This window comes from Meles meles, chromosome 11 (assembly GCF_922984935.1).
Source record: "Meles meles chromosome 11, mMelMel3.1 paternal haplotype, whole genome shotgun sequence".
Lineage (NCBI taxonomy): Eukaryota > Metazoa > Chordata > Mammalia > Carnivora > Mustelidae > Meles > Meles meles.
The window spans coordinates 79,403,967-79,548,145 of record NC_060076.1 but is presented as its reverse complement, the minus strand read 5'-3'; positions in this window follow the sequence as shown (position 1 = coordinate 79,548,145).

The window sequence follows — 144,179 nt, the reverse complement described above, 5'->3', positions numbered from 1 at the left end:
AAGGATGCTTTGGACCTTCAGTGTCCACTCTAAGAAATAGTCATTGAAGAATCAGGGAAATAAAAGTGAAAGAGAATGTGGGCAGCATTTTTTATTGGGATGTAGAGGTCAAGAAACAACATTCTTATTCAGCTATTGCTTCACTAAAAGGTTCTTTGCCAAATCTAATGAGTAATTTGATAAACTTATGCAATAAGAAACTGGGCTCATTGCCCTCATAAATCTTCACTCTCCTTCATCTCCATTTGACTCCCTATTATCTGATTCCCTTCTTCCCCTTTGCTACTGTGTTCGCTCTTCTTCCATATCTCCCATTGACTACTGCCTTCTTTTCTTTTTTTTCTTTACCTTAAAAGCAATTTTTATTTATTTATTTATTTTTTTTTTAAAGATTTATTTATTTGACAGAGAGAAATCACAAGAGAGGCAGGCAGAGAGAGAGGAAGGGAAGCAGGCTTTCCGCCGAGCAGAGAGCCCGACGTGGGACTCGATCCCAGGACCCCGAGATCATGACCTGAGCCGAAGGCAGCGGCTTAACCCACTGAGCCCCCCAGCGCCCCACCTTAAAAGCAATTTTTAAAAATAAGATTGATTTATTAGAGAGTGAGGGGAGCAGCAGAGGTGGAGGAAAGGAGACAAGCAGACTCCACTCTAAGCAAGGGGCTCCATTCAGAGCTTGATCTCAGGGTCCTGAGATTATGACAGTGAGATCATGACCTGAGCCAATACCAAGACTCAGACACTTAACCCATCTAGACTCCTCTTCTTCTTGTCCAGACCTTTTACCTTTTTCCCAGTGACTGTCTAAGACCCCAGAATACATTTTGCCTCTAAAGATACATCCATCCCATGAGCTGAGTCTCCAGTCTACTGTAGATTTCAAATCTTAAATCCATGTTAAATTTAAGACTGCAATTTGGGGCTTTCCTAAACACAGAAAATGTGTTTATAGGAGCACCAGAATTCTTTATGATGCATATGACCCAGGGCTGCCTGGCCTGTGTCACCTTGCATACATATGGATCAGAACCTGAGATGCTAAATTTTGAATGGCAAAAGATGATGGATCTGACCCAGAAAGGGACTTCCTTTCTGCAAAATAAAGATTCTTCTTTCTAGAATAAACCAAGGGTTGAAAGAGACCTCCAAAACAGAAAAACATATCCTAAAAGTTATATTGAAATATTTCCAATAAAAATCAATTGGCCGTAATTCAATAATTCAAATAGAAGAAAAATTATATTAGAGTGGGAAATATCCTTTTCCCTGAACTGAAGGTGTTGTAACACCTGGCAGAACATTTTGAGATTGTTTTTGAAGAATAACAAGGCAACATTCAAACTGGGGCCCTGCCAATTAGCCGGGGGCGGGGGGGGGGGGGGTGCATTTCTCAACAGACCACTTATTGACAAGGACACTTGTTGGTATTTTAAACAGAAGGAATAGTTTGAACAAAAGATAACACAGGACAAAAAAAAAAAAATCTCAGCTTAGATCAAAGAAGACACACTAAGAGAAAGCCCTTGGACATAAGATATTCAACTGTAGGTCTAATTCCTTTCCACCAAGGAGAGAAAAAACACCCAGTATCCTGCTTTACCCTTTAACACTCAAGGTGAACTAACTATAAATATATATGGTCAACCTCATCAGTTTCTGACACATATGGGCACTACTTCCTACATTAAATCTTGTGACTTTTGCTCAAGTTTTTCCTTGGCATAAATATAGCACACAGGTGTTAGGTATTTATAATAGCCCACAGGGTTTTCCTGTCTTTTAACTCTTAAATGTAATCCTTAGATCTTTGACTAAATAGCATTGGTTTCTGCTCTTTGATACCACCCTTGAGAATTTTATGGGAGAGATTTACTCTGAAAATGGAATTGTAGGGGCACATGGGTGGCGCAGTCAGTTAAGCTCCTCTCAGTTTTGGCTCAGGTCATGAGCTCTGTGTCCTGAGATCGCGCTCACACGGAGTGTGTTGGTATTGTTTCTCCCTGTCTCTGTCCCTCCCACTCATGCTCTCTCTCTCTCCCTCTCTCTCAGATAAATAAATCTTAAAAAAAAAAGAAATAAAATAGATTTGTAACATTAAATGCACATGAGAGAGACTATTACTTGAGGTTTCAGAGGACTCCATATTCAGATAAAGTTGTGTCTCCCCTGGACATAGCTCTGCGTTCTCTATTCTATCTGATGCATACCCCTGTTGAAGATCTTAACACCATACCAGACACTTTATGAACTAAAAATTCTACTGACTTAGGAAAAACAATTGGAGCAGAGCCTATTAAAGTTTAGATAGATCCTGCCAACCTATTACATAAACTTCTCCAATAGCTCTTGGAGCCAGAGGCAAAGGAAGGAATAAGACCTATAGTTAAATATCTTATGTCCAAGGCCTTTCTCATACTCTGTGCTAGGCCTTGTAACGCTTCTGTATTGCCAGTAAATATACTAAATGGCTGAAGATACAGATTTGTTCAAGATCTTAGAATAATTAAAAAAATTTTGTCTCTCTCCCTAATAGTACTTTAGCCCAAATACCATCTTGGCATCAAATCTGCCCAGAGTGACCTGTTTCAATGTAGTGGACATTTTTCCCTCTCTTTTCAGTGTGCCCCTAGTCCAGGACAGTTAATACCTATGGATACATGTGGAACATTATGCTCCAGGGATTCACTGAACCCAACCCCCCTCCTGTTTTTCCCAGATCTTCATTCAAAAACTAGATCTAAATTTCCTGTGTGACTCAGTTTTGTTACAATAAGTGGGTGACTTGCTTAAAGAACAAATACTTTGTTCAGAGAACAAGGTAGTCTGTAAAAAGATTCCATTTGTTTGCTCTCAGCCTTAGCAAAAAAGGGACATAAAGTTTCAAAAGATAAATTACAAATTTGCCAAGGTACAGTCTATTATTTAAAGTACAACCTATCCAAGAGGGAAAAGCACTCTCCAAATAGACTAAAGATTATCAAAACATAGTGTGGACCCCTCATCAAATGATAACTTAGAGAATTTCTAGGTTCATCTGGATATTAAAATAAATGGGTGTCAGGTTTTTCTGAGCCTGCAACAACTCTGTGAACTGACCAAGTGATCAGGAAGACATCCTCTCCTCAGGGAGTCAAGCATGAATAGATCTTCCTCCCTATGGAAGACCCTTTTATCTACTTAAGCATTTGCAATTTGGGCACATCCTCAGGATTTTAACTCAACATCATGGGTGGCTCAGTCAGTTGGGTATCTGACTCTTGGTTTAAGCTTGGGTTGTGATTTTGGGGTCATGGATCGAGCCCCTTGTCAGGCTCTTTGCTCAGCATGGAGTCTGCTTTAGATTCTCTGCCCCCTCTCTCCCCTGCTACCCTCACTTACTCACTCTGTCTTCCAAATAGATAAAATCTTTAAAAAAAATTGCGTACAGTAACTTCAGCCTAGACTTGAATGCAAGACTTCTCTTCCTTGTAGGGCAGTGTCACCGCTTCAAAACTTAATGCTTTTGTGGAACTAGTTCTAAACAACCCATTTGGCTATACTGTTCCTCACACCATATAGCCTCACTATTGAGTGAGAACACACAATGTTTTCCTGCAATCCAATTAACCTCTTGTGATGCTCTTACTCTCTCCTCAGATAATGTTCCCTGTTGCATCATCCTGAAACCTACTACTCTCCACTCTCTTCCCCTACCAGAAAAAGGAAACCTCACAGTTGTCTTACTTCAGATAGGGAACTTTCTAGACCTTGCTCAGATTTATGGAGACATTCATTGAGAACTGTGACTTATTATTCTTTCTTTCTTTTTAAAAATTTATCTTTTTAATTTTTTTCATTTCATTTTATTTTATTTCTTTTCAGTGTTCCAATTATTATTTCTTAATGGATCATACCTTGAGGATGGAACTGGAGGCTATGAAAACAGGACATGTTTTCACTAGGTTAAGCTTTCCTTTAGAATGTAGTTCTCTATCTGAAATAAAAATTAACCAAGAAGGCATAGCTTTTGACACTTACTAGAACCTGTAAACTAGCCAAAAAACAGAGTAACCATGTATATAGACATTATGTTTTTGGAGTAGTACGTGACTTTGGTATGCTTTAGAAACAAAAGAGGCTTTTTACTTCTGCTGCAGCACCCACAAAAATGCACAAAAAGCTGAGAAACTTTTTTTTTAAAGATTTTATTTATTTATTTGACAGAGAGAGATCACAAGTAGACAGAGAGGTAGGCAGAGAGAGAGAGAGAGAGGGAAGCAGGCTCCCTGCCGAGCAGAGAGCCCGATGCGGGGCTCGATCCCAGGACCCTGAGATCATGACCTGAGCCGAAGGCAGCGGCTTAACCCACTGAGCCACCCAGGCGCCCCCAAAAAACTGAGAAACTTTTAAATGCACTGTTACTTTCTAAAGAGCTGGCTGTTACAATGTTTGAGATCCATGTAAAAGGGGAAGATATGGAAACTGAAGGAAAATCTCTATCAAATGATTTTGCAAAACAAGCAGCGTTAACTAAAGATAAGATCCCATTTAACCCCTTAAAGGATATGCTCTGGAGGGGTTGAAAGAGGCTATTAATCAATATTAATGTATAGCTCCTGCTTTTGGAAAGGAAGAATGGAAAAAATCTGGTTGTACACCTCACTCAGGTAGTGTCTGTGATCACAAGATGGCTGGTTGGTGGCAACAAATGATTTCAGAGATATTAACTAAATTTCTCCATGAAGTCACTCATGTTATAGACTGAATCCTTATTATCTTAACTCAGCATTGGCTGGGAAACTAAAAATAACCAAGAGAGCTTATATTCAGGTCATGTGCCATACATGAACAATATAATATTTGAAAAACTTTAAAGATATGGCATAAGCATGAAAAAGCCATAAGAACCATTTGACTACCTCAGATGAATTTAATTTAGCTCCCATCCTCCATGGGATCTGAATATGTTTCCCTTATTACATATCTACTTTCAGAATGGGTTAAACCTTTCATTTGTTCAAAAGATACAGTCTCTAAAATGCTGTTTGATTTTATGGTTTATACCCAGATTTCTACCTAACTTTTGTATCAGGTGACTGTGGCACAAATTTATGGGAAACATAAGAGAACTTGGTAAGGCGTTAACTCTTACTCAGAAACTATACTGCCTTTAATACCCATAACCTTCTGGAAAGGTTGAAAGAACCAATGACATCTATGGGTATACCTAGGAAAATTTTCAGAAACCGTTGCATTCCTTGGGGCAAAGTTATTCCCACTACTTGTTATAATCTATGGTTCACTCCCTTGGGGACATATCTGTTATCCTATGAAGAGAGAACAGGAAGGCCCATGCATTTACAGATTTCATTTCTGATACTAGACTATGCTGCACAGGCATTGATGTGGCAAGATATTTCATGGGACTTGGGGACTATACGCAATCTTACTATTAACAGATTAAGGCTGCCTTTGTACAAGATCAATATGATCTTTAGTCTCTTCTTGACCTTCAGTCAGGAGATTTGTCTATTGGAAAAGACATCAGAGAAAAACTTCTTGAAACTCCTAGGAAGTAATCTTACTAGGTAACTGTTAATAACAAATGCAGCAGTGAAACTCCAGAAGGTCAATCCTTGGGTTCATGTTTCACAACTAAAGAAGCCATTGGGAATTCATGCAATTAGAGAGCTACCAATAGGGGAACGCAAACTGAGGATTCTCAGAAATCATAACTGCTTATCTTATGAAATAGACAACTCACTCAAAACCTTTGAAACAAGCTAATGACCTTGGAATGTAGATAGCTTCTGCTCAAGATATCAGACTGAGACCCCTGTGTAATGTCTGTCTTGTTTTTCTGTTTGCTTATAATCATTTTTTATTTTCCTTGATTATAGAGTAATAGCCTTTTTCTTTCCTTTTTGTTATAACTTTTAGGTCAGAATATATGAATATTCTGATGCTATACTAATTATTAGATAAACCAAATAGTAGCTGCTGCCATTGATCTTACCATGTTGCATATGCCACCTGTCACTGGATCTGATGATTAAAACCTTTTGGCAATTTTTGTCTCCTCATATGAGACCATAGGGAATTACAGCTAATGGCATTTCCACTTGAATCCAAGTGGAATTGGCTCTCAGCAACTCAGTCCATACCTTTGCTAGTATTCCTTTCTCTCAGAAAAAGGACAAATTATTACCATCTATTGATCAGACCCTAGGTAAATCTAAATTTAATTCAAGAATCTTTTCAAGGCAGTAAGATAACTACTTACCAAATGAAAAGAAATAATAGAGATCCAAATATGTAATTCAGTTAATGTGAGGCCTTAGCCCTGACCTTTTGTCATATGCAATTCATCTTTTTTATCCTGGATCTCCATGTACTCTTACTTCCTTTGTTGGTTGGAGATGCCTAGTCCTCACTGCCTCATCTTAATACCTTCATGTCCTTTTGGAAGCATACAAAGTCTGAGAATTCTTATTCATGGATGAGCTCCAAAGGTAGATCACATTTGATTACTGGTATACTCCCCGTGGGAGGATTACTGACTCATTATTTATATAAGCTATCAAAGTGGTGTTTCCAGTGGTGGCAATCATACAAACAGAAAAGGCAGTAAAAAAAAGTTACCACTAATTGACAGAAGTTATTAATGATATGGTCAATGCCCTACATGGAATACAGATCAATCTTAACTCATGGGCATGAGTTGAAATGGACAATTGTCTTGCTCAAGGTTTGTTGTTGGCTAATCATTTTGGTGTCTTGGCCATTGACAATCAATATCTCTCCTCCTGTTGGATCAGTAACACAGACGAGATAGAACAGGTTGCATGCATCAACTTTAGGATAAAGCTACTTGGCTCTCAGGTTAATTCTTATGGCCTACGTTTTAGTTCTCTTGGCCCGAGTTGAGCAGTTGGGGTTCCAAAGACTTAATAACATGTATTAATTGTTCTTGTTTTAGCCACAGTGTTCATGATGCTGGTTCATTGCAGTTTCTTGAGTCTTAAGTGATCCCGTGGAGTCAGTTTCTTGTCAGATGTTTGCCATGATGATATAACAACAAAAAAAAAAAGGTCAAGAAGATCTCATGTTGCAATGGACTGTGGAAAAGACTGTACAATGCCTGAGCGGTGAAGACCTGGATCTTTCCCCTTCCATGAATTGTGCAGTCTCTCCCAAGTGTGAAAGTGACCAAAGAAGTGGGGATGGAGGTGGGGGATGGGCTGTGAGGCTGAGTATAGCAACAGACAGTGGCCAGACCAAATGTTATAATAGAACTCTGACCCACCAACCATGGTGGCATCTATTCCAGTAAGCCAAACCACACCCGGCCTAGAATGGTCAGTGATTGCCAGCTTCCCTCTTTTTATACCCTGCTTTCAGCTCAGGACCAGCAGAAAAAGCCAGATATGTTCCTGAAGCCAGTCACATAAGACGTCCCATTTCTAGTGAGTCCTCCAGCTTCCCTATGCCAACAACTTGCAATCAAAATATATCTAAAGCCTCCCCTCACACATTTTTTAAACTATCAAGCTTTCCCACTCCCCTGCCTTCTTTGGTTCTGTGAAATGCAGTTCATAGTAGCTGACTCCCTTGCATAGAAAGTGCTGAATAGCTGAATAAATGTCATCTGTTTGTTCTTTAGATGGTTTTTATTGATGCTATAGATCTTAGCCATTATCCCTGGTAACTGAATCAAATATTTTAAGTGTTACTTAAGACAGTGGTTATCAAAATGTTAGTGAATGTCAGAATCACCTGGAAGGGTTATGAAGCCGTAGATGGCTGGGCCTTACCCCCGGAGTTTCTAATTCAGTAGATCTTGGGTGGGGCCAAGGATGTGCCCTCTAGTTCTCAGGTGATGCTAATGTTGCTGGTCAGCTGACAACAATTTTGAGAAATGTTGCCTTAAACTGCCAATATGATTTAGTAACAGCAATAATACCTGAATTTATGTGGTATTCTTGCTCACTGAGACAATTGTGTAAAATCTATGGGCCCAAAGTCATATTTTAAAGCATGACCTTCTTTGGAAACATACACCTTGAGTTGGAGTTATGAGGTTATAAGAGGGAGTGAAATGAATTTGATCAGAGTTGGAGGGAAGTGTCTTCACCTTGTCCATAATTATGATTTGTTTTGTCCTTCCAGGGTAATTAGCCATACGTCAGCAATGAGAACTAGGAGTTTTGGTACTTACTCATTCATGATGTAGGGATGAAAAGACAAGCTGTTACCAAATAAAAAAAGGTGAAAAGAAAATTATTGGGGTTATGAGCGCTCTTTGCCACAGAAAGATTAATAGGTTAGCAGTGGTATCTGGCCATTAATTGATGACTCCCTTAGTACATTCCACTGTCATCTGAGTGGAAATGGTGATGCAGAAAGCTGAGATTGGGAGAAGGTTACAGATGCAGTTCCTTCCAGGGCAGCAAGGAAGACACAAAACAACACAAGAATCGAGGGATTGGCATTAAGAATCGAGGGACATTAAGAATCGAGGGGTTGGCAAATGAGTTCCATTTTGGAAGCCCATGGTCTTATTGATGCATACAGATCGTGGCTGGCCTGTGACTGTCACACCCCCCCCCCCCCGCCCCCCGCTCCACCAGTATTCCCCTTCTCTCCTACCAGCATTAGTTTTCCTGCTTGGTTTGATCCCCACAGCCTGTTAAATACATCAGCAGTCCCAATAACCAGATGGCGCTCTTTGTTTTCAACTTTATTTTGCATTCTTGCTTGGATTGTGTGAATTTACAAAATAACCATGATAAATCTCAGCATAAATTGGACAGGTTCCTGTGTAATCTGCCTTTCTCAGTTAAGATTTCCCCCACAGTAAAAAGAACCGTCAAGTACTTCCTTCTTTGTGCATTCGACACTGGAGAGCATTTATCGCCAGTGCACTGAGAAAACAGTTTTTATAATAGCCAGTGTTGGTCTTCGCTTTTGCAAATTTGAAAAACAGAACTGAATTAAAAAAAACAAAACAAAAACAAATGCAGTAGTGAGTAAGGGGTAAAAACTGATCTAAAGGGGACTATTTAAAAAACTGGATTGTTTAGCTAAGTAACAGGGCCGATTCGAGGTTGCATAAAAGGGTCTACCTTGTGGTCAGTCATTACCACCTAATAATTTTTTATGAATGACATCTGGGAGAATGAAGAATGAAACCAATTACAATTTCTAATGGAACATTTGATCTAGTCAATGATTCTGAGGCACCAAATGCCTTCAGGAAGCTTTCTTCTCAGCTGGAACCTAATTTTACTGGAGCCATTTTACTCTGTATGATAATGCAGCTGTCCTTTGTGGCTTCTCTGAGGTCAAAAAGGCATCACTGTGTGCTGTTTAGGAGTACGTTTCTTTCTAAATAAGATCTGACTGGGTCATTACCCAGAAGCAATAATTGGGCCATCAGGGACAAGATGAGCTCAAAATGAAAGAATTATTCACTGGCTAAAGATGATAAGCCGCTAAGGCAAAATCAGCAAAGACCACAGATTATGTCATCAGAATTAGGCCTTTCTCTTGCTTATTTACGTGGAAGAAGGAATTGACCGTATAAGGCTTGTTTAATAACTATTTTAGGTGGCAGTTCTAACCAAAGTTGGTTATTGCTACCCATCCCCAAAAAAGACAGAAAATAAAATTTCAATTATTGTAAGCCACCCGACAGTTGAGGAGAAAATATTATGTATATTTAGAGAGAAAACAATATTGTTTATGCAAATGCTATCTAAACATGGCTATGAAGGAATTGGGCTACTTTCAATAAATTTTTTAAAAGTGTTTCCTATTTTTAAAATTAATAATTCAATTTAACATATAAGACATTATTATGAGCAATAATTTCTATACATGTAACTGTAGTAAAGTAAATGCTTTGTAAATAGGCATTCTATATAAATGATACAGAAATATTTTCATTGCCCAGAAACAAATATCTATGATCTCACTTGCATTGTTTTTATTTTTTATTATAAATCTGAAAATAGGGGATCAGTGTGTTTTGCAGTTCAATTGTTAAGCTGCCAAAAATAAAATAATAAAACTTCATCTTTAATTGCAGCCCTCTAAAGAATTAGTTGCTTTCTTTCTTGGTTTTCTTGAACAGAAAAAGTACTTCTTATGAATAGAAAACAATAAAAATAATAACTCTGTACTTACATGTTTTCATATTTATTTTTATTTAGAGAATTTTATTAAAAGTATTTTCATACATAGTATGTATCTAGCTTTCTGTTAACAAACCTATATTAAATATAACACAATGTGAACAGTATTTTCTCAGTTCAGTATTCAAAGGTATGCTTGTAAAGCATACCTTATTCATGAATCCTTGTGGGTGTTACTCCTAAGTATATGGTAAGACTATACCTCTAGATTTTGTGCATTCATATTCAGGCAATATAATTGTGGTCTTCCATTTAGTTTGAAAATTCATTGTTTGCAATCTATAGTGGATTTTTTGTAATCTATAACAACACTGTGGTTAGAACTCACAAAAGCCTATTTAAATCCATGATTTAAGTGAGATAGTGACTCAAGTGAACCACCGTTGAGAAAGAGGGCTTAGTTACGGCTTATAAACCTTTTGTAGGATGGTCAACTGTCCCATTTTGTCCAGGACTGAGGAATTTTCCAGGAACACAAGGCTTTTATGCTAAAACCAGGACCACCCCAGGACTACACGACTTCTGATGGCTATGCTGGAAAGAGCACCCCTATCCTGAATTCCAACCAGGAACAACACTGGGCCATTTCTACTATGGAAAAAGCATAAGAATAGTAAGGAAAGGATGTTAGATTGTACTGTAAGTATGAAGGGAAGCAGTTGGAAAGTATTCAGCTGTGTGTGCCATGATTTGACTTGTGATTTAATAGGATCCCTCTGGCTGCAGGTACAGGGCAGATTGTAATAAGGAAAAAGCTGAAACTGTATTGCCATTTGAGGGTCTTTGTAGAAGTTCAAGGGTCATTATAGGGTGGTAGTAGTGGATTTAGTAGAATGGAGTTGGATTGTAACATATTTTGAGTAGTATAGAACCAATAGGATTTATGCATGGATATAATGCAGGCTATGAGAAAAAGAAAAAAAAAACCCCAACAAGAATTGTTACAAAGTTTTTGCCCTGAACAATTGAGTAATTGTATTGCCTTTTACTTAGATAGTAAATGCTAAGAGAAGAACTGATATGGGGGAAAAAATCAAGAGTTTGTTTTGGGTGAAAGTTTGATATGTTTATTAGACATTCAGATAAAGATTGGGTAGGCTATTGCCCCAAAAGTCTAGAGTTTAGGGAAAATACTTGGCAAGAATTTAGAGATGTAAATCAAATGGTTATTGATGTTTGTATTGATGGTATTTAGGATCATGGGACAGCCTGGGTTCATCTGAAGAATGGAGGAAAAAGTTAAGGACTAAATCCAAGGAACATTAAGAGGTTAGAAAAGAGGAGAAAGAGTTGACACAGGAGTCTGAAAAGGAGAAGCCGGTGAGGCAGAAGGAAACCAGGGTAATTTAATGTCATGACATCAAAGGAAGAAAGAATCTCAAGAAGGAAGGAACAATTACAGATGTCAAATGCTGTTAAAATTTCAAGTAAGATGAGAATTAATGATTTTAATTGGATTTGGTAATATGTAGACTCTTATGAGAGTGATTTTCCTGTAGTCTTGGGGATAAATGCATGACTGGTGTGGGTCTGAGGGGGGAGAATGTTGGTGAATAAATGGACCTACACAGTGTGATCTGATGACGGAAGTTACCACCACATAAATTGCATTGAACGTGGTAGCATTTAATGTTTTTAACAGCTGGGCTATCCTTAAGTATTTTGCATACTTGTGAGTTTTGACGCATTCTTCATAAAATCATGCCTAATTCTAATTGGCGCTTTTTCTAAAGAGGTAGGCATCTGTTTTGTGGCTAGTCTGTGGCTACCATTATATAGCTGTAATGACATGACACACCCATACCTCTTGCCAAGATAATCCAGGTAAAATAAATCATAGGCTTTTCATAAAAAGCTTATACACTATGAGATCCAGATCATTATTGTTAACAGATCATTAGTCTTGGCCTGACATATCAATAGAGAATGGAAAACCAGCTTTCACTCCTTTTTTAGAAAGATGATGACATCTTGGTCTTAGATTATAGTCATAATAGTAATAACAGTAATGATAGTTATGTTAGTACGTAACATTTCACTGTACTGAAGTTGCTTAATACAAGATCACAAATGAGGACACCTTTTTTTCCTTTCTTTGTCAGCACTGGATTTCAGTGTGAACAGTTGCAGTGTGAAGTACCGAGGATGCACAGCACATAGTGCTGAGGGTTAGGTGTTAATAGAAAAAAAAAAAATTAAGATCAATCCTGAACTGGCTTTGGCATAGACTGATTCAGGTTCAGACATAGGCTAGAATAACAAATTGGCCAAGGTTAAATTTTGCTTTAGATTTCAACTCAATCTGCAAGTAAGCAAAGCAAGGGACAGACAAGAAGGCAAGGTGATAAAAGGACGGGTGCTCTTCCGGAATGCGATCCTTGTTCTTTCTTGTTCTTCACAGAAGCAAGCCCAGTTTCCATGGCCTCAGTGCTAGCATGTAGTGAGGAATATCAGCTCGTAAGAACCCAGAGTTCCAGACTTGCTGCTTTTTCTTATATTAGACTGGGCAAGAATCATTCTTAGAAGTAAAACTTCAATTAGCCTTTAGGAAAAAACAAGTTTGGGCATTAGACAGGAGGATGACAATCTGCTAGGTCTTATTTTGTGTCAAGAATTTATTTATTTTTCTTTCTTTTTTTTCTTTTAATTTTTTATTTAATTCAATTAGTCAACATAGGGTACAATTAGTTTTTGATGCAGTATTCATTGATTCATGAGTTGTGTATAACACCCAGTGCTCATCACATCAGAATTTATGCGCTAAAACCAATAAACACCAGTCATCTAGGGAGAGGGTTTCTTGCTCAAATGCAAATTCTGATTCAGTTAATTCTCCAAGAGGAGGTGGGTGCTGCTCGTCAGAGTATGGACTTTTAGGAGTGAGAAGCTCAATAATTATCATGGTGAATTAGAGTAAGATGGGAAAGACAGGTGTAGGACAAATTGTGGAGGGTCCTGAAGATCAGATTGAGGAGTCAGATTTTTAAATGTAGGCGGTGGAGCACCCATTGATGATTTAGATGAACTGCCATGAAATAAATCATCATTTTAGGACTAATCCTAAGATACACAGCAAAGAGATCCAGCAAGATAGGACAGATTCCTGAGAAGTTGAAAAGATTTGATGGGATTTGGAGATACTTAAAATATGTTTGAAGCAAAGAAGATAGTAAAAATCCCGAAACTGTGAGACAAGATGAAGAGAAAAATACTTGCATTACAAAAATTGTTAAGTGAAGAATGTTGGTGGATGGTGAGAAATGAACACTGCCCCATTATACCTAGAGATATGCTAATATCATTAATAATATTGGCAGAAAATAAAGGAAAATCCAGCCGTTAGCTGGGAGCTAATAAATATGTGCATATCAAAAGCAGGTGAAAAGTTTGGGAGAAAAAATTAAATGTTAAATTTTTGAAAGGGTACTATTATGAGCTGCAGAGTGAAGGAATAAAGGAAATGAATAGAAATGAGAAGGTATATTCAGAAATAGATATGAAAGTTCTAGAGCAACATATAAACATTGCAGCATAGAGAGCAAACAAGCTTCAATTTGAGGTCTTATTCATAAAACATCAGCTAGAATGTGTCATTCAAGCTACTTACATAATTACAGTCCAACACTTCTGCTGCCTTTGCTGTTTATCTGTCTTAGTTTATTACTGCAACCTAAGACTGGCACTTTAGGTGATTCATTAAGTGTGTGTGTGTGTGTGTGTGTGTGTGTGTGTTATTCTTTTTAAATTAAAGATGCCTTACCCACATTTAATTCTAAGAAGATTTTGATTATGAAGTGGCTTTAAGGAGTGTTATGATGCTAGACAAAGGCTTGAGCTCTTAGAATATGCTTTTGTTCCTTGTATTGAATCCTGCTGTGACAGGAACTTCTTGTCTACCAACATCTATCGCTTTCTTTTTTCCATGGCCTTGCACTTTTATTTACATAAATGCCAGTTACAGACTAATTTCCTCACCTTCTCTCATGGCTAGATACAGTCATTTTGGCCAACGTGATATGAGTAGAAGTGATTTATGAAACATTTTTTAAAGAGGAATAAGGTTGTGCCCTCTTCCTGCAGTTTCCTTCTGTATCTGCTTATTGAAACACAGACATGGTGGAAAAGCAGCTTGGACTCTGAAGACCATGAGCTTGATGCAGTGGGAAGGCAGAGTGATGAGATGCTGTGAGCCTAGTTTCCTATATCCATGAGTTGTCAATCACCCACACACTCAGACTCTTTTAGGAAAGAAATACATTGCATTCTTGTGTATTTGGGGCTTTGTGACAGCAACAACCAAACCTGCATTCTAATGAGTACAAGGAACTTTGAGAAAGGTCAAAAGCTAGTGTACTTCCAGACTCTCCTTGCCAAGCAGGGGCCCTCTCATGTGTCACTGGGTGTTAAGTGTTAGAGAATTCTTCCCCCTTGACCTGTGTCCCTAACCTTTCTGCACCTTTTCATCCATCCCTCTCAGTTCTGGAAAACTGAATATGGCTTTCTCCCCAAAGCCCAGTCCTTCACAAATACCCTCAACCTGGTCCCTTCTTAATTCTTGATTCATTAAATGGCGTAACCTGGTCATTATCTCCTTGTTGTCAGTGCCTTTCATTCCTGCTTTCAACTAGTTTCTTTTTTCCAACGACGTATAGCTCTCCTTAAACCAGGAAATGAAATACTCAGTTGAGTATGTTGTGGTTCCATATCTTCATTTCCTTTTATGTCAGATGACTTAAATGATAGGGCCATGTACACGGTCTTCAAATATTGCCATACAAAAACTCTCTCATTGTAACTATGGTTCTTTAAACTGCCTTTTTAAAAGGTCATCCATTGTTTTTTCCCCGATTATTAAAGTAATAAATTCTAATTTAAAAAAAATCAGAAAGTGTAAAGGACAGTGACGTAATCCCTAATCTACTATCTAGGGTATGTGAACATATAATAAATGTAAATATTATAGAATATTTATTTTATTATAGTTATTAGGATATTTGCCAAATATTATTTATGTTAGTTATATGATATTTGTTATATGTCCTTATATTTACAATATTTGGTATATATTCTATATTGGACTATATATGATATTTGATGTAAGTATTATTAAGATGTATGCCAAATGTTATTTATAATACAAAGTTCCATATTGTGTATTAAAAATAATGTGGGTGTGCATACTAGTATTTGTAATTACATCTTTATATTTTACATAATCATGTTACATATGCCTTGTTGTATTCTGCCTATTTATTTATTTATTTTTCTTTAATTTTTTAAAGATTTATTTCAGAGAGAGGGAGAGTGCATGAGCAGAGGGAGGGACAGAGAGAGAGAAGCAAAGCAGACTCTCTGCTGAGTGTGGAGCCCAACTCAGGGCTCGACCCCAGGACCCTGAGATCATGACCTGAGCCAAAACCAAGAGATGGATGCCCAACCAACTCAGTCACCTAGGCACCTTGTGTTCTACTTTTTAGATAAATAATACAGTTTGGACACCTTTCCTCACCAACAAATGGATTGTGTTAACACCTGGAGAATATTGTATTAAATAGATAAGCATAATTTATTTTTATAATTAGTCCTTTAAACATCTGTACCCTTATAGTTGAACATTTGAACTGCTTTCAGTTTTTCCCATTATAGACGCCGTTAAAATATTTATCTCTATGTGCCATGCTTGCTTTCCCTTTTTTGTTCTCATTGATGTTGGTTTCTTCCCCATGAAAAGTATTTTCCTCTGCAGTCTTCCATATTCAGTTTAAGCAGAATAAGATGCAAATCTGATTTCGCTTCTCTATCAAACCTGCTCATTTTCCTCTCTTCATTGGTATCTGTCTATCACAATTTATGTAGCCATTTCCCCATGCGTTTTGATACTTAATTATATATGGTCTTCAATTAATCATGATTGTATGCATGTTAATAGTGAGATTTGTTAGGCAAGGGATAGGCTTCTCTAACTTCTGATTGACTCAGCATCATTACTTCCTGAAAAGCTGCATTTTCTGTTTGAAAAACTTCGTGTCTCACTTGTAAGTGGTGTGTGTGTGTGTGTGTTAGAGAGAGAGAGAGAGAGAGAGAGAGAGAGAAATGGGTGGTGGGAGGGGAAGGGGCTAGATAGAGAGGTTAGAAGTTTTGTTGTACTTTATTTTGTATTTAAGCCTATCACTGTGCCCAGTCCCCAAAGTACTAGTCTTTGCCAAGGATCCCTTGTCAGATTAAGTTTTGTCAGCTCAGTTGACATTTGAACAAGAGCATCCTGTGTGTGTCTCTGATGGAGTCATGGGGTTCCACAGGTGAGCAGGGAGACAGGAGGACAAAAATGGAGCCAGGAGCAGCAAGGAAAGGAACTGGGAGTCTGGACCCAGAAATGCATCAGAAGAGACAAAGCCTGGGTGGCTCGGTGGGTTAGAGCCTCTCCCTTCGGCTCGGGTCATGATCCCAGGGTCCTGGGATGGAGCCCCACATTGGGCTCTCTGCTCTGCAGGGAGCCTGCTTCCACCTCTCTCTCTGCCTGCCTCTCTGCCTACTTGTGATTTATCTCTGTCAAATAAATAAAATATTAAAAAAAAAAGAAGAGACAAAGGAGTGGAGTGAAGTTACTTAGGATTAAGTCTGCATTTAGAGCCTAAAAACCAGATCTTTCTTTATACATAACTCTGGTTAGCAGTTGGAGGTATAGAGTGGGTCTGGATTTTGGTTCTGGTCCCATCTAGGCCACTAGAAGGCCACATACTAATTCTTTATCTATCTTTTATAGGCCTCAGTTTATAAAGTCAGAGGTCATATTTACTATCTTGACTATATTGGTGTAGCCTTAGTCTCCGATTATATAACAAATGTACTACAAGAACTATGCTGTGCAAATCTGTGGCAGATTTCGTTTTCTAAAGATGTCTGTGTAGCATCTCCTCTCCCCTTGTCCATGAATCTGGATAAGCTTCTGACTTCTTCAACCACTACTGTATGGTGAATATAATGCTAGGAGACTTCCACGGCTGGGCCATTCTGTTTGCCTTGTTTTCTGGAACACACTTATGAGAGCCCTGTGCTACTGTGTAGGAACTGCAGCTACCCTGAAGCTATTATGTTTTGATGATGCACTGATCGCATCAAGAGGCCAGGTGTAGGTACTGAGTGAAGATGCCTCCAAATGACTACAGCCCCTACCCTGCTTCGGCCATTCTAGAATGTCTTCTTAGCTGAGACCCCAGACATCATGAAGCACAGAGGCAAGCCATGTTCACTGTACCCTGTATGGATTCTTGACCCATGAAATCTTTAACCATGATGAAATGCTTGTTTATGATCTCAAGTTTGGGATGGTTTGTTATACAGCAAGTAAGACCAGAACAAAATCTAAGATAAGACAGTCATTCTCATCATGACCGACTGGCTTAGGGAAACATATTAGTATCATTTGGTTTAATCTCTGACAAAAAGGAAAGGTGAATGAGTTGGAGGCTACAGTAAGGAAGTAACAGATTTGGTATCCATGCTTTTTTCAAAAGTGATGTCTCAGGACCCAGAACATATGTGGACACTTAGTCTATAACAAATTAGAGACCCCTTTCCCTAGCATCAGCTGGGATTACGAAACTCACCAAGACACTCTGGCCTTGGTCTTTAACAATGAACCTTGGAAAGGTGCAGGCTGCCTCAATCCCCAAGTGCTCTCCTTGTGTCTCTGCCAGACCGAACATCGTGAGCCAGCACACACAAACTGTCGCCCTGATCCAGAGCAGCTGTCTAATTACAATTTTGTTATTATTAATTACAGAGTAGAAAATCATTTGTAATTAGCTCAGCCTAAATCATAGTTTAAACAGCCAAAAATTACATTACAAACTAAAGTGTAATTAAAGCACTACACTAAAGTGTTTATTTAAACCCAGTTTAGTTACTGCAAATTTTTCAATCAGCTTCTCAGGCTCATACATAGATTTAATTAGTCTCCAGTACTGACAGTTTAGTGCGTTTATTCATTAAGCATCAATATTGCCGAACAAATGTAAATAAAATATAGACAGAGATGCTTTAAAGGGGCAGTCACGAAACATCTGGGAGAGATAATGAGGCTGGGAAAGACATGAATGTTAATCAGTCTCCCAAGCTGCGGGAGGAGCACTGGCTCCGGGAAGCCTGGCGTCTCCTTACTGAGAGAATCTGGAGAGTAGGTTTGCGCTGCAGGTTGCCTGGAATGGGGCTGTGGGGTGGGGCAGGAGGCAGTTTCATTCAATTCTTACCATCACTCTAGGCTAGATCTCAGGCGCCATTCACCAGAATTCTGGATGGAGAGCAAAGAGAACATCCATCCTGCTCTGCCAACCCCTCTGGGTCTATGTATCTTCTTAAGAAACGGAAGAGCTTATAAAGGGATTTTCAGGATGAAGTAGCTTCTTTCTTGAAGGGTTTAGAGAGAAAGTGGTCTCTATGATAATATCATGTGCATTCCAAGGAGTAAATTTTCTATTTAAGGACTGTTTGGAAAACCACCCTTTGCCACACATGCTTCTAAATGAGTTCTAGATTCTTGAAAGTACTCTTCAGGGGAGCTCTCCACATTCGTCAATAGGACTGCTTCTTCTCAACATATTCTTGGTAGCGCCTTTGAACGCTTTCAGAATCACCCTCATCATTTTTGCCTGGATTGCGTCCATAGCCTCCCAAGCAACAACCCCTGCCCCCCGCCCACTGCCCTGCCATTTTCCAGTCTTGTTTCTGCCCCCATCATTTTTTATCTTTTTTCATCCTACTAACAGAATTCTTTCTCTAAAATGGAAGCCACTCTAGAATGGCTATACTCTATTTATTTCTCTATTTCTCTAGAATGGAATTTTAATTATTTCTCTAGAATGGAATCCACTCTAGAATGGAGCCAGGCATTCCTCTACCTGCAGCTTTAGGGTAGCATCTCATTCCTGTCAGCTTCAGGAGCTAAAACTTCTCACATGAGGCCCTCTGCAAACTGGCCAGCTTCTGCTTCTCTGTCATTATCTCAGTGCTCTGTCCTGTGCCCTAATTCTTTATTCCCTAAAATCATCAGGCCATCTTTCAGCTACCTGCCTTTTATACACTTGGTATCCCAGTGTGCAAGCTGGCCCCCTTGCCTTGGCTTGGGCAAGTCCAGTGCATCATTCAAAATTGAGCTCTGGCAATATCTTGTTCTGTTCTTCCCCGTAAGTGGCTACCTGTCCCCAGCAGATACACGATATTTCCATGCTGTTATCGCTTTTATATCACTAATACCATATATGGTAATCATCCAGGCCTGCTGAGAGCAGTAAAACATGACCTCTTTGGATTAAAGAAGGCAGCCATACATAATGACTATAGTAAGTCATTATTCCTTGTTCATTTCAGAGTCCCCAACAACATCCACGGTGCTCTTCGCATCCCAGGTACCATGTGAAATACATGATGCGTGAAACATGGCACTATTATTTTGGGTATTCTTTGTGTTTACTGACCTTTACTTTTTTTGTAATAAATTATAATTTTGTAAATAGTCACAAGTTATTTGAAGAGAAAGAATAAATGACAATGGTAATAATTGTGTCAAATGATTTTTGGTAAAACAAATCATAACATGATTAAAAGTATGTTTTATAGAATAAAGTAGATGTGGATTAATTATTTCTAAAAAATCTCTCAAATATAATAACATTGTTGGAATAAGGATAATGCCAATTTGGTTGCTTTTTAAATACCTACAAAATGATTTTTATTATTATCTTGTGACATTTTAGTCATAGCTAAATATTAGTATTTTGAGAAATTTTCCTTGATAAGCAAATAACAACAGTGGTCAAAAAACACGCCGTAGAATCACATATTCTTCAATGGATACCAGTTTTACCCTTACCAGCTCTGTGAGGTTGGGGCAGTTCATTTAACCACTGTGTGATTCAGTTTCCTCATTTGTAAAATGGACATTATAATAATACCTGCTTCATAGGCTGTGGTGAAAATTAAAACAGTTAATGCATGTAAGTCTTTTAGGATAATGCCTAGCATATAGTAGTGGTACATTATAGTTTGCAAGTTTTACTCTTATATTACTAACATTTTTTGCTTTCCTAACTGAGATGTCAAGTTCTGTGTGGAAGCTCAGCATAGCTTCAATAAATCATTGATATCTGGCACATTTTATTGCAACAGAGTTAAAATAGTGGATCTTACCTTAGATGTTGATATTTGTCTTAATTATTTTGATCCTTGTTTGTGTTGATGGTATTCATTTTTTAGATGAGACTTAGTGATACATCCAGAGTATACTTGAAAGTTCCTAGTAGAATATGTACAATTTATCTTCAGAATTTAAGAATAAATGGGGAGACCCATATAAAACCATTTAAGACCAGTGAAAGGATCTAGATTTGAGTTGCAAATTGTTGGGTTATGTCTCTTTGAAAATAAACAGTCTACAAAAGCATTGGAATTCTTGGTGTGCAATTAGGAGATAGTCAGATTTTGAGGACTTTCATGAATATGTTTCATAAGAAAAGAAAGAGCTGGCCTTGTCTCCAGCCATTTATGCTTTCCTTTGTTGCCACTTAATATCCATTTACAGAACAACTTCTAGTACCAGGTACCAATCTAATTCTGGGAAAGAATTTATTCTACTTAAGTTAAAGCTGATACCCAATCTATTTAAAAAACCCTATAGAACTGCTCTTTTCAGACTAAGGTTTTGGTATTACGTCACTGCTTTAGATTGAGGGCTGTCCTCATAAACAATTCAGTGAGACTTGTCACTCTGTTTGTTGTAGGAGTGATTTGTTCATGACACAACTCAAGATCTTTCTTAGAAGAATCCATGAGAGAAATTTCTTTTTGTGTTTTCTCATTTGTTCAGAACTGGTTTTGATTCCTTCTTTGTATAGTTACCTAAAAAATCCAGAGTCAAATTCACGATCATCTTCCAGCAAACAAATGTCCTTTTGCAATGTGTAGTTTGCATATTTATTACTTATCTCTCACTTTCAATTTCCCTTTTAAAGCCTTGTCTACCTACTTCAATATATTAGTATAGAAAATATATATTATTGAACATGATACTTTGTATTTATGAATCTACCTTTATTTGTTTTAGAATAAGGCAGGAATAAATGAAAAAGATGGAGGAAGGAAAGTGGGAAAAAGAAAAAGAAAGAGAGAAAGAAAGAAAGAAAAAAAAAGGAAGAAAAAGAGAGAGAAAGAGAGGAAGGAAGGAAGAAAGAAATATGGAAAAGGGAAATTTTGCAGCTCCTCTAAGTTATTCCAAATGTAGAGTACCATATGGTGAGATTTCTTATATGGTATCATATTTATGTCTCTTATATGGGAAAGCATATACATTATATCCATAACAATATAACAATGTATAACAATGACTAATACCTATATCTGCACATGTGTGAACTCCTTCACCCAATTTTCACTTTCAGAAATGTTTGCGGAACATTCTGTATTATCACGAAGAGTCATTCACTTGGGTGATAAGATGTATATATGAAACATGTTGAGAATCCCAAAGCTGTATAGATGCCAGTAACTCAGAATAACATTTTTATCATGAAAATAAAACTATGTGATGTGTGCTATTCTTCGCACAGGACGGTGTTCATTAAAAAGCAAAATCTCTTCTGACTTACAGTATGGGTGCCCAAAACATGGGGACACCATGCAAGATTGTTGAATTTATTATTTAAATTCCTCCTCCTTTTTGGTTTTCCCTTCCTTTTATTTTATTTGAAATGAATTCGGAGCTCGTTAGAAAAGCCTGTAGCAGCTTTCAGCAAATTGCTCGCTTCCATCAAAGTTCTTCACACCCTGACAGCAAATTGTTTGAAGTTTTCAAGGTTATAAAAAAGTTGATCTTTAAGGAAAAAAATGTTTTCTTTGGAATATTCTTTTGCATTTTTCTTTATATTGTACATTTAAAGTGGAGAATGAAAATTTAGGGGATACATATCCTATTGTCATAATGTGAACTGAGAATACAAAATTGAAGTTGGTAAGTGGTCTGCAATTTTATCGTAGGAATTGGGGAAGGAGGTAGTCTAATATGTTAAAAACCTTTGCCTTCGGGGCATCTGACTTGATTTCAGCTCTGGCAATAGTATCAGCATTGTGGGATCAAGCTTTGGGTCAGGCTCTGTGCTGAGCGTGGAGCCTGTTTAAGATCTTTTTTCTCCCTCTCCTGCTGCCCCTTCCCCTACTTGCTCTCTTTCTTTCTCTTTCTCTCTCTCTCTTTTTTTTTTAAGGTGCTTGCTCCTGGAAATATCTCTCCTTTCTTTCCCTAAAATTCCTCAGAGAATAAAAATCATCATGCCATAATGGGATAAAAAGTTTATTATATAAACATCTTAAGGGAAAAATATGTTTTTCTTAAATTGATGCTAATATAAACAAGGTAAATATCTTCCAGCTCCAGGATCACAGTTGGGCCTGAACTCTGAGAAACCATGACCTCCGAGTATAAATCTGAGTTACATTCCAATGCCTGATGGTGGAAGCTTGTGGTGCTTTTTCCTTGTACTTTTGCTAAGACATCATGGAGAGAAAACCCTAAGTCTATAGGCGCTCTAATGGGAAAGAGAGAACAGAGACTGACATGTAGGGAACCACCCTCAGAATGTATGATCACTCTGGGATTGACTGAAAAGAACTCATCAAATTCAGTCTGATAGTTTTAGAATTGGACTTAAATTGGGACCAGGAATCTGGAAAGAAGAATTACATCAAAGCTGAGATTTCCCACCACCACTGCTAAGAGATCTGAGTTTCTTCTTTGAGTCGCTGAAGTGGGATATGCCCTTAAAAGAACACATGCTGGAGGGGCGACTGGGGGGCTTAATCTTAAGTGACTGCCTTCAGCTCAGGTCACCTTCTCAGGGTCCTAGGATTCAGCCCCAGACTCCCGAGCAGGGAGACTGCTTCTGTCTCTCCCCTGCCCCTACCCATGCTCTCTCTCACTCTCTCTTTCTCTTTCAAATAAATAAAATCTTAAAACAAAACACATGCTGGAGCAGTTATCACTGGAACAATTCCTGATCCCTCCGTTCCTGGAGATATAGTGCCATTGGGCTGATCCTTTCAAAATACAGGTCTGTTCATATCACTTCTCTACTTGGAAGACCTTAATGGATAAGGTTCTTCCTCTTAGTATACCTGGTTTTCTGATTATACTCAATTACTTTCAGAGCTGATGGCCCATTTGGTAGGGGACTGTCCTCCTAACCTGCTTGTCTTTCTCTTTCTTTCTCATTAAGGGCTTTATCCTCAACCGTTCGCCAAGATCCTGCTGCAGTATCTGTGAACCACCAAAAATGAGTGTTCTCAGTGGCCTGACTTAAAGCATTCATTTGGGCTTATGGCCAGCAACGCCCCCCACTCCCCAGCCCAATGTCTATTTGACTTTGGATTCCCAGCATGATGCTCTCTTCTCATGTCACCTTCCTTATGGTGTACAGCTCTGCTTATATGCTCTCAGATCCTTTCCTCACCATTTCTCCACTCTGTTCTGTATTACATGGGCTGGCCAATTCTAACTAGATTTCCCAGGTTCTGTGGTCCACTGACTTTCATCTGAGATCAGCTAACGTGAGACAGAGTTGGGATATTAGAGGACAGGAGTAGCTAGGGTATTATGCCTCTCTCACTCTGCTCAAGGTGGCTGTCACCCCGTCTGTGATCAAAGCTCTCCTTGGGGAGCTCTCGTTTATGGTTCCAGGACCCCCCCAGGTGGCCTCAACTCATCAGCTCAGGTCACCACATTTCCTTTTGTCCCTCCAGCCCTAGGAGGTGGTAAGGGGTTGCTGCTGTTGCGCCGCTGTCCCTTGCTTACCATAAGGCTTTCTAGGCCTTCAGCTTTTTGGGAATGGGTCCGCAGTACTATAGTCCTTCTACTCAGATGCTTGCTGGGAGGTGCTCTTTCCCTGAGTGGACTTTCATTGATGTGATAGTCTTCCTTATTCTCCTTCTCCTGGTTGCCCAAACCAAACTTTCCTTAGTGACTAGTTATTTAGAAAGATGACTCTTATGTTTATAATGAAGAGCAAAATAATTCATAAACTTTGCCAGTTGAATGTCTAAAAGTTTGCTTAATGTCATCAGACTGTGTGACATATACCCCAGGCCTACAGGGTGATAAACAAAAGGGGAGGGTGTTTCTGGGCTTGTTGCTGTTGGTGCTGGAAAATCAATCTCCTGTGAGGAAGAGCTCCCAGCAATATAGATTGTTTGATCTACTTCCCATTATGTCAGATTAACTTCAGCGTCTGCAAACAGACGTACTGTATGAATACTGTAGAAGCACTGTTTTCTCTGTTTGCACTTAAAGGCCTAAAGTTACATAGATTTTCGTGATCAAGAAGGCTTACTTCAATAACAAGTCCTTTATTTAACCCTTAAATATTTAATGTCTTCGGTCAATTTTTGCCTTTCTCATTAAAAAAATTAATTCACCCACGGATCACTCCTTTAAGACATAACTCAGTATTTAGAAGGACACTTCCTTTTGGAATATTGGTGTCTACCCATTCTCAGTTCCCTGAAGAGTCATTTCATTTCATTGCCACTTGGAGCAATGGTGATCTCACAGCCGGTTCAGTCAGTGAAACTCCCAGAGTAAAACACATTTCCACGAGACTTCAGCAGAGTGTGCCAGCTGCTGCAGTCCCAGGACAAATTAGGTACAAATCATGTTATCAGTCTCTTCAGGTGAATAGTCAAAGGTTTGGCTAGATTTTCTGTGTGTGTTGATGAGCATTGAGGAGATTACTGGGTGGGGGATCTAGGCATGTTCCAGGTGGTGAGGTGCTGACGAAGAGGGCAGAGGGAAAGGTACTTGGGCAGTTACTCTTCAGAATATTTCACCATGACCATGGACTCCCTGCCATTTCCTGGGTCATACTTTGGTAACCCAGGCATCATGCATTTCATCACTTCCTCATTCAGATGCTTCCCTGCTGGCTCCTTGCCCCACACCATCTTGCTAATGACCTGGGAAGAAGGGCTCATGCTCTTCATGTTCACACACAGTTCTCATATCAGAAACAGTCTTCCTTAGATACTTCATTAGATTTTCTAAGATTTTGCCTGACCGCCCAAAACTGCAGTGCTATAGTCAGAACTTCCATGGCTCTGTGTTCAGGGCTGGTGTTCGCCTGTAATGCAGCCATGCGATGCATCAGGGATGAGGTGCCCAGGGGCACTGGGGTGGCTCAGTCACTGGCTGAATGTCCAACTCTTGGTTTCAGCTCAGGTCATGATCTCAGGGTCATGAGATTGAGTCCCATATTGGCCTCTGTGCTGGGGTGGAGCCCGCTTAGGATTCTCTTTCTCCCCCCATTCACTCTCTCAAAGGAAAAAAAAAAAAAAGGATGCGGTGCCTATACCATACCAGTCATTTAGTATTTTAAGTGTCCCCTTCCCTTGCCAACACATTTAATTAATGAGTTCCTAAACTGTGCCAGACAGTGTGCTGGTGTAATAGTGTAATATGAGACTCTTACCCCCATAGAGAGAAAGCGGTATTCACAAATAAGAAAAATAAAATATGATAGTTGGGGTGCCTGGCTGGTTCAGTCAGTAGAGCATATGACTGTTGATCCTGGGGTTATTGAGTTGAGGCCTCACATTGTGTATGGGACCTACCTAAAAAAAGAGAAAAAAAAAGGATGATGGTTGCTTTGGTAGGGGGAAGGGTATTATATTATTTTGGAAGTACACTGCAGGTGGTTTAAGTAACACAGAAGCTATCCTTGAGTAAGTGACATTCATAATGAGCTCTGAAGGATGAGTAGAAGTTACCCAGAAAATGTTTGTGTCATCTAAAATATGTGTGTTGGGGCTGAGGGCGAGAAGGGGGGCTAGGGGAAGGAAGGGGAGGAAAAATCTTTCTGCAGGGTGAAAAAAAAATGTTTTGAGGTGTTTTAAAGAGTGAGGAGATAAGAAAGATGCCTATTGGGCACCTGGGTGGTTCATTTGGTTAAGTGTCTGCCGTCAGCCTAGGTCACGATCCCAGGGTTCTGGGATCCAAACCCATATCAGACTCCCTGCTCAGTGGAGAGCCTGCTTCTGCCTCTCCCTCTGTGCCTCCTCCCCACTTGTGCTCTTTCTCTCACCTTTCTCTATCTCAAGTAAATAAAATCTTAGCAAAACAAAACAAAAGAAGATGCCTATGACTGTAATCCAGTTAAAACATTGACAATGATCGGGGGTAAATTCTGGTAATCAGAATTGGATTGGAGATGTAGGAAATGGATAGATTCAAAAGATATTTAAGAACTAGAGTCAGTTGTGATTTATCATATATTGTGCAGCTTGAATAGTTTGTTTCAAGTATTTGTTTCATATATATTTACATATATAATAAATTATTAAATATATGATTTATTATATATAGATTAGAAATTTTATATATATATTATATATATTAAATATATATGTTTAATATATATATAAAATTTCTAATCTATATATATATAAAAATTAGAAATAAAATTTCTAATCTGCTTATATATTCTGAACCAAAATGAAGACCCACTGGTCACCAGTGGGACACAACACTTGGAGTTACACCTGTCTTGGAAAAATCTGGGATTTTGATATTTACACTGATTTTCTCAGTTGTATTATAAGCCCCTAAAGGGTATATCATGATGTCTCTCACAGCACCTAGCACAGAGCTGCATATATATTAGGTGCTCAGTACTGTTGTTTGAGGAGCTCAACATGCCTGTGTCAGATTCAGCAACTGAGCAATCTACTCAGTGTCAGCACAAATTCTGACCTATTCCTCCATGAAGGGTTGCTGGATTGTTGCAGATATGTTAGAATGTATTTAGTAGGTAGTGATAAACAATGTGGTGCTTCTGGAATATCTGGAGTCTGATGACCCCTTGACCACCACTGAGTTCATCACACTTCCAGTTCATAAACACATGCGCCCTCAGGCTGTTTGAGAGGCAGAGGGCTTTCATTTAATACGAAGCTGGTATTATTGATTTTTTCTTTCACACATAGTGAGGGTATGATAGCCCAGACCTTATATTTATTAGCCCAACTAATCATTAGTAGTTGTTGAACTTCAGAGAGTTCAGGGCATTGGTTGAGTTTCAGGTACTCAAGTCTGGATGCTCCTCAGAGTGTACATGCCCTAGAGAAAACCCTAAAGGTCTCTTTCTTATTTTTGAACTGTATAAATTCCATTTCTGTTGTTTTTGGTTCCATTGTTAAGTTTCAGTCCAGTTAATTCTAGAGACCTCTTAAACAGAAAGATTCATTTTTTCTTACCATGGGAGGATGCAAAAATATACTAGTTCAAATAGTCTTTGTACAGCAGGGTGTACTAGAAAGGACATGGTCTTGTGGCCAATACCACAATTTGAAGACAAGTTTGGCCACTTACAATATGAATGGAACACATGACTTAGCTTTTTAGCTTTTGTTCCCTTATTTACTGAATAGGAATAAATGTAACCTAATTCACAGGATATTAATATTAAATATGAAACCCAAAGAGTTTTTTTGTTTTTGTTTTTGTTTTTGTTTTTTTAACATAGACTGGCATATAGTAAATGGTAAAAAAAACAAAAACAAAAACAAAAACTAAGTCCACCCTCCTGGTCTATTTCTTCCTTTCTTTATTTGAGAGAGAAAGAGAGAGAGCGAGCCAGCACAAGCAAGCGGAACAGCAGAGGAAGAGGGAGAAGCGGATTCCCCACTGAACAGGGAGTCTGTTGTGGGGCTCAGGCTCAGGACCCCAGCATCATGATCTGGGCCAAAAACAGACGCTTAACTGACTGAGCCACCCAGGTGCCCCCATCGTGGTCTTTTTGATCATCAACTTCTCTAATTAGAGATTGAGCTGAGGTTATAGAATGCTTCTTAGCTACCATATCTTATTTCCAAATAAGCTTTAACCTCCTAAAGAGCCATGTCCATGATGAATTGATTTTGTATTTCCCATAGCCTTATCACAGTCTTGACCTAGGACATACTCAGTAAACTTTTTTGAATAAATTCATGAAATAAACTTATTGAAGAGGTTGTGAAATTTCTTCTCACAATGGGTGTTATAACAAAAAAGTGTGTCCCTGTAAGCATTTTGAGAGAAGCAGCAGGCCTCATTCACTGCTGTATTCCTAGTTTCTGTCTCACAGTAGAGACTCAACAAATATTTGTCACTGAGTGAATAAATAAGTGAGTGAACAAAAATAGTGATCTGTTCCAACCTATAATGATTTTATGATGCACGACCCCAAGTAAAGAGAAAATCTATCATTTATGCAAAGTAGGATATACCTTGGGTAGCCTACAAGAAAAGACATCAAAAAGGAAGAGAAAAATTCAGAGCAAATGGATTGGGATTTGGTTTGAGAAAACCCCTTATGAGGATATTATATCATTTTAAGTAAATTCTAAGACTCAAGGACAGGTTTTTATAAACCAGCAGATTGGGTGTTTTCTATTGAAGTCCCATCAATTTATAATCTTTCAAATTTGGGGGAAGATAATCTCTCTTTATTTGTATCGTTTTTGTTTCTTTCCACTTTTCTGGTTTTGTTTGTTTGTTTGTTTGTTTCAATCTTCCCAAACCCTGACTGCTCAATTTTACCCACACTATATGCTTCCTGGTGTCCTGAAACTTTTTTTTTTTTTAAACTGGTCCTTCATTCAACAATTACCAACATTTCTGAAGCATAGTTGGACACTGGTGATGCACTATCCAGATACGCATAGATTCCTTTTACTTATTCCCTGCACCTGTCCCCTGACTTCTGCCTGCTTCACTTAGAGCTACTTATACCTGTAAACTTCTTCCAAAGGTATCCTTGGGTTACTGGAGCAGCTTCCTCCAGACATAGCTGGACGTATCTGGGAGTTTACAATATTTCACAGACAGCCTGTAAACAAGGACTGACTGATGGTGGATTTGAAAATTGATCTACTCTAGTGGCTTAACAACTCAGTGATATGATTTATGTTCAGATCTTCCTGTGGAATAGGACTGGGTCTGGAGATTACCTGAAATTGTATCATTTCTTGGTTTCTCTCCTTATCCTACTGTACCACTTCCTCACTAATATCTTTTGGGACCATTTTCTTAATAAATCACTTACACAGGTACCCTCATCTCAGGGTCTGCTTTTTAAAAACTTGAGTGAAGATATTGAAACACTACCACAGGCCATGTGTTTCTCTGTAATTCCACCTGAAAATATTCCTCACCAGATATCCATTTGCTAATGAAATTAAGATGAGGGTTCTCCAATTACTTTTGTGGTAATAATTCTGCACGATCCAGAACTTGTTTGTTTCTAACCTGCTCTTAATGAAATCCAGCTTCCTACCCAGTTTTCATTCCAGTTTTCTGTGAACATGTAACAACCCCTATGATCTTGAACTTTCTTTTCTCTCAAGCTCCGAACTTTGACTCCAAATCAATGATGCTGGTTTGGGTTGAAAAGTAAATATTCCTAACTTCAGTCTTCATCTAGTAATTGGACACATTTCCCAGTTAATTCAGGCCTAGGCCTCTACACGGTTTCCTATCCTCTGCGAGCTTGGAATGAGGTCAGGGGAAGTGAAGCTTCGGGTACTCTGCTAGAACAGATTCAAAGGTGGCTGAAACTGCGTCTTGAAAAATAGCACTAGGTTAACAGTCATTGGTTCTAGGTCTCCATAAAATTCTAAATGAAACACCTTTAAAAACAGAAATGTGGAGGAAAAAAAGGAGGAAATTTGCCACACTATTTCAACCAAGAATAACCGTCAGCCTACTGTAGTAGGGATGCCCTTCTTATAATTAAGTCTGTGGACTGGAACTGACAACGCACTGGTGGCTCCTGTTGCACAGTTGCTATCTTGAAAGAGAACAAAGAGATCTTTCAGTTATGTACTCTGTATTCCTAGAATTGAATAGGCAAGATCTGTCATTCATGCTACCTAGAAAAACGGGTGGGTATCTTTCTAAAGCAAAGAAAATACTTTCTACAGGGCTACCAGAATGCCCTCTTTTCTCTAGTGTCTGTACCAACCCCAACATTTTGTAGCAAGTCAAGTAGTTCGTGTGGAAAGGGGAAAGAAAGATTCTTAGAAGTGGGTGGGGACAGAGGGAGGTGGGTATGTTATATTCCACCCACGCCTATTTGTGAAATACTAATAGATAGATGAAAGACAACTGACTAAGAGAAAAGTCAACATTAAGAATTTAGGAAGACAAAGGTATTGCCATAAAAATTTGGTAATGAATAAAGCCAGCTGAGGTAGAATTAAAACTAAACATAAAAAAAATACACATTGTAAATATGGTTTCAATTTCAAAATTTGTCTGAAGAATACACATAATGTATGGAAAAATAATTTGAAACTACAGTTTGATTCTAACTCAACTCCAGGTTTTCTTTTCTTTTTTTTTTAAAGATTTTATTTATTTATTTGACAGACAGAGATCACAAGTAGGCAGAGAGGCAGGCAGAGAGAGGGGGAAAGCAGGCTCCCTGCTGAGCAGAGAGCCTGATGCGGGGCTCAATCCCAGGATCCTGGGATCATGACCTGAGCGGAAGGCAGAGGCTTAACCCACTAAGCCACCCAGGCGCCCCCAGGTTTTATTTTCATACAGATCATGAAATGAAAAGGTTTAGAGACAGAAGTAAAAATTGGTACATCCTTCATTTTATATAAGGAACAATCATTTTTTATTTTGCTAATTAGTTTTATATGGGATAAGATTGTATTTTGAAAACCTTAAAAGTAACCACAAAATAATAAGGATTTATAGATTTGAAATCACTAAAGACAAATGGAAGCAGGAATATAGTAAAAGAGAGGAGAGGAGTGCCTGGCTTGCTCAGTCAGTAGAGCATGTGGCTCTTGATTTTGGGATCATGAGTTCAAGCCCCATGCTGGGTGTAGAGTTTACTTAAATAATAAAAAAAGTGAAAACATTTTAAAGAAAAGTTTTTTAAAATATTGTAAAAAATAATTATAAATAGTTTAAATTATCTTGATGAAAGACAACAATCCAGACATGGCTAACAGCAAATTTTTCTGATGTTAAATTGACATATTTTTGATGGAAAGCATAATTAACCTGGCTATAGTGCATTAAGGAGTGAATTTTCAAAATAAAAGATAATATTTCACAATGGATATGGACACTAGTTATCATGAATATAGCCTCAGTAATTCAAAAGCAAAAATAAAAATACAAAAAGTAATTAATTCTAACATAATGGTGTAGGAGATTTTATTGGAATTAAAAAATGGAATGTTTTTATATCTACACACTCCTCCATACACACACACACACACACACACACACACACACACACACACCTAGCAAGATTACATATTCTTTTTAAGATTCTATAAATATTTCAAAAGTATCATATACTGGGCCCCCAAGACATGTACAGATCTTTAAAAATTTTTAAATTAGCCATAAAAAGAATTTTAAAATAATAAAACACCAAAATGAATCTTTTAAGGTAAAACAAGCATAATGTTAAATAACTATTGGACTAAAAGAAATAAAATTTTCCAATACAGATTTTTTAAAAAAATAATTTAAATTTAAATTCTACACATCAAAAATTATGAGATGTGACCAAAATGGTAAAGAGAGAGCAATGCATAACTTTAAGTATTTATGCTATTTAAAAATAAACATGATAGAAGTGATTAAAACAGTTTAAGAAGTTATTTAAAAAGTGTAATAATCAAAAAAAAGTGTAATAATCTTATCTTTAAAGAAAAGAGAATCTGATAAAACTAGAAATCATTGAATTAGAATACAAAGTTGATTTGATACATCCATATTTTGTTGAGAAAATGTTAAAATGAAAAGCTCCTTGAAAATCTGATTAAGTGGATATGACACATAAAGAAAAAATGAAAAAAGTCTAATAATATAGTCTTTTTATCATTCACATCCCTAAAACACATCTGGTTAGTAATTCAGCTGACAAATAAACTGTCAGAGACACAGTCTTAAATATTGTTGCCTGATCTCCAAAAAAAAGGAAAGAAAACATGTAATTAAATTATTTCAAGTTTTCAAACCAGTTTCTGTAGGAAACAAGCATAGTCTTCTGTCTCCTAGATGCCAGTTAGGGAATAGTAGAGACAGGATTCAGATTTAGGTGTGCTTGATCCTTATACTCAATGTCCTATGAGCTTGCACAGAATATTTTTCATACAGTTCTTGGTTTCCAATTTAGTTAACACAAAGGCATCTTGGAGTATCAACCTGCAGTTATGGGGGACTTTCTCTAGCAGTCTTCTGCAAATGAGCGCAGGGCCTAGATCACAAGGTACAGGAGAAATCATATACTAAGGAGAAATCTAAAGTGGAGAATCTACTGGAAGTTGCAACAATAATAACAATGGAAAGAGGAATGTGTAGGGACAAGTTCCCCTTCCACTAAACTTTGCTGACTATATGGAAGGCGGATTTGCATACTGCCCAAGGTCCAAATATGGATGCTGAAGAAGCAAGCATATCTGGGCTCCTGGTAAAAGGAACTCCACTCAAGAAGGGCTCCCTGAGGTGGAGATAAGACCCCAATGTAGGAGGCTAGTTGGAAAACTAAGGGCTGTTGGAGGTCCCAAGTGGCAGCTGGGTAAGAAGTCTTGTCCTTGCCCAATAGCTGCAGCCAAAATCCCAGCAAAGTATCCTTAAGGAACCTACTTACGGCGCCCCAAGAGAGAAGGAGTTCGCTTTCTAAACCTTCCAACAGATGGTGCTCCAACAGATAACACTAGTTCCAGATCATCATTGCTTTGATCAAGTATATCTCGTCTGCTCTTTTCTCTCCTTTTTCCACTCCAGCCTTAAAGGAGCCAGGGCAGAAGCTGGGAGTGGAAGAGGAGGTAGAGAGAGGAAGAGGAAGAAAGTTGACCATACTACCTTTTCCTTGGGTTTCAGTTTATGGCAGTTAGGACCTAGAAAATGGAAGAAGCTTTGAGTGGGATAAGAGTCTAGAGTTCTGACATTATGTGGATGCAGTTTGCTAATTATTGGAACAAGATAAATCTTATGACTAAAAAGACTTATAAGAAGTTACTTCTGGCCTGAGATTTATGCAAGAGATGGCAAAGCATGAACTCATAGAATAGGATCGAAAGGGCAAAGAAAAAAAAAGAAAGAAAGAAGGTGCAAACTTCCGTTTATAAAATAAGTGATGTGTATGTAATGTACAACATGGGGAAATAATAGTTTTTAATACTGTAATGCATATTTGAAAGTTGTTAGAGACTTAAAAGTCCTCATAATAAAAGTATTTGTAACTAGGTATGGTGATGAATGTCAGCTAGATTTATTATGGTGAGCATTTGCAATATACACGAATACAGAATCATTACGTTGTACTCTTAAAACTAGTATAATGTTATAATGTCATTTATACCTCAAAAAATAAATAATAAGACAAAGAAATAATAAAGTTGGTTTTGACTTTCATGTTATCAAATCCAACTCATTAAAAAAAGATTTTGTTAATATTCACTAAAAATCTATCATGTACCAGGCACTTGGTTACAGATATGAACAAAACTTTCATGGCAATTATATTGTGATAAGACACTTAGATAGTAGATAAATAATCAATGAAGATATCAGCATTAATTTCATGTATAGAATAAAATCGGAATGATGTGATACAGAATTTATTAGGGGAATACTGAAGTTGGGGTGGTCAGTAGTGGCTCCTCTGAAGAGCTATTTAAGCTGAGGTCAGAATGACAACAGGGATCCAGCATGCAAGTTATGGGGAAAATGCATCACAAGCAGAGAAGACACCTATGAAAAGACATAAGATGGACATGAACTAGGTGCAAGCCAGAAAGAGAAATGCTAGGGTGGGCTTCAGCACCATGGATAAGGGAGGTAATAGGCTGGGACACAGTGAAGATAGTGGGAAAGGCAAAAACCCAGAGACCTCTGTAAGGTAGAGATATAGACTTAGTTTTATCTTGAGTGATAGACAAGGTAAGGTTAGGAAGAGAGAACGATGTGATCCGGTTTACATTTTGCAAAGATCTCTCTGGGTGCTCTATGAAAATGAACAGTGGTGTGCTAGAGCAGATCTCATGGCTCTAAGAATCTATTGCTGAATTTACAGAAATTTTGCAAGAAATTTTGTTTAACACAGTCATTCTTGAAATTGACCATGGCAGAAGTATTTTTACCATGGAAATTGGCAAATGCTACAAGTCAAGGTTTTCTCTCTCTATTAAACATTTACCAGCACACTACTGAAAACAGATGATAGGCAAGCAAAAAACCTGGAAGACCAGTCAGGAAAGACATCCCATATATATGGATTGGAAAAATCACTATTGTTAAGATGTCCATTAAGAGCCAAAGCCATTTTTAGATTCAGTGAAATCCCTATCAAAATTCCAATGGCATTTTTCACAGAAATAGAAAAAAAAAAAAACCTGAACATTTGTATGGATCTAGAAAAGACCCTGAATAACCAAAGCAATCTTGAAAAAGAACACTTCCCAATTTCAAATGATATTACAGAGCTGCATTAATCATTTATTAATCCAGTATGGTTCTGGCTTGGAAACAGACACATAGATCAGTGGAGCACAACTGAAAGCCCAGAAAGAAACTCTGACATATACAGGCAACTAATATTTGACAAGGAAGCGAAAAATAATGGGAAAGGGTAATCAACTCTTCAATAAATGGTGCTTGGAAAACTAGATAATCACGTGCAAAAGAATTAAACTAAACCCCTTATACCACTCAAAAGATTAACTCAAAGTGGATTAAAGACTTAAACAGAAGACCTGAAACCATAAAACTAGAAGGAAACATAGGGAGAAAGATTCTTGACATTGATCTTGGCGATAGTTATTTTTATAAATATGACACCAAAAGCACAAGCAATAAAAGCAAAAATAAATACACAATACATCCAACTAAAAAGCTTCTGTACAGGAAAATAAATAATCAACAAAATGAAAAAGCAACCTAACTGGAAAGAATAATACTTGCAAACCATATCTGATAAAGGGTTAATGTCTAAAATATATAAGGAATTCCTGCCACTCAATAGCAAAAAACCAAACTGTCCCAATAAAAAATGAGCAGAGGACCTGAGTAGACATTTTTCCTAAGAAGACATACAGATGGCCAGGAGATACATGAAAATATGCTCGGTATCACTAATAATCACAGAAATGCAAATCAAAATTGCAGTATCACATCACACCTGTTAGAATGGCTATTATCAAAAAGACAAGAAATAACAAGTATTGGTGAGGATATGGAGGGAAGGGAACCCGTGTGCACTGTTGATAGGGTTGTAAATTGGTACAGTCACTATGGAAAAAATTATGGAGGTTCCACAGAAAATTAAAAATAGGACTACCAGCAATCCCATTTGTAGGTATATATTCAAAGGGAATGAAGCTAGGAACTTGAAGAGATATCTGTACTCTCATGTTCATTGCGTCATTATTCAGAGCAGCTACAATATGGAAACAAGAGTATCAATGGATGAATGGATAAAGAAGATGTGGTTATGTATGTGTATGTGTATGGACGCGTGTGTGCGTGCACACACACACGAGTAACATTTAGCCAGGGGAAAGAAGGAAATCCTGCCATCATGTGTAACAACATAGATGGGTTTGGGGACATTATGCTAAGTAAATAGAGAAAGACAAATATTGCATGTCTGTTGATATGTGTAATCTAAAAAAAAAGCCGAACTCAGGAGCAGAGAGTAGATGGTGTTTACAGGGTGAGTTAGGGGGGAAATGGGCAGATTTTGTTCAAATGTTATTGTAAGAAAAGTAAGTTCTGGGGATTTAATGTACAGCATGATGAGTAAACAATACGGTATTGTATACTTGAGAGTTGCTAAGAAAGTAAATCTTAAATGTTCCCACTCCAAAAAAAAAAAATTTTATGAGGTGACGGAAGTGTTAACTAACCCAACTGTGGTTATCATTTTGCAATATATAAGTGTATCAAATCATCAAGTTGTATAATTTGCACTTATACGGTGTGATTTGTCAGTTATATCTCAATGAAGCTGGAGGGGGGAAAAACCAAAAAACCTACAAAATCAAACGTGTAAATCTAAATCCAAAGATGATCACATTTTATGCTGCTGTTGTTTCTCCTTTCACCATCTGGTGTCGCTGTGGAACATGGATTCATTGAAGCATAGTGAAGTCCTCTAGAGCTGCAGAAGCATGATGGTGACCCAGACACATATGGCTAAACAGCTGGCTCTCCAGTAGGTACTTATAAACTGTCACAAACACAGTAGTTAACTGAGGTCAGAATTACTTGCCTGACAGTGATTTCTCAAGACTTGGAAGTTGAAGTCAGTCTTCCACGTGGTTCCAAGGAGCTGCAGTATCGCTCCACTGTCCCTTTAGCTGTGCACATCCAGGGGCACAGCTCTTTATTACATCATTTCCCAGTGCACAGAAGTCCTTTGGAAATTCCAAAACCTACTCCAGTTCCTGCTCCAGCTCATGTGACATTTTCTTGTTGAAAGGGACCAGAGAACAAGATATTGACATGATTTGTTGCACTTGTGAGATTAGAAATAGTTTATTTATTTTTATTTTGATTGTTATAGTAATAGTATTTCTGCCATTCACTTTATAAGGGAAATCTTTTAAAAAGCATGCTTGACAAATTCTTGACTTGGTCACCAAATGCTTCATTGTCTCCATGCAGATAAATCAATATCATACTCCTAAAACATCTTAGTCTTCCCATTGCTTTGCAAATTGTCGATCGAGTGCATACCAGTTTCAGCCAGTCACAACAATAGTCAGAGTAGCTTTATAGCAGTATGGAGAGATGGCCGGCCATCTTCTTCTAAATTGTGCCAGCTGCCCAGTTCATTATTGTCGTAATGAGTCCAGCCTCCTGGGAAATGAAATGCTCTGTCATGCACTGATGATGCTTACAAGAAGATCTCTTCATCCTCTTATTTTAGTATCAGACAGAAGGTCTGTTGTCATTCACAGTTTATTCATAATAATGCTGGAGGTGGAGTGGATGGTGCCTACCAGGTCTTTGCAATGAGGTCTGGTAGGTTCCCTCATAGATAGAGCGAGAGAAGAGTTCCCGTGGACGTGCTATGACTACCTTCCCCCTCCACCTCATGCTCCTATCAAAAAGACATCATAATGCATAACAACTGGAGCATCTGAACAAACTTTGGATTTGGTCTCCAAGGCATCAGGTCTTGTTGTCTCAAGTGGATTACCAGAGCAGCTCCTCAGCTCCACCTAGTATCCCAATATCCAAGAGCAAGGCAAAGATCCTTGGTTCTTTGGGTTTTGATTGGTGTTTGTTTATTTGGGTTCATTTGTATAAAATTCTAAGCTGAGTACTTTTTGTTCTTTTAACTTGTGAATTGTCTCTTCTTCCCCAAAATTCGTTTGTTAAGTCCTTACCCCTAATGCGACGATATTTGGAGACAGGTCTTGGGATGAGGTGATAAAGGTCAAAGGAGGTCATAAGGGTGGGGCGCTAGCCTGACAGGATTAGAGAAAAAGCCCCCGTAACTCTGTCACAGGAGGAAGCTATCTGCAGGGTAGGGAGAGTTCCTCCAGGATCTGATGACACAGGCACCCCGATCCCAGACTTGCAGTCTCCGGAACTGTGAGAATATAAATGTTCATTACAGTCCCCTGCCCTGTGGTATTTTGTGCAAGTAGCGCGAGCTATATGGGGAAGGCAAATGTCCTTGTCCTCTGTCCCCACGCACTGCCTTATGGGAATGGACGGCCATTAGCAATAGTAAAGATTTCTGGGGGAAGGATAGAATGCCTCTCAGGTACCTTATCCCTTATCACAAGTTGTAATGCTTCCCTTAACTTGCCTTGGTAAAATAAATACAGATATGTGATAAAGGAGTGAACCTCACTTTGTAAACTTCTCTTACTTCTTCATAGGCTCGCCAAACAGGTCCAAACAGGCTATTACATAGAATAGCTCATTAGTGTATCTCTTTCTTTGCCTATCATAGCTGCATCCAATATTGTTATAGGTTTGAAACATATCAATTTTTCCATGATGTCTAATTTTATTAAAATCCCTTATCACATTTGTAATTCCTTGTTTGCTTTCTGTTTTCCCAGTTGTATTGTACAGGGTTTATATCTGTTTAGTTCAAGAATTTATCCTCAGTAACTACCACAATACTTGGCAAAAAAAAAGTGCTCAATGAATATTTTTTGAATGAATGAAATTGAATAAATGAATTCCTGTTTCATCATGTCATAATTTCTTTTGGGGCTCAGGCCAAAATCCTTCACATCTCAATTAAACTGACAGCTCTGTATCTCCTGGCAAGATTACAGAAGATCAGAAATAAAGATGTTTGGATGTATGCGCTCCATTTAAGACAGGAGGAATATTTAACAGAATCTAATCATCCACGTCTGTATCTATTTCTCTGCTTTTTTTTTTTAACCCCGAATTAAACCCACATAAAAGGTATTTAATATCCTTTTCCCTTCCCTCCAGTTTAGGAACTCCAAGTTAGATGACTACTGTCTATCCCAGTTCAGTCAGTTCAGTTCAGTTCAGTTCAGTTTAAATGTCTATTCTTAAGCAATAGTCAAAATTCTGAAATTAGTGCTGAGTCCCCCACTTCTTTCCTGTCCCAGGCTCTGACATCCTGCAGAGAAGGGAAGATATTTTTTCTCATGGGCCCTTCACAACTCTCCACGTATTTGATCATTCAACCAGCTGAGATCCTCCCTTGGAGTCCTACCTCCTCACTAGATGGCTCTCTTGGACAAATTCCTTTAAGATGATTTCAAGCTGACTTTCTCTTCTACAAGGTCCACATCTGGCCCATGCAAAAAACTCATCGCAAGGGCTGTCTCTATCTTCTGTGGTTACATTCTGAGAATAAGAGAAAGGTGACCCCTTGGGAAAGGTGCATCCTTATATCCTTGTAGAGCACATATTCCTAGTCAGTGACTCCTTTGTGCAAAGAAAAGTGCACCCCTTGTAGGGGGCAGATGAGGCCTTACCCTTGTGGATCAGAGAGAAGGTGTGTTTCAGCCTCCACTTGGCCCCTATGTCAAGTACGTTTATGCAGCACACACATGGTGCAGCCTTCTATGTGCAAGGCAGGTGTAGGCCTGTGCATGTCTCGCCTGGTTCTCCGATCTGGGTCAGAATGGCTAACTAGCCACAGCCATCCGCCCTTGGGCTTTTGCTGGATCCAGCTTCAGTCTCTGTGCTCCCTGTACCCCAGAGACACAAATCACATTCTCTACGTGCTTCTACCTGTCACACCCCACTGCCTCGGAAAGGCTGACACCCCTTATCCCTGCAGGGAGAGCAAGAACAACTGCCCTCCAACAAGTCTTTCTTTCTCTCTCTATCTCTCAAAAAAAAAAAAAAAAAAAAGCCACTCTCAACTCCTACAACATTAATCCCTTTATTTCTCTGAAGTAGTGTTACCCTCGTCAAACTGTTGGGGCCACCTCCTTTGCAAGTCGAGTTCAGGTGGTCAAGCCCCTCACTTTGGGCTCTGTAAATGGCTGTCACGTATGGTTCATTGTAGCCTTTTGTGTTCTCAGTCAAGAAGGAGATTTTTAAGAAGCTCCATTTTAATATCTTCTCACATTCATTAAAAAACAAGAAAAAGCCAATATTCCCAGTGTTTCCGTGCTTTCACTTACATCCAACCAGTTCCGATATCTGAAGACTGCTATTATGTCATCTCTATCACCTAACCTGCTTTCCACTGCCTCCTCCTCAAAATGACAGTGGCTTTCAGACTTTTCCCCGTCCTGACTTCCTCTTTGGTCATATTCTAATTTGCCATGGTCCTTAAAATGTTGACCTGTAATTGAACATAATACTCCAGATGTGGCTTGATCAGAATATAGAAAGACGATTACTTCCCATAAACCAGAAATTACACTTTTATTAATGCAGTCCAAGATCCTTGGCTTTTTAGCAGCCACATCACACTGAATTACAGAGTTGACTGTAATTCAGAATAATATCCAATTTAAAGCAAGTGCTATTCCCCTGCCAGCTGGATAAGGTTTCCCATTTTAATGGAACATTTAAACCAAAATGAGGTTAATATGTGACCAGAGGTGGCATTAGACCACCAAAGCACGTTGTGCTCCTAAATTGGTTGACTAATAAGTGTCACAAATCAGCTCAAGTGAAACTAGAAGTGTCAACTACCCTGACTACTTGTCAACAGGAGGAGAAATTGGGGTGGTAGTGGTAATAAACAAGTCATTTTTCAGAATTATTCATAGGTATTTTGTCTGAAGGAATAGGCCTATTTATTTCACGACTTGCTCTCTTCAGATTTTAAAGGGATATTTAAAATTCACCCCTCTTTAATTTTCAAAAACAACAAGTTTCTGATTTTTAAAGTATGTGTTCATTGTAGAAATTTAGAAAAAATGGCAAAGTATAACGAAGAAAAAAATAATATACATCCACTACTTTAGTTAACGTTTTTTAGCACAATGCTTTTTTGTTTGAAATTGCTTTTGCAGAAGGGAACAGTCTCCTGAATGAACACAGCTTTCTGATACTAATCTTTATTAGCCAAAGGTAAATTCCACTGAGTTTCTTGAACCAGGAAGTGCTTTCCTGAACAATGCTCATGGAGGACATGACTCAATTTGTTATGCAAGAATCAGAGAAATCTGATCCACAATTTTTATCTATTAGAACCATACAGCACTACCATATTTGTAGGTAAAAAGTAGTTGAATATTAGCAATCTATGATATGGTTCAATGTAGTAAATTTGTGGCAGCCTTGCAAAGAGCTTCTTGAATTCTGTGACTATCAAGATAATTTTTCTATTTTTGATGTAAATAGCTCCATTTGGCAGGAAAGTGACAGAGACTAGAAACAAACAAGCTGTCCACACCTATTTTTCCATGAGTAAAATGCAAAGACTAAGAAGGTTTAACAAATGTTCATGTGCAAAGCATATTTTAATATACCTCTAATGTGTTTGGTAACGAGGACTTGGGTACTATATTTCTAACTCTGATTCTTTGGTGGTACTTCTCTGTGCTGTATTCTATTTCTAATGCAGAGTGTGCCGACCAGGAACTGTAGATTAATAACCTCAGGAGGGTTGAAATAACATGGAAGTTTCTTTGGTGCCACTCGTTTACATTTTAAGGAAGCTCCAGGCCTCTGTGTCCAAGCAAACACATTTTCAAAGAGGTTAAATAAAACATCCCTCTCTTGATCCACATAAAATATCTGAAGAAGAATAACACAAGTCAAATGACTGATACCAGCCTTCCACGTGGGCAGCACTTGAGTGAAACAGAAATACATTTTTTTGTGTTGTGATTATTGCTTAGCGATCAACTGTTCAATTGAATTAGCCTTCGTTTTCCATTTCCTTGCCTCTCAAAGCATAATTAAAGCCTGACGTCACATCTCACTGGAGGTCTCATCAATAACTTCCACTTAACCACTTTTAAGAAGACAGTCAGCCTTTGGGCTCAGACAAGGAGGCTACAATTCACAACTTACTGTTTCGATGACCCTTAAAAGCCATCCCTGGTCAATAATTCAAACCAGTGTCCAACTCTCTGTATTGGGGGGAAGGAATTAACCTTTTGTGCCCTCCTAGCAATGTTGCATCTAGGTAATGTAAATCATTTAGATTGAAAACATAACAAGATAAAGAACAGATTCTTTTTCTCTGCACATTGGTGAAGTGGGCTGTCTAAGAAAAGCAAAGCAGTCATTTCCCTGATGCTGGAAATGGAAAGAATGAACAATGCTGTGATTGAGCTGAACGCTGCTCATTGTAATGGCCAGTGTTGGAAATAGAAGAGGTCAGAGCAGCGCCGAATCGCTGCAGTGCTTGCCAAGAAGCAGGTCGCCTGGAAAACAAATGCCATTTGAGCTATTGTACTAAACCTTGTTTCATTACTTACAATAAACAAATACATTTCTATTTGTTACCTCCATTAATCTCCTCCAAAACTTGGGTAGTCTACCTGCTTTACGCAAAGGAAACCGAAGCTACAAGACTTTAAACGACAAACTGGCTGGTATACAGCGAAGGCAGAATTTGAATTCAAAACTTCTGATTCCATGATCTGTGCTTTTCCACAGCTGTTGAAGTGGTCTTGAGTGTCCTCCACAGAAAGCCAGGTGGGGAAGTGCATTCGAGGTCAGATGGTGGAGAGGTTCATCTCCCATCTGTGGTGGATATCACAGAGTTGATGAACTTTTAACAAATGAGGATGAAGCCAAATTCATTGTCAGACTTCAAGTCTGCAGTAGTATCAGCATGAGACTTGGCAAGTAATTGTAAAGTTTAGTGCAATCACTTTAATTTTTTTGGAAGTCATAAAATTAATTTCATGTATATATATATTTTTTCTTTTTTTTAACAGAATCCAAATAGTTCAGAAGGTATAAAATGTAAACTCAATTATCTCCCCATCCCAATTTTTCACTCTCATGTCCACTCCCATTCTTAAACTGCAAACATCTTAACTCTGTCTCATTTTAGTTAATCTTGGCTTATCACCAGACTTGTAAATAGTAGGCTCACATTTAACTCTGCTCTTTGACTTAACATGTATAGCGTTTCTTTAAATTGTATTTAAAAAGATGAGTAATTAAACCCACATTTACTACCTCTCCCATGCCCTCCAATCCTTTGTGTTTTAAAAATAATAATGACATATGTATTTTATAGTAATTGTACATTAATTTAATTATAATTTGATAATGTGTTAAAGATAATATATGTTAAACATAAAATGTTTATAATATATTATGTATTATTAAGTTTTGTTTTTCTTTCAAATACCTCTGTAATCCTAAATGATATACTTGGTTGAATACCCGTATGGGACTGACACACTGGAAAGTTTGACAGCAAGCTTTCATATATGGGTAGGGCTTGTGGATGGGAGGCTTCACCTCAGGGTAAATGGGAAGATAACAACTTTACATGAGAGGACTTGCCATAGAGCTAGATCCAGTTTATTGCATTACAATGTGGAAAATTATTAGCTTTGACAGACACAGGAAAGCTTCTATATTTGATGATTAATGTGGAAATACTCTGTGTATTACATCTTGTTGGTAGAAGTTGACCTTGTTAAATCAGTAGATTTAGGTAATCATGCCCTGGTCAAGAAGAAGAAAAATTTTTATCCAGAAAGATACTTGATCTAGAAATGATAAAGGGGAAGAGGCAGTTCTTGGAGCCCTGAGAAGGGGGAGTGGGAAGGTGGTTCCCAAGTATTATAGTCATCAAAATGGGGTGAAAATTGAGATTTCACACCAGGGGTAAAAGAAGAAACAGTGAGTATACAAGGTCTCAAGCATGCTTTGGCATGTTTTCTGTCTTTCTCCCACTGACAGGTTTTTGAACAGCATAGATAAACCAGGTGTTTTGGGATCAACTTTGATTTGCTTGTATAACTAGCTAACTCTTTGAAGGAAACATGGACATGAGAAATTACGGAGACCATTCTCCTGGAGGTTTCTATGAATTAAGAGTGGGTTGCTTGAAAGTGTGTAGCAGTGGACTGCTCTCCCTGTCTCGTACTCATTGTCTGAGCGTATTGACCACCCTCAGATAAAGTCAACACACACACACACTCACACATATGCACACTCAAACACCACAGATATGTAGAAAGTAAACTTATATCTTTTATATAACTGCACTTAAGAGTAATAAGCTTTGGTCAAGATTTTGCTCTTCTCTATGTTGCCTGTCTTCTTCAGATAGAATCATCACACAAGATTTTGTTTTGAGATATCTCTCTTAAAACAGATATATGGCCTCTGGATTACAAGGAAAGTTATTTTTTATGATGCACACAAATTTGGGTATCCAAAGACACTACATTCGATTGTTCAGAAAAAATGAAAAGATTTCAAGATAGAATAATGGTTTCATTTTTGCCCATGAAAACTGACCCTCCATGCAACTTCACGAGTTGAGTGGAGGTGGCCCCTATGGATAGAAAGTCTATAATTTAGATATTTGGGATAGATAGAACTTTGCAGTCTTACTGGATTTAATGTTTATATGAGCAAAAATATTACCAGATTAATTTATAAGGAGAAAAAAAAAAACTTTTTAAGAATATGTTTCCTGATTTGGGGCTTAGAAACTAGTCACCAGACTTAATCAGCATATATTTAACAGCTAACTGATGGTCTTGAAGGTGCTTGGGTTCTGTATGTTTCTCCCAGACAACATAAACTAAACAAAGATGAACTTCTCCAAAAACACATTCTGCACTAAATTATCAAATATTTGAAATGAGAAGATTTATGGGAGGGTTTATGTTTGCTATTTTAGCATAGCCTATCCTCTTTCGTTTATTTTTTTCCCCTTTATATAACAGGTCAATAAATTTTACCTGAGTAATAAAGCAATTTTGTGGAAATCAATCTCCAGTCCTGATTTATTCTGAGTGGTTTGTGTCAGCGACTAGGAGATAATTCACAAGATATGCCTGCCGTTTGTCTGCCAGCGGGGTCTGAGAGGCTGGCCAGAGAAGTTGTTATCTAATCCTCCTCAGTAACTCATCGCGTGAGATTCTCCATTCAGCTGGTTATTGAAATGAGCTGGGTGGCTACATGTAGGAACAGGGACTTGGAAGAAGGAGAGAGAGAAATGGGGGGAATGGAAGCGAAAGGTGAAGGAGAGAGGGAGAGAGTCAGAAAGAAAAAGAGCAAGAGAACATTTTAATTTGGTCTGGTGGAAACCAGTTTTTGGTGTGCATGTCAGGGGTGGGTGTTTCCTACCAGAATGAAACAAGCAATAATTGGTGGGTTAGCAGAAGGTCCAGACTTACTAAAGGAAATGTGGTAATTTTCTCAACTGAGGTAGAAGCTCACAGGAGGCAGTTCCATAAACAATTTCAATGTGGGACTTAACAGCTGTCTTTTGCAGCCACTAACATTTTTAATATGGCAGGGAAAGATGGAGAGCCACATTCTAGAATCTTCTTTTGTCTTTTCTTTTAACATACACACGTGCATGTGCACACACGTATGCACACCATCAAATGTTTTAATGGTTCACTCTTTAGACTTTGGTTTGAGACAGATTGAAAAAAATAATAATAACACAAGGTGCCAGCAAAAACCACAGGTCTGGCTGGTAAGTGGAGCAGACCTGTAAAGGGCTTTTATCTTCTGCCCATCATCTCAGAATGTCTTGTTTACCTCCCCCACCCCCGAATCTTGGTCAGGCACCATTACTGCCCTCATGTCCTCAGCACTCTTGTGAAGGAAAAATTAATTCTGAATTAGTGGCCCCATAACTGCCTGTTCTTCACATTATCTGTCAGGAAAATAAGCAGACAATAGCTAGCTAAGTGGATTTCTGTTAGCTGCCATTCAAAGGAGAAGGGACAGGTGTTCAATGGGGCTTCTTTCTTTTCTCAACTGCTATTTAACGATACGTACAAGAGGAGTTTAATTGCCTGCACCCACCTGCACCTTGTCATTTCTTGGTTTTATTGGTTTTAATGAAAATATTAAGTGCACTCTTAGTAACAGTGGCTAAGTGACATTTTGATTGAAATATACAGGGAAATGTATAATGGAAGCAGGCACTATTACAGTTTTAATAGAAACTGAAAGAAGTAACATCCAGGACAACATTTTTGCTATTGTTATGCATATAGCTAGTCCTGAGAAGGGTAATTGGGGACTGAAAAAATGGTTGTTGTTTAAGAGTCTTTCACCTTAGCTACCTTTCTTTCCTAGAAGAGTGAAGTGGCCTGGCTTTGGCATTTTTCTTTTATTAGGTACTGATTAGGTAGCATCCATCATCAAGTATGCATTGGACTACCTTTCCTCTTCTCTAGAATCACAATTTATTCGTTTCCGGAGAGAACTTGGATTTATGGATAAGAGTATGGGATGAAAACAATGATTCATTGCAGCTGACCAGGTGGAAAGGGGCTTTCTAACCAGCTGGCAAAGACTTGTGTTTGCCAGAGCCCATCTCCTAGACTCAAAATTGAGAAAGGAAACAGTCGGAGTAAAAATGATGCCATGAATCATTCTCAGTGCATGCAATGGCTTTAAGTTTTACTGTAGTTAAATCTTGTTCATTGTAAGAAGAGTAGCATTCTTGTGTAATGAATACAAAATAAATTGTATTCATTTCCCAGCAAACATATATGCACATACAGACACCCACACAAATGACCCCTTAGAGTTTTAACTGCTAGGATACAGAATTAAAGATCTCATAAATTCACGTGTTTTTATTTAAATTTAGAATATTTTCTAGAGAGCATGGAGTGGCAGAGAATAATTTGTCCTTCATTAAGAAGGTCTCTAAGTGTAGATAGTCTTGTAAAAAAGCATTAATGTGCATACATTTTCTTCAGTGAGTTCTCTGTTCATCCATGATTTTTAAAAAAATGTGAAAGGTTTACAATATATTAATGCTAAAGGTTAAAATAGAAATCCTGCAGGACATGTGTTCCATACCTGAGTATACATGCAATTATCCCTGGCATTTTTTTGTCCATTACACATGTTACAGATAATCTTATTCATTCATTCATTCACTTATTCATTGGTTGTTCATTTATTCATTCATTCATCCACCTATCCTATCACTGTATTAGAATCTTTGGGTTACAAGTTGTGAAACATTCAACTAAAATTGCCTTAAGAAATAAAGGTCATTTGCTAACTCATAACAAAATGTCCGGAGGCAGAGCAGTTCCCTGTTTGGTGGTGTTACTTAACAGTCATCAAAGAACTAACTAGATTGTCTTCATATTTCTTTTCATTCATTTAAGTCTGTTGCTTTTCATGTCTATGCTTTCCTCTCTCTTTTTTTTTTTTTAAAGATTTTATTTACTTATTTGACAGAGAGAGATCACAAGTAGGCAGAGAGGCAGGCAGAGAGAGTGAGAGGGAAGCAGGCTCCCTGCCGAGCAGAGAGCCCGATGCGGGGCTCGATCCCAGGACCCTGAGATCATGACCTGAGCCGAAGGCAGCGGCTTAAACCACTGAGCCACCCAGGCGCCCCTCCTCTCTCTTTTCAAAGATTTTATTTATTCATTTGAGAGAGAGAGGGGGAGGGTGAGCAGTGGGAGGGGCAGAGGGTGAGGGAAAGGGAGGGGTAAAGCAGACTCCCTGTGTGCTAGGAGCCCATTGTTGCACTCAGTCCCAGGACCCAGAAGAGCCAAAGGCAGATGCCGACTGAGCCACCTAGACACTTACTGAGCCATTCTCTCTCTTTATTGTGGATTAGCCAGAAGTATCACATTCTTTTTTTTTTTTTTACTCATTTATTTGTTTATTTACAGCATAACAGTGTTCATTGTTTTGGCATCACACCCAGTGCTCCATGCAGTACGTGCCCTCCCTATTACCCACCACCTGGTTCCTCAACCTCCCATCCCCCACCCCCCCCACCCCCCCCCCGCCCCTTCAAAACCCTCTGGTTGTTTTTCAGAGTCCATAGTCTCTCATGGTTCATCTCCCCTTCCAGTTTCCCTCAACTCCCTCTCCTCTCCATCTCCCCATGTCCTCCGTGTTATTTGTTATGCTCCACAAATAAGTGAGACCATATGATACTTGACTCTATCTGCTTGACTTATTTCGCTCAGCATAATCTCTTCCAGTCCCGTCCATGTTGCTACAAAAGTTGGGTATTCATCCTTTCTGATGGAGGCATAATACTCCATCGTGTATATGGACCACATCTTCCTTATCCATTCATCCGTTGAAGGGCATCTTGGTTCTTTCCACAGTTTGGTGACCGTAGCCATTGCTGCAATAAACATTGGGGTACAGATGGCTCTTCTTTTCACTACATCTGTATCTTTGGGGTAAATACCCAGCAGTGCAATTGCAGGGTCATAGGGAAGCTCTATTCTTAATTTCTTCAGGAGTCTCCACACTGTTCTCCAAAGTGGCTGCACTAACTTGCATTCCCACCAACAGTGGAAGAGGGTTCCCCTTTCTCCACATCCTCTCCAACACACGTTGTTTCCTGTCTTGCTAATTTTGGCCATTCTAACTGGTGTCAGGTGGTATCTCAATGTAGTTTTAATTTGAATCGCCCTGATGGCTAGTGATGATGAACATTTTTTCATGTGTCTGATAGCCATTTGTATGTCTTCCTTGGAGAAGTGTCTGTTCATATCTTCTGCCCATTTTTCGATATGATTATGTTTTGTGTGTGTTGAGTTTGAGGAGTTCTTTATAGATCCTGAATATCAACCTTTTGTCTGTACTGTCATTTGTAAATATCTTCTCCCATTCCGTGGGTTGCCTTTTTGTTTTGTTGACTGTTTCCTTTGCTGTGCAGAAACTTTTGATCTTGATGAAGTCCCAAAAGTTCATTTTTGCTTTTGTTTCCTTTGCCTTTGGAGACATATCTTGAAAGAAGTTGCTGTGGCTGATATTGAAGAGGTTACTGCCTATGTTCTCCTCTAGGATTCTGATAGATTCCTGTCTCACGTTGAGGTCTTTTATCCATTTCAAGTTTATCTTTGTGTACGGTGTAAGAGAATGGTCAAGTTTCATTCTTCTACATGAAGTATCACATTCTTAAAAGACAATAGCCAAAGGCAGGAAATTTGAGCATCTTTATTTATATTTGGCAGAAAATCCAAGAAAGCCAGAGATCACAAGTAAGCAGAGAGGCAGGCAGAGAGAGGGGGGAAAGCAGGCTCCCTGCCAAGCAGAGAGCCCCATGCGGGGCTTAATCCCATGACCCTGGGATCATGACCTGAGCCGAAGGCAGAGGCTTTAACCCACTGAGCCACCCAGGCGCCCCAAAGGGAATTTTTTTAACAATTATTTTTATTATCTCAAATAGGTTCCCATTCATTGTAATCAAAACAGTCTTTAAAAAAAGATTTTGTTTATTTATTTGTTTGTTTATTTATTTAGAGAGTTTACTCAAGCAGGGAGGAGGCAAAGGGAGAGGGAGAGAATGTCAAGAAGACTCCCTGCTTACTGCAGAGCCCGATGCAGAGAGCTCAGTCTCATGACCCTGAGATCATAACCTGAGCTGAAACCAAGAGTTGGATGCTCAGTCAACTGAGCCATCCAGGTACCCCCACAATCCAAATAATCTTAACTAGAATAGAGCACAGCAATGAGCATGAACCTTCTCCTGTCCATGAACTCATGTCTAGCAGTGGAAATGCAGAAATAAAGCAGCAATGACTTTGTAGTGCAAAAATGCTTCACTTAAAGTACACAAGATAATGGGAGCACATTGGAGGGACACTTTTGCCTAGTCTGTAGGGAGCAGGAGAATATTTTAAGAGTTGCAGAATTCCTTTAGTTTGTTGTACCATCAGGAGAACTTTTGTTCACTCTAATTATAAGACTATGTTTTCAGGTATGAATTTTTTGGTCTTAACTCTATCCCTGTTCTTTCCAGACTCCAGATTCTGGGGTGTCTTATTGGACTGCTCTTAGACCCAAAGAAAGGAGATAAACAGTTGTCATTACCACCTCTAGATCAAACAGAAACTCGAATAAAGAAGTGGAAAGGCACATCTCCTTTCACAAGGAGCACATTTGCACAAGGGACATTAAGGAATGGATGTGGTATCATTATTTTCTCTAAAGTAGTTCTGAGGAATTAGGGTGTTCAGATATAGTAAAAGCCAAGTCAAAATAAAATTAAAAAAAAAAAGATAACAAGAAAAAAATCAGAAGATATTGTCTAAAACACCTTTCTTCTGAAGTAAGAAGAAGGAGTTCTGCCTTGTGTAAGTAAAAGAGAATGTGTGGCTCCATAAACAGAGTTTTCTGTTTTAAGGGACTTCTGGCACTAGATTGAATCCTCTGGTGAATATAGACCATCCATTCTGCAGATGCATTTTTAGGGAATATGTGAAAAGAATCAGTTCTTTATTTCATGCAAACCCTTCCTCTTGCTCTGGTGTTGGCCTAGCTGGCTCAGTTCCTATTTATGCTGTTACACCATGAATATCTGAAGCTCACCCTGCTGTCACTTCAGTTGGTTAAGAAGTTCTTCTTTCCCCCGTATTTTTTTTTAAAGATTATTTATTTATTTATTTATTTATTTGACAGAGAGAGATCACAAGTAGGCGTAGAGGCAGGCAGAGAGAGTGAGAGGGAAGCAGGCTCCCCGCCAAGCAGAGAGCCTGATGCGGGACTCGATCCCAGGACCCCGAGATCATGACCGGAGCTGAAGGCAGCGGCTTAAACCACTGAGCCACCCAGGCACCCCAAGGAGTTCTTCTTTACCTCTCCTTTAACGGTTGTAGGACTGTTACTATGTTTGCTGCATCTTCTGTTATGACTGAAGCCATCTAAGGGCCACATATTAATAGCAGACACTACCAGCACTGGATGGCAGAAATCATGCAAGTGTGTTAAAAATGTCTTTGGGAGACACCTGGGTGGCTCAGTGGGTTAGAGCCTCTGCCTTTGGCCCGGGTCATGGTCCCGGGGTCCTGGGATCGAGCCCCGCGTTAGGCTCTCTGCTAGGCGGGGAGCCTGTTTCCCCTCCTCCCTCTCTCTGGCTGCCTCTCTGCCTACCTGTGATCTCTGTCTGTCAAATAAATAAATAAAATCTTTAAAAAAATGTCTTTGTCTTCCAATGAAAGGACACAGAGGATCTTAGGGCAGTGAAACTACTCTGTGACAACATCACAGTGGACATGGGCCATTCTCATTTGGTCCAAACCCATAGAATATACAATACCAAGAATGTTCCCTAAAATGAATCATGGACCCTCAGTGATAATGATGGGTCAGCGTAGGTTCGTCAGTTGTAAAAATTGTATCACTCTCGTGGGAGAGGTTTGTAATAGGGAACGTCCGCATCAGAAAAGGCAGGGAGTATGTGGGAAGTCTCTGTGCCTTCCCTCAGATTTGCTATGAACCTGAACGTATGCTAAAAAATAAATCCTGTTATTAAAAAGAGAAGGCACATGCTTACAGTCTGAGAGCTCAGGCAAGACGGTAGAGCATGGCCTTGTTCAAACTCAGCTGAGAATATGTGTGTCAGGCAACTTAAATTTTTTGCCATTCTGCACATATCCACAAAGACCATGGAAGTACCATTTGATTTGGGGTTTACAAATGAATTTTAGGGAGTAGGCAAATTTAAAAATATTGGATTCATGAATAATAAGAATCAACTGTATATCTAGCCTGATTCTGAGTTAGTCTCACCACGATTCTTAATTAGTAACAGGTATTTGGTTTACAGTAGATTATATATATCATTTCTATAATTTTAATATGAGAAGATAAATTTCTTTTTCTTCCTATGATTTCTGTGTTGACTCTCAGACTGATTTGCTTTCAAATAATATTTCTACCACTTATTACCAGTGTGTCCTTGGACAGGTTGTTTAATCTCTTTAGAACTTTGAGTTTGTTATCTATAAATGGGAGGGAAATAACACCTAACCCTACACGATTGTTGTGAGAAGTAGGGAGATGATGATGATAAAACCACCACCACCCTACCTGGCCCATTATGGGTGTTGATAGTTACCTACTCTAATGCCTACTCCAATGGCTACCAAAGAAAAATAATTAGGTCCTGTGAGTTTGACATAGGCACATGGAGAAGCTCATTTATGTAGTCAGTCTTTCAGTCATTCATTTATTCATTCATAATTCAATGTTTACCAAATATTTAGACTATGTCAGATGCTAAGCAGGTGCTAACAGTGCAAAAACTAACATTGAATTGAATCAGGAGCTCTCTAAGCAAATCACATAAAATGAAAGTGCATGTTTGGTCAGAGGCAACACAGACTGGTTGTGGTTGTGGTTAGAGAAGACTTCACAAAGAGGCAGCGGCTATGCTAAATGTTAAGGAGGTGTAAGAATTTACTACATGAACAAAATCAAGAATCATATTTTAAGAGGAGAAATTTGTATGAAAGCTATGACATAAAGAGAATATGACACATTTTGAGCGAGAATTTTGATATCCTGCAAACCTACGGTTCAGTGTCAAAAGAAGGAGCAGGACATGTCAGAGGAAACCAAGTCAATCTGGCTGAAGATTTTAAACTTTATTCGGAGGTCAATGGAGAAAACCAGAGAAAATGGTTAAAATAGGGATTGATATAATTCAACTTGCACTTATGACGCTCACTTGGTCACTGATGCAGAAGACCATTTGGAGGAGCAATACTGAGAAAAGGAGACAGTTTATGAGGTCATGATACAGTTCATTGTGAAGAGGTTGGGGGAACTAACTAGTGGCATGGCAATAAATGAAGATTCACCCAAATGAGAATGAATAGAAGCTATTTATCAGAACTTGTTAGGGCAAGGGAGTTAGCCACCGTCCCTTGCATTTGGCAGAGACTCAAAGGCAGGCATAGGAGTGGGAAAGTGTACAGTGGAAAGAAGGGGAATGCATCCAGTGCACTCTGAATGAAGGTGGTTGGCATGTGAAAGCTGGAGGTAGGCAGCTAACAAGAAGCAGACCGTAATGTGTGATTGGCGAGGGGTACACAAATGGCTTCCTCTGGTTGGTCTTAAGTTAGAAGTGGGGGATAGATTAGAGAAGCTGTCAGTTTTTAGTCAAGTCCTGGCATTTTATACCAAGGGTTACACTTGATAGAAATATTAGTTAGACTGTGGAGTCATTACAGTAGGTAGTAGGTTGCCTTTCTGAGCTAATTGCTGCAGGTTTTGGATCAGAATTCCATCTTTACATAGTCTGGCCACTGTCTGCCTACATAGTCATTCTCTAAGTGGGTAGTGCATTTTAGGAAATCATAAGAGACCACTGAGATAGAAGATAAAACTCATATTCAGACAAAAGCTGTGACTTGCCCATGGTCACATGTCACAGAGCGTGTGATGGGGTAAGAATGAAAATCCCTTGATCCTCTCTCTAATGCAATTACTGATTTTCTACATTCCATCTAAATGACCTGATTAATAGTTATATAATAAGAGGTGGGAATATGAAAAAGAAAATTCCTGTTCTGTGTTAAGGGAAGAAGTAATTTAGATGAGTAAATACGAGCATGTTCTCGTCTTCCCATAACCTCTGTAAGGGGGAAGCTCTTCACTGCACTTCAAAATATTATCTCCTGTCCTCACAACATGCTCTTTTTCATCAAGTGCATTATATTTTTCTACTATTATGTGCTTTATTCTGTGTATTCTCCACAAACTTGGAACTAAAATAATAAAGTAGAAACTGAACGAATGGAACAGTAGAACTGCTTCAAACTGTATGTCTTACCTCAAGGAAAAGCTACTTCTTTTTTTGAATTTTATTTTATTTATTTGACAGAGAGAGAGAGAGAGAGATCACAAGTAGGCAGAGAAGCAGGCAGAGAGAGAGAGGGAGAAGCAGTCTTCCCTTTAAGCGGAGAGCCCAACGTAGGACTCGATCCCAGGACCCTGAGATCTTGACCTGAGCCGAAGGCAGAGACTTAACTCACTGAGCCACCCAGGTGCCCCGAAAAGCTACTTATTTATTCCTTCTCTCCATGCCATGTGAAATATTTTTTCCTTACTGGATTAAAAAATACTGAATGATTTAATCTGAGATAAGGATTAAATGTTAGTAAAAGTTTCATATTTGATCCTGAACAATAGACACGAACGTCTGAAGACTCACAAGCTATTAGCAGACCAAGGAAGCCTGACAAAAACTACAGATAAAATAGAGCCAATAAGCCTATCATCTTGGTCTTCCATGCTCACAAATGTCCAATAAGTAAGGACTGATGATATGAAAGTGCTTTAAAAAAAAAAAAAAAGATTGAGGGCCACCTGGGTGGTTAAGCTTCTAACTCTTGATCTCAGGTCAGGGCTTGATCTCAGGGTTGTGAGTTTAAGCCCCATAATGGGCTGTGGTGGGCTTGGCACCTGCTTTAAAAATTAAAAAGAAAAAAATCTTAAAAAAATAAATACAGTTAAAAGAAACTGCTAGTAAATTGTTTTAAAATATTGACAACAAAATATTTCTTCTGCCTCCAATACGTTTATTTATACCCAGTCCATGGCAGAGGCACAGTGAAGAAGCTGCTTGCCTAGAACTCAAGCCTTCTTCTGTCCATTACCTCTTAATTCCACCCGGCCACGCTCCTTACATTTTAGAGGCTAGCCACACCTCAGTGAACAGTTTAAATGCCTAATGACTGAAACTCCCTTCATGGCTCCTTCAGGTTTGCTTTCTTCCGCTGAAGACTGTCAGAAGGCATGAATTTACAGCAGAGCATTTCTGTCCACTCCCTTTGTTATCAAAGGCTTTAAAGGAAAAATATTTCAAGCAGGGGAAATTCTCCCCCCATGTTGGGGTTCGCATTTCCCCTCAATCGTCTCTGTGCCCCCAGGAACTTACCAGGAACCTATGATCTCCAGGAGGAAGGAAACTACCAACCTTAGACCACAAGTCAGAACACGTGCTCATGTTTCATTAATTAACAATATGAAAATAACATCCATCATCATGTGGATCAAACGTTACTAATCTTTTTAAACTGCCTTATCAAAGTCGATCCTCCAGATAGTCAAAGAAGAAGAGGGCTTCCAAGACCTCTTTTCTATAGAACCACATACCCCAAAATAAGATCTGAAGAAGGTGCTGGGACTGCCAGTTGCAGAAAATCTCAAGACTCCTTCTTCCTGGGAAGAGGGAGAAGCAGTAAGAATCCAAAAAAGTGGAGAACAGAACTGCCACATTATGTCAGGCTCATGATTCAGAGTTCTCCACTGATTAAAATTCTTAACAGCTTTCTGCTATGTAGGATCAGGTGTACATTCTTGGCCAGGCGTGTCCAGCCTTTCATGGCCTGACCATTTGGCCAGTTCTCCACCTTCTGCCGCCAGCCCACTCCACTTCCCTTGCCTCCAGCGCCCCTAGTGCTCCTCTCCGGGCATAGAGCATTTGCCATTGCTCCTTCCCTCCTTATAGTTTGCCTGCCTCACCAACTCTGGCATTTCTCGAGACCTTAGGCCGTTGTTATTTCTTCTACGAAGTCTTTTCTGGCTTCCCTTCTCCCAAGACAATTCTCTCTCTCTCTCTCTTTTTCCTTTGTTCTGCCACCGCCATTTCTTTTATTTACTCGATAATCTTCCCACTCAGTAATGTTTATTGCAAATATGTCTGTCTTCTCTCCCAGAGAGAGAGCCCCTTGAAAGCAGTAAAGATATCTGTCATTACTCATCTCCTGAGCTAAACACATTTCCTGGCACAATAATAATGGTTGCACATAATAACTATTTACTGAATAAATGAATTAATGTATGACAGCAGTTGCAAATTTCTGCCTCTCACAATTGATGTTTAATAAAAAGACCCAGATAAGTCATGTTCCTTGTTAGGGCATTATAAGTATGGCCTCCATAAATATAACTAATGTTTTTGTGATACAGATATTTTTAGCCTCTTTGGGTAATGTTTATTTCACACTTTGTAAATGTTTAGTTCTTCTTCAATTTCTTTTTGGGGGTGGTGGGGGGGCTTCAGGGGATAACGCCGGTTTCTAAATTATGCTGAATAAGCCCAGTCCAGTTTTTTACTATTTTGCTCCCCCGTGATTTTCTGACTACACTTTATTCCTTTGGAAAACTGGAAAGTTTTTACTTTTAAATTATGTATTTGTCAGCATAATGGTAACTGACTGACACATATAATTCAGAATCCTGGCCAGAGCTGTGTCCAGGAGATCCAAAGATATCTGTAGAAATCTCCCACTTTTCCAGGCCCCCGGGGAGGCTCAGTTGGTTAAAGGTCTGACTCTTGATTTCGGCTCAGGTCCTGATCTCAGGGTCATGGGATGGAGCCCTGTGCTGGACATGAAGCCTGCTTGAGATTCTCTCTTTTCCTCTCCCTCTGCCCCTGCCTCCCCTCCCATGCTCTCCACTCTCCCTAAAAAAAAAAAAAGAAATCTCACACTTTTCCTAGTTTTCTTAGCCCTACTTATCTCTGTGTTGTTTTCATTCCTTTAAGCAATATCCATATGACGGCAAAGATAACCACTGGCAGCTTTAGACTCCCCTGGTGTTTCCGCTAAGTGATCCCAGTGAAAGACCGTGTTTCTCTCCCCCTGTGGCATAAGTACAAGTTATGCAGATGGCTCATTGGCCTGAATTGTGTCCCATGGCCTTCTTTGGACCAGTCACTGTCGCACTGGACACTAATTGGATAGAACTAGGTCATAAACAGATCCTCATGCTAGGGATGATATGGGATTAATTTTGGCTTGCTGTGCCAGAACTAGATGTTTTAAGAATGTAAAAGAGATGATTTCCCAAAAGAGATACAAGCAAACAAAACAAACAAACAAAAAATATTTTGGCCCACCACAAATATCTTTTGCTTATTCTCTACAGCGGTCCCATGTCTTCCTTGAACTTAAAGCAATCAGAATGCCATAAAGTATACAGTATTAGAAATGCCATCAGACTGGAGAAGACAGTAATATTCTGTTTTGCTTTTAAACATTAGTACAAAACACTAGAAGATTTATGGGTTTTCTTCTTGTCTTTTTTCCACAAAAGCTTTGTTTTGAGCAAGATTTTTTATAACTCTTTGCTCCATTCCTGAATCATAATTGATTGCTTTGAGCCCAGCATTCTCTGAAGAGAGTTCAATTTTTATTTTTCTTGAATATTTGCCTTGCACTAAGATCTTATTAAATTCACTTGCCACTTTGCTACTCACTTTCAAATCTTCGAGATTGCCCTGCCATTTATCCCACCCTGTATCTATCTAAAGATGGAACACTGAGAAGAGTTTACTCTAATATTTAAGCTACATAAGTTTTCTGTGCCTACTTTCTCCAGAGTAACTTGTGATATCATCCTCACATCAAAACATAATGACAATAAACCTAATCACAATAGCAAAATATCCCAGTTTGACAACACTTGCCCTTTATGGAGTCAGTGTCAAGTTTTGTTGTTGGAATCTTCCAAAGCCACAGCTGGGTCTGGGGGGTGCAACTTTGGGAAACACAGTATCTAATTGTGGAATGCTATCTAGTGGGGGTAACTGCATTCCGTTCACAAGGCAGAACCTGGCTACAGTTGGTATATCTTTATACAGCTGTTTGAAATTCATTGCACCTTAAGGAAGTAAGATTCCCTTTTCAGAAAGCCACTTTGGCCAAGTGTACAAAAATGCAAAGAAAATGTCGTAAACTTCAACAATCACATAGTTAATCTGCTTAGTTACCAAATGTAGCAATCATACCTTTACCCACATTATTTCCTAAATTGATTTCCATGATGCATGTATATATCTATGGGTTGTCTCTGCAGTCTCCTTTATGTTCTCCTCTTCTACGCTCTAAGTGTGTCCCTACAACCCCTCCGTAGACTATAATCTTGCCCCTTTGCACCCTCTCTTTGGCAGTTTCTTACATTTGCACCATTTCTGTGAATAATGCATACCTCTGTATTTTTAGCTATAATTTTCTTCCAAACTCTAGACATAAATTTTTTCATGTGCACTAAATATCTCCATTCAGGTAGCCCTTTAGGACTTCAAATTCTTTACCTGTAAAACACAATTTAACACCTCTGCACAAAACATTTCTTTCTCCTAATTTTCTTTCCTCTATCTCTCCCTCCTGTTTCCTTTCTTTTTCCTTTATTTAGCTCATTATACTATTCTGTTCTAATAATACCTAAATGTGTACGACAGTAATAATATAAAAACAGTAAAACAGTAAAAATTTCTTAGGATTTTAACTTTTATGCATACACTAAACCAAAAGAGCCAAATATTTCTCGAGATTTTAGTTCTTATGCAATTACTCCCCCCCCAAATGTAATATTACAGATTTAAAGCATTCAATATGACAACAGTAAATTAATCTTTTGTTTCAAAATAATCCAGTGGACTGTTGGCTAAGAAATAATAATTTTTCAATATAGACAGTGACAACATAGGGTTCATTATAATACTCTACTACATAGATAGATGGATGCATTATTTAAAATAATAATATTGGAAACATCCCAATTTACTATCATAGTAAAATAGATCAATATTTTTGTCATAGTCATTCAAAGAAATATTAAGAAAAATTGAAGGAGATGTACATTGACACAGAGGAACTATATAAATAAAATGTTGAGCAAAGAGTAAATCATAGAAAAAAATTACAAAATGGGGGGTGCCTGAGTAGCTCAGTGGGTCAAGCCTCTGTCTTCGGCTCAGGTCATGATCTCGGCATCCAGGGATTGAGCCCCGCTTCAGGGTCTCTGCTCAGCAGGGAGCCTGCTCCCCACCCCCCCACCCCCCCCCCCCCCCCCCGTCTGCCTCTCTGCCTACTTGTGATCTCTCTTTCTGTCAAATAAAGAAATAAAATCTTTTAAAAAATTACAAAATGATTTTATTTATAAAAAGTTCTAGAGGCAACAGAACTACGTACAGGGATGATATATGTGTGGTTAATGTAGGCTGCGTATATATGTGGTGTATCCATAAAGTATAACATGTGGCTTGTTATACTTGGGTGGGTAGGAGAGGGGTACATAAAGACTATAAAATATATTTTTAATATATCTCTTCAGCTTGATGGAGAGTACATGAACATTTTATAATTTTTCACAATTATTATATATAAATTATATACATTCTTTTTTATGTCTGATATCTTACACAAAAAGAATACAGGCAGAATCAGTTTCTAAATGATGCATTTTTTTAAATTTAAGACAAGTCACATAAAGTTTTCATTCTAATTCAGAAGGACAAACCGGGGTGCCTGGGTGGCTGTCTCAGTCACTTAAGCATCTGCCTTCAGCTCAGGTCAGGATCCCATGGTTCTGGTATTGAGCTCTGAGTCCTGCTCAGCAGGGAGTCTGCTTTGCCCTCTGCCTGCCACTCCCCCTGCTTGTGTTTACTCTCTCTCTCTGACAAAGAAAATCTTTAAAAAAACAAAAAAAAAAACACAAAAGGACAAACAAGATGAAAGTTTAGTTATCAAAAAGCATCTGATACATGACCAACAAAAGGATGAATGACATAGCAGTCACTGTCATATTCCATTTTAAAATTATCATTCTGTCATTAGTTTATAACTTAATACTATTAGGACCAGAAAATACAGACTTTATGGTATCAGTTTATTTGAAATTTGTTGAAACTTAGCTTATGGAAAATCAGTTACTGCAAAAGTTAATTTTGTGTTTGAAATGAATGTATTTATATTTCCCACTTACAAAAGCCAGGAAATCTGTAACAACTTAATCAAGCTGTTCAAATTTCCTTATCCATACTGATTTTTGTGTGTTTGTTTAGTATATCAATTGCAGAGAAGTACATTAAAATTTTCAATTATGATAGTATTTGTCCAAGTCCCTTCAGGCTGCTGTAACAAATTACAGTAGACAGAGTTGTTTATAAACAATAGAAATTTACTTCCCACAGTTTTGGAGGTTGGGAAATCCAAGGTCAAGATTCAGTGTCCAATTCTGTGTCTGGTGAGAACCCGCTTCCTAGTTCATCAACAGTAGTCTTCTTGCTGTGTCAACATGGTAAAGAGGGAGAGTGGGAACTCCCTGAGCCATCTTTTTATAAGAGTATTAGTCCCATTCAGGAAGGCTGTGTCCTCATAATCTGATCACTTCCCAAAGGCCCCACTTCCAAATACCATCACACTGGGTATTAGGTTTCAATGTATAAATTTTGAGGAGGACACAAACAATATGTTTATAGCAGTATTTTTGTCATTTTTTTTCTTGTGATTTTGCAAGTTTGCCCTATATATATTTTGAAGCTATGTTATTAGGTATACAAAGTTAGATTTTTAATATCTTCCCTGTAAATTAAACTTTTACCAATATGTTGTAATATTTTTATATTTTCTTATAATCTGAGCTTAAAATATAAAGAACTTAGACAACTCAGCACCAATAAAGCAAATAATAAAATTTTAAAAATGGGCAGAGTACATAAATAGACATTTTTTTCCAAAGAAGACATACAGATGGCCAACGGGCACATGAAAAGATGCTCAACGTCACTAATCACCAGGGAAATGCAAATCAAAACCACAATGAGGTATCACCTCACACCTATCAGAATGGCTAAAATTAAAAACACAAGAAAGAACAAGTAAAAAAATAGTAATTTCAGCTTAATGAATTTTTAAATATATATTTATAGAAGCTTTCTTTTGGTTAGTTTTTATAAGAATACACTTTAATATTCTAGTTTTCTCAGTCATTATGTTTTTTAGTGTGTGCATTTTCGTGTGTGTGTGTGTGTGTGTGTGTGTGTATTTTGGAGACAGTGTGTGTATGTGCCCATGGCGGGTAAAGAGAGTGGGTGGAGGAAGAGATAGAATCTTAAGCTGGTTCCATGCTCAGTGCAGAGCCTGATGTGGGACTTGATATCATGACTCTGAGATCATGACCTGAGCTGAAATAAAGAGTTGGATGCTTAATCGACGGAGTCATCAAGGTGCCCCTCTAGGTCTTTATGTCTAGATGTAAATTTGTAAACAAGAAAACTTGAATTTTGCTTTTTTCAATCTTTGTTTTTTAACTAAAATGCTTGCAGTACTTACTTATTCTGATTATTGATATATTTGGTTGTATTTTCCTTTTTTATTTAAAGTCTAATTATGACATATATTTTAATATGCATATTCTTTTGGGTCAACTGGGCTTTTTACCTTCAATTTCCTTATTTCCCTTCTAATAGTTTGGAAGTTATATATTTTGTAAAAATTATTTTAACGACTAATGTAGAAAATATGCATGTCCATTTCAACAATAAATTCCAGAGTTAATTGATATATATCTGTTGCGCAGTTAACAGTATTAACACAGATTGAGTCACTTAAAACCACACATTTATTATCTCTCAGTTTCTGTGGGTCGGGTGTCTGGGAACAGATTAGCTAGGTCATCTTCTCAGAGTCCCTCAGGGTTAAAATGAAGATGTCTTTGACTTAATAAATGTACTTGTTTTTTATTAGACATTTGGCTTTTTAATATCTACAGTCTTTTGGAATCTGAATCCATTTTGGTTATATTTTCTGCATTAACTCATGCTAGCTTGTTTCCAGTTAATTTTAGAGCCTTATTTTATTGTGACTTTGGATACTTTTTACTCTTACCTTTGGAAAGTCTTTGAGACCAGGTCTTTGGTGTGTTCTTCCAAAGAGGTTTTTATTTGGTGTATGCTAGGTATCTCAGGGCAATCATTTAGAGGTCAGATTTAGGGGCGCCTGGGTGGCTCAGTGGGTTAAAGCCTCTGCCTTCGGCTCAGGTTGTGATCTCAGGGTTCTGGGATCGAGCCCTGCATAGGGCTCTCTGCTCAGTGGGGATCCTGCTTTCCCCTCTCTCTGCCTGCTTGTGATCTCTCTCTCTGTCAAATAAATAAATAAAATCTTAAAAAAAAAAAAGGTCAGATTTAAACTAAATTTAAGGTTTGTGGATTTTTCAGACTAGTGGTTATTACAAATTCTGGCCTCAAATCCAAATTGATGTAGATATTGGTTAGCATATTAGGTATTACTTAGTTCTCAGAACATGAATTTATTTTTCTTGGTCCTACCAGAGCAAGGACAAACATAGACATGTGAAACTTGGGAATTCCATTACATCACATTGAGTTTTAGCGATTTAGTAGGAAGCTCAAATATGAGTTTCCAGTTGTGTTCTCCTGGTGGGGTCATGCAGACAACTCTTAACTTCCAGCCACGGTGAATGTATTGCCAACTAGAGAAATATACCAGAGCCTTGAGGTCCAGAGTTTTTATTAAAGGTCAGTCATATGGACATGACTGACTATTTTTATATTTGACCTTAGTCTCTAGCCAAGAGTCAAATTGATTCTGCATGGGCCAAGGCTATCACCATAAATCATACTGTTAACATGGACTATCTGGTATGGTCCAAGACCATCAGGTAAACAAAGATATTTTTATCAGGTACGACATTCCAAGGGCCTAGAGGTTATTTCCTACGAACAAAAGACAAGGGAGATATCTCTCTTGGGACAAGATTAATTTTTTATTAAATAGTTTGTATCTTCACTGTCTCCCTGGGTGGGTTTCTCCTATACCTAACCCCCTTATTTTGCCTTTTAAAGTTGTCTCACTTGATAAGGCCTAGATTTATTTGGGATCTCAGAACTAATCTTACACCCTAGTACATCCCAGGTTTTATTTCTAGGTAAATAGAATAATGGATGGCATATTAAAACCTAAGTTCTGGTCTGTCTGGGATGGACACATCCTCAGACCAAACACTGGCTCCATATTTGTCTCACCTCTAAATCCACGATACCTTATCATTTTTGGCTTTTAAAGAATTATCATACTTTCTTATCCTCCCAGCCATGAACTGAACTGAATGAATGTTTTTTTAATCTAAAAGGTTTAATTGTAGTGAACTGAGTAGATTTTATAAACATCTAATTGTCTGTGTTTTTAGTAATGAAAATTAGGGCATCTGGAACTTAAATCTCAGAAACATTTTTGCATTTTACACGGAACCAACTGGTGAAAAGTAGCTTCTTAAAATTACTTTACCTGAAACAGGCTCCTTTGAAGTAAAATTTCTATTAAGGTATACCCTCAAGAAAATCCCTTACATGGGGCTTGAGAGTCCCCTGACCTCCATTTTCCCTTCTCTAGGAAAACAGGTTCAATTTAAAGACTTCAGTTGTTATCACAAGCAACTTACACAAAAATTTCTTACTCTTTCCAGTAAGAGGCTGTCTATTTGCAATTAGAGAGGAGGATACAGAATACTAAGTCCTCTTTTATTCATCTCGCGCTTGCTTGCTCTTTTGATATACCTCTATGATCTTTCTCAGTTCCCTTGTTCTGAAAGAGATTAAGGGACAGCTTGCTAATCAGAATCTCCAAGAAGGTAAAAGACGATAAGATTACATGTCAAAAATGGATACTTTCTTTCTGCTTTTTTCTTCTATAATATAGTCACCCCTTGCAACATTTTCTGGATTGTCCCACAAGGAACTTGACTGTGGGCAGCAGGGAAATCCGTCTGGAGTCTATTCTCATTTTAGCTCTATGATCTACTCTCATAGGGCTAATGGAATCCAGAAACTTTTAAGGCACCTGAACATTTTAAGCAACCCCCCCCTTTTTTTTGGTAGAGTCATTGAAGGTTAAGCCTCATATTTAACTTTATTAGATTAAAAATGAATCAGAGGGAAAGAAGATAAAGTGAAGAAAGGAAAGGAAGAAAAGAAGGAAGGAAGGAAGAAGTTTGGTGAGGAGACTATATTTTTTGTTTATATTAAATTACATTCCAGTGATAGTGGGAAATATTTGAGAATGTTGATAATGATCTGTTACTCTCCCATGGTAAAATTTTAAATCAATTGAAGAGAATATAAAACAATTCTACTAGTCTAACTTCACAGATGAAGAAAGGGCTAATTAATTGGAACTTAATTGTAGTTTAGACTCAGAAATGTGCTTTTTGATATCACGTAGAGTGAATGAAAAGATTGTGAGCTAAGACCAAGGTTTCTGACTTCTCACCTTAATTTTCTCACAGAAGGAATAGGAAAAGAAGCCTCTGGAATTTTTTTCCAAATGCAGACATATTTTAATTCTTGGATCCTATTAATAGGAATGTAGTATATTGATTTTCTTTTCTTATTTTCTGAGCAGCAAAATAGTGCAACATTTAAAAATACAGTGATACACGGGGCGCCTGGGTGGCTCAGTGGGGTAAAGCCTCTGCCTTCAACTCAGGTCATGATCCCAGGGTCCTGGGATTGAGCCCCACATCGGGCTCTCTGCTCCGCGGGGAGCCTGCTTCCTTCTCTCTCTCTGCCTGCCTCTCTGCCTGGTTGTGATTTCTCTCTGTCAAATAAATATTTACAAAAAAATAAAAAATAAATAAAAATACAGTGATATAAAAAGCCCCCCCCCCCATTGGGCTTTGAGGACTGAAATTAAAGCTTCTCAGAGGTGTTTTCCCACCAAGTAGGGCAAAGGTTCAGCAATGTGGATCCTTCTGAGACTGAGATTTATTTTTACTTTCCCAGAGTTTTCTGAGAATTGCCTGTTACTGCTCTTTGACTATCTTCAGAGATTGTATGACCTGGTGTGTGACCCTCAGCGTATTAAAATTCTGAGATAATGAGTTTAAAAAAGAAAACTCCACAGTTTATGGGCTGTCATTAAAAGACATGGGGCTGAAAATAAGATGATTATTTGCAAATAGAAATAGGGGGGAAAAAGATGATCTTAGAGGATATTATTTGAGTCCTCATTATCTCTAGCCTATAGTACTGTCCAGTTTGCTTATAGGTCCCCTGCCTAAGTGACCTCCATCCGAGTGCTCCTTCTGATATGATTGTATTACTGCCTTGCTTAGAATTTCTCAGTAATTCACCATTGTCTAGAGGGGAAAAAAAATCTACTAAATTTTGTCGCATATCTCCTAGAGTTCTCTGTGATGCATTCCCCTGTCCATTTCGTCTAAGTTACCGTAATGAGCTCCCTGCCCTCCCCCTCAAACCTGATGTTCTTTCTCATGCCTCCTTATAGGTTTCCCTTAACTTTCTTCACTTTGGAAAAACCCTTCTATTCCAAACTCTTGTCTGTTCCCTCCCCTAATTTGTTGTTGTTAACTTTTAACCAGCCAAATGCCTACTAGGCCTTATACTAAAAATTTGTGAGGCTTTTCTTAACTACCCACCCTGACTTGGGTAGATCTTATATATCCCTCTGTGGGTGGCTGGATAATGTCTCCCAAGGATGTCTGGGTCCTGATCCCTAGGACCTCTGAATTTTACTTTATATGACAGGTATGACTCGGCCAGTATGACTAAGTTCAGGATCATAAAAAGAGATTATTCTAGATTATCCAGGTGACCTTCCAGTGTAATCATACATGTTCTTGTAAAATGCAGGCAAAATGAAATTAGACTTTAGATGACATTAGTGGCAGAAGTAGGGATTGGAGTCCTGTGCTTTAAAGTTGGAGGAAGAGGTCACAAGCCAAAGAACAGACATAGCCACTAGAAGCTGGAAAAAGCAAAGAAATTAATTCTCCCCTAGAGTGTATAAAGGAAGCACGGCCTTGCCAACAATTTGGTGTCAACCTGGTAAAAACCCATTTTGGACTTCTGGGCTCTAGAAGTACAAGAGAATACATTTCTGATGTTTTAAGCCACTGAATTTGTGATAACTTGTTACAGTGACAATAGGAAACTAATATACCTTCTCTTGCTTGTACTTTCCTCCATTTTAGCAAGTGTTTCATGCTTTTGTAGTCATTTGTGTACTTGTCTTTTCTACTCTAATCAGATCCAAAAACTTAGGTTATTATGCCGCTTGTGCTGTCCTGAAGTGAAATTCACCTGCACTCATAATTTCAAAAATCAATACAATGCCTTACCTGTGATATATGGAGAAATGAAAGGACAATTAAAATTTATTATACGGGCACCTGGGTGACTCAGTGGGTTAAGCCTCTGCCTTCGGCTCGGATCGTGATCTCAGGGTCCTGGGATGGAGCCCCACATCCGGCTCTCTGCTCAGCAGGGAGCCTGCTTCCCTCTCTCTCTCTCTGCTTGCCTCTCTACTTGTGATCTCTCTCTATATATCAAATAAATAAAATCTTAAAAAAAAATAAAATTTATTATAAAATGGTATCTCTTTCTGGGTGTAAATAGTAAACGTGATTAAATGTCAGGACAGCTAAGATAGACACTGGCTCAAATATATAGGATCATTGTGAAAGTGACAGCTTCATATGCAAACCAATGCAGGTGTGTTTTGTTGGTGACTCAAATCCTGAAAGAATAATTACTGATTTCTTTAATTTTTTCCCATTTATTATTATTTTTATTGTTTATAAAATCATGTAGAGCTCTTGGCAACTTCCAAAAACAAAACAAAACTAAGTATGTATAATTATTCCTAAACCTTCATAATGACTGCCTTTTTGGAGAATTCACTATAATTTAAAACTGTAAAAAATTTTTTGTGTGGTTTGGTTAATAGACATTAACTCAAATAATGTCATAGATGTTTTCACCACATGAATGCCTGGTAAGAGATTGGGAAATCATGTGGGAGATGGGGCATTTCTTCATGTGTGGAGTATTCTTTGACCTGTAGAATGTCCAACATCTTGAGTCTCTGCCTACCAAATGCTGAAAGCATCTTCTAATCATTATAGCAACCAGGAATGTCCCCACAAACATCCAGAATCCTTCTCTGAGAACCACTGCTATGTATTCACAGCTCTGTGTAACCAGTGAGTATGTCTTAGTCATCGAGATAATCTCCAAATCTGTCTTGGCTTCTAACACATAGCAGATGTTAAGCACCTGCATGTGGTGTGAAGAAAAGGTTGTGTAAATATTGTACAGTGTTTTTTTTTGAATATCAATATGGTCAAGGTGATTGATAATGCTCAAATCCTCTGTATCATTTTTGTTGGTTTAAACAGCTTTATGGACATACGATTTATACCATACAGTTGACCCAAAGTGTACAATTCATTGGCTTTAGTCTATTCATAGAGATGTGAAATCATCATTATCATCAGTCTTAGGACCTCTTTTATCACCTCAAAAAGAGATTCAGTATTGTCTAGCCATTGATTGCGTATCTCTGGATTTCCCTCAACCCTAAACAATTACTGATGTACTTTATGATTCTAGATTTGCTAATCTGGATATTTCATATAAATGGAATCCTGTAATGTTGTCTTTTGTGGGTGGCTACTTTCATTTATTGTTTTTAAGATTCATCCTTGTTACAGTATGTATCAGCACTTACTACATTTTTCATGGTCAGATAATACATCATTGTATGGATATCTCACCTAGTGTTTATTCATTCAGTTAATCAAACCTCCTTCTTCTCTTTATCCTCTATCATTTTAAGTTTTTCTGTATTTGCCGAGATGTGTTAAAAGTTAAAATTTCCTGTTGTGATTCTGCAGCTGTTAATTTTTTTAATTTTGTCAATTGCTTCATATATTTTGAAGCATTTTAGGCATTTATACATTTATGATTGTATATCTTCTTGCTTTACTGGCTCTTTTATTGTTATATGTACTCTTTACCCCAATAATAAATGCTCTGTCTTGAAGTCTATTTTATATAATACTTATATATACAAGCCAGCTTTCTTATATTTCCTGCTTGCATCATATATTTTTCTACATGTTTGCTTACACATTTTCTATGTATACAATTGGATCTTGCTTTTGTATTCATTCTGATTATCTCTTCCTTGTAATTAGAAAATTTATTCCATAGACATTTAATGAAATTATTTTTATGTTTGGATTTAGGTATACCATCATGTTATTTTTAGGGTTTTTTCCCTTTTCTTACCCTCTTCTGAATATTTTATAGAATCCGACTTTAATGTTTATTGACTGTGTCACTCTAAATCTTTGAATACATTATAAACTTCTCAATTTTTTCTTTAAAGTCATATGTATTTTAAATAAATTGACGTAAAATAGTTTTTTTTATAATTGCTCATGCTTTTATAATAATTCATGAAATCATTTATTGCCATTTGGAAACTTTTCATTCATTTCTAAAGATCTGAATTTCCCTCCGGCATGATTTTTCTCCAGCCTAAAGGTCTTCCTTTATTATTTCTTGCTCAATTGCCTTGTCATGACAAATTGCCTTAGCTTTCCTTTGAGGTGACTTGTTCGGTCATGGGTCCTTAGAATTAATCCAATTTGGAGTTTGATAAATTTTTGAATCTATAGATTTTTATCTTTCGCCAAATTGGGAAGCTTGCTGTCATTATGTGTCCAAATAATCTTGTTCTGTCTCATCGTCTCTCTCCTCTTCTTCTGGGGTAAATTCTTGTAGATAATACCTTTTGAAACTTGTCCCATAGGTCCCTGATCTTTTTGTTTTACCAGTCTTTTTCTCCCTCTTCTTCAACTATTATGCTTCTTTTTCATCTGTCTTCGAGATCATCAACATTTCTTTATCATTTCTGTGCTCTTTTGATACTAATCCAGTGAATTTTAAATTTGAGATCTTCTATTTTCGCTTCTAAACTTTCCATTTGGTTCTTTTTTTCTCTATTTCCTGCTTATGTGCTCTTTCTGTCTCTTAATTCAACACAGGTATATTTTCTTTTACCTCATTGATGATAGTTAAAATAATGGCATTACAGTCCTTGTCTAATTATTCTAGCACCTGGGTCATCTCAGGGTTATTAGCTTGTATCAGTTGTCTTTTCCTTTGAGAATGGGTTATGTTTTCCTGGCTTTTGGTGTGTCAAGTGATTTTGGATTATAAACTGGGTATTATAAATGTTGTGTTGTAGATTGTCTAGATTGTATATACTGTTATATTGCAACAATATATTGATTGTTAATATCATCAAAACATTGATATTTTTGTATCTTTAGGGTAAATACCCAGTAGTGCAATTGCTGGGTCATAGGGTAGTTCTATTTTCAACATTTTGAGGAACCTCCATGCTGTTTTCCAGAGTGGTTGGACCAGCTTGCATTCCCACCAACAGTGGAGGAGGGTTCCCCTTTCTCCACATCCTCTCCAGCATCTGTCATTTCCTGACTTGTTAATTTTAGCCATTCTGACTGGTGTGAGGTGATATCTCATTGTGGTTTTGATTTGTATTTCCCTGATGCCGAGTGACGTGGAGCACTTTTTCATGTGTCTGTTGGCCATCTGGATGTCTTCTTTGCAGAAATGTCTGTTCATGTCCTCTGCCCATTTCTTGATTGGATTGTTTGCTCTTTGGGTGTTGAGTTTGCTAAGTTCCTTATAGATTTTGGATACTAGCCCTTTATCTGTGTCGTTTGCAAATATCTTCTCCCATTCTGTCAGCTGTCTTTTGGTTTTGTTAACTGTTTCCTTTGCTGTGCAAAAGCTTTTGATCTTGATGAAATCCCAATAGTTCATTTTCGCCCTTGCTTCCCTTGCCTTTGCCGTTGTTCCTAGGAAGATGTTGCTGCGGCTGAGGTCGAAGAGGTTGCTGCCTGCGTTCTCCTCAAGGATTTTGATGGATTCCTTTCTCACATTGAGGTCCTTCATCCATTTGGAGTCTATTTTCGTGTGTGGTGTAAGGAAGTGGTCCAATTTCATTTTTCTGCATGTGGCTGTCCAATTTTCCCAGCACCATTTATTGAAGAGGCTGTCTTTTTTCCATTGGACATTCTTTCCTGCTTTGTCGAAGATAGTTTTTGGTGCTTTTCCTTCTTCTTCTTTTTTTTTTTTAATCATAGTTTTAACCATCACTTCAACTATGGCTGACTTCAGGGTAAAACTGCAACAAAACATAGAGCTCAGTCCAAGTTTCAAACTTTCCCCCAAAATATGTCAACTTATTAGTCTTCAGATCTTTTCAGATCATTCCTTTTTTTTTTTCTTCCTTTTTGGCCAGTGTTGATGGCTATTCTCTACGGGAGGATTAGATTCTTAAAGCTTACTCTTCTGTATCAAAAGCATATTAATTTCATTTTCAGAAAAAAATTTTTTACAAAGATATAGAAAATAAATCATAGCTAGTTAAGCTTTATATTATTTTATATGAACTTGAAGTTGTCATGCACAATTCATGATATATCTTCTTCTTACATATAAACAACCAGTGGTGTTAGACTGACATTTGCCCTGTAAATGCAACAATTTATATGTACACACACACACACACACACACACACACACACACACTAGTTCAGAACTCTGGATAGCAGTGTGCTTGTTCAAAGCTACAACTATGACTCTGCTAAGAATGGGAAGGTTCTGTGATAATTTTGCAAATGGATGAAAATACTAGTGGGCTATCTTGAACTCACCCTGGGTGTTAATTGCCCCTATTTCTGAAGACAGCAGGGGAGAGGGAAGTTGGCAAGGAAGAGTAAGAGCAGCCAACATTGCCTTCTCTTTTCTCTGTGCTCTAGTGGAAAGAGGATGAAACATCACAGAGAGATGAAAATCTTTTGGTTTGCTGTGAATCAGGCCAGCATGTTTGATGACTCAGGGAAGGCATTGATGGGTACCATGTTAGAAGAAGAAAGTAACAGCAAGGGCAGGTTATGAACACATTGTTCTGCTTGTGAAATAGCCACTTGCCTACTTGCCCTACACAAAGAATGATTCATCCAGGCAAGAACACCCTGTAGGGAAGTGGATCAAAAGAGAAAACCAGCAAGTGAGATGAACTAGCACAGGGCTTCTCCAATTTTAGCGTGCAGGCCAATTTCCTGGTGTGCCTTGATCAAATGTAGATTCACACTCAGGAGTTCTGGGTGGGCCTGAGATTCTGCATTTCTAACAAGTTCCAGCGTGGTCCAGATGCTACTGCTCTAAGGAGCAACAAACCAGAAGCTTTCCTGTAGCAGCATTTTACCTAGAGCTGACCCTCATGCCAGGTGAGGAGAGTGAAATGATGATTTCATTTATTTTACTGCCAGGAAAAATTCCATGGGGGAAAGTGGAAACATTTTTGCTTGAGTTAGTCAATTTTTTGTGCATATTCAAAATATGTTGTTAATTTATTATCAGGGATAGCACTTATCAAGTTCCCACTCATTCTGGCTGCTGTGCAACACCACTGCTTGTCATGTGCTATGAGGTGTCAACAGCTGTGTTATTGATGTTGATGCAACTTTCCTCGCTAATAATTATTATAAAACTACTATTTTAAGTTGGAGATTATTTTACCTTGGTATTCTTCCTGTGGTTCACATTACTTTACATCTGTGGGTTTTTTTCCTCCCATGTATTAAGGAAGAAACATCTATTTCTATTTGCAATTATGCACGGGTTTTATGTTATAGTTTAATTTACTCTAGTGTTTCATACTTAGGATCATAAAGCACATAGGGAGAATTCAATAGTTTATTCTCTGCTTTGCCACCATAGTCTCTGAAATGCAAAGTGAGATGCATAGGACAAATAATTGCCAGGCTTCTTCTGGGTATGAAGGGCAGTTTAGAGAGCAAGGGCACCAAAGTGTTAGACTATAGGAAAGTAGGGTATTTAGATAGCTTAATAGGGCGATGAGAAATAATATCAGAAAAATACTTGCAGAGGAATCTGATAACTATGGTTGGCTAATCTTTAAAATATAATCTTGAAAATTTATCTGACCCCTGAAAGCTAATCTTAATTAACATTGTCCAAACAAAACTCAAGCACTGTCTTTAGTCCCACAAGTGCGGTGTTTTACCCTGAAAGGTTAGATGCTCACCGAGGATTTATACTCTCATTCAACAAATATTTAGCTGTTTCTAAAAGACATTGTTGAAAGGCACAGATGAAAAATTACATTTTGATCCAGTAGGAAATAAAATCTGGTTTTCCATGAACGTAATAAAGATTAAAAAAAAGAGTCTGGTTCTTAAATAAATTAAAATGGTGATTAAAAGAATATTAAATCAACCACATAAATGAGAGGTGAATGATTTAGTGGCTCAAAGGAGATGGACAGAACCACATTCTTCTGAAAGTTTTGGAAGAGGTTCCTGGCAAAGGAGAATCAAAGAACCTGGCCTTGCAGGATTAGTGGTTTTTTTGACAGGCATGGGAGACTGGCCATGCTTGGAGCCAAAGGGACCTCACTGTCAGATGCTCACATGATCATAAACTTAGGGACAGGGGAGTGTACGTATGTTTAGACAATAAATACTATAAATGAGTTACAGGTAAGCTGAGCCTCACCTTGGTCTACTCAGCCTCAGCTGCTTACTCCAGTGAGGTATATAAATGTTACCATTTTCATGCAGATTTAAATTAGTGTTTTTATTATCTATTACTATGAAATAAACTACTTCTAATGGTTTCAGAGAGCCTTTCTCCTTCCACTTGTTTCCTTCTCATGATTCTCTGTGTTGACTGGGTGAGATTTTCCACTGATCTCATATGATACCCCTTCTGTGAAAACAATCAGAGAGTAACTAGGGCTGAATTCATCTATAGTCTTGACAAAGATGCTACCATAGCTCTTCTTCTCCATATGGTATCTCCATTTAGACTGTCCATCAAGAAAGCAGGACTTCTTGGGCGCCTGGGTGGCTCAGTGGGTTAAGCCGCTGCCTTCGGCTCAGGTCATGATCTCAGGGTCCTGGGATCGAGTCCCGCATCCGGCTCTCTGCTCAGCAGCGAGCCTGCTTCCCTCTCTCTCTCTCTCTCTGCCTGCCTCTCTGTCTACTTGTGATCTCTGTCAAATAAATAAATAAAATCTTTAAAAAAAAAAAAAAAGAAAGCAGGACTTCTTACGTGGTGATTTAGGGTTCCCCAAAGTGAGAATTCCAAGAGAAAGGAATTAAAATGTGCCCATTGTCTTAAATACTAGTTTTATAATTGACACCTCTGCCATGTTCTGTTGGTTAGTATGTGTCAGGGAGTCCAGTTTCAATGTGGAAGGCATGTGAATATCAAAAGAAGTGGTTCATTGGAGATCATATTTGGAAACTAGCTCTCCTTGGAAGCAATGGTGAAGGTTTAAATATGTAATGTCAACAAAAATTTAAATAGGAAAACCCCATTTTTATCTTCTTAAAGCCTTTTTTTTTTGGCTCATTTGGTGATCAGTTTGGCACGTAGTGAAGAGAAAATTAAGGACAAAGCTAAGATTTGAGCCTGCATAGCTGCAAAAATCATGGTATTATTCGTAATGACAACTCATGCAAAAGAAAAACTTAAGGTAACTTCTTCAGACAAAAATGATGTGAAGAAGTATTCTTAAGTATAAGATTATGAATTTGATTGGATAATCTGAGTTTCCAACAGAACACTCATAGTATATGAAGGCAGGTGCTCAAGAGCATCATTCATAGTGAGGTGAGGGCAGGAGATGCAGGTATGAAAGTCATGCACCACATCTGGAGATTTGTCCCTTCTTCATTTTTGATGCTGTGCTGTGTGTATATCTTCATTTGACTTGTCTTTTCAAAAAAACTGCCTTAAATTTTCTTAAATCTTTACATCATGACTGTGACAGGCAGAATATTGGTCCCCCTAAAGATATCCATGCTCTAATCTCTAGAATTTGTGAACGTATTGTTACGTGACCGGGCGATTAAAGTTACAGATGAAATTAAGCTTTCTAATCATCTGACCTTAAAATAAGGCCATTCTCTTGGATTATCTCCTGGGCCCAGTATAATCACAAGGGTCCTTAAATGTCCTGAAGCAATTTGAGAACTTGACTTGGCCATTGTTGGCTTTGAATACAAAAGGAGGCCACAAGTCAGGGAATGTGGAAGCCTGTAGAGAGTGGAGAAGGCAAGGAAATGGATTTGCCCCTAGAACCTCTGTAAGAGTCATAGCCTTCCTGACACCTTGATTTTAGCTCATTACATTTCAGATGTCTGACCTTCAGAGAAGTAAGACAATAAATTTGTATTTTTTTAAGTTACTAACTTTGTGATAATTTCTTGTAGCAGCAATAGGAATTTGCTTTTTGATATCTGGTATGGGGCTGCTGTGGCCAAAAAATGTGAAAGTGGCTTTGGAATTGGGCAGTGAGCAGGGGCTGAAAGGATTTGGAGGACAGAATGAGCCTGGATTGCCTTCAAGAGACTGTTAATGGAAATGTAGATGTTAACAACTCTGCCTCTGCAGGCTCAGAAGGCATTGAAGAAAATAGTAGAGAAAACATACATTATTTTAGCAAACACTTAAATTAGTATAAACAGACTATTAGGAGAAGTAGGACATTGAAGCCTCCACCAGTGAGGATTCAGATGGAAGTGAAATGAGGAGCATGTTATTGGAAACAGGAGGGAAGTACATTCTTTTGGTGGCAGAAACTTAGCTGAATTTTGGGCTGAGGCTATGTGAAAAGCAAAGCTTGTCAATGATGAACTTGGATATTTAGCTGTGGAGACTTACAAGCAAAGAGTCGAAGGTGTAGCCTTGTTACTTACAGTGAAACAGGAATGCCTCCCATCGTACTTCTTCCAGAATCTCAATTCCTAAACATCCCACTTTCCAACCATAGTCTACTCTCTTTTTATCCCATTCCCTCCGCTCATGTCCTGAATGCAACATATCTTAAATCCTACTTGCTTTTACAGTTCACTGATTTTCACCATTCTACACCTCTCTTTGATAGTTCTAGAACTAAAATAAATGAGCGATTTGACATCTTGTCAGCTTGCGATCTTTAATGGCATATCGTCTTCCTCCAAAAGATGTTTTGTAAAACAAAACGATACAAAAAACAAAAGAAGCTCTAATGCCAACCACAAGAAGATCTTTGATGTAATATTGCATTTGGCCATAATGAAGAGTGTAAAGCAACTAAAAGAACAACCTGAGTATCCTGCATTTTAAATCCCATCTTATCCATAACTCTTGTTTTCTTTCATCATTTGGGATTGAATACAGCATAAGAACTTTTATAAGAGGATCAAGGTAGAAGAAACAGGTGAAAAATCCTGCCATTTCTACCAATTGTCACCCATCTTGGGGAAAATTAATTTATTCATTTACAGTTGCACTGAACATATTTATTAAGCATCTATTTTCTGTCAAGCTCTGAGATAGAAGTTGGGGATTCAAAGATGAGCAAAAGCAGATAAAAACAATTGCCAAATATGTTTATCAGAATAAGAATAATTTGTAAAGAAATGGATAGTTTATTTTCTGTCTACATATTATTTGTTCAAACAAAAGACACTGATTATGTCCTTAGTGGACCCCTTCAAAACACATCTGTGAAGAAGAGGATTGATAGGAAATTCCAAGTTGAATTATTTAATTAAAATATACTTAGAGGAATTTTAGAGAGGCAGGGCAGAAAGAACTCAGGAATAAATCCTAAGATTGTACCTGTGGTAACACAATCTTCCCTAAAACCCCAAAATGGTTTTTAGAAACAAGTATTTACACTTGCCCACACCACCTTCACCTGTAGGTCATCTGTGGTTCTATCCCATCGTCCCTTCACTATTCTGGATTCTGAGTGGAGGTAGCATCCTTTACCCAAGGCAAATCATTTTTATGCGAGAGAGGAAATAGCAATATTGAACAAGCCAGTGGCTTGTGTTCTACTCACATTCCATTGACCATAGCAGATAAGATGGCCAAGCTCAAGTCAATGTGTGAGGGGAGAAAATGTCTCTTAAAAGAGAAGGAGAGAAAATACTTGGGAATAACAAATTGATATTTATTAAATAAGATGTAAGTGGTTCTTTGGAAAGACAGAGTAGAAAGCTCGGGGGGAAGGGGAAGAAGACCATACATTGAAAATAAATTTAGCAGTGCTTTAGAAATTCTAATTAATATGGATCATCTAGGGGCTCCTGGGTGGCTCATGGGTTAAAGCCTCTGCCTTCGGCTTGGGTCATGATCCCAGCCTCCTGGGATCAAGCCCCCGGGGAGCCTGCTTCCTCCTCTCTCTCTCCCTCCCTCTTTGCCTACTTGTGATCTCTCTCTGTCAAGTAAGTAAATAAAATCTTAAAAAAAATGTGGATCATCTATGGCTAACGAGGAAGACTGGTATATTGAAAAAGGTTAAGTTGCAGATAACAGAACATAATCTAACTGATCAGAAGAACAGTTTTTCTCCAACAAACAGAAACTCACAAAATTATCGAAAAGGCCAAGAATCGGTTCTAGGCTAAGGTTAAGGAATGATTTCTCGACTCAGAACAGATCTACTGCAGTTGTTAAATTTACTTCTGCCTTCACAGAAAGCTGACAATCCCGGAAGATGCTGTCACCGCTGCTGTTTGCAAAACATACTAGCTCTCCCCTGGAAATGCCAGGAAAATAAGCTGCAGATCGAGAAGTTGCTAATAGAGCTCTACAGCCACTATCATATCTGCTGTATTCTGTGCCAGCAAAATAAATGTACTCCCTGCCTATCTCACATAACTTTCCTAGGGATCAAAGTTTACACAGGTATAAATTGGTGGAACATGAGTCACACTAAGAAACTTAGCTATGAGAGAATCTGGGAAGATGTTCTTTTTTTTTTGTAAGAGCAAGCCTTTATTTAATCTTTATAATAATTTTATTATTTTGTTACAGTGTTTTTTTGACTTAGACGCTAATCACACAAATAAAGAGAAACAAAGCTTAATTAGAAATTGGATAAACATCACACTTGGTTTATATTGTCTTTTTTCAGAAGTGTGATATTTCAGGTAAAAAAAAATTCAGAGTCCTAAGAATTGAAAGACATTCTTTTCTAAGGCTGATAAGAAAAAACAAAATTAGCAATGATTTACATTTAATCAACTCCCATTTCAAGAGAGAACATGCTGATTAACATTTGACAGAAACTGATGAAATTATATATACTTTTGTTTACCTAGTCACTTCTTAAAAAATGTAGCAAGCTACAGGGAAGCTGAAAGAATAGTATGTGTGTACCTTAGTATCATTTACTTATTTTATCAACTATTGCCATATTTGCATTCCCGCTTTCCCTCATAAATACATGCGTTACTCTCTATATCTCTCCACACATGAGTGACTTTTTTGCTGAACCATTTGAAAGTAAGGTGCATCCATCATGACACCTCACCCCTAAATAATTCAACACAAATATCCTAAGAACAAGGACATTTTCCTACATAACCACAATACCATTAACATATCCACGAATTTTAACATTGACTCAACGGGGGGAAATGTAACTTTTAGCTTCCTCTGCATTAAGAAAGAGGTTGGAATGGATGTTTACTGAACCCAGGCACATTATCTTCCATTTTCAAGTTCAAGAACTGCCTTCCCTCATATAGGGGTTGACTTTGATGTCTAAAGCTGTCACTATCCTGTCAGTTCCCGAAGGTGAATTTTCTACTCAATTCCATTCAAAATCATTTCCCTTGTGGATAGATATTATCATAACTGTAGCAATTTATTCCTATTATGCCCCGAGAATAAACTCAGGGTAAGTTGAACTTGCAGCGCCGGAGTCAGGCTCCGAAAAAACACATCTGTTTGGTGTCAGCAACTGTGGCTTTGGTCGTGGAATTTATTTTCAAATTGATGAACAGGGCGAAAGTGGAGTGGTTTGGTTTTCCTGTGTGGTTTTGATGATGTTCTCAATAAAGATGGAAGGAAACATGCTACATTATTGCCTCTGTTACTTCTGTAGGTGATTCTGAAGCACGTTAATGTAAAATGAAAATTCAGAAGGAAAAGCCAAAAAAGTTCTATAGAGTTGGGGCACCTGGGTGTCTTAGTTAAGTGTCTACTTTTGGCTTAGGTCATAATCCCAGGGTCCTGGGATCGAGCCCCGCATCGGGCTCTCTGCTCAGTGGGGAGCCTCCTCCTCCCTCTCCCTCTGCTGTCTCTCTCTGTGGCAAATAAATAATCTTTAAAAAAAATTATAGAATAAGCATAATTCAGTTCCTTTTGTAGCACTAAGGTGCAGAGTCACTACCTAGAACCACCATTAACTATAGCCTCTTTTATCTCCTTCATCTCTAGAGAGAGAGGGCCTCAAAAACTTACAAAACAGACCTCAACAGACTTTAAGATTTTTATTTATTTATTTGGTAGACAGAGATCACAAGCAGTCAGAGAGGCAGGCAGAGAGAGAGGGGGAGCAGGTTTCCCGCTGAGCAGAGAGCCCAACTTGGGGCTCCATCCCAGGACCCTGGGATCACGACCGAGCCAAAGGCAGAGGCTTTAACCCACTGAGCTACCCAGGTGCCCCCTCAACAGACTTTAAGAGGAGTCCAGATGGAGGGAGAGAAAGGTGAGGACTTCTAAAATAGAAAGAAGCAGCTCCCTGGGTTAATTTTCTCCCAAGGACCCTGCCTTTCTTTTGGAGATGTCATTACTGTAAATCAGAACTATTCATACCCCCCCAAGTATGAATATTTCTGGAAAAGTTCAAAGTTCACTGTTCTTAGATATTCCTTAAGCTGCCCATCCCCTGCAGCTTCAACAGATGTCGTAAGGAAGCTTTCATTTTGTAAGAATTTAAAATTAACCCAGATTAGACTATTCACTGTTTTCCATTTTTTTTTTCTCTAGAAAGTTGAAACTTCTGAGATAAAAATTTCTGAAGCGTTTAAAATTGATAAGAAAAGTGACTTATGAGGAAACCAATCTCCACTGAGGGCTAAGGTATCATCTTTGGGCTCCTCAATCATTTTGTAAAAAGTCTAGATTATTGGATACTATTTTTTGATACATATGTATGAAGGAACTAATAGATATTAATTTAGTATTTATCAAACACTAAGATACTTTCTGGGGGAAAGATTCAATTACATGTAAGTCTAACAAAGAAGAAAGATAGGGGAGCCTGGGTGACTCAGTGGGTTAAGCCTCTGCCTTTGGCTCAGGTCACGGTCTCAAGGTCCTGGGATTGAGCCCTGCATCAGGCTCTTTGCTCAGCAGGGAGCCTGCTTCTCCCTCTCTCTCTGCCTGCCTCTCTGCCTACTTGTGACCTCCTCTCTGTCAAATAAATAAATAAAATCTTGAAAAAAAGAAAAGAAAGAAGATATGTATGTTTAAGGGCAGTGACCATAACAGGAAATGTACATCTATCTGTTAATGCTTTGCTTAGTAGGGAGATATCATGATGCTTAAAAGATGGTCTTAGGAAATAAAAGCATATTGTGCTAGGCCTTAGAAAGAAAAATTTACTATTTTCTAGAAGATGCGTTAAGAATATATTTGAGGATCTGCTCTGTTCAAATCACTATGTTAAAATAGATCTTTATTAAATAATGAAAGAAATTGTCATATATTCTCTTTAGAAAACAGGTACCAACCATCCAACTTAAACCAAAGAGAACACCATCTACCTCATGCCAGGCCCATTCCCACTCCCACACTTGTTCACCTTCTACCATTCAACCTTTCCAGTGCATCAATGGGAAAATACTGATTGATGCCTTGAGAAAGGGATGCTATTTCTATTTGTATGATTTGAAGAGAAAGAAGTATTTTTCTTTCTGACTTTGCTCTGCTGTTAGTTAATGTATGATGTTTTAGTCTAGTGAAATAGGTGAGGCAATGCTTGAAACATGGATCATATGGATTCAACCTATCTTTCTAGTCCTATCTTCTGTGATATCCCAATATGGACCATGCTCCCCCAACTTTCTGAATGTTTCCTCATTCCTAAGCATTCTTATTTTCTTACTTAGGCTCTCCCTAAACAGCCTTGGTGGAATGATTCACATTTGTTTGGGAGGTGCAGGAAATATCAGTAGAAAAGTACAAAAGTGAGACAGAGACAAGAAAGCAAGGAGTAAAGGATTATGAAGAAAGGGTTACGGAGTCTCTCCTATTGTAGGCAATTAGAACTTAATTCCATTGGGAAAACTCTGAGAGGCAAGAGGAACTGTGGGAGGTATTAATTCCCCAGATCTTTGGCTGGTCCTTTCTATGGAAAAGGCATTGTACCATTTCAGAGAAAGCATTCGGGCAAATGGGTAAAGAATGGGTGGTTGGAAGTTGGCCACTGAAGTTGGATACCCTGGGGATATGAGTTGGGATGAGTCTGTTATTCCTGGCCTTGCTTATTCTTTTCCCTAGATCTTTGTTCCTGGTGTCCTTCTACCTTCTACTTACCCCGTTTCTTCTCCAGTTATCCCAAATATCATTTCTTTGATATCATCTCTGACTGTCAAATAAGGTTTATCCTTTCTTTATTATTCTCCATTACACCTATAATGGTTCTTGTACTATTCTGAACTGAGAATATTTGGGTAATGCCTTGTTTTCACTATTAAAAGAAGTGATTTATAAAAAACCCAGGGACATTGTAAATTTGTATCTCTTTCAGGGTCTAGTAGAGTGTCTTGCACAGTTCATATTGTAAAAACTTTGTTGAGTGAATTTACAGAATGGAATGTGTCCTGAGAACCAAATATCAGAGGGAAAGAAAATACTGGTATTTTAGTATGATCTAGCAAAATGTAGATAAGTACATTTACTATTAAAAATATATCTCATAGTACCAAATGAAGCAAGGATTTCCAAAGAAAAATTCAAAGCACAAAGTGATTTGATAAAAATTCTTTTCAACCTGATTGTGATAACTTTTCTTCAGTTCTTTCTCTCAGCCTTTTGTTATCTAGTTTTAAGCCCTTAAAGTCCCACTTGTTAAATACATTTTTTAGTATTATTTACAAAAGTATTTTAAATCCCGTAGGACTGAAATCACCACAGTTGAATCTTTCATTATTCTCATACCAGGTGATATCTGTTCATCTTTGTCATTCTGAAGGTATCTCTTTTTACTAACAGCAAATGATCTCTTTCTCCTGCTCTGTATGCCTTAGTGAATGTGTCTGATGTCTGTTATTTTCAATTCGCCTTCCTGCACCATTGCCCCGGGCTCTTTCTTGTTTATGGCCTTATTTCAAATTTAAAGTGCCATCTGCATCAATTTAATTTATTAAAATTATTTAAAATCATATTTTAAAATAGATACTTTTTTGCAATAGAGATAGGGAAACGATCTTGATAGCCAGGCACATTTAGATTGAAGGAAAAAGAAACTGAAAAAAAAAAAAGGTAAAATTATAGGAGTTTATTGGTTGGCTTTCACTCAGTGGTTAAGAATTTCTCTCTAGCTCTATTTGAAAGATAAACATTTTAATGTAGGATTTTGTAAAACCATGGCCTGTGGGTTAGAAATCATTCCAGTTGTCTGTGTCTTGTCTTGCCTTTACGTGTCCAGCATTTTTAGATGATAATTCTTGAGTGAATGTGGATGGATCTATGTGTAATAGATAGTTATTCTGTGATTTCATAGATGAATAGTACTGTCATCATGTGCAAATATTTTGCTAAATTGACTTTACAACTACAGAACTATTCTGATTACCAAATCTGATGCGGGCGTTTTTGGAGGATGGGAAGGTTTCCCACACCACCAAGCAGTTAACTCCATTCTGACACTGTCTTCCTGGAGATAGCATCAGATCACACAGGTTAAGGGCTCAGTCCTATAAGACGGCCCTCCTGCCCCGACTTCAGATGGCAGTCACGAGCCCAGGTTGTCATCTGTGCTTCTGATCAACTGACTATACATTGCAGGTTCCAACAACTCCCTTTTTGGGCTCAACTTATTTGCTAGAGTGGCTCATAGAACTCAAAGCACTGTTTTACTTACTAAATTATCAGTTTATTATAAAAGGCTATAAGGCAGGAATGGCCACATTGAAAAGATGTACAGTGCATGGTATGGGGAACAGGCACAGAGCTTCCATGCCCTCCCTTTCCAGGTGTGTGACTCTAGCATCTGCATGTGGTCCCCAATCCAGAAGCCCTTTCAAACCATCCCCCCCTTTTTTTTGGAGACATAAGTGCTTTAATCATTGGACATTAGTGGTTGGTTCAATCTTCAGCCCCTCTCCCCAACCTGGAAATCAGGTGATGGGACGGAAAGTTCTGATTCTCTATTCAAGACTGTTTCCCCTGGCAACCAGTCTCCCTCCTGAGGTACTTTCCAAAAGTCATCTCATTAACATAAACCCAATTATGAATAACAAGACGACCATTTCACCTTTATGGCTCTGAAGCCATAATTTTATAATTTCAGGAAGTGAGGATAAGAGACTAAGTATTACAACAAAGGATGCTCCTATTGCTCTTATTGTTCAGGAAGTTCTGAGGGTTCTGGAAGCTATGAGCCAGGAGCTGTGGACAAAGACCAAATATATATGAGAAATACATTTTGATGATTTGAAGGAACAAATTTATGTTTTTTATGAATCATAATTATAATATAGTATATCATATATATGTATATATATAACATATAAGAAGAATAGCTATTAGTTTGGGATGAATTAGTCATTGTATGGGAGAAATTAATATATACTCACTTTATTTTCCTTTTGAGTTAAAACTCCAAAAATGTTGTTTGTAATATTTTTTCCTAAATGTATGGATGTCATCATCTTTAATCTTCCAAAACGATGTGGGTTACATTATGGCCCAGTGAGAGGGTAAAATCAACTATTATAATTAAAGCAACTCTTCATCTCTTCCATGATACTTTATGCAAAGTTTTATATGCTTATTGTATGTATTTCCATGTCCAGAGAATGAAAAATATGAAATAACACACAGTATTGGTCTATCAGTGTCTCAGCAGAGAAAGCTCAGATTTGAGTCATTTAAGTCTATGAAATGAAAAATTTCTTATAAAACAAACCATTTTCTAAAGAATTCTGGGCTCGGGGCACCTGGGTGCCTCAGTGGGTTAAGCCTCTGCCTTCAGCTCAGGTCATGATCTCTCGGTCCTGGGATCAAGCCCCGCATCGGGCTCAAGCCCCGCATCGGGCTCTCTGCTCAGCAGGGAGCCTGCTTTCCCCTCTCTCTCTGCCTGCCTCTGTGTCTCCTTGTGACCTCTCTCTCTCTGTCAAATAAATAAATAAAATCTTTAAAAAAAAAAATCTGGGTTTGCTTCAAAAGACCAGATTTGAGTTCTACTTCTGTCCCTTACTAGCTGTGTGAATTTGGGTAAATTACATAAATTTCCAAAGGTTTATTTTTCCCATTTTAAAAGAATTATGATTAAATGAGATACTATATTTGAAAATACATTGTAGTTATACCATACTTTAGAAATCGTTATACAATTTACGCTTGAGATATGGAAATTAAAAGCCATCTTCAGAGAAAAAATACTTAACCTCATCCGATTTGACATCTCATATCGCTTCACAATTTTTTGTTGTTGCTTTTAGCATACACAAAAGTCTTCCTCTGTCTTAATATAAGTCCCACTTTTTGCTTTCTCAGGAGAGAAAGTTTTATTATTTATGTTTCACCAGACAAGTAAATAAACAAATATGTCTGAACTCTACTAATTCTAGGATAGAGATCCTTCCTAGTGGATTGCATCTGGTTCTACCAAACAAGTGTATTTCCAAAGCCTTATTTTTATTTTTATTTTTATTTTTTTGTATGAAAACAGACCACCCTGTGACTTTAGTTATGAAGAGATGCTGTTGGAAATCAATAAAACAGCAGGTTTTTCCTAATCCAACATCTTTTCTGTCAATAAAAGTATACAATTATGTGATGGAAAAATACAACATTTAGGGAGATTTCAGTAGACCTAAAGACTGTATTCTACCTGATATATTCAGAGACAGTTTGTAGGTGGCATGTTTAAACTTGCCCCTAAAGACTATTAATTTGTTATGATTGAAAGAGAACAGCTGGGGTCAAGGCCTGAGTTGAGAGCACAGCTGGGTAAACAGCAGTCTTTCACCCCCACCGAGGGTATGTCTGGTCAGAGCCACTATTTCCCGCCAGTGTGTTTAGCCACCCAGGAATATCCCCTAATTTATCTTCTTGAGTTATATTCCCGATTTCTCAGAGCATCTGAAATGTCATCAATTCTGAGAGAAAGGGATCTTTAGAGTGCTAATATTCTGGAAACATTTTTACTTCCTTCTGTGTTGAGCAGTATTTTCTTCCGTATTGGAGAAACCCCAGGAAATTCCTTATAAATTCCAAAGTTTATTCCTTTGATGGTAGGAAGAGGCAGACTGGTCATCTCGGTGGCTACTAAGGAAGAATTGACAGTGGTTCTACTTCTCTGCACCTTAAAAGATAACAGGGCCTGAATAGATGCTCATCTTTGGGTGGGGGTGCTTCTGTGAGTTTTTGGCTACTATTTTGAGTAAAATGTATTTTTGCTATTCATTTTTAAATGGAAACACTATTTTTTTATTTTTCACTGAGTTTTCTTTTTACTCATTTTATTGAGGTAAAATTCGCATAACATGAAAGTTTCCATCTTAACCATTTTATAATATACATTGCAGTAGTTTTTATTGTACTAATCATAATGTGGTGCAACCATGACTACTGTCTAATTCCAGATCATGTTCGTCACCTTGAAAAGAAACCCCAAACCCATTGTGCAGTCACTCTCTATCTGCCCTTCACCCTAGCTGCTGGCAATCACTAATCTATTTTCTGTCTCTGTTTATTTGGGTTACTGGAATTTCTGGGTCATATGATAACTCTATATTTGGTTTTATGTGGAAAGGCCAAAATCTTTTCCAGTGGACCTACCACTTTACATTCTCACCAGCAATGTAATTTTTCCACATTCTTATCAATACTTGCAGTTTTCTAGGGTTTTGTTTGTTTGTTTAAAATATAGCCATAGTCGTGGGTGTAAAGTAATATCTCTTTGTGGTATTAATTTGCATTTCCTAATGACTAATGGTGTTCAGCATCTTTTCATGTACCCAGTGGCCTTTTGTATATCTTCTTTGGTTAAATATCTATTCAAAATATCTATCTTTGTTCATTTATTTTCTTTCTGTCATTGAATTTTAAGTGTTCATTATGTATTCTGGATACTAGAGCCTTATCAGATTTATGATTTGCAAATGTTTCCTCTCATTCTGTGTTTTTGTTGTTGTTGTTGTTGTTGTTTGTTTTTTGCTTTCTTTTTTTATTTAGGCTTTTAAAAAAAATTTTATTAGTATATAATTATTATTTGCCCCAGGGATACAGGTCTGTGAATCATCAGGCTTACATACTTCACAGCACTCACCATATCACATACCCTCCCCAATGTCCATATGTTTTTTGCGTTCTTGATAGTGTTTCTTGAAGCACAATGTTTTTAATTTTGACAAAGTTCAACGTATCTAACTTTTGTTCCCTGTACTTTTGGTATCATATTTAAGAAAGAGCTAATCTAAAGTCACAAAGACTTGCATCTATGTTCCCTTCTAGGAGTTATAGTTTTAGCCCTTACATTTAGTTCTTTGATGTATTTTGAGTTAATTTTTCTGTATGGTGGGAGGCTAGGGTCAAAGTTTATTCTTTTGCATGTGGATATCCCATTGTTCCATTACCACTTGTTAAAAAGACTACTCTTTGCTCAGTGAATGATCTTGACAATCTTGTTGAAAATCAGTTGGTTATAGATGAGTGGTTTTATTTCTGGATTCTTGATTGCATTTTATTGAGTATTATGTTTATACTTCCACTTTTTTGATTACTATAGCCTTGAATTATGTTTCAAAAAAGGAATATGTGAATTCTTCAACTTTGTATTTTTTTTTTCAAGATTTGCTTATCTATTCAGCATCCCTTGCAATTCTATATGCGTTTTATGATCAACTTATTTTTTTCTGGAAAAAAGAAAAATTAGAATTTTGAGAGAGATTACATTGAATCTGTAACTAAACTTAAAGAGTATTACTATGTCAACAAAATCAAGTCTTCTGGTCAGTGAACATATATGTCTTTCTATATTTGGGTCTTCAGTTTCTCTTAACAATGTTTTGCAGTTTTCTACATATCTTACATGTCCTTGACTAAATTTATTCCTAGATATTTTAACATTTTTGATGTTATTGTAAGGGAATTTTCTTAATTTCATTCACAGATTATTGCATGTATATAGAAATATAATTATTTTTGTATATTTATCTTATATTTTGCAACTCTGCTGAACTTGTATAACCTATAGATTTAAGTGGATTCTTTCAGCTTTTCTATATACAAAGATTATGCCATCTGCATGATTCTCAGTGAATCATTATAATCATCTATTTGTTATATATATAATATATATATATATATATATAGAACAGCAAGAAGTAAAACTATATATATACTATATATATAAGTATGTATATATGTATATGTATATATGTATATGTATATATGTATATATAACAAATTTACATGTGTATACATATACATACATACATATGTATGTGTATATATGTATGTATATATGTATGTATACACATACATACATATATACATATAGTGTATATATAGTTTTACTTCTTGCTGTCCAATTTAGATGTCTTCTTATATTTTTTTTCTTATTTAATTGCCCTGGTTTGAACTTCCAATACAAAGTTGAATAGAAGTAAGAGAGGAAATTCTTGTTTTGGTCCTGATTTTAAAGGGAAAGCTTTCAGTCTTTCACCCTTTAGTGTGATATTAGCTGTGAGTTTTTCATATACTCTTTATCAAATTGAGAAAGTTCCTTTTACTCCCAGTATATTGATTGTTTTTATCATGAAAGAGCATTGTATTTTGTCAAATAATTTTCCTGTGTCTGTTAGATTATCATGTGGAGTTCCCCCTCTTTTACTCTATTAATATGGTGTATTATATTGAGTGATTTTTGCATATTGAACTACCCTTGCATTTCTGGGATAAATCTCACTTGGTCATGTGTTTAATCCTTTTAATATATTGAGGTATTTGTTTCACTAATGTTTTGCTAATGATTTTTGTGTGTGTATTCATGAGAAATAGTGATCTGTACTTTGCTTCTGTTAACTTTGTTTTGGTAATAATAGTGTCATAGAATGAGTTAGAAATTGTTCCTTCCGTGTTTGTGTGTGCATGTGTTTGGAAAAGTTTGGGCAGAATTAAGTAAATGTTTGGTAGAATTAACTAGTGAAGACATTTGGTTCTGAGATTTTCTTTGTTAAAGGGTTTTTGATCACTGATTCAGTTTTTTACTTGCAGATCTATTTGGATTTTCTGTTCTTCCTCGGTTTTTTTGGTTTGTGAGTTTTGAAATATTTGTTCATTTCATTTTAGGTTACCAGGTTTTTGGTCATGTAATCATTCTTTTTTTTTTTTTTAAGATTTTATTTATTTATTTGACAGAGAGAGAGATCACAATAGGCAGAGCAGCTGACAGAGAGAGAGGAGGAAGCAGGCTCCCTGCGGAGCAGAGAGCCCGATGCGGGGCTCGATCCCAGGACCCTGAGATCATGACCTGAGCCGAAGGCAGCGGCTTAATCCACTGAGCCACACAGGCGCCCCTGGTCGTGTAATCATTCTTATTATTCCCTTACAATCTTTCAATTTCTGTAAAGGTAATAATATTGTCCCCACCTTAATTCCTGATATTAGTGAGTTGAACCTCTCATTTTTTTGTTGGTCACTGTAGCAAAAAATTTGTCAATTCTGTTGATTTCTATCAAGGAACCAACTCTTGGTTTTGTTGACCCTTACTTATCTCTGCTATACTCTTTACTATTTTCTTCCTTCTTGCTTTGGCTTAAATTTATCTTTTTTCTTGTATTTTTAAGGTGGAAGTTTAGGTTAATGATGAGATTTTTTTCTCCTTTTTTAATGTAGATACTTAAAGTTATAATTTTCCTCTGAGCACTGGTTTAGCTATATACCATAAATTTTGATATACTTTGTTATCATGTCATTCCTCTCAAAATATCTTCTAAGTGTCCTTGTGATTTCTTCTTTGTACTGTTGAATATTTAAAAGTGTCATTTAATATACATGTATTTGTGCTTTTCCCAAATTCCCTTTTTTTATTGATTCCTAATTTCATTCCATTATGGTTGGAAAACATACTTTATATGATTCTAACTTTTTTTTTTCATTTTTTAATTAAAAAAATTTTTACAGTTTTTTCCACTTCCAGTGTGGAGCTTGAACTCACCATCTTGAGATCAAGAGTTGCAGGCTCTACTGGCTGAGCCAGCCAGGCACCCCCTGATTCTAATATTTTTAAATTTATGGGTTAGTTTGTGGCCCAACACATGGCCTATTCTGGAGAATGTTCCTTGTATCCTTGTATCCTTGTTGTTGAAAGAAGAATTTTAGGTCTCTTAGGTCTAGGTGACATAGTGTTGTTCATGTTTTGTATTTCTTTGCTGATCTTCAACTAGCTGTTCTGTTCATTCTTTTATTTATTTGTTTATTTGACAGACAGAAAGATCACAAGCAGGCAGAGAGGCAGGCAGAGAGAGAGGGGGAAGCAGGCTCCCTGCTGAGCAGAGAGCCTGATGTGGGGCTCGATCCCAGGACCCTGAGATCATGACCTGAGCTGAGGGCAGAGGCTTTAATCCATTGAACCACCCAGGCGCCCCTGTTCTGTTCATTCTTGAAAGTGGGTTATTGACATCTTTGTAATCAATGATCTGGCTCTATCTCCCTTCAATTCTGTCAGTTTTGCTTCATTTATATTGTGACCCTGTTGTCATTTTCATTTGTGTTTTCAGGTTTATCTTCTTGGTGGATTGATCCTTTTATATAATATATTTGTTGTCTTTCAGGTCAATGTTTGTGTTAAATTTTATTACTTCTGATATTAGTATGGCCATATCAACTGTCTTTTTGTTACTATTTGTATGGGGTATCTTTTTTAATCCTTTTTCTTTCAAGTCATTTGTCTCTTTGGGTTAAAGAAGAGTCTCTTAAGGACAGGTTATTTGATCATGTGCTTTATTACGTTCATTTTGGCACTCTTCCTATTAATAAGAGATCTTAAATCATTTATTTTTAATGTGATTACTGATAAGCAAAAACTTCTGCCATTTTATTATTTGTTTTCTCTGTATTATATATCTTTTTTGTTTCTCAGTACTTCCATTACTTCTTTCTTTTTTAGTTAGTTATTGTCCTAGATATTTTAATTCACTCTAGTTTATTTTATTATACATTTTTGAGTTACTTTTTGGGTTGCTCTGGGGATTATAATTAACATGTTAATTTATAACTATCTAATTCAGCTTAATAACAATTTTATTATAATATTATACATAAACTTTGCTCCAGTATAGCCCTTGTCTCCTCTTATGTTGTTATTGTCACAAATTATATTAATGTACTCATTAATATAGATTTAATATTGTTCTATGCTATTGTTTTTTAAAAAACCACACTTAAAAACAGAGTTACAAAGGAAAATACATATTGACTTTTATAATTACTTCTGTAGTTACCTTCTGCAAAGAAGACATCCAGATGGCCAACAGACACATGAAAAAGTGCTCCACGTCACTCAGCATCAGGGAAATACAAATCAAAACCACAATGAGATATCACCTCACACCAGTCAGAATGGTATTCTTTATTTCTTTTTGAAGATTTGATTAATGTCTATTGTCCTTTTATTTCGGCCTGAAGAATTTTCTTTAGTGTTTCTTGTCGGGAATGTCTACTAATAACAAATTCTTAATTTCTTGTCGGGAATGTCTACTAATAACAAATTCTCAAATTCTCAAATAATAAATGCTCTGAAATGTATTAATTTCTTTTTAATTTTAAAGACACTTTCACTGGATATAAAATTTTTAGTTGACAGTTTTTTTTCCTTTTAACACTTTGAACATGCCATCCAACTGGCTTTTTTGTCCTTAATGGTTTTCAATGAAAAATCAGCTGTCGGTCTAATTGATGATTGCTTGTGTATAACAAGGTGCTTTGCTCTTGCTGCTTTCAGCTTCTCTCTTTATGTTTAATTTTTGACAGTTTCATAATGATGTGTCTTGGTGTGAATCTCATTAAGTTTATCCTGCTTGGGGTTTGTAGAGCTTCTGGGATGTGTATACTAGAGTTTTTCATCAAATTTGAGATACTTTGGCCATTATGACTTCAAGTAGATTCTTTCTTTTTCTTTCCCCTCCCTTCCTTCCACTCTCCCTCCATTCCTCTCTCTCCATTTTTCTTTGTTTTTGGTCTCTTTGTTCCTCTGACTAGTCTTAGTAGATCTATGTTCAAGTTCACTGATTCTTTCTTCTGACTTCTCAGATCTACCACTGAGCAGTTTTAGTGAATTTTCCACTTCAGTTATTTTAGATATCAACTACAATATTTCTCTTTTTCTTCTTTTTAAATTTCTATTCTTTTTATTATATTCTCTACTTGGTGAGACATATTTTCTTGGTTTTTCTTTTGTTCTCTTCATCATACTTGTTACAGTTGGTTTAGAGTATTTTTCTAATAGCCAGTGCCTCTGCTTTCTCAGACACAGTTTCTGTTAATTACTGTTGTTCCTATGTATGGAGCATAGTTTCCAGTTTTGTTTGGGGCATGTCTTCTTTTTAGTATTATCAAAAACAATGGTATCTATGTAGAGCTTGCATCCCAGTTGTCAGTGTCTGGTAGATAATTCACCTTGTTCAGTACCACCAGGATGAAGGAAGATTTTTCTCTTCTCCCTGTATCTGGCTCTGTAAACCTCCAAACTGGTAAAATTCAAAGAAATATACATATTTCTGCATTTGCAATACCCAACACTTGAAGACAAAATAGCTGCTAATGTAATTTCTTAGCTCACAGTATTCCTCCAAACATTCACTCATACTCTGTATTATTTTGTATAATTTCAGTCCAGGAATGGATGTTGAAAGATTAATTGGGGGGGGCAGAATCCTCTCTCTGCTTCTAAAAGTAAAGGAATATCTACCTGGTTTTGTTTTTTTGGCACTGAGCAGACATTGAGGAGAGGTGAAATAACTTCCTATCCTATTTATTTCTGTTTCATAAAACAGTGCATGCAAAGCTACAAGTGTATTTTTCTTAATCCAGCACCCAGTGCTGAGTAGCAATTGGAAATTCTAGACTTAAGTAATAGGTTTTCTATCAGTCTTTATTTTTGGAAGGTGTGAATTTTCAACTTGTTCTGTTACTTCATAGGTATTTTAGTGATAAATTGGAAAGGCTGCAGCAGAAGTTCCCAGCCAGATGCACTTTAAGCTGGAAGAAGAGAGTGTGTTCTTTGTGTTCACACGTGTCCTGCAGCCAAAGTGTGCTATCATATTCCTTTAGAGTTTTTAATTTTTTCCCCCCAGCAGGACCAGCCCCGACTAGAAATATTTAAAGTTGGTGGACTGTAAAGTGATCATGTTCACTTGACACTGTGTAAAACACACAAAGCCTTTGGGTTTCATTATTTGTACTGGATTTAATGAGCCATATGAGAAAAAGAAAATTAACACCTCATCATTGTGGGATGTTTAACCTAAAGACAATTAGCAGCACAGGGAGATGTCCAACCTAATCTGAGGTCCTAGCAACCCTTAAGGGTTAGTTTTTTTGTTCAATGTGCTTCCCAGGAATTGTGGACTGAAATTTCTCCATGGTTAGGTTAGAGCATGAACAATTAGAGGGATAAATGCTCTGGATATGTTCTGTCATGTTAACTACCTCAAAGGCACTTACCTCTTAGGTTCCAATTCCCTTTATAAGCTTGAAAAAGAATGGGAGTTGTAATTAATGAGTCACCAAGTGAAAAATCCTTCATCAGCACAGCACATCTGTGGGACAAATGTGGGAAGCAAGTAAGAAAAGTCACAAGGATTGATGACAGGGACCATTCATTTCACTTCCCTCAGAAAGGGCATTTAGTTTTCCTAAAACTGAGTTCAAAGAGGAAACCATCACTCTTTAAACACACACAGACATGCATGCACATACACACGCAGGTCACTGTTGGTTTCACCTGTCTCTGCTCTGAATCCATTTTACCTTGAATAGAAGTTGGCCACCTAGTGGTTTAGTTTGATTAAACCTTCATCTGGAGGGCATCTGAGAGTACATGTATGGGCAACCTAATTCTAAGATTTAATGTTTATTAGCAGTAACTACAAACACATCTGTGACAGTATTTCAGACAGAAGTAGAGAAATTGATTGAACTGAGATGATGCTGTTCTGTTTAAGCCTGTGATGTTGCTTTACTTCAAGAAAACACATACCTATATCTGGCTTGATAGCCTTCAATCATGTGGCTCATCCTACGTGGCCTTTCCGTGCATGTCTGTACCAAAATTCTATTTTCTTTTCACCTTTTTCCTCTAGATCGGTTTTGTCCAGTACCACTTGCTGCAATTACAGAAATGTACTATATGTGCACTGTATGATAAGGAAGCCAATACCCACACATCCCTATTGGGCACTTGAAATATGGTTAGTGCAACTGAAGAATTGATTTTTTAATTTTATTTTAGCTAATTGAAACTAAAATGTAAATAGCCCCATGTAGCTAGTGGCTAGTATATTGGACAACAGAGCTCTAGATTCTTACTATTGAAAGTTTGATCCCTATAGCAGTAGAATCACCTGGGAACTTCAAGGTATTCAGAATCTTGGACTCCACCCTAGATAAACTGAATCTGAATTTGACATTTAAAAAGACTCTAGATAGTGTTCATGTTCTGTAAAGTTTGCGAATCACCGCTCCAAATAATTTTGTCCTTCAAAATTCAAGTTCAGAGTCATTTCTTTAGTAGTCAGGACCAACCTATCAGCCGTAGACACAGTATTATAGGACCCACAATACTTTTAGGGACCCATGAAAATATTTTAATTTCTTTTAAAATCATAAGAAAACTGTGAACCTCTAGGTCAAAGAAAACATCTTAATATTTATACACATACAGTCATACGTTATCATTTTGTATGATACATACATGGAGGAAGGGACCAGTGAACACAAAAGTGCCTAGGACATCATACAGAAGTCATAATATGGTGTGTTGGTAGCATCTTTGTCCCCAAGTCTGACTCAGCATCATCTCTTCCTCCTCCTTGTGGCTTGCTGCCCATTCTCATCACCCAGTACTATGATTATGTACTCACATGCCCACTTCCTCATTATCCTCTAAGCCTCTGAAATGCAAGGACAGTGTCTTACCTCGATCTATAACACCAAGCCTGTGTCATGTCACACATCTACTACTTGATAAATGTACAAAAGAAGGAAGAAAAGAAGGCGGAGTAGATACTGATAGATTTTGTAATTTACTGGAAGGAGTAAAGACTAACAGCCATATCCCTTAAGCTGATTTCGATCAGATGAAAAACAAAATGTAACCCTCAATGTCATTAAATCAGCCTCTCATTAGGAGGTGTGCAGAAGTAAATCTGTGTTTCTTTTTACATTATTCACATTATTACTAATGTGCTGTGGTGAAGAGAAAGAGTAGTTCCCTTAGGGTTAGGACATCCAAATTTTCTTTGTTGTTTTGCTAATTGCTTTTATGTCTGGGCAGGTCATTTTACTTTTGATTTCTCAATTTTCCATTGGTAAAATAAAATAATGAAAAGCTAACTCGTATTGAATTCTTACTGTGTCAATGACTTTTCTGGCAACTTTTAGTGACTAATTTCATTTACTTTTCATAAAACCTTCTTGTTATCCAATTTACAGATGAGGAAACTGAGGCACAAAGAGCTTAACTGTCCTGCCTAAGATTAAACAGTCAAGAATTAGTGTAGTTAGTCCCGAAATGGGCTATCTGACCCCAGAGTCTAAGTTGAACCATTACCCTATGTGTTAGAGGTAAATGACTGCATTTTATATAGTGTTATGGGAAGAGTTGTGTCCCCCACAAACTCATGTATTGAACTCCTATCTGATGGATTATTATCTCTGAAGCTGAGAATATTGGAGAGAGGATCTTTAAAGAGATCCTCTTTAATTAAATTAAATTAAATTTACAAACCAAGAAACAGAGTGTTAACTACAGAGAACAAAATGGTGGTTACCAGAGGAGAGGTGGGTGGGAGGATGGGTGGAATAGCTGATGGCACTTGTCGTGATGAGCCCTGGGTGATATATGAAGTGTTGAATCACTGTATTATACATCTGAAACTAGTATAGCACTATATATCAGCTATACTAGATTTTTAAAAAGATAATTAATTTAAAATCAGATCATTAGGGCCTAATGTAATATACATGATACCCTTGTAACAAGAGGAAGTTAGATGCATACAGAAGGAAGGCCATGAGAAGATACAGGATGAAGATGGCCATCTAAAAGCCAGGAAAAAAAATTCTTCCAACAACTTGATCTCGGACTTTGAGCCTCCAGAACCATGAAAATAAATTTCTGTTGATTAAGTTACCCAGATTGTGGTACTTTGTTATGGCAACTTCAGCAAGCTAATAGATAGGTCATGAGACTCCTTATATAATAATAAATAAAGGGTACTACTAAAACATGCAAATGTAGGTTCTCATTTATTTATCCAATGAACATTATCTTTTATTATGTAAAAGCAGTGTGTTGGTTGCAGCAAAGGATAAAAAAGAATTAATTAGATGTGGCTGTATGACTGTATCATTAATACTTCATTGATTTGTCTCAGTCTCCTCCACCAGAATGTCACCTCCATAGAGGCAGAGTGCATTGAGTAAATATCTGTGGATTGGATGAATGACTGAGAAAAGCTATTGAACAAGGTCCATTCTTGAGTTGTAGGATGACAGTTTAAATAGGCCATTGTCATCATTGTTGCTATTTTATTATATTCTCTTTGTTCTTTTTAAACATGGTTTCCTTGCCAATTACCACTAAAGCTGTCCCTTTCTGTTCCCAGCTCATGGGCTTACATTCTCATATTGCTCCTCTTCCTCCCTAGCCTGTAACATTTTTTAAGTCTTTCCCTTCCTTCTCCAGCCTCACAGGTCTCTCCCTCTGGGTCCTCCCTTGGTGTAGCATTACAAAATCTTGGACTGTTGCTGGTAGAGTGGTGGAGGTGGGAAAATGGTGGTTGGAGGAGGAAATGAGAAAGGAGAAAATTGTGCTGGCAACTTCAAAGTTTATTTTGTTGGTCTGGGTGAAGAAAAGCATTTTGTGAGCACTGTGAACTCTCATGCATGTACTTTTTATTCTGTCAAAAAAGAATCCTGTTTTCCAGATGTAATAATCCAGTAGCAAGCACAAGACACGTGCATAAAAAATAATAATACTAAAAAAGATGTAATAACTTCATATTAGTGTGCTTAGCTCTATGCTTTACTTCCCTATTGCTGCATAACAAATTATTCCAAAATCTAATAGCTTGAAAGGACAAATATTTATTATCTCACAATTTTTGTGAGTCAGGGATCTAATGCAGCTTACATTTTTATTGGCAGATTCAGTTCCTCACAGGTTATTGGGCTGAGTTCCTTGGCTCGTGGGTGTCTCCATGAGCAGCTCACAACATGGCAGCGGGCTCCCCTCAGAGGCCAAAGCCAAGGAAAGTGAGCAAGATGAAAGCCAGATTCTTTTTTAAATCTAGTCTCAGAAGTGACACCCTCACTTTTGCCTTATTTTATTTGTTGGAAGCAAGCCACAATGTATAGCCCTCAATCATAAGTTCTAGGAAGTAGGGATCATGGGAGCCATCTTAGAGACTACCTACCACATTCTCATTGCCACTTAAGAAATGCATTATAGATGAATATAATGTGAGAGGCACAGATAAGGGACTCGACAAACTTGGAGAAGGAAAGATTCTTTGTGGGAGAAGACTCTTTAGTTGGACTTTAATGGTGAGTAGGATTAGGTCATGTGGAAGCAAATGAAACATGTTTATAGGTAAAGAAATATCACCATTGACGACCTGGCAGAAAGAAAATCAGAGACAGGAAAAATATGAGATCTGATATCATTAAAGGTGTCACTATATATTCAGCATAAAGACTTTTATTATATATTAACATAATGAGATTTTGTTTTTGGTGAGTGATGGCCTGGCCTAAGCTGCTGTAATGAAATACCATAGACTGGGTGGTTAAAAATAACAAACATTTATTTCTCACAATTCTGGAAGTAGACCTACTTACCACCCAGTAACCATCTTCTAAGGGTTAAGACTTCATCATATGAATTTCTGGGGGGCACTAACATTCAGTCCATAACATGGCCTTGTTCAGAATTTCTGCCAAAAAAAAAAAAACCACTTCAAATTCATGAAGAGTAAGACTATAGTTCTTCTATTAAAATTTTTAAAAAATATTTTATGTATTTATCTGACATAGAGAGAGAGCAAGGTAGGCAAAGTTGTAGAAAGAGGGAGAGGGAGAACAGAGGGCCCAATGCAGGGCTTGATCCCAGGTTCCTGGGATCATGACCTGAGCCAAAGGCAGACATTTAACTGACTGAGCCCCCAGGTGCCTCAAAACTATAGTTCTTAAGATGTTTCTCCTCATCTAAGGATTCAAAAATGCAGATGGTCGTTATGTTCATTTAATTGGCTTCCCCTGATTTTGGAAACTGTCCTTGCTCATTCTCCCTCTATGTCCGTGCTGCTGCAGTTAATGTACCTGGCATGTAGTGGTTCTGTAGGATCACCATCAAACTTTTCAAACCTGTCCCAAAGCATTCATAACATGAATTACTATAGAAGTTAAAAAATTAAAATCGAAATGATTCATAGTGATGCATGGTTTTGAGCTATACAGTAAATAATAGGGTTAGTAGCGAGGACAAATTTCATTTTTGTTTTCAGCCAGAAGAAAGTTCCTCCCAAGAGATTGCTTGAGTCTGAAAATACTAGGCATTAGGTTATACTAAAAAGACCAATACTACCTTCCAAGTCGAGAAGCAACAGAATCTTTCAAGAGTGGTTTTCATATTTCATATTTCTTGCCTGTTTTCTGCTGTCAGTGACAGTATGGGTAGATAAGAGAACAGGCAGATTTATCTATGTGGGAACAAATGTCTGTCATAAGGAAATCTGAAGTATATGCTCATGGTTAAAAATAAAATAACCAACATTGATTTCTTGAAAAAAAGTATTCAACATTATATATATTAGGTAAATTTCTGAATTAAATATCAGTGTTTTAAATAAGTCTGCAGTTATATTTTAAGTAGCTTGTCTTTGGGTGGTAGAAAGAAAGAGTAATTGTGAATAACAAGAATTATTTTATCTTTTTCATTTGTCACTTTTTTTAAAGAACCATTGTTATTTAAAATTCTGGGAAACTTCAAAGTGATACTTCAAGTCATCTATTAATACAATATGGAAAGGTCTGAAATTTTAACTTTAAAAAATGTTTTGACATCTTTATTCACTTTACTGTTCAATCTATTACTTTAATACCTTCAGAAAAATGGGGGAAAATCTAAGGATTTTAAATGACTGAAAAGGGAAGGCGTATAAATGATCTGTTGCCAGGAGCTGTAAAAATACAACTCCTTAAAGGTGATGTTAAGACTGTGTGTGTTGGTGGCCGCAGGGGCAGGTGTGGGGAGATGAGGGGTGGCGATGGGGGGAGTGTACAAAAATGAACAGGAGGAAGGGGCATGTTCATGCTAATCTGCAGTTTTCTGTTATCCTGTCTATGCCTTGTTCTCCTTCCTTTCTTCCCTCCTCCCTTTTCTTCCCTCTTTAAATGGAGAATGAAACAATTTCTTACAGTTTTGAGAATGGGTGAGATGTAAGTCAGTGGGGAATTGGAAAGACCTGATAAACTACAGGCACGTATAGGATTTAGGAGATTCCAGAAATACATCTAGAGTCTGCTTTTAGTCCTTTTCTGGAAAGGCATCGTTTATCATCATTTATCACATTGGGAGGCACTATGCAAATAACTTGTTGGTTATATTTATATGGACAAAGTAATGGACATGAGCACTGTTGGCCCGTGCATTTCCCCCATTTTGACAAGTGATGGCAGTCCTCGGGCAAAAAGAAATTCAGAGGCAGTTTTTTGTTTGCCTGTCCTAGAGAAGCCTATTTGGCCTGCTGTCCTCTTTTCTCAGACTCTGAGCTACATTATTTTTCTTGGTCAATAGTTGACCTTCCAGAATAAACCATAATAAGAATCTAAAAATCAGGTTGGTTGAATGAAGCTTTGTTTAAAAAAAAAATTGTATCCTGCTTGTGTTTAACCAATTAATCCGTCAACTCCACCATTTCATAGTCTCTTGGAGTCGATTACCCCATGTTTTTATTCTCAGAGAATGCAGAAATCAGGAGGGAACCACCCCCAGTTTCCCTCCCTGCCATAGCTCCCACAGATTGCTCTCTCTCTACAGCTATCTTCTTGGATCTTATGTCAGAGCACGAGGCTGATCTTTGATTTGAATTCTGTATCTTCCTAGGTGTGCCCCTCGTTCATCAATTTTGCTCTCTGCCCCCACCCCACCCCCAGTTTCCATACGTAAGGTTCAGCTATTCTCTTGTGAATGGCTCTTTCCTATAGCCAAAGAAAGATGCTTTCCTACACAACAATGAAATGAAACTTCTTTTAAATGTATGTGTGCTACTAATTGTCATCCCATTGCTCTCCTCTCACAGTTCCTCTCTTTGAAAAATTAGGCATCTAGGGGTGCCTGGGTGGGTGACTCAGTCAGTTGAGCATCTGACTCTTGATTTCAGCTCAGGTCATGATCTTAGGGTCACAAGATGTGTTGGGCTTTGTGCTGGGCATAGAGCTAGCTTAAGATTGTCTCTCTCCCTCTCCCTCTGCCCCCCTCCCAACCAAATTAGGCATCTTGCATCTCCTCCTCTCTCTGATACCATTTAGTTTCACTTCTATCCTTTCTGTTGCATCTACTTTTGCTAAAGTCCACAAATAATGTCACATCTAATTGGCATTTCCAATCTTTGCCTTATTACCTCTGTTTGATTTCATGCCTTTGGCCACTCACTCTTAACACCTTCACCTTCCTGGGCATCCCCAACAACTGTTCTTTCTGATTTTCCTCTGAAGTCTCTGAATGCAGTTTCTCTTTCTTCTTTATATATTCCCCCTATTCTGTTGTCCCCATGGAGAGAATGCCACTGTGGACCACTCACGTCCCCCTCAGGAATGAAGGACTATTCCGCCCAGTCATTGGAAGTGCTGCCAGAAGTTGGCCATCACCTGACAGCCCTCTCTGGGCACTCTCTTGATTGTGAAGTCCTGCTTCACCTGAGGTCACACCTCATCAAGGGAGATCCTGCAGCCAAGCACTGATCAACACAGGGGCATAAATGCTCCCTAACCCCAAATCTGAAGAATTATTCCAGCTCTCTTGACTTTGCTGATAAGTCACCTACAACTGTATGCTCCTCACCTTTATCCTTTGTTGAATCACACTTCCTTCCACAGATGCACATCCCACAAGAACTTTCTAATAAATATCCTGTATGCTCATCCCTATCTCAGGGCAGAAATGTTTGACTTAGTGGATCACTAAATAATTTTAATGAATAATCTGCAAATTGGTGACCTGGCTTTATCAGAAATGAGGCGCTGTCTTAGAGTTTCTGCACTCAAATGTTTTACAATCTATTGAGATAGAAATGCTTAAAAGATGTTAAAAAAAATTAAGATGTCCAAAAAAGTAAAAATCATAATTTTGCATAGGGCTGTGTCACTTTTAATGTATTTTAGAGCCTTCAAATTTCTTTATAATTTACAAGACAGACTAAAGGTAATAAAGATGCTGAAGGATAACTGAAGTATGTCAGAGTGAGTAGTTATAATAACTTTTACAAAGAACTATGCAGGTTCTAATGAACTTCCACTGGTGTTCTCTCATTTGGTTGTTAAACCATTGCTTAGATGTGGTTATTAGCACAAGATTATGAGTGACAAAGTGAACCCTGAGAGTTTAGGTAATCTAACTGAGACCACACAGCTAGGAAATAGAGCAGAGCATGTGCAGAGCAGGGAGAGAATGAGAAGAGCTGCGTTCCTACCTGCTTGTGTCGTTTGTCCATTCTCTGTTACGGCACTGGATCCATGTGGCTGGGAATGGCATGTGCTACTGATTCTCCTATTAGCCTTTGTCTTATCTCTCCTTTGACCATATACTATATGAGAAGAGGAAAAGTCCTTAGTCAATGTCCTGGTCTTCCTCAAGATCTAACGATCTTGGTCCTTTTTTTCAAGATGTCTGTCTAGGTTTTGTTTTGTGTTCATTTGTACCATTGCTTATCTTTTCATCAACACCCTCTTCTCTTTTACCCACAACATTAAGCCAGTATAGTTCCATAGAACCTTTTGTGACCACGACAGTGTTCTGTATCTTCACCTATCAGTACAGTAGCTACTCCTTGCTGGGACTATCAAGTGCTTAGAATGTGGTTAGTGGACTTTGTAATTTCATTCCATTTTAATTGATTTACATTTACATCTAAGTAGCCACATGCGGTTGGTGGCTTCTGTGTTAGATAGTCAGTGTATAGTCTACACTCTCTGGTGACAGAGCCTGGCTGCTTCTCAAATCCTCCAGTTTCCTTCTCCCATCCTGATTTTCCATATGAAGAGGCTTCAATTCGGCCCTTTCTCTTCTTATCCTGCTCTTTGCCTGTCTAGCCAACACTGCCGTGGGCACCAGTTCTCACTGGGAGGAACTAATGGGCTGCTCTGAATGTGGATACCAGGCTTGTGCCGCTGCTGTTGAGGCTACTTGGTCTCTGGGTAGCAGTTTTACTCTCAAATATTATAGAAATACTCTGAAATTCATCTTTATTTGTTTCTCATGGTATGAAAAAAAAAAAGAGGGGCACCTAGGTGGCTCAGGGGGTTAAACCTCTGTCTTTGGCTCAGGTCATAATCTCAGGGTCCTGGGATCGAGCCCTGCATCGGGCTCTCTGCTCAGCGGGGAACCTGCTTCCCCCCCACCCCGCCTCCCTTTGCCTGCCTCTCTACCTACTTGTGATCTCTCTCTCTCTGTCAAATAAATAAATAAAATCTAAAAAAAAAAGCCTTCCCTGGTTTAGATACTATACGTGACTGGTTAGTTCACCATCACTTCAAATAAATGATTTTACCTCTCTGAATCACATGTTGACTATTCTGCTTAGCAGGGAGCCTTCTCATCTGTCTCTATCTAAACTCAGAATAGCCCCTTTACCTAGTGTTTCTCTTCCTGAATGAATGAACCACTTCTGTGTGTCTTCATAGCTCTCTGTTGCCTCGCTCATTACAGCCTGAACCAAATAATAAGGATTTATGTATCTTTGCATTACTGAATTGTGGACTCTTTAAGGACAGGATGATGCTGTATGCCTCTTTGTATCCATCATTATGAGAGAGAATGCTTGACATGAAGTAGGACCTCAGTAAGTCTTCATAGAGTCCATATATCCACTTGGGCTCTGAAAGTCACACCTTCTGTTCGCTGTTCCATCTACATCCTTTTCCTGAGGTTCCACTCTAAAAAATTGGTATTCTGAGATAAGAATTCTTTTCACATATTACCTGAATTGTTCTCCCACTGGTGCCGGGGTAGATTCCATTTAAATACATGTGGATCCTCCAGGATTTTTATGGTTTCATGTCAGTAACTTCTTTGACATTGGCCATAACAAATGTGTCTCCTGAGGCAAGGGAAACAAAAGCAAAACTAAACTATTGGGACTTCATGGAAATAAAAAGCTCCTGCACAGTGAAGGAAACAGTCAACAAAAGCTAAAAGGAAACCTACATAACGGGAGAAGATATTTGATATATCTGTTAAAGGGTTCATATCCAAAATCTGTAAAGAACTTATCAAACTCAACACTCCAACTATGAATAATCCAATTAAAAATGGGCAGAAGACATGAATAGACATTTCTCCAGAGCAAAGATGTACAGATGGCCAACAGATACATGAAAATCAACATCACTGGTCATCAGGGAAATACAAATCAAAACTACAGTGAGATGTCATCCCACACCTGTCAGAATGGCTAAAAGCAACAACACAAGAAACAAGAGGCATTGGAGAGGATGTGGAGAAAGAAGAACTCTCTTGCACTGTCAGTGGGAAGGCAAACTGGTACAGCCACTCTGGAAAATAGTATGGAAGTTCCTCAAAAAGTTAAAAATAGAGCTACCCAATAATCCAGCAACTGCAACACTGGGCATTTACCCAAAGTATTAAAAAAAATTAATCCCGAGAGATGCATGCACTCCAATGTTTATACTAGCATTCTACAGTAGACAAACAATGGAAGGAGCCCAAGTGTCCATTGACTGCTGAATTGATAAAGAACAAGTGAACTATGGAATCTTACTCAGCCATGAAAAGAATGAAATCTTGCCATTTGCAACAACATGGATGGAGCTACAGAGTATAATGCTAAGTGCAGTAAGTCAGAGAAAGACAAATACCATGATTTCACTTATATGTGGAATTTAAGAAACAAAACAAATGAGCAAAGGGGAAAAAAGTGTGTGTGGGGGGGCAAACCAAGAAATAGACTCTTACCTATAGAGAACAAACTGATGGTTACCGGAGACAAGTTTCGGTAGGAGGGTGTGGGGGTTAAGTAAGTGATAGGGATTAAGAAATGTACTTGTGATGAACATCAGGTGATGTATGGAAGTGTTAAATATTGTACACCTGAAACTGATACAACACTATTTTAACTAACTGGAATTAAAACAAAAACTTCATAAATAAATAAATGCGGGCCTAGAACATTTGTTTATTGATTTATTTATTTATATGTATATGTCACAGTTTCATTTTATTCATTTCTGGTACTTTTGTTACTTCTTTCTTTTTATTTCTCACAAATACAACAATGGAAGCAACAATATCTATTAAACTTCTCCAACAGCTGGAAACACTATTGAATGGCTTGAAGTCGTTTTTACAATCTTAATGTATCTCATCTTGCCTCCATCCCTTCTGTTTTTCATCACTATCCTTAAATTATGCGAATAAGACCCATGATGTTCTGCTCCAATTGTAAATTCCTAGTAATTATTAGTTCCTGAATATGCCAGAGGTATGTAAATTCACAAAAGCCCAATATACATTTGACAAGTTGTTAAATATGAAATCAAAATGTGCTTTAACACCTACACACATGAACTGCTGCTGTAAATAAGTTTCATATGAAGAAAGTTATTTATCCTCTTTGATAATTTCAATGAAGTCATTTTAGATGTGGAATCTGAAATAACTCCTTTTTCCAATCCTAGGTGCCTTTCCTTTGTAGCAGGAATATGACTCTTGGATCCCTTTGATTCATAACAGAATGCCATATTGAATATTTTCTTATTTGCAAACTTGATTTTTATCCACATTCAGGCTCATCTCATTGTGCATTGTTATTACACCTGTCAGCAGAGTATACCTGCAGTTGCCCCTTTTGAACTTGGGCCAATTTGATGATCTGCAGGAGTGATACTTGAAATATATCAACAGGGAGCATGGCATCAACCAGTCAGACTGGACCCCCGCAGGAGCAGGTTGGGTTCTGGAGGCCCCTGCTGGGCCAGGCTTTACCCCTTTAGCTGCAAGAGAGTTCTTGTGAGTATCCAAGGTGAGATGCCACAGCAGCCAAGGGAATGAGCGGTGGATTCCAGTCAGGGTGAGATTAGCTGCTTTTACCGACTGGTATGGAGTAGCGCAGTATCAGTGCATGCCTGCTGAATATCAGCCTTAGCGATGTATCTGTCTAGGAGCCAACAGAAAAGAAAATACTTGTTCACATGCTTAGAATATGTATTGGAAGAGTTGATGCTCATTTATTTCTAAACTTTTTGATTTGCACAATTGCATTTGTCATTAAATAGTTAAAAAGAGGACATGTTCTGCCTGGAGCAGAATTCACCTTGTTGTTCTGGGAGTGAGTTAGTACCTTGGCAGGTGAGAAACACAAGCACCCAGACTCACCTTTCAGAACTCAGGTAACAGCTGGGAAGCTTTTGCTAACTAACCCACCTTCCTGAGTCCAAGTGATAAATAGGAATGAGCTCAGCACAGGGGACAAGTGAGTAGAAGGAAGAATGCTCCAGGAAGAGTGAGCATTATGTGCAAAGGCACAGAAGGGAGAAGGATTGTGCCACATCAAGTTTAGACAACCTTCAGGTAGGTTCGAGTTGCTGGAGGGATGGAGTAAGATGGGTGGGTAAGGTGCAAGGCTGGAAAGGCGTACAGGAGCTGGGTATAAAAAAAAATCATAAGGAGAAAAAGTGTTCATTCATTGCAAGATAACAGTGATGAAAAGATTTGGAGCGAATGGGAAGAAATTTGTCTCAATACAGAGCATAATGGCAGAGCCTTGAAGTGGAGCTCAGAGATGATAAGCCTTCCATATGGGGAGAGACAGGAATTGCCTCTTTTCATTTGTAAAATCAGAACTTTCCACAACTTTTATTAGCAGAGGTTTCCTACAGAAGCTTTTTATAACCACTGAATGGCCTTGGGGAAGTACTAGTGTGAAGCTTTATGGTTGAGTTAAACCCTATTTATTGTTTAAAAAAAAAAAAAGAGTCTTTAGGCATCAGGCCAAGATGTTGGAGGCTATTACACAGTCTAAAAAGATCTATTTGATCACCTCCATCTGAGTCATAACCCAGGCCACTAATGACATGAAAACTCTCTCCCAGCATGACTTTCTCCTTCCAGCAGGGCTCAGTCGGATGCAGGCAGCCCACTGCCCAGTGATCAGAACCCATTTGCAGCTGGAGTTCTGTTTGTGCAATTCTGCACAGACAAGGTATAGAGCCCTGCCTTGTGACCAGATTAACAAGGAGTTTATCCTCTTCTCTCTGGCCTCCGGCATTAGCATCTCTGAGATGTTGAGTCCCTGAAGGGGAGGAAACATCCCCTGAGGAGGTTAAGTGTAAACCAATTAGCTTCCCAGTGCAAATTTAACAGAAATACCACTTGGTTTCCTAAATGCTAGTAGGGCTGAGCTGTTGTAAAAATCAAGTAATTAGATTAATAGCTCACTTTTGACTATTTGCACACTTTTAGATGGTAATAATTATTTGCCTTGGTAGAATGAGGCAAAGTAAGGGTTAATTAAAATGGTCCTTTCAATGCAGTGCCTAATAAAATTCAGATTGCCCTTTTTAAAATAATTGTATTGTTCACCAAATGGGTCAAATATCAGTTTACAGTTTACATATATGAGATATATTTTATTCTACTTTACAAACCCTTACACATCACTTCTCATGCTCTACAGACTTTTTAAAGAGCTACTCTAATCTTCAGTGTTTCCGTACAGTTTATGTCTGAGCAATGCCTTGACCTTATCCATTTTGGCCTTGCTCTGGCTCTGGCTACTTCCTTGACTACATCTAGAAAGATCAAGACTCACGGTACTTTTTATCATGCCAGGCTATCTAAGGCTTCATCTGCTCAATGAACTATTGAGGGATTTATTTTCCATTATTATTATTATTATACCGCCATTATTTTAGAGAGGGGGAGGGGAAGGACAGAGGGAGAAGGGGAGAGAAAGACTTTTAAGCAGGCTCCATACCCAGTGCAGAGTCCATCCGACGTAGGGCTCAATCTCACAACCCTGAGATCATGACCTGAGCTGAACTCAGGAGTTGAATGCTTAACCACCTAGGTTAGGATGCCACCTAGGCATCCTAAAGTGATATCTCCACAGTGAGAATTCATATAGCAAATATGTTTAAGGCACTTTCTATATACAGACACTCTTTAAGGCACTGGAAAACAGTCATTAAATACAGGCAGGAGATTTCCCGTTCTAATAGGGGCATATAGGTAATAAACAATTATCAAGATAGTGATGAGGAGTTGGGGCCCTTCACTATATCTACTTATGTCCCTTAGCTTGGGTTCTCTACAAGCACAGGCTGAGCCAACAACTTGTATGCTGGAGATGATCCTGGGAACTTAGAGTGAGGGGATCAAGAGAGTGTAACAGAGGAGGAAAAGTCAGTAGAAGCATATGCAACCAAGTTGATGACCACAGTGGACTCCAAGGGCTTTATTTTGCCTATGTTTTCCAAGAAGGATATAGAATGTCTTTCAAGTTTTCCACTTAAGCTTTGAAAGATAAAAGTAGGTATATACCAGTTCCTGCTCCCCATTCTTTGAGATACACCCCCATTATTTGAGGCAGCTCTTTCCCATTCCAGGCTGTCCATGCTGGCTTACCAAGTAATAGCAAGATGCTGTCATTGCATTGTGTGTTGGGATTCACATGGAACTGTTCAAAAGACCCATGGCTAGGAGCAGAGGTGAGGCCAAAGTGAGGAGGCAGGATAGACGTGTGTTTGATACAGTTCAGTTTATACTGCCCATACCCATACATGCTTACCTTAAATCAAGGCTTCAAGGTGGTAGCCTCTTCCTGTTGCTCCAAATTCTTAACAGAAAGATTGGTGGAGTAAGTTCCAGTTTTTGTGGGTGTAAATGGTCCAAGGGGCCGTCAGTGATACTCAGCTATCTCTCTCCTCAACTCTCCATTTTAGATTCACTTCAGCTGGTCTGAGTTGCCTGGTAGGGTGAGCCAGACCTTCATTCCTGAAGGGTTTGAGGCTTTAGTTGCCCTTCTATTGTCTGGAGATGTTTGTTATAGTCTTTTGCTCATCACCACGATGAGGAATGGAAACAGAAACAGCCCAGTGAAGGTTACCAGACATGCCTCGGTTAGCCCCTGTTTTATAGCAGCAGCCCTCCCTCCTCCTGTCATTCTGTGTCAAGATTAACTTATTTTGTTGTTACTATTTTGGTTTTGGTGGCTGACCTACCAACATAAGTTCCTTGATGTGATCAGGTTCAGTGGAATTGTTGCTGTGTTTTTTGATGGAAACACGCCTTCCCTGGAAACTATGGTGACTAATTGAGAAGATCTTAAGATTTGGGGACAGGAAGTAGTAATTTCTCAGTGGGTCAGTCAAAGAATTATTTAGGTAAGCAACTTCTACCCTTTGATTCCTGGATTTATGTAGTCTAGACTTTGGGGCCAAAGTGCTAGATATTGGTTATCGGCCTTGTGCTCTGCTGAATCAGGAGGATAGAACCCAACACTGCAGACTATATCCCTCAAGCTGGCACCTTCATTATCCTTGTCTTATAGGTTAGCTCCTTCTGATCATGTAATATACAGCAGGACTAGTGGCTCCTGTGATCATATGCCCAACAGCTCACCTTCCTTGCCATAAAATGGGCCCCTTTCTTTAAGACAGTATTGTGTGTGATGACTCCAGAGGGCAAGTCATCCTGTCCACCTGATTGCTTAGTGGCTCCTCTACAGTGTGTGATTTGTGGTGAGCACTGCCCTAAAACACAGTAACCCACAGATTGTGTGGCTTCACCAGTAGGTCCACACAGAACTGTCTGCCGTGCCATGGCTGGAATCAGAGGCGAGACTGAAAGGAATGTGAGGGGGGTACAGGAGACATCTGACATAGTGCTGTGTTAAATCACCTATTTATTTTACTATATCGATCCCTGGATGGTGAGGCCATTTAGGGGGGAGGCTACGTCACATTCATCTTGGTGTAGCCAGCACACCTAGCAGAGTGTTTGGGATTTAGTGAGCACTTAAGTCGTTTCATTTGGTAACATGAAGCATGCATGCTAATGTGCTTAAAGATATTTTGGGTCTGCCTCTCTTATGAATAAGGGAGATAAATAAGGGCTAATAATGGGAAGGGACTTGTCTAAGTTCCTCTATCCACTTAGCAGCAAAGGCAGGGGCAACTTGTCAGTCTGATCCCATGCCATAAATCTTCATCATGCTAAAATCTTCTTGGCGGAGACTGGGCATAGTTTCTAACAACCCAAGACAATCAAAGAGATATTGGCTTATGAGAACAAGATGAGTTATAAAACTATAAAGGATTATGGAATGAATATGTTCTGATATATAAATTGTATATTCACATTATATATTCTTTCATTATAATTTTCTTTAAACCAAGGAGGAGTTGAGATTACTAAAGTTGTACACTGAGAGAAAAGAGTTGAGGGAGTGCTCCAGAGGGAGAAAGCATGAGGTAATGATTGAGAACAAAATGTCATTCTGCAAAGCAATCTGACAATTTTTAGTCAAATTAAATATTCTTATAAACCATGACCCATAACTCTATTTTAGGGTACCTGGCTTAGATAAAGTCTTAGATTTGTAAGGGGAATGTGTGAAGACACATACAGCATTGTTAGTCCAGTAGTGGGGACTTAGAGCAAATTCAATGTTTCTCACCAGAAAAATGGATACTGTATTGGTTTGAATACCAGTACAATTGTGCTAAGAAACGCCAAAATAATTGTGGCTTAAACAAGGTTGAATGTGTGTATCTGTACATAGTAGATCTCTGGATCTCAGTTGTCTAGAGCTAATATGGCAACTCCACAGTGTCTCTCGCAAATATTCTTTCTTTTTTTTTTTATTCGTTTATTTGTTTATTTACAGCATAACAGTGTTCATTGTTTTGGCATCACACCCAGTGCTCCATGCAGTACGTGCCCTCCCTATTACCCACCACCTGGTTTCTCAACCTCCCACCCCCCCACCCCTTCAAAACCTTCTGGTTGTTTTTCAGAGTCCATAGTCTCTCATGGTTCATCTCCCCTTCCAGTTTCCCTCAACTCCCTCTCCTCTCCATCTCCCCATGTCCTCCATGTTATTTGTTATGCTCCACAAATAAGTGAGACCATATGATACTTGACTCTCTCTGCTTGACTTATTTCGCTCAGAATAATCTCTTCCAGTCCCGTCCATGTTGCTACAAAAGTTGGGTATTCATCCTTTCTGATGGAGGCATAATACTCCATTGTGTATATGGACCACATCTTCCTTATCCATTCATCCGTTGAAGGGCATCTTGGTTCTTTCCACAGTTTGGCGACCGTAGCCATTGCTGCAATAAACATTGGGGTACAGATGGCCCTTCTTTTCAAATATTCTTTCTATTTTGATTCTCTGCCATCCCAATACGTACTTCTGCCTTGTGGTGTAAAATGATTGCTCTGGCTCTAGCCAGTGGAAACACAAGAAAGGAAGAGTGGAGGGTCTACAACCTCTGTTTAGAAGTTCAATCTAAAAGTCTGACATATTACAAATATTCATATGTCATTATTCAGAACAAAAGTCACATGGCCACGCGTAGCTTCAGGGAACTCTGAGAATTGTGGTTTCTACCGGAAAGCCAGGTTCTCAGCTGTCCACTATTAGTAAAGGAAGGAGGAATGAATATTGGAGGAGAACTAGCCCCCTTTGGCATTGTATGATTATAATAAATATATATTTTTTAATAAAGTGCAACAGTGGTTAGAATCAATGAGCTATGTGTTCTAACGAGATTGATAGTTCTTAAAAACAGAATGCTGAGTGGGGAAAAAAAGAAAGAGAATGAGAATGGGCTATAAGAGAATACTTTAATAAATATGCATCAATATACAAATAATTCTTACAAACAATTATAGGTCCTTGAAAGGACAAAGAATAATACTGTGCTAAGAAATAAAAGTTTAGTGAGTCACATGAACATACTCAATCTAGTTCTAGCCATATGGTCTACTGAAAGTTACATAAATGCCCTAAGGCCATTTTTTTCATGATCTGAAAATGGCAATTATAATATGCTTATCTTGTAAGAAGACCTTGTATGCTTAAAGCATTTCTTATGGTGTTTGACACACAGTAAATTCTCAGTAGAGATTAGCTACTGTTTCTCTATTGTTATTATAGTTGAAGATATTGCATGAAGATTGCATGTGAGGTCAGGGTTTATGTACAGTTGGTCCTTGGTAAATTTTGGCTGGATGCACAATGAAAGAGAGTATGTTGATCACAACTGTCAGAGAAGAATGAACTGGGTATATTCAGTCATATTTATTAACTGTCTCTTATTTGTCAGGCCCCTAGGTTATGAAGGTAAGTAAGAACTAGCATGAACCCTACCCAGTGAAGAAGAAGGCAATAAAAAAAAAATCATACAAACACATGTAAAATTTCAATTGCTATAAATATAGTGAAGGTTAGAGATACTCGTGAGAGTCTATCATCCGGCTAGCTAGCTAACTAGCCAGCTATGTACATGTGTATGGAGATTTGATCCACTTGGTTGAGAAAAAGTCTTTCTGAGGAAGTGATGCTTGAATTGATGAAGATTAGGGATTATCTAGAAAAATGTTAAATGAAAGAGCTTTCAAGGAAGAAGTAACAGCATATGCAAAGGCCCTGTGACATCCAAGGCTTGGAAAATAGAGTGGACTGAAGTAAATACAGTGGGACCAGGGCAGAAAGAAAAAGGATCCTGTGGTATGAGTTGACATGGGAGCATAGGTAGAAGCAAGACCATACAAGGGGCATAAGCCGTGTAAAGGGATTCTGTCTTTATCTCATAGGGGAGAACACTGTATTAGCTTTCCAATGCTACTATAAAAAAAATTACCACAAATAGTGGTTTAAGACAACACAAATTTATTCTCTTACAGTTCTGGAGCTCTGAAGTCCAAAGTCTGTCTCACTGGGTTAAAGTCAAGGTGTCATCATGTCTGGTTCTCCCTGCAGGATTCTGTTTCCTTGTATTTGCATGTTTGGGCCACCTACATTCCTTGGCTTGTGGCCCTTTCTCTACCTTCAAAGTACATTATTCCAGTCTCTGCTTCTGCTCTGACTCTGAACTATCCTGCATCTTTCTTCTATGAATCATGATGATTCTATCAGGCCCAACTAGATAATACAATCTACTCATCTCAACATTCTTAATTAATAACATTTTCAAAGTCATTTCACCATATAAACCAATATTCTTGAAGTCTGATAATAGGACAAAGGCAATCACTGAGGGCCATTACTCAGCCTACCACAGAAGCCTTTGCATTTGTTTAAGCAGGGGAAAAAAAAAGGCCTGTTTTTTTTTTTTTTTGTCTCTTTAAAAGATTACCCTAGGTGCCTTGTGAAGGACAAGTAGGAAGAAGACCATGTTCCTATCAGTGAACCATTTGGGAGACAAAAACAGTCATTCTGGGAAGAAGAGAAGGAAAATAATTCCACCCAGGAGATGTGAGCTCTAAGGTCTTGGCTAAAGGAGTCCTAGACTGGTCGCATTAGTAAGAATCTTAGAGTACTGTTAGTGTCTACTGGGAGTGCTGGCTTTGGAGAGCTGATAGATGCCTCTAGTCAAACTCCACATTCAGTGGTATGGGAATGGCCTGGAATCAAGCCAAGGTGAGAGTATTTACCTCATGGAAATTAGCAGACACTGTGAGACTTCCCCAACCTTCTGACCCTGAGATCCAGTTTACCAATACCTCACAGACTCTACCTAACCTGTGAAATGGGTTAAGTGGTCTCCCTGCCTTCTCAGGCTTTCCTTCGATAATTTCAAGCTCATTCCTCATTCTACTCTTGACCAGTTCTGATCCTTAAACATATCTTTGTAGAGACAGATGTATAGAAGCTGATTTTTAGGAATGATCTCTCTCTCCCATTTCAGTAATTTTTTATGAGTTTTCCAACAAATAGGCACTATTTTTATAATTACAAAGAGTCAACTTTACCTTTTGAAAGATTTTTAAAGATTTTATTTACTTATTTGGGAGAGAGAGAGAGCACACAAATGCGGAGAAGGGCAGAGGGAGAAGGAGAAACAGGACTCCCCACTGAGTGGGGAGCCTGATGTGGTGCTCGATCCTGGTGTCTGGGGTTGTGACCTGAGCCCAAGGCAGCTGCTTAACCCACTGAGCCACACAGACATCCCTCAACTTAACTTTTTAAATGTTAATTTTAAAACACACGTGAATGAGGACATCGTAGAGCCCTTGTTTTATGTGTAAATTGCTAAGCTGTGACCTAATCACTACAAAGGTGAATTCTTGACTCTAATTATGTACAAATTCCTCTCGGTTTTCTGGGGAATTTATTACAGAGCCTGTTCTCTTGATTTGTTCCCTATAGGAAGGAAGGGGACAAAATGATGAAAATGTACTTAAAAGTAATGAGCATTCAAGCGTATGGAATTATAGGCTATTAAACATATCATGAGAGAGATGTAAAAGAAATTTTATCTTGGTATTATACCTGGTCTTGAGTAGGAAGTGTCTACGGGCAGACTCTTTGGAATAAGACTTTCTGGGTTCAAATCCCATTTGCTATCTGTGCTTTCTGGGAACTTCAATTGCCTCAGTGTCTTCATTGCATTTGTGAAATGGGGAGATTGATAGTTACTCTTGGCCTTGGTTTTTGTGAGATTTGAATCAGTAACCTCCCACGAACCCCGCAGAAGAGTGCTTGGCACATATTAAGCACCCAAGAAGTGTCAGCTATTATCTGTTGATATTCAGCTGTACATATCCTTATTTATTTCAACATAGATTTTCTTATAAGAAGAGCATTTTGTAGATTTACTGTAATTATAGCACCCTGCCTCTCCCCTTTGTTCCCCAGTTGGTCTGTCCAGCTGAGAAAATGAGTGACTTAATCCAGTACATTTATGTAAAAAACTTCCCAAATAATGCCAGATACTTGTTTTGGGTTTGTTTTTTTTTTCCCCACATTTGTATATTGAACTCTCATCTGTCTCCATAGGCTTCACTCACAGCTTAGGAGAATTATTGGTAATCTGGCTATACCCTGAAGAATGTTACTGCAGCAACTCGATTCAGGGGTTTCTTCCTCTGCACTTCCTCCCCGATTAAATGCACACGCCCATCACTCCTCATCTCTCCTGGCAAGTTTTCTGAGGTGTGTACCAACTTCCTGAAGAGCTGAATATCATCTTGCCTTGAGTTAAACAGGAGACAGCTGGCACCATTTATCTCTTCAAATTACAAGAAAATGTGAGAAACAACAGGGTGTCTATATGGGGTTGGATAGAGCCCGAAAGGGCAGCTGTGCGTGAAAGAGAGTATCACGGCAATGAGCTTGAGAATTAGGTGTAGTTTTAGAAGGTTCACACTCCACAAGACAACTTAGCTCAACGTGATTTTGTGATCAGATTTTTTAAAAAAATGTTTACCTTACCTAGCTGTACCTTCAAAAGTTCAGTATTTCCATGATAATGATAGTAGTGGAGGAAAGTAATTTTTTTTAACTTTTGTGTTAGAATCGATACACAGTTTTTTGATGGTTCCCCAAATCCTAGATGGTATCGACATTTAAATTTTCTAATTAATTGTTATTTTGTCAAATCACATCATATCAGCTTTTATGCAGGTTGAGTTTGGTAATGCATCGCTTTAAAAAGAAACAGACACTCCTTTGTAAGCATTTTATGTCTCATATGAGTTTAATATCAGTGAAAATTCGTGAAGGATTTTTATTCCAGTCAAAATGTTATAATCTGTTTGAAACCACATACAGAAAGATTAGCCAAGATGAATGTATGCATAGTATTTTTAGAAAGTAGAAATAAGTAGAAATTTTTCTTAGCACTTCTTTTTGTGTATGCCTTAGTGAGAGAAGAAATTACATAAGAAAAACTATAAATTTAAAGTCTGCGTTATTAGGAAGCATAGAGGTTCATCCTAGAAGAGACTTTTTTCACATATTCTTTCTTATTACTACATGTAAGAAAACATCAGAACACAAGGGCTGGTGATTTTCTTGAAAATGTGCATAATTATAGAATGTGAGGGAGGTGATGAAAGTAGGTATGACCTCGAAAAGGGGTTATACGTTTGTAAATGAAAGAAAACTTGAGGAATTGTTAAGTTTTCTCTGTTGAATGAAGAAATATGCATTATATATATTTCAGAGACTAGTTCATGAATTAGTACAATAAAAGAAGAACTTTGCTCTACTATAATTGAATTCTCTAAGAACCTGAATAAAGAAAATGTGTACACATTTTTATTTTTTATAAAGGACAAATCTTATATTTATAGAGAAGTCAAAGTTAACCTTGATACATGGGCAGATCCTAGAACTAATAATCATCGGATAGTTTGTAATCCCCTATCAAAGCACAACCTTCTGGGTCACAGTCAACATCGCTTTCCAGAAAGTAGACTTTTGCCAACATTATTCCAGTATGACATAAATGTATTTTGGAATACACTACAGAACTAAAAATCTACAATAAAGTTGCAAGTGCAGTTTTCAGAATTTTGATTCACTTCCATATGCTGTTCTTAATTAGCACGCTACAATTCACTATAGGCCCGCATATTGCTAGAGCAGTGGTTCTCAAACTTTTCGGTCTTAGGGCCCTTTTATCATTTTAAGAATTATTGCAAAGCTCAACGAGATTTTCTTTATGTGAAATATTTATCAATATTTGCTAAGTATTTATCAATAGTCACTGAATTAGTAATAAAAACAGAAATTCTTAAAACACAGCACACACATTCCAATAGCCATGAATTGACAATATAATCATGCCAGGTAGCTCTCTAGAAAACTGCACTGGGCACTCAGGAGGGAAGAAGAGTGAAAAAACAAATAAGTTCCTAGTATTACTATGAAAATAGTTCTGACCTCACAGATCTCTGGCTCTCAGGGATCCCTCATGGTCCCTGGAACACACTTTGAGAACTGCTGTGCTGCAGGATTACTGGCTAGAGGATTATCAGGATTTGGTAACAGGAACTCCAAGTGACCCACGAGGAAAAAAATGATCAAATAGCATCCTTCAGGGTGTAAATTCTGACTGACTGAAACTCAGTGTTTCTATGAAAGATCCCTGGATAATATCTTTAAGCATATGCTTTTTATTTAGGGAATAAAATACTGATATTAAAAGGCAAGGATTGGGGGTAAAGATCCAGGCATTATCTGATGAATATTTATGTATAACAGGCATTGGAGAGATGAAAAAGATCTTAAAGATGTGGTCCTGTCCCTTGACATGTTACATAATCAAGGGAGAGAGATCACAAATAGAGTTAAGAAAATTCTCAGACATCTCAGTACAGGGAAAAATGATGCCCAATAAGCCATTTCAGTAAGTTTCCATAGAAGATCCACAGAAGAAGGGACAGTTGTGACCAGGTACACACAAGGAATGCACAGTTAGCTCATGCTGTAAGCAGAGGCGGAACTCTGGGTAAAAAGACATGGAAGGTCATGGCCTCTGTGGTCTCAGGAACTTTGCTGTGGGATGGAAGGAGCAGGACAAATGGCGTGCGTGGGAGAGGTTAGGCTGGACTGCAGATGGCCTTATGCGCTCACTGGAAAAATTGAGCATTGCCCTCTAGGTAATGGGAAGCTGCTCAAGTTTTTTAAGCAGAAGGATAGCTTGTTCAGAATTATATTTCAGAGTTCCAGCTTTATTGCCTTGGCCGTCAGGATGGAACTACAGGATGGAAGTGCCCTCCGGGGTGTCTTGCAGTAATCCACGTGAGAAGAAAACTTGTATATATTCTCTGACTCAAACACTGATGTCTCCCTTGGTTTGGGGACCTCAAAAATTACCCAATTTACATGCACCTTAATTTCTTCATCTATAGAGTAGAAGAATAATGGTCTACCTTACCGACTTGTAATGATGGAATGGTTTGATGCAATTAAATAGAATAACATGGAATAGAACAAAACAGCATGAATATATTTCATTTTGCAATATTAGTAATATATTTTTAAAAGATTTTTGTTTATTTATTTGACAGACAGAGATCACAAGTAGGCAGAGAGGCAGGCAGAGAGAGAGAGGAGGAAGCAGGCTCTCTGCTTGAGCAGAGAGCCTGATACGGGGTTCGATCCCAGGACCCTGAGATCATGACCCGAGCCAAAGGCAGAGACTTTAACCCACTAAGCCACCCAGGTGCCCCAGTAATATTAGTAATATTATTATTAATATTATTAACAATATTTGCAATATTAGTAATCATTAGAGGTACATAAAATAAGAGGGAAGAAGGCAAAGGGAACACATTCTGAAGATACTTTGGAGTTCAGATTCACGGGATTTCTGTGACATTGTTGTGTAGTGGTGAGAGAGAGTGAAATTGGTTCAAATGTTTAAATTCAACAGACTCTAGGGAGCGTTAGGTGATAATGGCGAAGGCCCAGGACAGAGGGCGCAGGGAGAATGCAGAGAAACCAAGGCCTGTTTTCACACAAATATCTTTTACAAAAATGGTGGGAAGTGTTTACCACAGTTACCTCACATAATATGAAGGTGTGGTACGTGATAGCCAGCAAGCTTTAAGGAGCAAGACAGAAGGATTCAGTTGTGGCAAAGCGTTCAGACCAATTCAAGGGAAAAACAGAGTTAACTAGCCCTCTAACAAAAATAAGGAATTTCTCATTAGAGTCAGACGCTCTCCTCGAGAGACCTGCAGCGTGAGGCACAGCTTTTAAGAAAAAGAATAGGTACACACGAGGAGAAAAGCTGGGAATTAAAGCTGGATAAGAGTCCTTTCCTTAGCATGAAAAAAAGATTATCAACATATTACAAGGAGGGTGAAGTACTGAAATCAAGGCAGCCAAAAAGACCTGGATTAGGTAAATTTCTGTTATAATAGGGTCAGATGTGGAGTAAAAAGAGGTATTGGGCAAGAGAAAGTTTGTATTTGCCTGGATGGCCAAAAGATGTAATTTAAAAGAAACACAGATTCTCTCGGGGTGCCTGGAGGGCACAGGACTCTTGGTTTTGGCCCAGATCATGATCTCAGGGTCCTGAGATCAAGCCCCACATGGAGGGGGGGTCTGCTTGAGTTTTTCTCTCCCTCTTCCCTTCCCCTCTCCCTGCCACTCACTTGAGCTCTCTCTCTCTCTCAAATATATAAATAAATCTTAAAAAGAAGAAACAGATTCTCTAAATGATGTGCAAACTCTATCATAGTTCAACAAGAAGTGAAAAACAAGTGAGTGAAAGGTAGAAGAGAATTGCTGTTTCTCCAGCACGAATAATCAGTGACGTAAAATGCCCAAGATAGCTCAGGAACACGTAACACAGGAGTCTCTCCATACCATGCTTATGTTAGCTGTTTGTGAAGATGTGGGGGGAATCCACACAAAACTAATTACTTCCCAACCTCAGAATAAGGTAGAGAGGAATATAGACAGATTAAATGGAGGAACTTACATTATAGTAGTACTATTTTGGATCACTTGTTTTTTTCAGAAAGGAAAGGTAAGGAGAGTGGGGAAGTATCCTCTTTAAAATTCGAGTATCTCATGGAAGAACTGAGCTCATAACGTACGAAGGCAGATCTGCGACGGTTCACAGACCCTTCTCCTTCAGATGCTAGTCAGATTTTTATAGTCACATGTGAATGCACAAAATATGGTGCCTTTTGTTTTTGCAGTTGAACGGAATAACCTCCCTCCCCCCACTGCTAAAATGTAATATTTAGCTTCAGAGAACATTGCATATGTGTTCTCCGAATGGAGGAAGACCTAAATGGTAGTATTACCAACTAGAGGCTGGTCTTGAGGCTTAGAGATGATCATCAGGTATGTCTAGAAAACACTTTCTTCTTTCCTCTTCTGTTCCTTTCCTGAATTCCCACTGATCAGTGCTTAAAATGGGGATTTGGATCTGAAATTGTCTTGGTGAGTGAGAGGCTGCCATAGGAAGGTGCTACTTTCCTACCCCGGTATGAATTCACAGTGTCTGGGATAGATGAAGCGCCTCACACTTGTTCCTCTCTCTGCCCCCCAAACCCATATTCATGCCCTTCTTTCTGGTAAGCCCTCCTCAGGGTTATAAAATGGGTAAGATCTTTCTGAGATCTAAATATACAGGAACACAATTTTAACATATTGTGTCATTAAGAAGTTTAGGAGCTTTTAGACACAATCTGGAGGTAGTGGAAAATTAGATGCAGTGTTGCATTAGACATGTTTTTAGTATTTTCTTCTTTTTGTAAAAGCTGTAATTTTCAGAGTTTAGAACCAATTTAATGTCCCTGGAGTTACAGCTTTTTTGTATCCATTGTCCATTAGGTGAATTACTAAGCCAAGAATGGAATCCATTTATAATGTATAAAATACCGTGAAATGTCTTAAAAACAGTCTTTGCAGGGGGAAAAAAAGCATTGGGAGTCCATTAAATTTGAAGACAGTGAGTTCTGAGGTTCTTCTTATAATCATATAATGGTTTTTTGTGCTTTGATAATATGATGCATTAGATATTGGAAGATTTATTTAAAAGTTTGAATTCAATGAAAATTTATATAGAACTAATGCAAAATGCATTATGTTTGACATTCCAGACAGCTTTCAAAAGTGAATGTATTACAAAAAAAGAAACTTTAATAATATTTATTATCTTTTAAGGCAAATTAATAAATAGCAATAAAACACTACTAAATCTCTTATCAGTGATCATGTCACTATTACTAGCATGAAATAAGCCTAGGAGATTTGGTTTTTTAAATTCTTATTTTAAAGAATTTCTAGTGTAGCCTGGAAGTTAAAATAATTTGGTCTAAGGAGAATCTTTAGAGGATATCATGATATATATGTATGTATGTCTGATATGTCTAGATACACCAAGCCATTTCCAGTGATAAGATTTTAATCAGTAATACATTGAGGATTCAGGGTGTGTGTGTGTGTGTGTGTATGTGTGTGTGTGTGTACCGTGGTGGGTGCTATGAGATCTCAAACCATAAACCATTTAAAGTTTTGTTAAACTTTCCTTTCATGTATCAGAAGAAAATTTCAGGAAAACAAGTAAATTTCAAAATTTTGTTAAATAAACATATCTGCTAGATAAATAAAAAATGTAATTGTTACTTCTAGAGTATGTCCTGGGATCCACACAGCAGCTGACAAATCTTAGAAACTTGTCAACACCTATAGCAACAGGGCAGTATACTATGTTGAACTCTGTGGAATTGTCACCTGCGTTGCCCAAGAACAGGAATCCAGCAACCAATTCATGAGCTTTAACCCACATCTTTGGCATTCAGAAAGACAAGCCCATGGCACTAAATTATGGTTGAAGTATAAAAAAAAGTCAGACCTGTGATTTCTGTAGTCATTGAAGCAGAAAATGTAAGATATTTAACACAAATTCTAATAAAACTTGCTACAAAAAGTACTTTCCCTAACTTTACTAGTAGGATTTTTTTAAACAGGAAATCCTGATAATTTCCCATGTGTCTGCTTACACATTCATGTATACTCCCATATCAGATTTTTTTTTTTTTTTTTAGCTGTGTGTTTCAGAAAATCCAGGTAGGCATGGCTTAAGTAAACACAGTTGGTTTTTCTCGCATAGCAAAAATCTGGAGGTCGAAAGCCCAGGGTGGGTGTGACAGCATTATGATGTGATCACGGACCCAACTTCTTTTTATCCTTCTGATAAGCATTTTTAACCTTTTAGCCAGCTGACAGCTAGAGCATCAAACCCAGGACAGGAAGAAGAGAGAAAACATAGTATGGTACCAGCCTCATCCACCCCTTTTATTAAGAGAACAAATGTCTTTCCAGAAGCCCCAGCTTAGGTTGTATATGTCAGAAAAATGCCATAGGACTATACTTTGAGCATGGCTAGAAAAGTAAATTTTCTTTTCCAAACTCTGGAGGAAGTCTGAGGGAGCGGACCTGGAGAAATATTGGGGAAGTGTTGGAATGCTAATCAATAATCAACATCATTTTTCAAAGTTCACTAATTTTTCTTTTCTATTCTTTCTCATGTTGGCTAACCCGGGCATTGTATTATTTTAGACTGAACCATATAAAATTCCCAATATCTCTGCATTGTTTCTTTATAAAAATAACACTTTCATACATTTTAATCTAACACTTACATTAAAAGTTGTTGATTGAGGCACCTCTCTGGTTGCCAAGTTCCCAGAAAATAAACTATAAAACCTTAATATCAAATGCTATGCAGTCCATTTTAATTTTCTAATATCTTTGAAAAGGATTCATATTTGAGTATATATGGTAAACAGTAAATGAATTTTTTAAAGATTTTATTTATTTGAGAGAGAGATCAGGAGCAAGTGGGAAGGGCAGAGGGAGAAGCAGACTTCCCCCAGAGCAGGGATCCTGATGAGGGACTCGATTTCAGGTCTCTGAGACCATGACACAGCCGAAGGCAGATGCTTAACTGACTGACCCACCCAGACACACTAGAGTAAATGAATTTAATGAAGTTAAAAAATGCCATGCATTTTGTTGTGAGGTCATGCCAGGCCCATTATACTAGGCATATAATGCATGTTTATTAAAGTCTGAGTAATATGCTAAACAACAGATAGATTTTGATCAAAATGCAATTTTTAGTTTAAGCCTTACCATCTCTTCAGACTATAGTCACTGGGAGTGATTTCCCCCTGTTGATAGATGGAAATTCATGCAGGCCAGTGATTGTTAGGTGTTGGAAGCTCCTATAGTCATGTTAGGTCAAAAACACAATCTCGATTCAGAAATTGATGTTTAAACCTGCAAAGGTTTTGAACTTCTCCTCTTCCCTTGTTCAGACTTGCTTCAGACTGAAAATCTACCTGAGGGAGAAAGGCTCTATCACTTACTTCCTGCTGTATAATAAATTGACCCAGAACCTAGTGACTTCCAACAATAATCATTATTTGTCTATAGTCTATGGATCAGCAGCTTGGGTGAGGTTCAGAGACCTGGCTCTTGCACGGTTCTCCGTTGCACTCATTCATGGTTCAGTAGTCAGCTGGGAGTCAGCGACCTCACTTATATATCTGGTTTTTGCCTGGCTATTGGCTGGGGCCCTGTGGTCCATATATCTTATCCTCCAGCTGGCTGACCCAGCCTCATTCACAGGGTGGTGGTCACAGGATTTCCAAGACCAAGAAGGGAGAGCAAGTCCCACATGTATAGATGCTTTAACCATCTTCTAGACTTGGGTAAATCAAGTCAATCAGTCAACCCTGACTCAAGGTGTGGAGACAGAGATTCCACCTTTGGATGGGAGAATGTATAATACCACATTTCAAGAGGGAGGATGTGTGGCTAATTTTACAATCTACTTCAAAGAATTTGAGCTTCTGTTCAACATTTGTCCCTCTCAGGTACGGTCCTTTTCTCTGGCTACTACTCGCTCTCAGCCAGGGTGAAAAAGGAGATGGGCATGTACTCAGCTAGATGGCTTCTGATTTCCCTGGATCTGGCACGTAGTTAAAATTGACTCTTGTGTAGGGCACAGTCGTACTTTCCTCAGTGAATCTCTTTACTAGAGATCTCTCTCTTATCCTTGACTTTGGCCAGATGCACTTGTCATCTTGTTTGTTACTTCTGATTTCTTCCTTGACCCCAGGCAATCCAGTTTCATACCTCAGCCTCTGGACTATCACTCAAGACAACCTGATGCCTCCTTGCTCTCTGCACCATGGCACATGTCCCTTTGCTAGAATACACTAGCACATCTCTGTCCTGACACATTCCAGAAATGCAGGACAACCTCAACACAGCAAGAGTCTCCCAGATCTGCCATCGAAAAAGTTCAGCAGCCTTTCTTTTGCTCTCTAGATTTCACGGGTAGGCATCAGACCTGAGTTCTCAGTCTCTGTTAGCTTTGTTGATCATGAGAATAGCACCACGTCTTTGTTTCTCCCATCAGAACAAATTCAGAGTTTTCAGTGTGTCCCTCCAGGCTTTGGGTTAGAAAGTGGCACTCTCATCCATTCCTTTTCCAAAAGAAGGAACAGGGACTTTAAGCTCAGAGATTCTCTGAAGACATCTTTTCACCAGTCTGTTCTCTTTAATTTTTTTTTTCCTGATCCCTGTTATGTCTTTGATCTGCCTGAGGGGTACAGGAGTCATGGAACAGATTCCATTTGTAAATTCTGCATATGGTGTGTTTATTGGCAGGGAATCTTCATTCCTTTTGTGAATTCTGCATATGGTGTGTGTGCAGAGGGGGAAGGGGATCATATTGGTGTCTTAGTGAAAATGACTGAGGCAGGAAGAATTCCATCCTGACAGGAAGGAAGGAAAGAAAGATGGAAAGAAGGAAAGATGGGAGGCCCAGAGGGATGGTTGGAGGGAGGGAGTTCACTTTTTCAGAATCTCATCCTGGAGCCTGCTCGTCTTTATGGTAGATATTGACTTCAGTACACAGAGCAAACAAAGTGATTACACACATACACTTTATAGACTTCCATCTTCAGTGCTGAAATCTTTATTTCGTTTCCTAAGATGAGACATATCTTGGCCCTTTTTTTATGTGATACTAAAATCCCCAGAACCACCAAGACAGACTGGAAAATTCCTTCATCTGAACAACTCGTGGGTCTCAACTTGCAGCAGTCTGAAAAGAAGGGCTATTTAGGGATGCCCAATCATGCGGGCAGGCCTACGGAACAATTGCGTGGAAACTCATGTGAAGTTAAATTGGCAATCAGCTCTAGCATTTCCTATGGCAGAGCTGCCTATTGGGTAAATAATATGCATTTTATAAAAACATTCATAAGTGTAAATTCACACAGGAGACTGAAATGGCTCCTTAGGGTTAAATGAAACACATATTAACAACACTTATGAATAGTAAATAGCATGCACTTTTAAAAAGTGCTCAATGTGTATTTACATAATAGCCTGTAAGAGTTCCACTGTCAAGTAAATAATACCGTAGTTGCCCTTAAAAGTCTTTAATTACCTACGGTATTTGTGAAGCACGCTGTAATGGATTTCTGGTTTGTGTTAGCACTCCACTCTCTTCTCAGATTTGTTCCTTTTCTTTTCTTTGCTGGTTTCAAACACATATATATTTATGAAAATAATTTCAAATTGGCACTGAAAGAAACCACCCATCTAGCTAGAATGGCCTTGAATGGTTTCACTTGTGTGAGAAGGAAACTTTTAAAGCAGGATGGCAATATCCCGCTGACAGCAAACCCATAAAGAGCATCTTATAAATGAAAACAAGTAAACAAAAATGAGAGCCCCCGAGGGGTGGTGGAGCAGTGCGCGGTGGGCAGACCATGCTTTGGTGAACTGGAGTGAATGTGTCAGTCCTTGCCCGTGTGGTTGTGGGACCTGGTAGTTCTCAGATTCATCTTCTGTTGTTCCATTGTATCAGAGGGATCGACCCTCTGAAAACTGTGATTTCCAGTCTCTGCTACCAACTAGTTTCTGACTCCTCTGGGGCAGTGGGGAGAACTGGCTAGAGGCTGGAAGGCAGGAAGAAGATACAAATCAAAGTTTTCTTCCCTGTTCTCTTCTTCAGGTGTATATTACAATGGCTGTGGTACCACATACCTCTTTCCCACCTGTCCCCCCACAGATCTACCATGGTTCCATGTCCATATGTGGCCCAGGCTTCTGGACTCCAGTTTCTAGTGCCTCCCCTCTCCAGGCCTCCTGTTGATAGCAGCTTCCTACAGTTGCTAATCTCTGTGTTACCTCACCTTCTCTTGGTTGGTCTTCCAATTCTTCTTACCTTTAGCAACCTGTTACCTAGATTAAGTGATCCCTGTTGGATTTACCTGGTATGATGAGCTTTATTTACTTCGATGGTCTCTGATAGAACTGGTATACGGAAGTCCTCATCTCTGAAGAAGTTGTCTAGGGGCAGTCAAAGAAATAATTGCCCGCTTTCCTATTCTAGACAAGATGTCTCTTGGGACTGCCCATTAAATCTTGTAGAGCCCATCTGATACTGGGGTCTTTTTAAGAGAAAGAAGACAGATTTAGTTGCTACGTTGGACAGAAAAGAGGTTAAGTCTAAATATTCAGACCCAACCACTTAAGACAGCATTGCTCTAGAAATACCATCAGTGAGAACGGTGGCTGTTGCATTTGGCCAGTTTTGGTCTTGCCTTACTCCTTTAACAACCCCGGCTGTTAGAGGTTCCTGACTGTAAGACTTTGGCTTCCTGCTTTTTGGCAATATTACCACTCTCAAGCCATGTAGTTGCAATCCAAAACGACTTATGGGCACATAAGGGTACCCGTATGGGTATATAATGGAAGTCAGTGGAAAGGAGGGGATCTTGATAAGATGGTGTGCCTTGACTAGAGGCACTGAGTTTCTGTTTCTAAACTAATGACTCCATGTGAGCCACAAAAAACAACTTTTGCTAGGTTTGGCCCTCTGATCTGCCAGTTTGAGACTTAAGTTGGCTCTTTCATTTGGCAAGAAGCACTCACCTGCCTTACTTGCCTATTCCCATTCTCTCTGTGCCACGCTTCCTACCCCCACAACACATTCTTGCTTGGATTTCACAGATTCATGGGTCCTGTCTCATCCCCCAGCCAGTTAATACCCTCTTGCCTTCATACCTGTGCTCAGTCTCAACTGTGCTCATTTTTCCTCAATCCTTCACCTTCCTCATTGTCATGAGATATGGGTGGCACTTGAAAGTCCCTTCATAGAAATTATTTTGAAAGTTTATCATAGTGAAAAATGTCACCCTTCTTTTATTAAAACACACTTGACTACTCCCCATTGTATATAATAAATATATCAAATGTCACCATAGTCAGGTAGGGAGAAATGGGGAAAACATAGAGTAACTTACTAGGAGCTAGGCACAATTTTACATATCTTAATTCGTTCCATTTCATGTTACCCTTACCCCCAAATCTTCCTCTCTGTGTGATTGTAACTGAGAGCAGTGCCTCTGGGAGCAAGAGGTTATATCTAGAATAGGCAGGGGGTAGGGCAGGTGAAGAAAGACACTACAAACAACTTGTCTAGCTCATGGCATTGCATGGAGGAGAGAGACATCCTAGTTAGGAGGCATGGGCTCCCAGACTGCTGCTGGGACTGGGATTGGCCCAAAACCATCCTGGAGCCTTGTATCCATTATTCATCCATATTTGTTAAAATCTGCTCTCTACTAGTTGCTGTCCTAAATGTTGGGAATAAACTGGTGAGAAAGGCATACAGACTGTTTTCCTTATGGGAACTGATTCTGTGGGGGAAGAGGACATTGAACAAGTACACCATTGAATTAAAAAGATCTTTTTTTAAAAAAAAAGATTTTATTTATTTATTTGAGAGAGAGAAAGAGAGAAAGAGCGCACGCGCATGAGAGGTGAGTGGTCAGAGGGAGAAGCAGGCTCCCCGCTGAGCAAGGAGTCTGATATGGGACTCGATCCCGGGACTCCAGGATTATGACCTGAGCCGAGGACAGTCGCCTAACCAACTGAGCCGCCCAGGCACCCTAAAAAGATCATTTTGGGAAGTGCAGTTAATAAAAATGGGTTGCCGTAAGAAACAAAATTAATGGAGCAAGGAGCAACACTGGATTGTGTGATAAGGTAGATCTCTGAGAAGATCGTGTTTGGATGACAGGAAGAAACAGCCACGCAGAGCTCTAGGGCAGAACAGTGCCACATGGCAAGAAAAGCAAGTTGAAAGTCCCTGAATCCAGACAAGGGCAGCAGATTCGCAGGACAGGAAGAAGGTCAGCATGGCTGGAATCACAGGTAGAGAGGCAGAGGAACAGATGTTAACGTTGGAGGGACCATCAGGTGATAAATCAGGTGGTGATGTTTTAGGACAGGTAAGTTGTCTGGATTGCATTCCAGGTGCATAGGGACAGGGAAGCTGAGACTCCAAGAGATGAAGTGACTTAACTGGATTTGACATGGTTTCATAGTCAGAGAGACGAAAACTTGGCCTGGGATTCTGAATTCAGTTCGCCGCCTGTATTATATCTGAAGTATTGATCTCGATGTATTTACCTGCTTAAAAATAACAATCACCACAACAAGAATCTCCTGACCGATGTAACATTTATTTATTTATGCATTTATTTATTTATTATATGTTTTTTCATTTTTAGTTTTCTTGACCGTAGAGGTCCTTTGGTAGCTGAGAGAGCAAAGGCTTGGAGGTCCTTCTGCATGGGAGCTCTCTAGGAAGCACACAGAGGCTGTTGGGAGCTCAGAGTGTGTGTAAATCAGTAAGTGGCTTTTAGGTGTCATCCATCACCTGGAGTTTGTTCAGAGTGCTAATCAGAGCTGCCCTCTGAAGATACCAGCCTCCACCCGCGCTGTAAATCTGAGGCTAGCCTTGCTTGTGATTATTAGCGATCCCCTGGCAATTTTTTGTAAGAGATGAGGTGTTAATTCCAATGCCCTGGCCCAAATCCAACCCAGGAAATTACTTTTTGCCTACCTAAATTACATTTAGACTTCCAATTGGAAATTAATTCTCAAGTTCTTTTCTCAAAAACATTACTGTTGCAGCTCTGCAAGGAGTCCCAGCGCGCCCAAGAATTTCCCCGTCCTCCAGCTCCGTCCTCCACCACCTTCCCCAGCCCACTCCCCACCACGTGTGCACTTAGCCAGCGTGGTATGATTTGGATATACCCGGAAATCAATCTGTGCAGCAAAGTGGGGCAATTACCTATGATTCTGTGTGTTTCTGGGTATAAGTTAATCCTCTTTCCGTCAACACTATTACCTGCCTTAGAACCATTAAAGCTAACTCAGTATGTTTTTTGTTCTTACTTAGATCAGTCTCCGTAAGGAGGCAGGAAGCAAAAGTCATGTCTTTTCTCCTGGATTATTCTATATTCTTTTCCATCTCTATTTTTCTCTCTCTCTGAAACACACATACGCACACACACACACACACACGCACGCACACACCCTTACAGAGCCCAGAGCCTATTTCTCTTTTCTGCATTGTCAGTTCTTTCCCCCCAAAAGCATTTCTGGTCATCTAACATATTTTATATGTTAACCATTTATTTATTCTCCAACCCGCCTTGGAATATAAGCACTATAAATGAGGGGATTTTCTTTCCTTTCCATATCCCAGTATTAAAAATACTGGCTGGCATATAGTAGGTGCTCAGTATTTGTTAAATAAATGAACTGTTACTTAACTACCCCCAGCCCAGTTCTTTGGGTAACAGCTGAGAGTACAATGGTTTAGACACTGGAAGTATTGTTTGTTCATTTATTCATTCATTATTCATCACTCATTTGATAAACATTTATTAGTGCCTACTATATCAAGGAAAGTGCAACACTAGGAAGCTGAACAGACATATTCTGATTCTCACAGAGCTCTTAATCTAAATAAGGAAAAACACATGTAAGGAGCTAACTAAAGACCTAACTATAAACCAGGGAGATAAAAGCCAATCTCCTGATATGTTGGAGGGTGGTAAAGGCTGTAGAATTATGACTCAGTGCTGTTCCTGGATAGCTCCATTTGGTAAATTCCTCTTAGAATTTAATAGCAGGGAAAAACTCTCTTTCCTAAAGAGAGTCAAGACTTTTTTTTTTTTTCTAATCAGAGAACAATCTCTGGCATGTTTCCTTCTTTGCTTTAGTCGCTAATCAATTAAAATCTAAGTGTAATAATCAATTGCAGTCAGAACTGTATAATGAGTATCCAATACAGCTGGTTTCAAATACCCTACTTTATATAATTTCTGAATTGCTTTTCCTATCTGCATGTTAATTGTTGCAAGTACACACACACATACACACACACACGTTTTTGCATTTGCTGCGATTTAATCGTTTGTAAATTCTCTGTGGTAGCCACAGGGCATAGATAATAAAGCTTTATCAATACAGATGCTGAAGATGAAATGGTTAACCCTGCTGGCCCACGCTAAAATATTAAACACATGAAAATCTAAGGTGCTATGCCCATATCTAGGCTCCAGACCTTGGTGTCACAGTCAAAGTTCGGGGATTTACTCCAGTTTTTTGCACATACGTTTTTAGGCTGTGATAAACCTTTATGTCACCTCTTTTCCTATAGCAGCTCTTGTTGTTTATTTTTTTTTTAAATTTTACTTATTTATTTGACAGACAGAGATCAAAAGCAGGCAGAGAGACAGAGAGGAAGAAGTAGGCTCCCTGCCAAGCAGAGAGCCCGATGTGGGACTCGATCCCAGGACCCTGAGAGCATGACCTGAGCTGAAGGCAGAGGCTTAATCCACTGAGCCACCCAGGCGTCCCTCTTGTTGTTTATTTTAAACCACTTTGTGCACATGCAAATAGTGCAAGTTGGAGAGAGAGGGAAAGTGTAAAGTAATTTACTCCACACAGTACCCCAGGATTGGCTTTGTGTCCCAGGCTCTGCAAAGAGCCTCAGTACTTCTCGTCTACAGGTATGGGCTTTTTTGTATTAGTTTCCCTTGTGCCAATATTTCACTTTCTGAGTTTTAATTTTCTCTCTTTTTAAATTTACTCTAAATTGGTCAAGCTGTGTTTTATGTATTCTGGTAAGGTGCCTTAAATCCTTTCTGAAACAAGGTGGAAAATAAACAACCAATCAAATAAATAAAGCCTTGTAAAATAATGGTATCTGAAACCATGTCTACCCTTTGAAATACAAAGTAAGAATAGAGCTTCCAAGATAGCATCCTAGACCTGCTTATTCAGTGATCAATTCTGAAAACCTGTATTTCCAGGGATGAGAGCTATCTGATATATAGACATTATCTTTGTCTGGACTGCTTTAACAATAACATAGACTGGGTGGCTTGTAAAAACAGAAATTTATTTCTCACAGTTCTGGAGGCTGAAAGTTTCAAGATCAGACTTTTGCATCCTGCCTCCTGATCTTGAAAATCTGGCAGGTTTGGTGTCTGGTGAGGGTCCACTTCCTGGTTCATAGCTGTCTTCTCTCTGCATCCTCACATAGTAGAGGGGTGAAGGAGCTCTCTAAAACTCTTTTATAAGGATACTAATCCCATTCATGAGGGCTCTGCGTTCATGAACTACTCATTTTACAAGGCTCCCCCTTCTCATACCAACACATTAAGGGTTAGGCTTCAATTTAGAAATTTTAGGGAAACACAAACATTGTGTATGTAGCATTCTACCTCTTGTCCTTCAAATTCCTGTCTTTCTCACATGCAAAATATATCCAGTACATCCTAACAGCACCAAAGTCTTAACTTATTCCAGTATGAACTCTAAAGTCTAAAATCTGGAGTCTCGTCTAAATATCATCTAAATCAGATATGGATGAGATTCAAGGTATGATTCATCCTGAGGCAAATTGTTATCCAGCTGTGAACCTATGAAAGCATATAAGTCACGTACTTCCAAAATGCAGTGGAGGGACAGGCATAGCATAGACGTTTCCATTTCAAAAGGGAGAAATAGGAAATAAGGAATAACTGATCCCCAGTAAGCACACACTTATAAAGCAAACTCCATGAGATCTTAAAGCTCAAGAATAATTCTCGTTGTTTCGGTGGTCTATTCTACAGGTCTTAGAGTAAAGGTCCCACCTTTTGGACCCACTGGGGTAGTAGTTCTGCCTCCACAGATTTGCTGGGCAGGGGTTGGGCCCCAAGGCTCCACATGGCCATGTCCCCACACCTTTGGATGGGGGCCATCTAGTCTCTTAAAAAAATGACCACGGTTCCCCACTTTGAAACCAAGGAGACAGCCCTGATGATTCCTGTATTGTCTTGGAGTCTTTCTTCCATTATCTAGAAGAGCCCTTGGCTTGCGTTGAAATGGCTGATTCATACTCATCTCTTTATCAGATAGATGATCATTCGGCCACACCCTTAGTGTTTTCATCCCACTATGCTTTTTCATTTTTCTTGCAGTATGGATAGGCTGAGAATTTCCCAGATCTTTAAGTTCTGCTTCCTTTTTGCCTAACAATTCCATAATTCTATCTTTAAGTCATTTCTCTCTTCCTTTTTTTTTTTTTTAACTTGGGTACAATGACACACAGCGTTAGTTTCAAGTATACTCCATAACGATTCATTAACTCTGTACAGTCCTATGCTCGCCACATGTGTAGCTACCATCTTTCAACATGCAACGCTGTTGCAATACCAATGACCATATTCACTTTGCTGTAACTGTTATTCCCTTAATTTATTCATTCCATTACCGGAAGCCTATTATCTCCCACTCCTGTTCACCCATTTTGCCCACCCTCCTCACCCCTTTCCTTTCTGGCCACCATCAATTTGTTCTCTGTATTTATAGGTCTGATTCTGTTTTTCATCATTTCTCTCTTGTATTTTTATAGTAAATAGTCAGGAGAAGCCATGCCATACCTTCAACCTTTTGCAAAGAAATAGCTTCAGCTAAATATCTAATTTCATTATTCACAAATTCTACCTTCTGTAAAATGCTAGAGCATGAACACAATTCAGCCAAATTGTTTACCACTTTATAACCATTTTCTATTAATGTGTTCCTCATTTCCATCTCAAGCCTCATCTAAATAACCTTAACCATTTATACTTCTGCTGATATTCTGTCCAGGATGACTTTTCTCTAAGACATTTAAAGCTTTCTCTGTGGCTTGTTGCCTTCACAAATCTGTTCATAGCAATGTGGGATTTTCTAGCACACACCTCAAAACTCTTCCAGTCTCCACCCATTACCCAGTTCCAAAACCACTTCCATATATTTTTAGGTATTTGTTATAGCAACACCCCACTTGTTGGTACCAATTTCTTAATCCATTCAGGTTGCTATAAGAAACACCATAGACGAGGTGGCTTACAAGAACAGAAATGTATTTCTCACAGTTGTAGAGACTGACAGTTCAAGATCAAAGTGCTGAGAGATTTGGTGTCTGGTGAGGGCCCTGGTTCATAGCTATCTTCTCTGTGTCCTCACACGGCAGAAATGGTAAAGGAGTTCTCTGGGATTCCTTTTATAAGGACACTAGTCCCCTTCACAGGGCTCTGTCCTTATGACCTAATCACTTTCCAAAGGCTGCACCTTCTAACACTATTACATTAGAAGTTAGGTTTCGACATACGAATTTTGGAGGATGCAAACATTCACTCTGTAGCCAGCATGTATAGGCTGCCTGGGTGATTCAGATCCCAGGATGAATCATTCCTCAAATCTGTGGATGGTAGAAACATCCCTTTGCTTCACAGTAAATCCATCCCCTTTCTACCAGGACTCAACATGTGTACCATCCAGCCTGTAACTATCTTGCAGGTGAAACATTGACAATTGTGCATATTTCTATAAATTCAAGTTCTTTGGGCTTAAATAGCATCATAACTCTCATCTGATTGCATTGGCTGTACTTCTAACAATAATTCTTGAGTTCAAGGAAATGTCCATGATATTTCCTCATTGAGAACTGTATTTCCCCATTTAGAACTGAAGTATATTTCTTCATTTCCCTCTCTATCTCTATATGGATATACTTTTTAGATAATCATGTTAAGATAGTATTCATAAATTCCTATTTTTATTGAGTTTTTAAAAAGGAATTATGGTTGAATTTTGTTCATCTGTTTATCAGCATCTAGAGAGCTAATCGTGAGGTTTTATTTTCTTTGAGCTCTAAATATGGTAAATATATCACAGGATTTTCTGTATCTGAACCGTCCCTGAATTTCTAGAAGAATACATATATTTAATGTGTTGTTTGCTTTTATTTAATATTTTATTTAAAAGGTTTTGTATACATATTTGGCTATATACTCATCTACAGATTTGTGTGTGCATGTGTGTGTAAGCTAACTTTATCTGTTCTAAACCCAGCATCTAACTTAATGGGGAAACACTAGAAATATTTTCCTCCAGTCAAGAAAAAGGCAATGATACTATCTTTACTACTGTGTAAAAAAATTAGAGGTGTGAGAATTGGAAAAGAAGGAAAGTTATCTCTCTTTGCACATGAGATGACAGTTGACCTGGAGAATTCATGAGAATTAATGACAAAATTAACACAAACAATCACCAGGTCATTAGGTAGTATACCATAAAATTAACAGAAAGTACCACTGCTCTGTATAAATTATAATCGTTTGGAAGACACAGTAGAAGAAAACCCCTATTGCATAATAGTGACAAAATTCTTAGGAATGAAGTTAGCATGAAATAGACAAAATCTATAAGGTGTAAACTTCAAAATATTCTGGAAAGACACAAAACCGGCCTTGAGTAAATAGAAAGCCTTACCTTGTTCTTGGTGAGCACCTCACCATTATAAATGGTATTTCTCCTCAAGTTGATATATAAATTTAATATAGTCTCAGTAAAACACAAGTATTGCTTGGTTTGGTTTGGTTTGATGTTAGAGTTAGACAACTTGATCATGAAGTTCACATGGAAAAGAAATTTTGAAAAATCACTTGAAAAAGCTCTCAGAAAAAAGGAGAAACTAGGTTTACCAGATATTGAAATGTGGTATAAAGTTCCTGTAACAGGACGGTATTGACTCACAAATAGACAAACGCAATAATGAACATAAAGATCTAGAAATGGGCCCAGTCTATTTAATTCATAATGAAAACGGCATCTGAGATGAGAAAGAGAAAAGTAGACTCGAACCTCAGAAATGTCTACCAAAATGCTAATCATCAGAGATCTAAATGTAGGGAATGAAATCATGTGAGTACTACAAGAAAACATCAGTAAACTCCCATATAACCTGGTTGTAGAGAAACCATGTCAAGCTATCCCTAAAAAAATAGAGGCAGTAAGAAAAAATTGCTAAGTTCAATTAAATGTAAGGTTTAATGGACATGCAAAGAACAGTATAAGCAAAATCAAAATACAGGACAAGTGGCAGGTAGATGGCTCCTACACCTTGGTGTCCTTGGCCTCTAGGACCTTGAATATGGTAGGACTCTCCTTAGCAGTGACAAATGATGGATCTCAAGAGTTGTTACCCATTCTGAGTCTCACTCTTGAGGACAGAGGTTTCTTCTGGGGCAATGTAAGGAGAAAGGATGCAGTGTGGAGAAAATGCCCACTCGTGTTTCTGTAGAGCTAGAGATCTTTTATTCCGAGGGTCATTGCACTGGTGTTTCGTTTCTTATATTTCTAGGCATTATACACCTGTGTTTTGCATTTTCTGCTTTCAGTGTATGTAATTCACAGTAATTAACATCTTTAAGGAACTAACTTTACATTCTCTATTGCTTGCTGATGAATTACAGTTTCTCTTTTTATTATTTAGTGATTCAGCTATTTCAAGTAAGTCTCAAAAGATCCTAAGTCAAATGTCCTGTTACATAGTGTTGACTTTAAAAAGCAAAATGCAAAACTGTATGTACATAAAAGCTTAATTCTTAAAAATATTCTTCTCTTAAAAAACACCAAAATACTTTATAATATTTACCGCTTCTCTACAATGAATCTATGTCTCTGTAATTGAAAGGAAATTATATATATACAAATAAAAATAACTGTCGCCTAAGAAATAGAGAACAAATTGGTTCTTAGAGATTAGACTTTGTTTTCTAAGGAAAAGGAATTTCCCCATCTTACCTTTACCCTGTGCTTCTGTTCAGAGATATCTCCAATTCAGAAAAAGTGCTTTCTGAGGACGAAAAATAAATATCTTTAAAAAACTTGTGCTTTAAAAAGTTTTCTCACATATATTGTTGTACTTCATCATCACATGGTTCTCTTGGCTCAGCAGAGCAGAAAATGTACTGATGAAGATTTGATAAAACTCACGCCTTATTGGATGTTTATTGGGTTCAGTTCCAGTCACTTTCCTAGGCCTTTATATGATCTCATTATTCCTCTCAGCAATCCTATAAAGTAGGTGCAGGTTTCCCATTTTATGCATGAAGAAACTGAGGATTAAAGAGGTTAAGAATTGTGCCTTAGGTCACACAGCTGCTAAATAGCAGAGCCAGAGTTGGTATCTCAGTCTGACTCCAAATGCCACGCTCCTTTTGCAAGGCTCCTCATTGAGCTATGACCAGAATGCAAACCTCCCTCGGAATGCCAAGCCTGCATTTTCTCTATGTCTTGCAGACTCCCTGCAGTGCTAAGATAATGCTCTTAGAAACATCTTTAATAGTTGTTTTGACACCTTGTTAAACAGAATTTTGTTCCCACTAAACATTCTTGGCTAAGCAGTGGTTCATCCAAGTGCTTTTTTAATTTGAAAGTGCAGTAGAGGCGGAAGCCCTTATTACTGGAGGTAGGAGGTAGGACAGGGCAGTGGAAAGAGAACTTGGCACAGTCAGAAGCTCTTCAGGATCCTCACTTTTGCTAACTCACTTTGTAACATCAGGGGGTGCACTTAACAGCTAAGCATGAGGGACCCGCCTACTTACCTACTTACTTCGCAGCTCCTCCTCTCCTTCTTTCCTTCATGGTTGTGAGTGTAATTGGTGCAGTGCACAGCCTTGGCTGCGTAAGGGTACCTGGAAAAGAGTTGGGTTTCTTTCCATCGTTGCTTTCATGCTTGCTCTTTTGAACTTTCTCTTTATATGGCTTGATTATATCTGGAGCCTGTGCCATAAGCTACCCTTGGTATCAGAACAGTCTTATCTTAATATTATTAATATGGAAATATGAAGAACATCCAGCCCAATCTTTAAATGTCCATCTTATATCCAGTCTAAAGCTTTTCTCTTCCATGCCATTTGGGTCTTCTGCCTCTTCCATTCTTCCTTCCTTCCTTCCTTTCTTCCTTCCTTCTCCCCTTTCCTTCCTTTCATCCTTCCTTTCCTCCCCTCCCCCTTCACTCTTCCTCCCTCCCTTCCCATCCCTCTGAATTAGGCATTAGATAAGAGGATTTAAGCAGAGAGTCTTCCACCTTGTTACATCCCAATGCTGCATTCCCCTGGGGCACTGTTTAGGTTCTTCAGAACAGATGCTCCCTTCACAGGTCCTTGTTATGAATATGCTCTCCAATTGACCTCTTCAGTTACTCTCTTCAGTTCCAGGTCACCAAGAAACCCTCCACAACTCAGTTTTTACTGCTGGAGCCCTCCTGAGTGGGGCATCAGCAAGATGGCTCCAAATGGTCCCCTTTCTAGGGACCCCATTGGCTCATGGGAAAATCCCATGTCTTGACTTGTCGGAGACAAAAATAGAATCTACTCCTTACTTACACTTTCTCTCTCATCACCCTGAAGTCTATCTTCTAGTCTCTACTTTTTTCTCTCTCTCTTGCTGTCCAGAGATTTTGCTATAAGACAATGAAAGAGTTCCATGTAACATTTTTTTTTAAGATTTTATTTATTTACTTGACAGAAAGAGATCACAAGTAGGCAGAGGGGCAGGCAGAGAGAGAGAGAGAGAGGGAAGCAGGCCCTCCGCCGAGCAGAGAGCCCGATGTGGGACTTGATCCCAGGACCCTGAGATCATGACCTGAGCCGAAGGCAGCGGCCTAACCCACTGAGCCACCCAGGCACCCCTCCATGTAACATTTTGTTACATTAGGATCAGCAGATAGTTATTCTCATGAACTAAGGTAAAAATGCTGGTGGTTGCTACCAGAAAGCACTCCTGTTGCTTGTCTCCCAAAAGTGATTTGTTCAATGAACATTTATGCATTAAATACCACACAAAACACTGAACATACAATAATAAGAAGCCATATCCTTATTCTCAAGGATCCTGCATGGACTATTTCAAGAATCCAATAAGCACATTAAAATTAACTTTATTGCTATGAGTCTAGAAACCTACTTAGTTTAGGTAATAGCAGAGAGGGACTATTTAATGATGTTGTCAAGGAAAACTACTATTATTATTTCATATATTTGAAGTTACATTTTATAAACTTGAAGTGTTCAGTGTGCTACTTTGATACATTTGTATATTGTAATATTATTGCCAGTGAAGTAATATTTTCCCACTACATCATTATAGTACAGTATTATTTTACAATATTCATTAAACTGTGCATTAGACCTCTGTGGCTTATGTTCCACACATTACAAGTTCATACCCTTAAACACTATCAGTCTTACCCCCCCCAATCCTGACTCATCATCTCCTGATTACCACTGTATTCTGTTTTTTCAGAAGTTTGATTTTTTAAGATTCCACATATAAATAATATCATGACTTATCTCACTTAGCATAATGTGCTCAAGATCCACCCATGTTGTCACAAAGAGCAGAATAGCCTCCTTTCTCATGGCTGGATAATATTTCTTCATGTATATACATATCATATCTTTTTATCCATTCATCTGTTAATGGGCCTTTTGGTTGTTTCCACATCTTGGCTATTGTGAATAATGCCGCAATAAACATGGGTGTGCCTATATCTCTTTAAAATCCTGGTTTTAATTCCTTTGGGTATATATAAAGAAGTAGAATTGCAGATCTATTTTTAATTTTTGAGGTACCTCCATATTGTTTTCCATAGTGGATGGATTAATTTACATTCTTACCAACACTATATAAGTGTTCCCTTTTTACCACATCCTTGCCAGCACTTGTTGTTTCCTGTCTTCTTGACTGTAGTCATTCTTACAGGGGTAACTGGTTTTTATTTGCATATTCCTGATGACTAGTGATGTTGAGCACCTTTTCATGGTTGGACATTTTGATGTCCTCTTTGAAAAAATGTCTGTTTAGTTCTTCTGCCCATTTTTAAATTGGATTATTTGTTTTTTGTTATTAAGTTGTGTTAGTTCTTTACTTATTTTGGGTATTAACCCCTTCTCTAATATTAACACCTTATCTAATATGATATAGTTGCAAAAATTTTCTCCTATTCTGTAGGCTGTTTCATTTTGTTAATTGTTTCTTCTGCTGTGCAGAAAGGAGGTATTGAGTTGAACATATTCCTATTTGTTGATTTTTACTTTTGTTGTTTTATGCTTTTGGCCTCATGTCCAAAGAATCACTGCCAGAATCAATATCAGTGAGCTTCTTCCCTATGTTTTTTATGCAGATTTTGATATCAGGTCTTATGTTTAAGACTTTGATCCATTTCATGTTTAATTCTTGTAAGTGAGGTGAGACAGAGGTTCAGTTTCATTGTTAGGTTCTGCATGTGTTTCTCCAGTTTTCCCCCACCATTTGTTGAAGAGACTGTTTTTCCCCGTTGGGCATTCTTGCCTCCCTTGCTGAGTATTAGTTTAAAACCAGTGTGATAACTCTGAATTTGTTCTTTTTTCTTGGAATGCTTTGGCTATTTGAAGTCTTTTGTGGTTCCACACAGATTTTGTGATTGTTTCTTCTGTCTGTGAAGAAAGTCTTTGACCTTTTGATGGAGATTGCCTTGAATCTGTAGATGACTTTGTGATAGTATGGCCTTTTTCACAATATTTATTCTGCTGATCTATGAACACAGGCTATCTTTTCATTTGTTTGTATCTTCTTCAGTTTCTTTCTGAAAAGTCTTATCGTTTTCATCATACAGATCTTTCACTTCCTTAATTAAATTTAATACTAAGTATTTTATTGTTTTTGATGCTATTATAATTTGGATGGTTTTCTTTATTTCTTTGTTTGATGCTCCATAGTTAGTGTAAAGGAATATTCCACTGCTTTCCATGAGTTGATTTTGTGACCTGCCACTCCACTGAAATCATTCATTAATTCTAACAATTTTTTGATGGACTCTTTTGGATTCTCTGTATTTAAGACAGCAAATAGTGACAGTTTTACTCAGGAAGACTATTTTGAGAAATATTAGTGCTGTTAATATTATTACTACTTCAAACAACAATGTAAACTAATAATAATAATAATAATAATAATACTAACATACAGTTATCGGTTATTGAATACTGACCATATGAAGAGTGACTGAACATTTTATATGCAGTGTCTTATGTAGTCATCACAATCATCCAGTATGAGGTAGAGACTCAATGGAAACTAGAAAACTAAGACTTAATAAAGAGTGAATGAGTTTTTCAGTGTGAGTTTTTCTACTATTCCCACACTTAACAACCATTAGTCAGTACTGTCTCCCTTGGAACCATGGGTTAAAGGTATCTTGTGAGGTGCATGCTTTTGGCTGCAGTGGTGTTAAAAGAAAGAATACCTAAAATGATACGGAGTATAATAGAAAGTTCAGTAGGACCTCCAATAGGTGATCTGGATGCAAGAAGAATGACTGGCGGTGGGTCCCGTCCCCCTTTCGACAGGACCATCTAAAAGATGAGTTGCGCAAAATAGTCTTCATTTAAGTCTATTCTTTACAGGCAAGGAGGGGTTGACTTCCAGAAATTTGCCTTCCATTGTCTGCTTCCTGTTCATTCTAACCAGTTTCTAGAGCAGCATATTCGAAATCTGAGTTTCTGCTCTTCTTGAACTTTACAAAATGTGAGGTTGCCAGTTACTATAAGTTGAAAATAGCACGAGTATTTAGCCAAGAGTTTTCAGAATTGGAAAAAGACTCTTTGGGTTTTTTTTTTTTTTAGAGCAAATGAAAAGAGGTAGAATTTTCAATAATGCCTAATAGTAAAAAGAACTGAAGAAATGAGACTAATATTGTAAAACACACACACACAGAGTATGCTAAATTGTATCAATAGTCCCTGTTTTCTTAGCTCACTAAAAATAATTTCCCAGAACCTCTGAAAGAGAAAATAGGTACTAAATCTGACTTCCTCGAAATCCTTTTCACTTGAAATTTTATGAAGGTGCTTTATGCAATGCTGAATAAGTTGAGTTTTCTAAAAGGGTAGGTTCCGTAGCAGAAGGAACACTGTCAGAGTTGCAAATGGTGGATGTTTAAGAGTTATCACTGCCAAAAATTTAATCTAACAATTTAAACTAGCACAGTCCCAAAGGCCAAACATGGAATGAAATCAGGCTGTGAATCCTGTCTCCTGGAAGGAGTGCTTCTGTAGATTTGCAGAATGCTAAAGCTACAAAGGAATTCAGGATTCCACCACCTTAATTATTTGCTTTATAGATAAGAACCTGAGTTACAGAGAAGCTACTTGAATTGCCCAAAGACAACATGTTTGTAAGAGAACCAGGAAAAGAACCAAGATCTCATAACTCCTAGTATATTATTAACCTGGAAGACAGCACAGCATTTCCCCATTTAGTAGGTATTGACGTCCACGAACATAGTGCTCTAGTCCTGCTGTGTGATATAAATATATTTTGTTCCAGTAAACTAGACGGCAGGGGAGATGGTTAAAAAAATTCTTTTCATGACTATATATTACAAAGGGAAAATAATACATCTTTCTCTTTTTGTTCTTTCTTTTGTTCCTATATTTGGCATATTTACTAATAAATATTACCCTACTGAGAATTGTCAGTATTTCATTGGAAGTTTTACTTTAAAAGTCTTTGACCTTGCAATAATTTAATGATGTTTGAAATGAAAATATCACTCAGGAATTACATTGTGCCATACAAGGGCTTATAGTCGCATAATAAAATATTGATCACAGCCTCTGGCTGACACACCAGCTCCATGTCATTGACCGTCCCCTTCCGTTTGTCTTATCCACCATCCGTAGAACATGGCTTTCATTCCCATGGTCGCCCCATCGTCATGCAATGGCAGTCTCACTTCTAGTCCCCTGTCTCCCTTATAGGCACGTAGAAAAAGAAAACAATTCATTTCACAAGGAAATTTGCCCTGAAATTGCCTTCACATTTTGGCTTTTAACCCATGGTCCAGAACTTCATCTCATGAACAACCCTAGACAAGGGAAAGTGAGAAATGTAGGTTAATGGCTAAGCATATTACTGCCTCTCCCCTTCACACCAATATTATAGTCGAGTTATTAAAAAGAAGAGGAGGGTGGATATTTGGTAGCATCTCCTATGAAGGAGAAGCAAATTTGGCACTCCTCCACGATTGAAGACACTTGCATAATAATGGCCCCAGACTCTTAGATTTGAGTTATTTTGCTTCATGTTCTTGGTTTAATTGCTGACCTCTATAAATATTTTTTTTCATTTCACTTTTAAAGTGTGATAATTTTGGGACACCTGGGTGGCTCAGTTGGTTAAGTGTCTCCCTTTGGCTCAGGTCATAATCGCAGGGTCCTGGGATCTAGCCCCACGCTGGGGGTAGGAGGGAGGGAGGGGGGGTCCTTACTCAGCAGGGAGCCTGCTTCTCCCTCTTCCTCTGCTGCTCCCCCTGTTGTGCTCTTGCTCTCTCTCTGTCAAATAAATAATAATAATAAAAAAAGTGTGATAACATAAGATTAAGAATAATCTTTAGGGTAACTTCAAGAGTTAGAAATTCAGATATCTGTTACAAAGATCTGTGTGGTCCAATAAAATAACCACTAACCACACAACACTATTAGTAAATGACTAGTCTGAACTGAGATGTTTTTTTTTTTTTTTTTTAAATTTTTTTTTTTTATTTATTTGTCAGAGAGAAGGAGAGAGAGAGAGAACACAGGCAGGCAGAGGTGGAGAGAGAAGCAGGCTCCCTGCCGAGCAAGGAGACCATGCGGGACTCGATCCCAGGACCCTGGGATCATGACCCGAGCCGAAGGCAGCGGCTTAACCCACTGAGTCACCCAGGCGTCCCTGAACTGAGATGTTTTTATATACACACTTGATACTGAAGACTTGGTATTTTGAAAGTAACGAAACCTGATTAATAATTTTTATATTGATCACATGTTGAAATGATACTACCTCTAATATGTTAGATGAACTAAAATGCATTATTAAAATTAATGTCACCTGTTGCCCTCACCACTCAAAAGAAAGTAGAGAACCACAAAGGTAGCACCTTCTCCTTTCTTTCTTCTTCCATCCCATCCCTGTGCCTAATAGTCCCGTTTCTTCCCCTCTCTCCTATTATCTCTTCATCCTCTGGCTCTCATTAGTCTGTTCTCCCTTCCACTCACCCCAGAGGAGCTCTGTTGTCTCTCTGAGTCTCCTGGCACATGTCTTCCATGAATGTGAGCTTTACCAAGCCTGGAAATGCATTTGTCCTCAAACATCTGATTTTCCAACTGCCCCCAAACCAGAAGCCTAAACAAGCTCTTGGCATGAAAAAAGGAAAAATACAAAGAATATTCAGCCCTCCTGAGTTTTTTTGTTTTTTTGTTTTTTTGTTTTTGTTTTTTTTTTTTTTTTGCACAACGGTGGATATAAGTCATTAAATAATCATTCAGGAATTTACCTGCCACACAGACTAAGATATTCTCTTCCTTTTGGGAATCTACTAATTTCTAGTCTTCTTTAATTTTAGAATAGATCTAACCCAACAAACCCAGTAGTTTCTACTTTTTTTCTTTTAAGTTTAATTGGGATCTTTATTCTCTTTCTCTCTCTCTCTCTCTCTCAGTGTATATGTGTATGTGTGTGTGTGTGTGTGTGTGTGTGTGTGTGTGTGCGTGCGTGCATGCATGCATGCCCTGTGTGATAGTTTTGTTTTGTTTTATTTGCCTTTTCTGCTGAGAGTGAAACCTAAGTGTGTCTAAGAGGTGAAAATATGATTCAGAAGAGGGCAGGAAACTATCCCTTCTCAATTCAGAATAACTGAACATCTTGTCTCAGGCAGTGACTGTGCTCTCATTTGTGATTTCCCTGTATTTCCATCGGAGTTCTCCTTCTTCCCTGAAAGGAAAAAAAAAATATTCCAAATTAAGTCAAGATACAGTGTGAACAACACACCAAGATTTTTATTTGGTTGACTACATGTTTTGTCACTCAAAGCAAAAGGAAAATGGTGACAGTGGATGCATGGTCTATGATAAAGGCATAGTGAAAAAGCATTTGAGATAGTGAAGAAAGCAAGTTGGAGATTCGTGTGGGTACTATGATATCAATTCTAGAAAATAGGCCAATGAAGGAGACAAGAAAATAATATGCAGAATGTATATAGCAATTGTGATGAGGTATTGGAATTATAGTAGAAACTCCTCCTGGTTCTGAAGTATTTTGTAATGTTATAATAAGAAAGAAAGAAGGCAACACAATGGGGTGGGGGAGTGGATTAAGGACTTTAGAGTCAACTTAACTAGGTTCACAGCTCAGCCTTGTTATAACTGTGGCTTTCTGCATCAGAACTGGTTTAGCTTCTCTGAGCTTCATTCTAACTTCTGTAAACTGGGAAAAATAGCAAAAGCATAGTTCTTGTGAGGATGAGAAATTGAGATAGCGTATCATCTGTGCCTAGTACACATCAAGTGTCTTATAAACATAAACTTACTGGCAATTATTTTAAAAGCTTTCTCCCGTGAACGCATCAAAAAAGAAAATAAGATGTTTGATGCAGGTAGCTCATGTGTGATGTGTTGCAGACAGAAAAAATTTCTACCGGAACTCTGTCCGGAAACAGGGGGAAGATTGTCATTATTTAAGAATTGCCATTCTTAGTTAAGAATTCAGACAGAATCTGAAACGCGTTCCTTTCTCTATCAAATCTGCAAAAATGTACTGAGCACAGCTACACAACAAGCGTGTACTTGGTGGCATATGGCACGCTAAGCTAGATGAGGCACAGCCCCTGGCTTCCAAGAGTTCCCTGTCTAGTGGAGCATGCACATTTGTTCACAAATAACCACAGGACAAAGAAGAAAATGATTACGAAGGAGCTCTAACTTTCCCTGACTTCTTACTTGATGTCAAGCATTAGTTAAAACAATTTACATAGAAGATGTTATTATCCTCAGTTTACCTAGGCCTGCAAAAGGCGAGATAAACTGCTATTGGTACCATGACATGGTGCCGGGAGATGGGCCCAAAGAAACTGAGGTCATACATAGACTGGCCTCTCATAGGAGGAGAGAGAAGACAGAATAATTAATTCAGACTTTGGAGAGGTTGAGTAAGAAAGAGAGAACTGAGGAGCGAAAAGCCCTTCAGTTGAGTTTTTGAAGAATTGGGAGTATTTTGATAATAATGATGGGGGAAGTGCGTCGTTTGGGAAAGGAGCAGCATGAGGAGGGGCAGAAAGGCATGAGGATATGGAGTGCAGCTAATAGTAATAGCCAGAACGTGGCATAGCTTGATTTCCAGCTTCATGGAAGAGGGTCAAGGGGTGAAACTGGCCCCATAAATTCTTAAGCTCATGTCCCATCGGTTCACACGTTTTATTTCTGAAGGAATAATCAAGATTAATGGGACTGCTCTTGGAAATATTCTAAATCTTTCTTTCACAACTAAAATAAAATTTAGAAATTTAATCTGTGGAAGGATAAGTTAAACAATCAAGGAAATATTTTCATAGCTGGAAAAAAAGGAAAAGCATATATTTTTTAAAAATCTTGTACGAGGGCATTTACTCTGAACTCTTTAAAACAGAAACCCATATGTTAGATATGTTTGTTTCTTGGTGGCTGTGGGGGGTTGAATAGTGTCTCTCTCAAATTCATGCCTACCAGGAACCTCAGAATATGACCTTATTGGGAAATAGGGTCGTTGCAGCTGTAATGGTTGAAAGAAGTTATGGTGAATTCAGGTTAGGGTCCTAAATCTAGTGAATGGTGTTCTCAGAAGAAGGTCATGTGGAGAACAGAATTACCAGCAGAGGGAAGATGGCCGTGTAAAGACAGAGGCAGAAATTGGAATGCTGTATCTACAAGCCAAGAAAAACCATGGTTTTCTGGCAATTGCCAAAAGCTAAGAAGAAGCGAGGAAAGATTCTTCCTTAGAATCTTCAGAGACAATATGACCCTTTTGGAACTTCAATATTAGACTCCTGGTCTCCAGAAGCACGGGAGAATACATTTTTTTGTTGTTTTAAGCCACCCAGTTTGTGATATTTTATTATAGTAGCCCTAGCAAGCCAATATAGTGGGCTACCAAAAATCTGGAGTCATTGGTAACAAAATCAATTTGGTCATAAATAGGACAATGTTAGCTGGGATTCCTAGGAGTTAGAAACTGTAGGAGGGTCACGGACTTCATGAAGACAGGTGCTGCAAAGCCCCACACAGCTGTCTATTGGCAGCAGCATGGAAGTTTGGATTCAGTAAATAGTTTTCTCATTTCTTTGTCTGTGAGACCTTTTCCATGTGTTCTCTAATAGCTGGTTCTAAGATCATCCCAAGGTTAGACAAAACTGCGGTAACTTTTCTCTTAATCTCCCTGCCTCCCCGTCCCCCGTTCATCCATGCAACCATCCGGCCATTCATCCATCTACATAACATGGAGGGGAAGTGGAATGTGGTAGTGACTCTGAATCTATAGGCATCCATGGACTAAGAATCAATACTGTCAGTGGCTAGGAAAAAAAGAAAATGACTTTAAAGACAGCTTTCGGCCAATCAGAAATTAGTCTCATGTAGGGTCCCATGCGGAGAAAGTTCATGTTGCTCTAAGTGCTGAAATTACTGTCATGTCTGAGTGGAAAGGGGCCACAGCAGGGGAAAAACAACAATCCGGGCGTTCTATAATGAGAGCTGTGCCAAGCACAGGAGCCTCAAAGTCCTGTGAAACTCTGAAACTCTCTTGGGCTGGAATTCTACTTCTCACCAACTTTCTTTCACTTCATCTGCCAGTCCCTCTTCTCTCCCAGCTATGAATTCACAGTCAGGCAGCGTCAGTATATGCGCTGTGTTGCAGTGAAAATGCAAACACATTTTCTATAATGAACATATGGGAGACTCCAGTTGAAAAGAGTTCCGATTCTATCCCAAGCATGTTATTGGCCAGGACTGCAGAGAAGCAGGCAGCAGACGGAATCAGGAAGCGTGGAGGCAAGAAAGGAAGGATGTATACTTGACTGTACTTGACTGCTGTTTCGAGATCCTGAGTCCTGCCATGCCGTGCTGCAACCTCTTTCAAAAAGCAAACTGGTTTCGGTGGTTGCTTTTCTGATTTTTACTACTTCTCTTTCATTCCGTGGTCCAGGGCCTTATGTAAGGGCAGGGAAGTGTGTGGGAGGGGGAATCTTCATGCGAATTGTTTGTGCCTTAGAATTTCAATATAAATATCAGTATTTAAATTTTTTCATTATAAAAGTTAAGCATTCAAAAGTTGAAATCAATACATAAGTAACTCCATTTCTAAACCGAGGCTGAACAATTATTTCTGTTTCCTATTTTGTTCTTCATACATACGGGTCCTCTAAGTATATAAATGCTTACCTGTGCAAAGATACACATACAAACCCATATACATGTGTATCGATGCATAAAACCATGTTAATATAGTACACCCCATCCTTGAAAGCAAGGACATTTCTCATGCCCAACCTCTGTACAAGACACAGGTATTTTTGAAAGGCTTTATTTTGCCTTGCTCTCGGTTTCAGTAGGATGATAGAGATTCAAAATGACAATAAATTAAAATTATTCCTCTCCCCCAAATCAAATTACTTGTTTAAATGTCAACTCAAGAATGTTTTCCTTCAAGATTCATCTTTTCATTCTGATGTGAAGTAAGACATATATCTGTACAGATCTGTCAGTGACGAGCACAACCACGGGATACGCTGGGAGTCAAAGAAATAGCATCACTGTTGACTTCGCTGAGATAAGTAAAGGTCATCGATGCAGCGG